We start from the raw sequence: 111,680 nt of genomic DNA, 5'->3' as shown, positions 1-111,680 counted from the left end.
TGTATCTACCCCAGTGCTTAGAACAGTGCTTGGCACATAGTAAGCACTTACCAAATACCATTATTATTATTATGTCAGAAGCAGCGTGGCTCAGTGGAAAGAGCACGGGCTTTGGAGTCAGAGGTCATGGGTTCGAATCCCAACTCCGCCACATCTCTGCTGTGTGATCTTGGGCAAGTCACTTAACTTCTCTGGGCCTCAGTTCCCTCGTCTGTAAAATGGGGTTTAAGACTGTGAGCCCCACGCGGGACAACCTGATCACCCTGTATCCTCCCCAGTGCTTAGAACAGTGCTTTGCACATAGTAAGCGCTTAACAAATGCCAATTATTATTATTATTATTATTATTCACTTCTCTGGGCCTCAGTTTCCTCATCTATAAAATGGGAATTGAGACGGTGAGCCCCATGCGGGACAGGGACTATGCCCAACCCGATTTGCTTGTATCCCCCACAGCACTTAGTACAGTGATCGGCATGTAGTAAGCGCTTAACCGAATACCGCAATTATTACTATTACATCCGACGGACCCCGACCGTTCGATCGATGAACCGATCGTGATGCTTGTGCTTGTGCTTTGTCCAGGATGAGCCAGTGGGGCCAGGTCCAGCAGCTGGACTTCCAGTTTCTGGATCAGGTGGACCAGTTCTACGACGACGGCTTCCCCATGGAGATCCGCCAGCTGCTGGCCCAATGGGTCGAAAGCCAAGACTGGTAAAGCGGCCCCGGGGACCCCAGAGGCTCGGTGTTTGGGAACGAGATGGTCGGGGCTCAGGAGGGATTGGCTTGGTGCTCGGGAGCGGGATGCTCAGTGGACGGGAGGGAGGTCCTCGGGGGTGGAGAGGGAGATATTTGGTCCTCGGGAGCGAGATGCTCGGTGCTCCAGACCGAGATAATAATAATGGCATTTGTGAAGCGCCTGCTATGTGCAAAGCACTGTTCTAAGCTCTGGGGAGGATACAAGGTGATCAGGTTGTCAATCAATCAATCAATCGTATTTATGGAGTGCTTACTGTGTGCAGAGTACTGGCCTAAGCGCTTGGGAAGTACAAGTTGGCAACATATAGAGATGGTCCCTACCCACCAGTGGGCTCACAGTCTAAAAGGGGGAGACAGAGAACCAAACCAAACATACTAACAAAATAAAATAAATAGAATAGATAGGTACAAGTAAAATAAATAGAGTAATAAATACGTACAAACATATATCCATATATACAGGTGCTGTGGGGAAGGGAAGGAGGTAAGACGGGGGGATGGAGAGGGGGACGAGGGGGAGAGGAAGGAAGGGGCTCAGTGTGGGAAGGCCTCCTGGAGGAGGTGAGCTCTCAGTAGGGCCTTGAAGGGAGGAAGAAAGCGAGCTTGGCGGATGGGCAGAGGGAGGGCATTCCGGGCCCGGGGGATGACGTGGGCCGGGGGTCGATGGCGGGACAGGCGAGAACGAGGCCTAACGGTGAGGAGGTGAGCGGCAGAGGGGGGCTCACAGTCTTAATCCCCATTTTCCAGATGAGGTAACAGAGGCCCAGAGAAGTGAAGTGAGTTGCTTAAAGTCACACAGCAGACATGTGGTGGAGGCAGGATTTGAACCCATGACCTCTGACTCCCAAGCTCGTGCTCTTTCCACTGAGCCACGCTGCTTCTCAGCAAAGATCCGTCTGCTGCCGCTGCTGCTGGGACAGCCTGTGGTGGGCGGGGGGCCGGGCTGGGGGAGCCAGGGACAACCTCGTTCATTCAATCGTATTTATTGATTATTTATTTAATCGTTCAAGCTTTCCTGAGCCCTTGGGGGCTCTTGGGCCACAACTGAGACTGTGTCTCCTAACACTATTGTCCTCTCCCAAAGTGGTCAGGCCAGGGCTCTATGCACAGGAGACTGGAAGCTCCTTGAGGGCGGGGATTGTGACTCTATTGAACTCTTCCCCAGGCTCAGTCCAGTGCCCTGCACACAGTATTCATTCATTCAATAGTATTTATTGAGCACTTACTGTGTGCAGAGCACTGGACTAAGCGCTTGGGAGGGTACAGTATGACAATAAACAGACACATTCCCTGCCCACACTGAGGTTACATTCTAAAGGGGAAGACAGACATGAATAACAGTCTAACTCTTTTAGACTGTGAGCCCACTGTTGGGTAGGGACTGTCTCTATATGTTGCCAACTTGTACTTCCCAAGCGCTTAGTACAGTACTCTGCACACAGTAACTGCTCAATAAATACGATTGATAGATTGATTGATTGATTGAATAGAAATAAATGAAGGATGTGGACATAAGCGGTGTGGGACTGGGAAGGGAGATAATGATAATAATAACAGTAATGTTGGTATTTGTTAAGCACTTACTATGTGCCAGGCACTGTTCTAAGCGCTGGGGGAAATACAAGGTCATCAGATTGTCCCACTTGGGGCTCACAGTCTTCATCCCCATTTTACAGATGAGGTCACTGAGGCACCGAGAAGTTAAGTGACTTGCCCAAGGTCACACAGCTGGCAAGTGCTTAGAACAGTGCTTTGCACATAATAATCGCTTAATAAATGTCATTGTAAGTGGCAGAGCCAGGATTGGAACCCATGCCCTCTGACTCCCAAGCCTGGACTCTTTCCACTAAGCCACACTGCTCCAAATGACCAAAGGGATGACCAAAGGGAGCAGGGCAGGGTAATGCAATCAATCAAGCAATCAATCAATCGTATTTATTGAGCGCTTACTATGTGCAGAGCACTGGACTAAGCGCTTGGGAAGTGCAAGTTGGCAACATATAGAGACAGTCCCTACCCAACAGTGGGCTCACAGTCTAAAAGGGGGAGACAGAGAACAAAACCAAACATACTAACAAAATAAAATAAATAGAATAGATAGGTACAAGTAAAATAAATAGAGTAATAAATATGTACAAACATATATCCATATATACAGGTGCTGTGGGGAAGGGAAGGAGGTAAGATGGGGGGGATGGAGAGGGGGACAAGGGGGAGAGGAAGGAGGGGGCTCAGTCTGGGAAGGCCTCCTGGAGGAGGTGAGCTCTCAGTAGGGCCTTGAAGGGAGGAAGAGAGGGGAGTGCAGAGGGGAGTGGGAGAAGAGGAAAGGGGGGCTTAGTCAGGGAAGTTCCTTGAGGGCTGGGACCGTGTCCACTAACTCCGTCGTGCTCTCCCCACTGTTCAGCGCAGTGCTCCGCACCCGGCAGACTGTAAGCTCTTTGAAGGCCGGTAATGAATCTACAAACTCTATCATCCTCTCCCCAGTGCTCAGTCCAGGGCTCCGCACTCAGTAGACTGGAAGCTCCCCGAGGGCTGAGATCGTGACCTTATCGAACTCTCCCATGAGGGCAGGGACGGTGCCTCCCGACTCTCTGTTCCTCTCCCCTGGGCTCCATCCAGTGCTCTGCTCCCAGTAGATCGAAAGCTCCTTGAGGGCAGGGATCTCTATTTTATTTGTATGTATTTACTCTATTTTATTTTGTTAATATGTTTGATTTTGTTGTCTGTCTCCCCCTTCTAGACTGTGAGCCCGCTGTTGGGTAGGGACCGTCTCTATTTGTTACCGACTTGTATCATCATCATCATCAATCGCATTTTTTGAGCGCTTACTATGTGCAGAGCACTGTACTAAGCGCTTGGGAAGTACAAATTGGCAACATAAAGAGACAGTCCCTACCCAACAGTGGGCTCACAGTCTGAAAGGGGGAGACAGAGAACAAAACCAAACATACTAACAAAATAAAATAAATAGAAAAGATATGTACAAGTAAAATAAATAAATAAATAAATAGAGTAATAAATCTGTACAAACATATATACATATATACAGGTGCTGTGGGGAAGGGAAGGAGGTAAGATGGGGGGATGGAGAGGGGGACGAGGGGGAGAGGAAGGAAGGGGCTCAGTCTGGGAAGGCCTCCTGGAGGAGGTGAGCTCTCAGTAGGGCCTTGACTTGTACTTCCCAAGCGCTTAGTACAGTGCTCTGCACACAGTAAACGCTCAATAAATACGATTGATTGATTGATTGATTGTCGGCTAACTCTATAACGCTTAGTCCAGTGCTCTGCATAAGATAAGCGCTGAATAAACCCTGTTGCTGGATTGGCTGAGTGGGGGCGGGCGGGCAGGTGGATGGCCTTGGGCTGTGGGCCACACTGAATATGAGAAGCAGCGTGGCTCAGTGGAAAGAGCCCGGGCTTTGGAGCCAGAGGTCATGGGTTCAAATCCCGCCTCCGCCACGTGTCAGCTGTGTGACAATGGGCAAGTCACTTAACTTCTCTGAGCCTCAGTTCCCTCATCTGTAAAATGGGGATTAAGAGTGTGAGCCCCACATGGGACAACCTGATCACCTTGTATCCCCCCAGCGCTTTGAACAGTGCTTTGCACATAGTAAGTGCTTAACAAATGCCATCATTATTTATCATTATTGCTATTTATATGACCCAGAGCCATGACCCGGAACCACAACCGGGACCCCCAAGGGCTCAGAACCACCCTCCGACCCTCCTGGACCCTCATCGGGCCTTGCCTGGTTGTAAAATCCTCGAATCCAGAGTCTCTTCTTCTCTACCTTGCTCAGTGGCCCAATCAATCGCCAGTTCATCAACAGTATTTATGAGGGGCCACCTGGGCAATAATAATAATGATGATGGCATTTGTTAAGTGTTTACTATGTGTCAATCAATCAATCAATCGTATTTATTGAGCGCTTACTGTGTGCAGAGCACTGTACTAAGCGCTTGGGAAGGACAAGTTGGCAACATATAGAGACAGTCCCTACCCAACAGTGGGCTCACAGTCTAGAAGGGGGAGACAGAGAACAAAACCGTTCTAAGCGCTGGGGTAGATAAAAGATAATCAAGGGGACACCATCCCTGTCCCACGTTCATTCATTCATCCATTCAATCGTATTTATTGAGCGCTTACTGTGTGCAGAGCACTGTACTAAGCGCTTGGGAAGTACAAGCTGGCAACATATAGAGATGGTCCCTACCCAACAGTGGGCTCACGTGGGGCTCGCGGTCTCACTCCCCATTTTACAGATGAGGTAACTGAGGTACGGAGATGTGAACTGACTCGCCCAAGGTCACACAACAGACAAGTGGCAGAGTTGGGATTAGGAACCCAGGTCCTTCTGAGTCCTAGGTCCAGGCTGTAGCCATTAGGCCATGCTGAGCGTTCCCTGAGGGCAGGGCACTGGACTGAGCGCTTTAGTTGTGGCGGAGATGGGATTATTGAGCACTCCCTGGGAGCAGGGCAGTAGATTGAGCACTTGGAAGGCATAGAATAAGGCGGAGACAATTGCGAGCTCACGGAAAGTGACAGGCACAGACTGCAATCCATGCCAGCACGGGAAGAAGCGGCTAGGCTTGGGGGTGTCTCCGTGTGTCCCTTCTAGATCGTGAGCCCGTTGTTTGGTAGGGACCGTCTCTATATGTTGCCAACTTTTACTTCCCAAGCGCTTAGTACAGCGCTCTGTACACAGTAAGCGCTCAATCAATACGATTGAATGAATGAATGAATGAATGAGTGTGGCATGTCGGTGGGCGCGTGATGTGTATGTGCGCATTTGGGATGGGCATGGACATGTGGTGTGTGTGAATGTGGCTTGGGTGTGGGCTCACAGTGTGTGTGTGTGTGTGTTTGTGTGTGTGCACGTGGTGTGGGTGTATGAATGTGACATGTGTGGGCTCGTGATGTGCTTGTGCACATGTGTGTGTGTGGGGGGGTGGCATTCATTCATTCAATACTATTCATTAATTCATTCAATCGTATTTATTGAGCGCTTACTGTGTGCAGAGCACTGTACTAAGTGCTTGGGAAGTACAAGTTGGCAAGGAAGTACAAGTTGGAGCGCTTATTGTGTGCAGAGCACTGTGCATGGGAGTGGGCATGTGATGTGTGTGTGAAGGTGGCTTGTGTGTGGACTTGTGTGTGTGAATGTGGCTTGTGTGTGGGCTTGTGGTGTGTGTGTGTGTGTGTGTATGCTGGTGGCGTGCATGTGTGCGTGGCACGGGGAGCTAAGCAGGGCAGGCCTCCTGGAGGAAGAGTTGAGGGTTCGGGAGGGCCGTGAGGCTTCAGGGGGCAATTGGGGGGGGGGGAGGGTCAGTGGGCAAGAGGATTAGGGAATACCGTGCCCAAGGACACCCACAGGACTAGCTGGGGGCTGGAGCCGGGGGCCGGGGTCAGGACCGGCTCCCAAATCCTACCTGGGGCCCAGGATTTCTGCTCAGCCCAGTGGAGCTTCATTCATTCAGTCATTCATTCAATTGTAGTTATTGAGCGCTTACTGTGTGCAGAGCACTGGACTAAGCGCTTAGGAAGTACAAGTTGGCAACATATAGAGACGGTCCCTACCCAACAGTGGGCTCACAATCTAGAACTTCATCCCACATCCTCCCCCTGGCCCGGAATGTCCTTCCTCCACACATCCGCCAAGCTCGCTCTCTTCCCCCCTTCAAAGCCCTACTGAGAGCTCACCTCCTCCAGGAGGCCTTCCCACACTGAGCCCCATTTTTCCTCTCCTCCTCCTCCCCACCCGCCCTGCCCTCCCTCCTTCCCCCCCCACAGCCCCTGTATATATGTTTGTACAGATATATTACTCTATTTTACTTGTGTATATTTACTATTCCATTGATTTTGTTAATGATGTGCATCTAGCTGTATTTCTATTTATTCTGATGACTTGACACCCGTCCACATGTTTCGTTTTGTTGTCCGTCTCCCCTTTCTAGACTGTAAGCCCATTGTTGGGTAGGGACCGTCTCTATATGTTGCCGACGTACTTCCCAAGCGCTTAGTACAGTGCTCTGCACACAGTAAGCGCTCAGTAAATACGATTGAATGAATGAATGACCTGCCAGTAGCTGGATGATGGGGCCCCCGACCCACTGGCCACTGGCTGACCGGGCTCTGCCCCCACCCCTATCAGCCGCTGGATGACCAGGCCGCTCCCTCACGGGCCGCTGGCTGTCTGGGCTCCCACCCTTGTTGGCTACTGGTTGAGCGGGCCCAGTCCCCACTGGCTACTGTTGACGGAGCCCCCTTCCCCGCAGCTGCTGACCACCCCCACCCCATCATCATCATCATCATCATCAATCGTATTTATTGAGCGCTTACTGTGTGCAGAGCACTGTACTAAGCGCTTGGGAAGTCCAAGTTGGCAACATCTAGAGACAGTCATCGTCATCATCATCATCAGTCGTATTTATTGAGCGCTTACTATGTGCAGAGCACTGCACTAAGCGCTTGGGAAGTCCAAATTGGCAACATCTAGAGACAGTCCCTACCCAACAGTGGGCTCACAGTCTAAAAGGGGGAGACAGAGAACAAAACCAAACATACTAACAAAATAAAATAAATAGAATAGATATGTACAAGTAAAATAAATAAATAGAGTAATAAATATGTACAAGCATATATACAGATATACAGGTGCTGTGGGGAAGGGAAGGAGGTAAGATGGGGGGATGGAGAGGGGGACGAGGGGGAGAGGAAGGAAGGGGCTCAGTCTGGGAAGGCCTCCTGGAGGAGGTGAGCTCTCAGTAGGGCCCCACAAATGCCCCCGCAGTCTCCGCCGCCCAGCGGGGCCTGTTCTCAAATCTGACTTGTCCGTCCACCCGCAGGGAAGCGGCGTCGACGAACGAGCCGCTGGCGAGGAGCCTGCTGCAGAGCCTGCTGGCCCAGCTGGACGAACGCCTCGACTGGGCGGCCCGGGACAAGAACCTCGTCCTCGCCCACAACCTCAAGAGGGTCCGCAAACTGCTGCAGGTCAGCCCCGCTCACGGCGCCCACCGGCCTCGGGGGGAGGGCCGGGCTCGCCCAGAAACCCGGCTGGCACATACCAGGGTGGGATGCACAATAATAATCAATCAATCGTATTTATTGAGCGCTTACTGTGTGCAGAGCACTGTACTAAGCTCTTGGTATAACTATGGGATTTGTTAAGCACTTCATTCATTCATTCAATCGTATTTATTGAGCGCTTACTGTGTGCAGAGCACTGGACTAAGCGCTTGGGAAGTACAAGTTGGCAACATCTAGAGACGGTCCCTACCCAACAGCGGGCTCACGGTCTGTGCCTCCTCTTCCCCCTCCTCCCCCTCTCCATCCCCCCCCGTCTTACCTCCTTCCCTTCCCCACAGCACCTGTATATATGTATATATATTTGCTCTATGTATTTATTTATTTTACTTGTACCTATCTATTCTATTTATTTTATTTTGTTAATATGTTTTGTTTTGTTCTCTGTCTCCCCCTTCTAGACTGTGAGCCCACTTTTGGGTAGGGACCGTCTCTATATGTTGCCAACTTGTACTTCCCAAGTGCTTAGTACAGTGCTCTGCACACAGTAAGCGCTCAATAAATATGATTGATTGATTGATTGTAAATATCTATTCTATTTATTTTATTTTGTTAATATGTTTTGTTTTGTTCTCTGTCTCCCCCTTCTAGACTGTGAGCCCGCTGTGGGGTAGGGACCGTCTCTATATGTTGCCAACTTGTACTTCCCAAGTGCTTAGTACAGTGCTCTGCACACAGTAAGCGCTCAATAAATATGATTGATTGGTTGATTGATTGATTGATTGTGCGGGGCACTGTACTACTACTAATAATGATGGCATTTGTTAAGCGCTTACTATGTGCCAAACACTGTTCTAAGCACTGGGGGGGATACAAGGTGATCGGATTGTCCCACATGGGGCTCACAGTCTTAATCCCCATTTTACAGATGAGGGAACTGAGGCTCAGAGAAGTTAAGTGACTCACCCAAGGTCACACAGCAGACAAGTGGCGGAGCTGGGATTAGAACCCACGACCTCTGGCTCCCAAGCCTGTGCTCTTTCCATTGAGCTGCACCACTTCTCTGAGCACCAGGGCAGAGACAAGTAAATCAATATCCCACGGGGGGCTCCCAGTCTCAAGCCACATTTTACAGATGAGGTAACTGAAGCTCAGAGAAGTGAAGTGACTTGCCCAAGGTCACACAGAGACGTGCGGCATAGCCAGGATTGGAACTCATAACCTTCTGACACCCAGGCCCGGACTCTATCCGTTAGGCCACACTGTACCCACACAGGCCGTACATGGGGATTCATTCATTCGATCGTATTTATTGAGTGCTTTCTGTGTGCAGAGCACTGTACTAAGCCCGCTGTTGGGTAGGGACCGTCTCTATATGTTGCCAACTTGTACTTCCCAAGCGCTTAGTACAGTGCTCTGCACACAGTAAGCGCTCAATAAATATGATTGAATGAATGAATGAATGGCCAGGTACACCTTTCTCCCATCATATCTGACAGATGATCACTCTCCCCACCTTTAAAGCCTTATTAAAATCACACCTCCTCCATGAGGCCTTCCTTGACTAAGACCTCACCCTCCCTAGTTCTCCTTGGCTGTGTACCCCCTAAACTCCTAGATATTCACCCTCGCCCCTCAAAATTCACGTTCACCTTCTTACAGTCTCCCATTTTCCCCCCATCGGTAATTTCTTTTCATGTTGTTGGTTTTTTTTTTGGTATTTGTTAAGCCCCTACTATGTGCCAGGCACAGTTCTGAGGGTTGGGTTAGATACGAGTTAATCAGGTTGGACCCAGTTCACGTCCCACATGGGGCTCTCAGTCCTAATCCCCATTTTACAGATGAGGGAACTAAGGCCCAGAGAAGAGAAGTGACTTGCCCAAGGTCACACAGCAGATGAGTGGCGGAGTCAGGATTAGAACCCGGGTCCTTCTGACTCCCAAGCCGGTGCTCTATCCACTAGGCCATGTAGCTTCTCATGTCCATCTCCCCCTCTACCCTGCTCCTTGAAGGCAGGAGTCATGTCTATCTACTCTACTGTATTGGGCTCTCCCAAACGCTAAGTACAGTGCTCGGCACACAGGAAGTGCTCAATAAATGCCAGTGATTGGTTGATTCATTCATTCAATCCTATTGATTGATTGATCGGCAGCTGTGTGACTTTGGGCAAGTCACCTCACCTCTCTGGGCCTCAGTTTCCTCCTCTGTCAGATGTGGGGAAGATCATCATCATCATCATCAATCGTATTTATTGAGCGCTTACTATGTGCAGAGCACTGTACTAAGCACTTGGGAAGTACAAATTGGCAAATTGGAAGATGCCCTTCAACCTGCGCTCCCCGGCAAAGCCCCTCTGACTTTCCCAGCGACTTCCAGCTACAAAAGAGGTCATATCTCGGGCGCAGCGTGGGAGTGGTGGATTCACAAGTTGAGGCAGAATACTCGGAGTGAAAGTGAACCAGCTCTCTGAGAAGCAGCGTGGCTCAGTGGAAAGGGCTTTGGAGTCAGAGGTCATGGGTTCAAATCCCGGCTCTGCCAATTGCCAGCTGGGTGACTTTGGGTATGTCACTTCACTTCTCTGGGCCTCAGTTATCTCATCTGTAAAATGGGGATTAAGACTGCGAGCCCCCTGTGGGACAATCTGATCATCTTGTAACCTCCCCAGTGCTTAGAACAGTGCTTTGCACATAGCAAGCACTTAACAAATGCTATCATTATTATTATTATTATTATTATTATTATTAGAGTCTTTTAGACTGTGAGCCCACTGTTGGGTAGGGACTGTCTCTATATGTTGCCAATTTGTACTTCCCAAGCGCTTAGTACAGTGCTCTGCACATAGTAAGCGCTCAATAAATACGATTGATGATGATTATTATTATTAGAGTTGACACCTAAGGTTTTCTCCCGCAACCTTTGACCTTTGACCAGTGACCCAGGCAGAGGGATGACAGACAGAAGCGCTCTGAGAGCCATGGTGGGACAACCTGATCACCTTGTAACCTCCCCAGCGCTTAGAACAGTGCTTTGCACATAGTAAGCCCTTAACAAATAATAATAATAATGATAATGATGGTATTTGTTAAGCGCTTACTATGTGCAAAGCACTGCTCTAAGCGCTGGGGAGGTTACAAGGTGATCAGGTTGTCCCACGAGGGGGGGCTCACAGTTTTAATACCCATTTTACAGATGAGGAAACTGAGGCCCAGAGAAGTGAAGTGACTTGCCCAAAGTCACACAGCTGACAGTTGGTGGAGCCGGGATTTGAACCCATGACCTCTGACCCCTAAGCCCGGGCTCTTTCCACTGAGCCACGCATCATCATTATTATTATTATTATTGATGTGACAGGTCGGAGGCAGTGCAGTCTGGTGGGCAGAGCATGGGGTTGGGAGGCCCAGGTGTTTTCCCTGGCTATAATAATAACAATAATAATAATAATAATAATAATAATAATGTTTGCTAAACATTTACTTTGTGTCACACACTGTTCTAAGCGCTGGGAAAGATGCAAGCCAATTAGGTCAAACACAGTGCTATTTGTTAAGCGCTTACTATGTGCCAGGCACTGAGCTTGTAGATACAAGCTAATCAGGTTGGACACAGTCCCTGTCCCACATGGGGCTCCCAGTCTTCATCCCCATCTTACAGATGAGGGAACTGAGGCCCAGAGAAGAGAAGTGACTTGCCCGAGGTCACACAGCAGACAAGCAGCAAAGCCAGGATTAGAACCCAGGTCCTTCTGACTGTGCACAAGACACTTCACTTCTCTGTGCCTCAGTTCCCTCGTCTGTAAAATGGGGATTAAGACTGTGAGCCCCACGTGGGACAAGCTGATCACTTGTATCCTCCCCAATGCTTAGTGCAGTGCTTTGCACATAGTAAGCACTTAACAAATGCCATTATTATTATTATTATTTCAACCAGTGCTTGGCCCATTGTAAGTGCCCAGGACAGTGCTCGCCTATTGTAATAATAATAATAATATCGTACTTGTTAAGTGCTTACTATGTGCCAAGCAAGGTTGAACACATTCCCTGTCCCACATGAGGCTCACACACTTAATCCCCATTTTCCAGATGAATATTCCAGTACAATGTGGACAGTATTACATGTGGACAGTATACAGTATACAAGTATACTTATTCTTACCATGGTCTTCGCGACAAGACAAGCTCTTCCTACTGAGAGCTCACCTCCTCCAGGAGGCCTTCCCAGGCTGAGCCCCCTCCTTCGTCTCCCCCTCCTTCCCCTCCCCATCCCCCCTGCCTTACCTCCTTCCCCTCCCCAAAGCACCTGTATATATGTATATATGTTTGTACATATTTATTACTCTATTTATTTTACATATGGGACAACTGATTACCTTGTATCTATCCCAGTGCTTAGAACGGTGCTTGGCACATAGTAAGCGCTTAACAAATACCATAATTATTATTAGTATCATTACTTCCAGGCCCAGGCTCTATCCACTAGTCAGTTGGTTGGTCAGTCAATGGAATTTACTGAGGGCTTACTGGGTGGTAGGACACTAGAACAGACACTCGGTTACTTGTCCCTGCCCCACACATGGCTCACAATCTAAGTAGGAGGGAGGACAGGCGTTGAATCCCCATTTTATGGATGAAGAAACTGAGGACGAGTCATTTCACCTCTCTGGGCCTCGGTCGCCTCATCTGTCAAATGGAGAGAGAAGGGCCTCCAGTCCTCGGGGCCGTGGGGAGCCTGGGATCGGGTCGGAGGTGGGAAGGAGCATGGGAAAGCCATGGGGAAGCCTTGGACCGTCCAAAACTCCGGCCGGCCTGCCGGGGCCGTCGCCTTCTTGGAAATCACACTGAGTCACCTTTCCTTTTGAATGTCCTCCGGGGTGTCTTTTGGGGCTGGGGGGTCTTCACATCCTCGCTCTGGTTTGTGGTTCCGTTTCCGTCGCCGACAGGTCTTCGAGGAGCTGGCAGCGAGCTCCGAGAACTGCTACGTCCTCTTCCTGTGTCGGCGCCTCAGCCCCCAGGCCCCTCACCCTTCAGCACCCCCATCCCCTCCGGGGTGCCCCCCATGGAGGGGTCCCCCCCTCCCACCGGCCGGACCGCAGAGACCAGAAGTCCCTCAAGGCTGCTGGAGTCCCGAGAATTGCACACATTTTTTTTTTTCTATCACTAGTATTTGTTAAGCGCTTACTCTGGGGCACTGAGAACAGTGCTTTGCACATAGTAAGCGCTTAATAAATGCCATCATTATTATTATTATTACTAAGCATTGGGTTAGATACAAGCTAATCCAGTTAGACCCAGTCCCTGGCCCACCTGGGACTCCCAGTCTTCATCCTCATTTTACAGTTGAGGGAATTGAGGCCCAGAGAAGTGAAGTGACTTGCCCAAGGTGGATGGACCTGGGAGTAAGAAGGTCATGGGTTCTAATCCCGGCTCCGCCACTTGTCTGCTCTGTGACCTGGGGCTAGTCACTTTCCTGGGCCTCAGTTCCCTCATCTGTAAAATGGGGATTGAGACTGTGAGCCCTAGCCCCTTCCTCCCAGACTGAGCCCCTTCCTTCCTCTCCCCCTCGTCCCCCTCTCCATCCCCCCATCTTACCTCCTTCCCTTCCCCACAGCACCTGTATATATGTTTGTACATATTTATTACTCTATTTATTTATTTATTTTAGTTGTACATATCTATTCTATTCTATTTATTCTATTTATTTTATCCTGTTACTATGTTTGGTTTTGTTCTCTGTCTCCCCCTTTTAGACTGTGAGCCCACTGTTGGGTAGGGACTGTCTCTATATGTTGCCAATTTGTACTTCGCAAGCACTTAGTCCAGTGCTCTGCACACAGTAAGCGCTCAATAAATACGATTGATGATTCATTGATTCGTTCATTCAGTAGTATTTATTGAGCACTTACCGTGTGCAGAACACTGTACTAGGAGTTTAGAAAGGACGATATAGTAATAAAGAGAGACGATCCCGTCCCACAACGAGCTCACAGTGTAGGATGGGGGGACATAGATATCAATACAAGTGAACAGGCATCAATATAAGTAAATAAAATGACAGATATCTGCATAAATGCTGTGGGGTGTAGAGAGTGGGGAGCGAGTCAGGGTGAGTGGCAGGGAGAGGGAGATGAGAAGTGAGGGTTAGTCTGGGAAGGCTTCTTGGAGGAGATGGGCCTTCAGTAAGGATTTGAAGCCGGTGAGAGTCATTGTCTAGCGGATTTGAGGAGGGAGGGCTTTCCAGGCCAGAGATAGGACATGGGCCAAGGGTCCCCGGAGAGGTAGACGGGATTAAGGCACAGCGACAAGGAGAAGCCAAGTGTGCGGATTGGGTTCTAGAAGGAGAGAAGGCAGGAGAAGTAGGAGGGGGCAAGATGATGAAATGCTTTAAAACCAAAGGTGAGGGGTTTTTGTTTAATATGGAAATGAATAGCAACCACTGGAGATTTTTGAGGAGAGGGGTGACATGCGCTGAACATTCCCTAGAAAGATAATTCTTTTTTAATGGCATTTATTAAGCGCTTACCATGTGCAAAGCACTGTCCTAAGCGCTGGGGGAGGTTACAAGGTGATCAGGTTGTCCCACGGGGGGCTCACAGTCTTAATCCCCATTTTACAGGTGAGGTAACTGAGGCCCAGAGAAGTGAAGTGAGCTGCCCAAAGTCGCCCAGCTGACAATTGGTGGAGCCAGTATTCGAACCCCTGACCTCTGCCTCCAAAGCCCGGGCTCTTTCCACTGAGCCACGCTGCTTCTCTAATTCAGGCAGCAACATGAGTGTGGACTGGAGTGGGGAGAGGCAGGAGGTTAGGAGGCCTTCCCAGACTGAGCCCCCTCCTTCCTCTCCCCCTCCTCCCCATCTCCATCCCCCCACCTTACCTCCTTCCCCTCCCCACAGTACCTGTATATATGTATGTATGTTTGTATGTATTTATTACTCTATTTATTTATTTTATTTGTACATATTTATTCTATTTATTTTATTTTGTTAATTTGTTTTGTTTTGTTCTCTGTCTCCCCCTTCTAGATTGTGAGCCCACCGTTGGGTAGGGACTGTCTCTATATGTTGCCAACTTGTACTTCCCAAGCGCTTAGTACAGTGCTCTGCACACAGTAAGCGCTCAATAAATACGATTGAATGAATGAATGAATGGGAAGTCAGAAAGGAGGCTGATGCAGCAATCTAAGCGGGAAAGGATGAGTCACTGTACTAATTTGGTGGCGGTTTGGATGGAGAGGACAGGGTGGATTTTAGTGATGTTGTGAAGGTGAGATCAACAGGATTTGGTGATGGATTGGATATGTGGGTTGAATGAGAGCTCACCTCCTCCAGGAGGCCTTCCCAGACTGAGCCCCCTTTTCCCTCTCCTCCTCCCCATCCCCTCAGCTCTACCTCCTTCCCCTCCCCACTGCACCTGTATATATGTTTGTACAGATTTATTACTATATTCATTTTACTTGTACATATTTACTATTCTACTTATTTTGTTAATAATGTGCATCTAGCTTTACTTCTGTTTATTCTGATGACTTGACACCTGTCCACAAGTTTCGTTTTGTTGTCTGTCTCCCCCTTCTAGACTGTTGTTGGGTAGGGACCGTCTCTATATGCTGCCAACTTGTAGTTCCCAAGCGCTTAGTACAGTGCTCTGCACACAGTAAGCGCTCAATAAATGCGATTGAATGAATGAATGAATGAATGAGAGAGAGGAGTCAAGAATGATGCCAAGGTTACGGGCTTGTGAGACGGGAAGGATGGTAGTGACGGGAAAATGTCCACGGCGACGGGAAAGTCAGGGAGAGGGCAGAGTTTGGGAGGGAAGATAAGGAGTTCAGTCTTGGACATGTTAAGTTTGAGATTATGGGAGGACATCCAAGTGGAGATGTCTTGAAAGCAGGAGCAGATGCGAGCCTGGAGAGCGGGAGAGAGATCAGGGGAGGAGATGGAGATTTGGGAATCATCTGCCCAGAGTTAGTAGTTGAAGCCTTGGGAGCGAATGAGCCCTATGTGGGACAGGGACTGAGTCCATCTCGATTTGTTTGTATCCATCCCACTGCTTGGTACGGTGCCTGGTGCACAGAAAGCTCTTAATACGTGCCACGATATAATTATTTATTATCAAGTGGCAGAACAAGGATTAGAACCAGCAGCAACTGCATCTGTTTATTGTTATATTGTACTTTCCCAAGCGCTTAGTACGGTGCTCTGAGCACAGTAAGTGCTCAATAAATACTGAAGGAATGAACCCAGGTTCCCCAACTCCCAGGCTGGGCTTCTTCCACTAAGCCCCTGCTGCTTCCAGAGGCTCACGCCTCAGGGCTTTCATCCCGTCCTCACAATATCCCTTGGGGAAGGGGGGCGGAAACTAGCTAATCCCCATTTCATAGGTGAGGAAGCCAAGGCCCAGAAAGGATCAGTGACTTGCCCAGGGTCACCCAGCAGGCAGAATGGGGATTAGAACCTGGGTCCCCAGGGGCACCCTCTCTCTCTAGGGTTTTTTGGGGTTTATATGTGGAAACGAGTCTCTCTCCAGGGAAATGGAGTGGATTCTTGAAACTGGCTCTGGGACCACCTCTGCCCACCCGCCAAGCTAGCTCTCTTCCTCCATTCAGGGCCCTACTGAGAGCTCACCTCCTCCAGGAGGCCTTCCCAGACTGAGCCCCCTCCTTCCTCTCCCCCTCTCCATCCCCCCCACCTTACCTTGGGTTCAAGAGCTTGGAGTCTAATAGACGAGACCGGCAGGCCCAGAGTTAGCTATTTCCACCCCGGAGTGAAGAGAGAAAGGGCTCCAACTGGACGAAGCAAGGAAGTGGACAGATGAAATGGCGGAAGGAAGAAGTGTTGAAAGAGAAAAACCCAGAGGCACACATTTAGTGGGTAAAGCTCAGGCCCGGGAGTCAGAAGGTCCTGAGTTCTAATCCTGACTCCGCCACTTGTCTCCTGTTTGACCTTGGGCAAGTCACTTCACTTCTCTGGGCCTCAGTTCCCTCATCTGGAAAATGGGGATTGGGACTGTGAGCCCTAAGTGGGACAGGGACTGTGTCCAACCCGATTTGCTTGTATCCACCCCAGCACTTAGAACAGTGCCTGGCACATAGTAAGCACTTAACAAATATCATAATTATTATTATACCGGCTCTGCCACTTGTCAGTTATGTGACTTTGGGCAAGCCACTTAACCCCTCTGTGCCTCAGTTCCCTCATCTGTAAAATGGGGATGAAGACTGTGAGCCCTCACGTGGGACAACCTGATCACCTTGTATCCTCCCCAGTGCTTAGAACAGTGTTTTGAACATAGTAAGCACTTAACAAATGCCATTATTATTATTATTGTTCATTCATTCAGTCATATTTCACCTCCTCCAGGAGGCCTTCCCAGACTGAGCCCCCTCCTTCCTCTCCCCCTCGTCCCCCTCTCCATTCCCTCCGTCTTACCTCCTTCTCTTCCCCACAGCACCTGTATATATGTTTGTACATATTTATTACTCTATTTATTTATTTATTTATTTTACTTGTACATATCTATTCTATTTATTTTATTTTGTTAATATGCTTGGTTTTGTTCTCTGTCTCCCCCTTCTAAACTGTGAGCCCACTGTTGGGTAGGGACCGTCTCTATATGTTGCCAACTTGTACTTCCCAAGCACTTAGTACAGTGCTCGCACACAGTAAGCGCTCAATAAATACAATTGATTGATTGATATTTTGAGTGCTTACTGTGTGCAGAGCACTGTACTAAACCCTGGAAAGTACAATACAATACAGCAGTGAAGAGAGACGATCCCTGACCCACAACAGGCTTACAGTCTAGAATGGGGTGAGAGAGACATCAAACAGCAAAGTGAACAGGCATCAACATAAATAAATAGAATTTTATATATTTTTATATATATACATAAGTGCTATGGGGCGGGTAGAGGGTGGGGAGTGAGTCGAGGTGATGTGGAAGGGAGGGGAAGCTGAGGTAAAGGGGGGCTTAGTTTGGGAAGGCCTCTTGGAGGAGGTGTGCCTTCAATAGGGCTTTGAAGGGGAAATTTATTTATTAATAATGATGGTATTTGTTAAGCGCTTACTATGTGCTAAGCACCATTCTAAGCACTGGATTCTTACCGAAGTCCTGTAGTGGTTGGGAGGTCAGCCATCCATTCATCCATCAATCAATTGATAGTATAGATTGAGCGTCTACTGTGTGCAAAGCACTGGACTGAACACTTGGGAGAGAACAGCCAATCAATCAATCGTATTTATTGAGCGCTTACTGTGTGCAGAGCACTGTACTAAGCGCTTGGAAAGTACAAGTCGGCAAAACATAGAGACAGTCCCTACCCAACAGCGGGACAAGAGAGTTAGCAGACACGATCCCTGCCCTAACAGAGCTTATATCCTAGCAGGGCCTGAAGACAAGAGGAAAGGGGAAAACGGGGGTTGGACGTGAGTGCGTATGTTGGAAGGATGGACATGAATTCATTCATTCAATCGTGTTTATTGAGCGCTTACTGTGTGCAGAGCACTGTACTAAGCGCTTGGGAAGTACAAATCGGCAACATACAGAGACGGCTCCTACCCAACATCGGGCTCACAGTCTAGAATAATGAATAATAATAATGATAATAATCATGGTATTGATGGTAATTGATGGTAATGATGGTATTTGCTAAGCGCTTACTATATGCCGAGCACTGTTCTAAGCGCTGGGGGAGATACAAGGTAATCAGCTTGTCCCACTTGGGGCTCACAGTCTCAGACTGAGCCCCTTCCTTCCTCTCCCCCTAGTCCCCCTCTCCATCCCCCCCATCTTACCTCCTTCCCTTCCCCACAGCACCTGTATATATGTATATATGTTTGTACGTATTTATTACTCTATTTATTTATTTATTTATTTTACTTGTACATATCCATTCTATTTATTTTATTTTGTTAGTATGCTTGGTTTTGTTCTCTGTCTCCCCCTTTTAGACTGTGAGCCCACTGTTGGGTAGGGACTGTCTCTATATGTTGCCAACTTGTACTTCCCAAGCACTTAGTACAGTGCTTTGCACACAGTAAGCGCTCAATAAATACGATTGATTGATTGATTGATTAATCCCCATTTTACAGATGAGGTAAATGAGGCCCAGAGAAGTAAAGTGACTAGCCCAAAGTCACGCAGCAGACAAGTGGTGGAGCCGGGATGAGAACCCCGACCTCTGACTCCCGAGCCCGGGCTCTTTCCAATAAGCCATGCCGTTAAGCATGGCTTAGTGTACTTGTTGTTGTACTTTCCAAGCATTTAATACAGTTCTTAACAGAGAAGCAGCGTGGCTCAGTGGAAAGAGCACGGGCTTGGGAATCAGAGGTCATGGATTCTAATCCCGACTCCGCCATTTATCAGCTGTGTGACTTTAGGCTAGTCACTTCACTTCTCTGTGCCTCAGTTACCTCATCTGTAAAATGGGGATTAAGACTGTGAGCCCTACATGGGACAACCTGATTATCTTGTATCTATCCCAGCGCTTAAAACAGTGCTTTGCACATAGTAAGCACTTAACAAATACCATCATCATCATTATTATTGTTATGAGGTGACTGAGGCCCGGATAATTCATTCATTCGTTCAGTCGTATTTATTGAGCACTTACTGTGTGCAGAGCACTGTACTAAGTGCTTGGAAAGTACAATTCGGCAACAGATAGAGACGATCCCTACCCAACAACGGGCTCACTGTCTAGAAAGTGAAGTGACTTGCCCAAGGTCACCCAGCAGACATGTGGCGGAACCAGAATTAGACCCCAGGTCTTCCTCACACCGAGGTCCCTGCTGTATACACTAAACCACTTAGAGAAGCAGCGTGGCTTAGTGGAAAGAGCCCAGGCTTGAGAGTCAGAGGTCATGGGTTCTAATCCCAGCTCTGCAACCTAATAATAATAATAATAATGGAATTTATTAAGCACTTACTATGTGCCAAGCACTGTTCGAAGCGCTGGGGGGGGGTGGTTACAAGGTGATCAGGTTGTGAGCCCACTGTTGGGTAGGGACCGTCTCTATATGTTGCCAACTTGTACTTCCCAAGCGCTTAGTACAGTGCTCTGCACACAGTAAGCGCTCAATAAATATGATTGATTGATTGATTGATCAGGTTGTCCCACGGGGGGCTCACAGTCTTAATCCCCATTTTACAGATGAGGGAACTGAGGCCCAGAGAAGTGAAGTGACTTGCCCAAAGTCACACAGCTGACAATTGGCGGAGCTGGGATTTGAACCCATGACCTCTGACTCCAAAGCCCGGGCTGCTTCCACTGAGCCACGCTACTTATCAGCTGGGTGACTTTGGGCAAGTCACTTCACTTCTCTGGGCCTCAGTTCCCTCATCTGTAAAATGGGGATTAAGACTGTGAGCCCCCCGTGGGACAACCTGATTACCTTGTATCCCTCCAGTGCTTAGAACAGTGCTTGGCACATAGTAAGCACTTAACAAATGCCATTATTATTATTATTATTATTATTATTATCATTAAGCACTTAATAAATACCAAAAAAAAGCCAAGCTGCTTCTCTAAGTGCTCATGGTGTTTACTGTTGAGTCCTGGGGTACGGTGCCTCTGTAATAATAATAATAATGATGGTATTTGTTAAGCGCTTACTATGTGCAAAGCACTGTTCTAAGCGCTGGGGGATACAAGGAGATCAGGTTGTCCCACGTGGGGCTCGCAGTCTTCATCCCCATTTTACAGATGAGGGAACTGAGGCCCGGAGAAGTGAAGTGACTTGCCCGAAGTCACACAGGTGACAATTGGCAGAGCTGGGATTTGGACCCATGACCTCTGACTCCAAAACCTGGGCTCTTTCCACTGAGCCACGCTGCTTCTCTGTACTGAGTGCTCTAAGCAGTGGTATTTAGTGAGGTGAGAGCAGGTGTGTGGAAAACAGGCCCTGGAGCCCACAGAGAGTGGAAACAAGAGTTGGACGGTGAGGGGGTGGTGTCTTCCGGGGAAATTTCTGGAGGAGGTGAGAGGGGATGAGACACAGTGACAGAGAATGGAAACAGAGCTTTGCTGGGGCTGAATCACACGGCCTCCCCCCCTTGGCCTCTCACTTTTCCCCGAGCCCCTGATCCAAATCCAGTGAAAACCCCGCCGCCGGGCTTCCCTCCGTCTCTCGGTGTCCAGAGCGCACGGAGCCTGCACACGACAGCTACTGAGCCCTCTGCACACGACAGCTACTGAGCCCTACTGAGAGCTCACCTCCTCTAGGAGGCCTTCCCAGACTGAGCCCCCTCCTTCCTCTCCCCCTCGTCCCCCTCTCCATCCCCCTCATCTTACCTCCTTCCCTTCCCCACAGCACCTGTATATATGTATATATGTTTGTACATATTTATTACTCTATTTATTTATTTATTTATTTACTTTATTTGTACATATCTATTCTATTTATTTTATTTTGTTAGTGTGTTTGGTTTTGTTCTCTGTCTCCCCCTTTTAGACTGTGAGCCCACTGTTGGGTAGGGACTGTCTCTAGATGTTGCCAATTTGTGCTTCCCAAGCGCTTAGTACAGTGCTCTGCACATAGTAAGCGCTCAATAAATACGATTGATTGATTGATTGTTGGGTAGGGACTGTCTCTATATGTTGCCAACTTGTACTTCCCAAGCGCTTAGTACAGTGCTCTGCACACAGTAAGCGCTCAATAAATATGATTGATGATGATGATGATAAAAGTATACACTAAGCACTTACTGTGTGCAGATAACTGTGCTAAGTGCTGGGCAGTTATACTTCATTCATTCATTCAATCAATCATATTTATTGAGCGCTAATTGTGTACATTGCACTGTACCAGCATGGCTCAGTGGAAAGAGCCCGGGGTTTGGAGTCAGAAGTCATGAGTTCAAATCCTGGCTCTGCCACTTGTCAGCTGTGTGACTTTGGACAAGTCACTTGACTTCTCTGGGCCTCAGTGACCTCATCTGTAAAATGGGGGTGAAGACTGGGAGCCCCCTGTGGGACAACCTGATCACCTTGTACCCTCCCCAGTGCTTAGAACAGGGCTTTGCACATAGTAAGTGCTTAGACTGTGAGCCCACTGTTGGGTAGGGACTGTCTTTATATGTTGCCAACTTGTACTTCCCAAGCACTTAGTACAGTGCTCTGCACACAGTAAGCGCTCAATAAATACAATTGATTGATTAATAAATGTCATCATTACCAAGCACTTGGGAGAGTGCAACACAACACCAAACAGACACATTCCCTGCCCGCAGCGAGCTTACAGTCTAGAGGGGAAGACAGTCCTGGCTTCAGGACAGCTCTACCTAGATGTCCTGCCAATACCTAGAACTTAATATATCCTCCCTTCAAAGCCCTACTTTCATTCATTCATTCAATCGTATTTATTGAGCGCTTACTGTGTGCAGAGCACTGTACTAAGCGCTTGGGAAGCACAAGTTGGCAACATATAGAGCCGGTCACTGAGAGCTCACCTCCTCCAGGAGGCCTTCCCAGACTGAGCCCCCTTTTTCCTCTCCTCCTCCCCATCCCCCCGCCCTACTCCTTCCCCTCCCCACAGCACTTGTATATATTTGTGCAGATTTATGACTTTATTTATTTTACTTGTACATATTTACTGCTCTATTTTATTAATGATGTGCATATAGCTATAATTCTATTTATTAACGGCTTTGACACCTGTCTACATGTTTTGTTTTGTTGTCTGTCTCCCCCTTCTAGACTGTGAGCCCGTTGTTGGGTAGGGACCGTCTATGTTGCCGACTTGTACTTCCCAAGCGCTTAGTCCAGTGCTCTGCAGTCCAGTGCTTAGTCCAGTAAGCACTCAATAAATAGGATTGAATGAATTAATTAATAGAAATAAATAAATGATGGATATGGACATAAGTGACGTCGGGCTCGGGGGGTGGGGGGGATGAATAAAGGGAGTGAGCCCGGGCGAAGCAGAGGGAGTGGGAGAGGAGGAAAAGTGGGGCTTAATCTTGGAAAACCTCTGGGAGGAGATGGGCCTTCAGTAACGCTTTGAAGTGGGGAAGAGTGCTTGCGTGTCAGATGGTGGGAATAATAATAATAATAATAATAATAATAATAATAATAATAATAGAATTTATTAAGCGCTTACTATGTGCCAAGCACTGTTCTAAGCACTGGGGAGGTTACAAGGTGATCAGGTTGTCCCACAGGGGGCTCACAATCTCCATCCCCATTTTCCAGATGAGGGAACTGAGGCCCAGAGAACTGAAGTGACTTGCCCAAAGTCACACGGCTGACAAGTGGCGGAGCTGGGATTTGAACCCATGACCTCTGGCCTCTGACTCCAAAGCAGCGTGAACGAGAAGCAGCGTGGCTCAGTGGAAAGAGCCCGGGCTTTGGAGTCAGAGGTCATGGGTTCGAATCCCGGCTCCGCCACACGTCTGCTGTGTGACCTTGGGCAAGTCACTTAACTTCTCTGAGCCTCAGTCACCTCATCTGTAAAATGGGGATTGACCGTGAGCCCCACGTGGGACAACCTGATCATGCTATAGCCCCCCAGCGCTTAGAACAGTGCTTTGCACATAGTAAGAGCTTAACAAATGCCATCATAATTATTATTATTATTATTCTTAAACACCATCTCTGACCCTCCAGGGTCACACAGTCTAAGACTGTAACGTGGGAGAGGGAATCAATCAATCAATCAATCGTATTTATTGAGCGCTTACTATGTGCAGAGCACTGTACTAAGCGCTTGGGAAGTACAAATTGGCAACATCTAGAGACAGTCCCTACCCAACAGTGGGCTCACAGTCTAAAAGGGGGAGACAGAGAACAAAACCAAACATACTAACAAAGTAAAATAAATAGAATAGATATGTAAACAAGTAAAATAAGGGAACAGACAACAGACACAAAAGGAGAGATGAGAAACAGCGCAACACTAAAACAACAAAAGATAAGAGACAAGGACAAATGCAACTCCGTGGGTGTCAAAAAGCCAAAGATGCCGCCTCGTTCCACTCAGAAGTTTTTTCCATCCGGCCGGTCGGCGTTTTTTTCGTTTTAAGCAATCACAAACGAACCGTCGGTAGTAGCTGTAGCAGTAGTGATAGTATTTACTGATCACCCGCTGGCGGACTGTACTGAGCACTTGGGAATGAGCAATAGGAAGAAGTGGCTCGTTCCTGCCCACGGGGAACTTCCATTCTGGGGATACAGAGAAATATTTACAACAGAGACACTTTTTCCACCCCCGAGGTAATGGGGCTGGACAGAGCGTGATGTAAGGGACACTTATCAGGAACAGGACACTATACTGGGCACTTACAATGGGCTGAACGCTGGACTGGCACTTACAGTCTAGAAGTCACCACAGTTATTATTCATGATTAAGAAAGGCCAATTCAGGGCCTCACGGTTCTCTGTGGGAGACAGAAAGGCCCGGGTGGGTCATTGATTCGGTGTGACGCCCCCCGACCCGATCCACCCTCCCCGGCAGGCTCATGTTGGGTAAGCAGAGAAGCTGACAGCTAATAATAATAATAATAATAATAATAATAATAATAATGGCATTTGTTAAGCGCTTACTATGTGCAGAGCACTGTTCTAAGCGCTGGGGGTGGGGGGACAAGGTGATCAAATTGTCCCACGTGGGGCTCACAGTCTTAATCCCCATTTTACAGATGAGGTAACTGAGGCTCAGAGAAGTTAAGTGACTTGCCCGAGGTCACACAGCAGACATGTGGCGGAGCCGGGATTTGAACCCATGACCTCTGACTCCAAAGCCCGGGCTCTTTCCACTGAGCCGCGCTGCTTCTCTTGGTAGACAAGTTCCCCGCCCGAAAGGGTCACACGTTAATATAAATAAGTAGATTATGGGTATGAACATAAGGACTGTGGGGCTGAGAGCGGGGTGAAGAAAGGGAGCGAATCATGGGATTGGGGGGTAAGGGGGTGGCAGCGGGAGTGGGGAATGGGTTGCAGGCTAGGCCCAGAGCCCTTCCTGGAGGAGGCGGCCGAGGAAGCAGGCTACGCGGCTGGAAATCTGGCCTTGGGAGAGGGGGCCGGGGTCAACGTCCTGGAAACTCTTGGCCGGAGTCCCATCTGGCTGGCCCTGGGGTCACACTATTCATTCATCATCATCATCATCATCAATCGTATTTATTGAGCGCTTACTATGTGCAGATCACTGGACTAAGCGCTTGGGAAGTACAAGTTGGCAACATACAGAGACAGTCCCTACCCAACAGTGGGCTCACAGTCTAAAAGGGGGAGACAGAGAACAAAACATACTAACAAAATAAAATAAATAGAATAGATATGTACAAATAAAATAAATAAATAGAGTAATAAATATGTACAAACATATATACATATATACAGGTGCTGTGGGGAAGGGAAGGAGGTAAGATGGGGGGATGGAGATCATTCAATCATCATCAATCGTATTTATTGAGCGCTTACTATGTGCAGAGCACTGTACTAAGCCCTTGGGAAGTACAAGTTGGCAACATACAGAGACAGTCCCTACCCAACAGTGGGCTCACAGTCTAAAAGGGGGAGACGGAGAACAAAACCAAACATACTAACAAAATAAAATAAATAGAATAGATATGTACAAATAAAATAAATAAATAAATAGAGTAATAAATCTGTACAAACATATATACATCTATACAGGTGCTGTGGGGAAGGGAAGGAGGTAAGATGGGGGGGATGGAGAGGGGATGGAGATGGAGATCATTCAATCATCATCAATCGTATTCATTGAGCGCTTACTGTGTGCAGAGCACTGTACTAAGCGCTTGGGAAGTACAAGTTGGCAACGTATAGAGACAGTCCCTACCCAGCAGTGGGCTCACAGTCTAAAAGGAGTGGGCTCACATCATCATCATCAATCGTATTTATTGAGCGCTTACTATGTGCGGAGCACTGTACTAAGCGCTTGGGAAGTACAAATTGGCAACACATAGAGACAGTCCCTACCCAACAGTGGGCTCACAGTCTAAAAGGAATCAATCGTCTTCGATGAGCACTTACCGTGTGCAGAGCACTGTACTGAGCTCTTGGGAGAGGACAACAGAACAATAAGCAGACACACTCCCTGCCCACAACAAGCTTACAGTCTAGAGGGGGAGGCAGACATGAATATGAGTAAATAAACGACAGATGAGGACCTAAGCGGTGTGGGGCTGGGAGGAGGTGGGAGGATGAACTTTTGGGAAGTTTTCATCGAAAACAAGCTTCGCCCTGTTTGTGGGTGCATTGGGTGGGCGGAGGCCGGAAACCCCCACTTCCTGAGGGTCTGAAATCCCCCAGCCCGGCTCCTCTTCCCTCCCGCCTGAGTTTCCTTTCGACTTCAGGTAAAGAGGTTTCCTGGAAGCGACTCGAAGATTGCATTTTCGTGACTTTGTAGAGAGGTTGGGGCTGGGCAGGGTTCATAGTGCTTAACAAATACCGCAATTATTACTACGGTGTGCAGAGCGTTGTACTAAATGCTTGGGAGAGTACGATAGAGGTTAATGCCCACCTTCTCACTGTTCTTCGATCTCATGGGTTCTAATCCCGGCTCTGCCGATTGTCAGCTGTGTGGCTTTGGGCAAGTCACTTCACTTCTCTGGGCCTCAGTTCCTCATCTGTAAAATAGGGATGAAGACTGTGAGCCCCACGTGGGACAACCTGATCACCTTGTATCCCCCCAGCGCTTAGAACAGTGCTTTGCACATAGTAAGTGCTTAACAAATACCATTATTATTATTAGTAGTATGGTCCTCTCCCAAACGCTTAGTACAGTGCTCTGCGCACAGCGAACGCTCAATAAATATGACTGAATGAATGTGTGTGTGTGTGTGAGAGAGAGAGAGAGAGAGAGAGAGAGAGAGAGAGAGAGAGAGAGAGAGAGAGAGAGGTCCAGACTGTAAGCTCGTTGTGGACAGGGAATATAACTGTTTATTGTTGTATTGTATAGAGGAGCAGCATGGCTCAGTAGAAAGAGCCGGGACTTTGGAGTCAGAGGTCATGGGTTCAAATCCCGGCTCCACCACTTGTCAGCTGTGTGACTTTGGGCAAGTTACTTCACTTCTCTGGGCCTCAGTTCCTCATCTGTAGAATGGGGATGAAGACTGTGAGCCCCAGATGGGACAACCTGATCACCTTGTATCCCCCCAGAACTTAGAACAGTGCTTTGCACATAGTAAGCGCTTAACAAATACCATTATTGTTATTATTATTATTATTATTATTATTGTCCTCTCTCAAATGCTTTGTACAGTGCTCTGTGCACAGTGAACGCTCAATAAATACGACTGAATGAATGTGTGTGTGTGTGTGTGTGTGTGTGTGAGAGAGAGAGAGAGAGAGAGAGAGAGAGAGAGAGAGAGAGAGAGAGTGAAGTCTAGACTGTAAGCGCGTTGTGGACAGGGAATGTAACTGTTTATTGTTGTATAGAGAAGCAGCGTGGCTCAGTAGAAAGAGCCCGGGCTTTGAAGTCAGAGGTCATGGGTTTGAATCCTAGCTCCGCCAATTGTCAGCTGTGTGACTTTGGGCAAGTCACTTCACTTCTCTGGGCCTCAGTTACCTCATCTGGAAAATGGGGATTAAGACTGTGAGCCCCCCGTGGGACAATCTGATTACCTTGTAACCTCCCCAGCGTTTAGAATAGTGCTTTGCACATAGTAAGCGCTTAATAAATGCCATTATTATTATTATTATTATTATTATTATTATTATTATTATCTCTCTCGCCTGGTACCTGTGGCCTGAAATGCCCTCCCTCCTCATATCCGACAGATAATGACTCTCTCCACCTTCAAAGCCTTACTGAAAGCCCATCTCCTCCAAGAGGCCTTCCCTGACTAAGCCCCACTTTTCCTCATCTCCCTGTCCCTTCTACGTCGCCTTGACTCACTCCCTTTGTTCATCCCCCACTCCCAGCCCCACACCACTTATGCATATATCTGTCATTTTATTTATTTGTTTATTTTATTTATTTGTATTGATGCCTGTCTCCCCCTCTAGACTGTAAGCTCATTGTGGCTGTAAGCTATCCCACAATGAGCAGGGAATGTGTCCGTTTATTGTTGTACTGCACTCTCCCAAGTCCCAAGTATCGTTCCCACTGTTGGGTAGGGACTGTCTCTATATGTCGCCAACTTGTACTTCCCAAGAGCTTAGTACAGTGCTCTGCACACAGTAAGCGCTCAATAAATACGATTGATTGATTGATTGATTGATTGTACTGCTTAGTCGAGTGCTCTGCACACGGTAAACACTCTGTTCATTCATTCATTCATTCAATCGTATTTACTGAGCGCTTACTGTGCGCAGAGCACTGTACTAAGCGCTTGGGAAGTACAGGTTGGCAACGTATAGAGACGATTGAATGAATGAAAGTAAAAGACACAATCCTTGTCCTCAACGAGCTTCCAGCCTAAAGCAAGAGACAGATCCAAAATGATTCACAGAGGGTAGGAAAAGACAATGGCAAAAAATGGCTAAGGAGATGAAGGTTTTAATATTAGAGAAGGGAAAATCACTCCCTATATGAGTGATCCAGGCAGGGGATGACATGTGAGGTGTTCCAGAGGTGGGAGCTGAGACAGGGGCTGGGGTAGAAGGAAGTGAATCTGGGAATACCTCCTGGAAGAGGCTCTGGGCTGGGAGAGCTGGGGTCTGGTGGTTTGGGGGATGTTGGGAGTTAACCAGGGAAGCCCTCCGGGAGGAGGTGGGCTTCAGAAGGCCGTGAAAGAAGGAGAGGTGGGATCCCGACTCCGTCACTTGTCTGCTGTGTGACCTTGGGCAAGTCACTTCACTTCTCTGTGCTTCAGTTCCCTCATCCGTAAAATGGGGATTAAGACTGTGAGCCCCACGTGGGACAACCTGATGCCCTTGTATCTACCTTGTATCAGCGCTTAGAACAGTGCCTTGTACATAGTAAGCACTTAATAAATGCCAATATTATTATTATTATTACCCCAGCGCTTAGAACAGTGCTCGACACATAGTAAGCGCTTAACAAATACCATTATTATTATTATTATCATTATCTGGCGGATTTGGGGGCACAGGGGGTAATCAGGGAAGGCCTTCTGGAGGAAGTGGGGGCTCATTAGACAGTGAAGGAGGGGAGAGTTGGAAGTCTGGAGTGTTTGGGGATGGAGGAGGGGGTCAGGTGTTCATTCATTCAATCGTATTCATTCATTCATTCATTCATTCAATCATCAATCAATCGTATTTATTGAGCGCTTACTATGTGCAGGGCACTGTACTAAGAGCTTGGGAAGTACAAGTTGGCAACATATAGAGACGGTCCCTACCCAACAGTGGGCTCACAGTCTAGAAGGGGGAGACAGAGAACAAAACCAAACATACTAACAAAATAAAATGAATAGAATAGATAGGTACAAGTAAAATAAATAAATGGAGTAATAATGAATAAATAGAGTAATAATGAATAAATAGAGTTGGCAACATCTAGAGATGGTCCCTACCCAACAGCGGGCTCACAGTCTAGAAGGGGGGAGACAGACAACAAAATAAAACAGATTAACAAAATAAAATAAATAGAATAAATATGTACAAGTAAAATAAATAGAGTAATAAATGCGTACAAACATATATACATATATACAGGTGCTGTGGGGAGGGGAAGGAGGTAAGGCGGGGCGGATGGGGAGGGGGAGAGGAAGGAGGGGGCTCGGTCTGGGAAGGCCTCCTGGAGGGGGTGGCGTTTCAGGACTAATCTATTATCTATTATCTAATCTAATCTATTTATTTTCTTTTGTTAGTATGTTTGGTTTTGTTCTCTGTCTCCCCCTTTTAGACCGTGAGCCCACTGTTGGGTAGGGACCGTCTCTAGATGTTGCCAACTTGTACTTCCCTAGCGCTTAGTACAGTGCTCTGCACACAGTAAGCGCTCAATAAATACGATTGATGATGATGGTGAAGACGGAGCCAGGGATCAGAGACGGCTGTAGAAGGAGGTCCAGAGGGAGAGCAAGGTTGGCTTCCCCTGGGCCCCAGTGACCCCAGCGGGGGCGGCCGGAGAGGCGTCCAAAGGCCAGCTGACCTGTCCACACCCGACCGCTCTTGTCTCCACTCCCCAGGGCAAGTACAGCGGGAACCCCGTGCACATGGCCGTCGTCATCGCCAACTGCCTCAGGGAGGAGAGAAGGGTCCTGGCCGCCGCCAGCGTGCCCGTGCAGGTAAGACCGTCATCATCAATCGTATTTATTGAGCGCTTACTGTGTGCAGAGCACTGGACTAAGCGCTTGGGAAGTCCAAATTGGCAACATCTAGAGACGGTCCCTACCCAACAGTGGGCTCACGGTCTAAAAGGGGGAGACAAAACCAAACATACTAACAAAATAAAATAAATAGAATAGATATGTACAAGTAAAATAAATAAATAAATAAATAGAGTAATAAATATGTACAAACATATATACATATATACAGCGCTTGCATATATACAGTGCTCTGCACATAGTAAGCGCTCAATAAATACGACTGATGATGATGATGATATCCAGGTATATACATATATACAGGTAAGACCACCCACCGCCCCACCGGGCCCGGGCAGGTAACACCACTGGCCGCCCTGGCCTACCTGTGTGGGAAAGACCACTGGCCACTCCACCGTGCCCTTGCAGGTAAGACCACTGGCTGCCCCAGTGTGGCCGTGAAAGTAAGACCACTGGCCACCCCAGCTTACCTGTACAGGTAAGACCACCCGCCGCCCCAGATACTCCCATGCTGCTAAGACCACGGCTGCCCCGACTGACTGTGAGCCCGCTGTTGGGTAGGGACCGTCTCTATATGTTGCCGATTTGTACTTCCCAAGCGCTCAGTACAGTGCTCTGCACACAGTAAGTGCTCAATAAATACGATTGAATGAATGGCAAGACTACCACCTGCCCCCACCATGCCCTAGCTGGTAAGACCACTGTACCTCACTGTACCTCGTTCTCGCCCGTCCCGCCGTCGACCCCCGGCCCACGTCCTCCCCCCGGCCCGGAATGCCCTCCCTCCCCACATCCGCCAAGCTCGCTCTCTCCTGAGAGTCAGAAGGTCATGGGTTCTAATCCCGCCTGTGCCACCCACTTGCCTGCCAAGTGATCTTGGGCAAGTCAGTTCACTTCTCTGTGCCTCAGTGTCCTCATCTGTGAAATGGGGATTGAAACTGTAAGCCCCACATTGGACAGGGACTGGATCCAACTCGATTTGCCTGTATCCACCCCAGCGCTTAGTTTGGTGCCTGGTGCATAGTTAGTGCTTAACAAATACTATTATTATTATTATTAGCAATAATAATTAGTAATAATAATAATAATAATAATGGCATTTATTAAGCGCTTACTATGTGCAAAGCACTGTTCTAAGCACTGGGGAGGTTACAAGGTGATCAGGTTGTCCCACAGGGGGTTCACAATCTTAATCCCCATTTTACAGATGAGGTAACTGAGGCACAGAGAAGTTAAGTAACTTGCCCAAAGTCACCCAGCTGACAAGTGGCCGAGCCGGGATTTGAACCCATGACCTCTGACTCCAAAGCCCGGGCTCTTTCCACTGAGCCATGCTGCTTCTCTAATAATAATAATGGCATACCAAATACCAACATTATTATTATTATTATTATTATTGTTATTGTTATTATTATTATTTGTTAAGCACGTACTATGTGCAAAGCACTGTTCTGAGCGCTGGGGAGGATACAAGGTGATCAGGTTGTCCCTCGTGGGGCTCCAGGTCTTAATCCCCATTTTACAGATGAGGGAACTGAGGCACAGAGAAGTGAAGTGACTTGCCCAAAGTCACACAGCTGACAAGCAGCAGAGCCGGGATTTGAACCCATGACCTCTGACTCCCAAGCCCTTGCTCTTTCCACTGAGCCACGCTGCTTCTCATATTATTATCTTATTATTATTATTATTATAGCCTGGGATAGAGTGTAAAGTCCACGGATGCCACGGGTTTCAGGCAGACAGGACATGGTGTTCATTCATTCAGTCAATCGTATTTATTGAGCGCTTACTGTGTGCAGAGCACTGTACTAAGTGCTTGGGAACGACAAGTTGGCAACATAGAGAGACGGTCCCTACCCAACAGCGGGCTCACAGTCTAGAAGGGGGAGACAGACAACAAATCAAAACATATTAACAAAATGAAATAAATAGAAGAGTAAATATTCATTCATTCATTCAATCGTATTTATTGAGCGCTTACTGTGTGCAGAGCACTGGACTAAGCGCTTGGGAACGACAACATACAACATACAGAGACGGTCCCTACCCAAAAGCGGGCTCACAGTCTAGAAGGGGGAGACAGACAACAAATCAAAACATATTAACAAAATGAAATAAATAGAATAGTAAATATTCATTCATTCATTCATTCATTCAATCGTATTTATTGAGCGCTTACTGTGTGCAGAGCACTGTACTAAACGCTTGGGAGCGACAAGTTGGCAACATAGAGAGACAGTCCCTACCCAACAGCGGGCTCACAGTCTAGAAGGGGGAGACAGACAACAAATCAAAACATGTTAACAAAATGAAATAAATAGAAGAGTAAATATTCATTCATTCATTCAATCGTATTTGTTGAGCGCTTACCGTGTGCAGAGCACTGTACTAAGCGCTTGGGAACGACAAGCTGGCAACATACAGAGACGGTCCCTACCCAACAGCGGGCTCACAGGCTAGAAGGGGGAGACAGACAACAAATCAAAACATATTAACAAAATGAAATAAATAGAATAGTAAATATTCATTCATTCATTCATTCATTCAATCGTATTTGTTGAGCGCTTACCGTGTGCAGAGCACTGTACTAAGCGCTTGGGAACGACAAGTTGGCAACATAGAGAGACAGTCCCTACCCAACAGCGGGCTCACAGTCTAGAAGGGGGAGACAGACAACAAATCAAAACAGATTAACAAAATGAAATAAATAGAATAGTAAATATACATTCATTCATTCATTCATTCAATCGTATTTATTGAGCGCTTACTGTGTGCAAAGCACTGGACTAAGCGCTTGGGAACGACAAGCTGGCAACATACAGAGACGGTCCCTACCCAACAGCGGGCTCACAGTCTAGAAGGGGGAGACAGACCACAAATCAAAACATATTAACAAAATGAAATAAATAGAATAGTGAATAGTGTTGGGGTTGACGTCCCTAGGGGAGGGAGACCGGGGGGCCACCGGCCTTCACTTTCCATTTCAGCTAAGGGAAAATGGTGGTAAAAGATGGGTGCACGCTGACTCAGTTTCCCCCTTGGTCTATGATGTTCCAGGGGCCCCTGGAGAAGTCCCTGCAGAATTCCGTGATCTCCGAGCGGCAGAGAAGTATGGAGCACAAAGTGTCCGCCATCAAAAACAGCGCCCAGGTAGGGAGCGCAGACAGGTGGATGAGGGAGAGAAAAGGATGGGCTGGCAGCTAAGATCTGGGCATGGGAGCTTAGGGCGGGCCATCATCAATCGTATTTATTGAGTGCTTACTATGTGCAGAGCACTGTACTAAGCGCTTGGGAAGTACAAATTGGCAACATCTAGAGACAGTCCCTACCCAACAGTGGGCTCACAGTCTAAAAGGGGGAGACAGAGAACAAAACCAAACATACTAACAAAATAAAATAAATAGAATAGATAGGTACAAGTAAAATAAATAAATAAATAGAGTAATAAATATGTACAAACATATATACAGGTGCTGTGGGGAAGGGAAGGAGGTAAGATGGGGGGGATGGAGAGGGGGACGAGGGGGAGAGCTGTACACGAGATACCTTGTATCTACCCCAGCGCTTAGAACAGTGCTTTGCACATGGTAAGCGCTTAACCAACAAATACAAGAGCTAAGGCCTGGGCATTGGAGTTAAGAGCTGAAAACCCGAGCGAAGCGCTCTATACTAGAGCCAATAGCTTGACATCATCATCATCCCTTCCTTCCTCTCCCCCTTGTTCCCCTCTCCATCCCCCCATCTTACCTCCTTCCGTTCCCCACAGCACCTGTATATATGTATATATGCTTCTACATATTTATTACTCTATTTATTTATTTTACTTGTACATATCTATTCTATTTATTTTATTTAGTTAGTATGTTTGGTTTTGTTCCCTGTCCCCGCCTTTTAGACTGTGAGCCCACTGTTGGGTAGGGACCGTCTCTAGATGTTGCCAACTTGGACTTCCCAAGCGCTTAGTACAGTGTTCTGCACACAGTAAGCGCTCAATAAATATGATTGATTGATTGATTGATCATCATCATCATCATCATCATAGTCTTCTAGACTGTGAGCCCACTGTTGGGTAGGGACTGTGTCTCTATGTTTCCAACTTGGACTTCCCAAGCGCTTAGTACAGTGCTCTGCACACAGTAAGCACTCAATAAATACGATTGATTGATTGATTGATTCATCATCACCATCATCATCATCATCATCATAGTCTTCTAGACCGTGAGCCCACTGTTGGGTAGGGACCGGCTCTATATGCTGCCAACTTGTACTTCCCAAGCACTTAGTACAGTGCTCTGCACAGAGTAAGCGCTCAATCAATACGATTGAGTGAATGAATCATCATCATCAAGATTATTTACTGAGCGCTTTTTACAGTGCTCTGCGCACAGTAAGCGCTCAATCAGTACGATTGAATGAATGAATCATCATCATCAAGATTATTTACTGAGCGCTTTTTGTGTGCAGAGCACTGTACTAAGTTCTTGAGGGAGTACAATGCAACAGAGCAGGTAGACATGTTCCCTGCCCACAGGGAACTTCCAGGCTAGAGATTCATTCATTCATTAATAACAATAATAATAATGGTATTTGTTAAGCGCTTACTATGTGCCAAGCACTGTTCTAAGCACTGGGGTAGATACAAGGTAATAATAATAATGGAATTTATTAAGTGCTTACTATGTGCAAAGCACTGTTCTAAGCACTGAGGAGGTAACAATCGTATTTATTGAGCGCTTACGGTGTGCAGAGCACTGTACTAAGCGCTTGGGAAGTACAAGTTGGCAACATATAGAGACAGTCCTAACAAGGTGATCAGGTTGTCCCACGGGGGGCTCACAGTCTTCATCCCCATTTTACAGCTGAGGTAACTGAAGGCACAGAGAAGTGAAGTGACTTACCCAAAGTCACACAGCTGACAGTTGGCGGAGCCGGGATTTGAACCCATGACCTTCTGACTCCAAAGCCCGGGCTCTTTCCACTGAGCCACGCTGCTTCCTCTTCAATCAATCAATCAATTGTATTTATTGAGCGCTTACTGTGTGCAGAGCACTGTCCTAAGCGCTTGGGAAGTACAAGTGGTTGTATTTAGCGAGCGCTTACTGTGTGCAGAGCACTGTACTGAGCGCTTGGGAAGTACAATTCAGTAACAAATAGAGACAGTCCCTGCCCACAACGGGCTCACAGTCTAGAAGGGGAGAGACAGACGTCAAAGCAAGTAAGCAGGCCATGGTAGCATCATTATAAATAAGCAGAATTTTAGCGCTATGCACAGCATTAATAAAAATAAATAGAATTATAAATATGCACCCATATCATCATCAATCGTATTTATTGAGCGCTTACTGTGTGCAGAGCACTGTACTAAGCGCTTGTATACATATACATATATACATAAGTGCTGTGGGGTGAGGAGGGGGGTAGAGAGATGAGTTTAGGAGCTTAGGAGGCCTTCCCTGACTGAGCCCCTTCCTTCCTCTCCCCCTCGTCCCCCTCTCCATCCCCCCCATCTTACCTCCTTCCCTTCCCCACAGCACCTGTATATCTGTATATATGTTTGTACATATTTATTACTCTATTTATTTATGTATTTTATTTGTACATATCCATTCTATTTATTTTATTTTGTTAGTATGTTTGGTTTTGTTCTCTGTCTCCCCCTTTTAGACTGTGTGAGCCCACTGTTGGGTAGGGACCGTCTCTACACGTTGCCAATTTGTACTTCCCAAGCGCTTAGTACAGTGCTCTGCACATAGTAAGCGCTCAATAAACACGATTGATGATGATGATGATGATGATGAGCTAATAGTCTTGAGCTTAGGCAGACACACACGTACACACATAAAGACACACACCCAGAGTCTTCGGGACAGTGCCGAAGCGCCAGTGTTCTTCTCCTTTCTGAAAAGATGACGGAACAAGACGTCAAATTCTTGGAAGACCTGCAAGATGAGTTTGACTTCAGGTACAAAACCATCCAGGGCTTTGGTAAGTGTCTCCCCTCCCCGCCACGGCCCCTCGGGGCCGGAGGAAGCGGTGGACCGTGGTGGGATGTACTGGACCTCCTAGGCTCGGGCCGTCCGGGCCCGTTTCCTCCCGCTTGCTTTCCTGGCTACCCCTCTCATTCAGTCAATTATATTTATTGAGCACTTCCTGCGTGCAAAGCACTGTAATAATAATAATAATAATAATACTAATGGTGGCATCTGTTAAGCGCTTACTATGTGCAAAGCACTGTCCTAAGCGCTGGGGGGATCCAATGGATCAAGTTGTCCCACGTGGGGCTCACAGTCTTAATCCTCATTTTACAGATGAGGGAACTGAGGCTCACAGCAGTTAAGTGGCTTGCCCAAGGTCACACAGCGGACATGTGGCAGAGCCGGGATTCGAACCCGTGACCTCTGACTCCAAAGCCCGGGCTCTTTCCACTGAGCCACGCTGCTTCTCACTGTACTAAGCGCTTGGGAGAGAACAACACAATAACAAAAAGACACATTCCTGCCCAGAGTGAGCTCTCCCCATCCCCCACCCCTGGTTCTGACCGTTAGGACGATGGCATTGATTCAGAGCTTCTTCTTCTTCTTCTTCTTCTTCTTCTCCTTCTTCTTCTTCTTCTCCTTCTTCTTCTTCTTCTTCTTCTTCTTCTTCTTCTTCTTCTTCTTCTTCTTTTTATTCTTCTTCTTTCTTCCTTCTTCTTTCTTCTTTCTTCTTCTTTCTTCTTCTTTCTTCTTCTTCTTTCTTCTTCTTCATTATTATTATCATCATCATTATTATTATTATAATTACTCTGTGTCAGAGCACTGTGCTGGGCGGATGGATAGATACACCTTTTAGACTGTGAGCCCACTGCTGGGTAGGGACTGTCTCTATATGTTGCCAACTTGTACTTCCCAAGCGCTTAGTACAGTGCTCTGCACACAGTAAGCGCTCAATAAATACGATTGATGATGATGCACCAACTCGGAGCAGACACTTCCTGTTTTTTGGAGTTTCTTTTATAGTATTCCCAAAGTTAGTCAGTCGGTCGTATTTATTGAGTGCTTACTGTGTGCAGAGCACTGACCTAAGCGCTTGGGAGAGGACAATAGGAAAATAAACAGACACACTCCCTGCCCACAGTGAGCTGACAGTCTAGAGGGGGTTTTAAGCTCTTACTACGTGCCAGGCACTGTACTAAGTGCTGGGGTAGATATCCACTAATCAGGTTGGACACAGTCCGTGTCCCACATGGGGTTCACTGTCTTAATCCCCACTTTACAGATGAACTGAGGCAAAGAGAAATGAAGCGATTTGCCCAAGGTCACAAGCAGACAAGTGGTGGAGTCGGGATTAGAACCCAGGACCTTCTGACTCTGCTTCTGTTGTAGCTGCAGATCAGCAGAGTAGAAACTCCTGTAGACAGGGAACACATCTCGTGTTCTGTCGTTCATTCATTCATTCATTCAGTCGTATTTATTGAGCGCTTACAGTGTGCAGAGCGCTGTACTAAGCGCTTGGGAAGTACAAGTTGTCGTTATATTTTGTCTGCTATCTATCCCAGTGCTCAGTAATAATAATAATAATGATGGCATTTATTAAGCGCTTACTATGTGCAAAGCACAATGCTTGGCACCTAATAAGTGCTTAACAAATACCACATTCATTACTATTACTTAAGCAAGTTCTTAGCATAATGCACAGCACCCAGTGGGAAAATACAGATCCTACTATTGTTACTTTAGACCGCAAATTCAAGAAATATAATTTAGAGACGGATCCTGGGGGGGGTGGGAATGAGGTCGAAGGAGGCGGGGATTGAATGTTCGACTTCCTTGGGGCAATCGGAAGGGAAATTTCGTTAGCCATGGTTCCAGGAGGGGTCCAGGGAATGGGTTTTCCCATCCCCAAGTTAGCCGGGCGGTGCTCACCACATCTGCTGAGCTACAGGCCGCAATTGCAGCAGGAGGGACTTGGGAAGCACAGAAGGAAGGACTTTTTTTTTTTTAATGGCATTTATTATGCGCTTACTATGTGCAAAGCACTGTTCTAAGCGCTGGGGAGGTTAAAGGTGATCAGGTTGTCCCACGGGGGACTCACAGTTCTAATCCCCATTTTACAGATGAGGTAACTGAGGCCCAGAGAAGTGAAGTGACTTGCCCAAAGTCACACAGCCGACGGTTGGAGGAGCCGGGATTTGAACCCATGACCTCTGACTCCAAAGCCCGGGCTCTTTTCCACCGAGCCACGCTGCTTCTCTGGCTAGGAACCTAAATGGGCCAGAAATCGGGGTCCTGGCCCCAGCCTGTCCCTCCGTCCCCAGGCCAGGTCCCAGCTCTGCCACCCGGCTCTTGGAAATGCGGGAAAGGATGCCCTAGTATCCAGGAAATCACCTCCCTCTCCCCCCACAGAGGGAGAGCTTGGGCCAGGGAATGTGTCTCTTTATTATTGTATTGTCCTCTCCCAAGTGCTTAGTACAGTGCTCTGCACACGGTAAGTGCTCAATAAATATGATTGAATGAATGAAGGTATGAACTAACTCACAAACGGATGGATTTTCTGGCAGGCCTTGCCGGGAATTCCAGGAAACAAGATGTTGGGGGGCGAGTGGGAATGGGAAGTCTGATTGCTAGGAGGGTCCCGCTCCCCCGGGGCTCCCCAGCTCCCGCTTCCTCTCGCCTCCGGACCGTGGACCGCCTGCCCTGCGGACCCCAGGGCCACCCTCTGTCCCCCACCCTCCACCCTTGTCTTCTCGCAGACCAAGGCGACAAGAACAGTGTCCTCATGAAGCAAGAAGTTGTAGCCCTGCAGGGCATGCTCAACACTCTGGACTTCAAGAGAAAGGTGGGGAGTGCTCTGCACACAGTAAGCGCTCAATAAATACGATTGATTGATTGAGGGGGCGGCCTCCGGACCCCCAGACCCCTTCCCAGGGCTGCTCGGGGCCCATTGCTCCAGCAGGGGCTGCGGGGGGAACGGGGCATCTAATAATAATAATAATAATTGTGGTATTGGTTAAGCGTTTACTATGTGCCCGACACTGTACTGAGCCCTGGGGTGGATACAAGCAAATCAGGTTGGACGCCGTCCCTGTCCCATGTGGGACTCCCAGCCTCAATCCCCATTTTACAGATGAGGGAACTGAGGCCCAGAGAATAATCATAATAATAATGGCATTTATTAAGTGCTTACTATGTGCAAAACACTGTTCTAAACGCTGGGGAGGTTACAAGGTGATCAGGTGGGCCCACGGGGGGCTCACAGTCTTCATCCTCAGCGTGGCTCAGTGGAAAGAGCCCAGGCTTTGGAGTCAGAGGGCATGGGTTCAAATCCCAGCTCCGCCAATTGTCAGCTGGGTGACCTTGGGCAAGTCACTTCACTTCTCTGTGCCTCAGTTCCCTCATCTGTCAAATGGGGATGAAGACTGTGAGCCCCCCGTGGGACAACCTGGTCACCTTGTAACCTCCCCAGCGCTTAGAACAGTGCTTTGCACATAGTAAGCGCTTAATAAATGTCATTATTATTATTATTATTATCCCCATTTTACAGATGAGGTAACAGAGGCACAGAGAAGTGAAGTGACTTGCCCAAAGTCACACAGCTGACAATTGGCGGAGCCGGGATTTGAACCCCTGACCTCTGACTCCAAAGCCCGGGCTCTTTCCACTGAGAAGTGACTTGCCCAAAGTCACCCAGCAGACAAGTGGAAGAGCCGGAATTAGAACCCATGACTTTCTGACTCCTAAGCCCGGGCTCTATCCACTATGCCATGCTGCTTCTCAATAATGAGAATAATAAGAACAACAGCAACAAAAATAATAATAATAATGATTGTGGTATTTGTTAAGCGCTTACTACGTGCCGGGCACTGTTCTAAACACTGAGGTAGGTACAGAGCAATCAGGTTGGACACAGTTCCTGTCCCACATGGGGCTCACAGACTCAATCTCCATTGTACAGATGAGGTCACTGAGGCAGAGAGAAGTGAAGTGATTTGCCCAAGGTCACACAGCAGACAAGTGGCGGAGCTGGGATTAGAACCCAGGGCCTCTGACTCCCAGGCCTGTTTATAATAGCATTTATTAAGCGCTTACTATGTGCAAAGCACTGTTCTAAGCGCTGGGGAGGTTCCAAGGTGATCAGGTTGTCCCACGGGGGGCTCACAATCTTCATCCCCATTTTACAGATGAGGGAACTGAGGCCCAGAGAAGTGAAGCGACTTGCCCAAAGTCACACAGCTGGCAATTGGCGGAGCCGGGATTCGAACCCATGACCTCTGACTCCAAAGCCCGGGCTCTTTCCACTGAGCCACGCTGGTTCCCACCTGTTCTCTATCCACTAGGCCACCCCGCCAGCTTTTCATTTGCAGAGTTGTGGGGGTCTCTGTGCCAAGCTACATATTGGGGGGGAGTGGATTCGGGGAGATCAGAACCACCCCCTGTCCCTCGCCGATCTGACCATTAAAGAGAGTGGCGATCGGAGCCCCATTTTACTGATGAGGAAACTGAGGCCCACAGAGGTCAAGTGGCCCGCAGTGGGTCCAAGGGGCAGAGCGTGGCCGGGCCCCAGGCCGCTGTCCACCAGAAATTCTGGGAAACAGGAGGGGAAGAGCCTGGTGTAGTGGAAAAGCCCGAGCCTGTGAGTCAGAAGGTCATGGGTTCTAATCCCGGCTCCGCCACCTGTCTGCTGTGGTACCTTGGGCAAGTCGCTTTCACTTCTCCGGGCCTCACTTCCCTCATCTGTAAAATGGGGATGAAGACTGTGAGCCCCACATGGGACAGGGACTGTGTCCAACTCGATTTGCTTGTATCCACCCCAGCGCGTCTGGCTCATAGTAAGCACTTAACAAATACCGCAGTAATTATTATTCATCATCATCATCATCATCATCAATCGTATTTATTGAGCGCTTACTGTGTGCAGAGCACTGTACTAAGCGCTTGGGAAGTCCAAGTCGGCAACATATAGAGACAGTCCCTACCCAACAGTGGGCTCACAGTCTGAAAGGGGGAGACGGAGAACAAAACCAAACATACTAGCAAAATAAAATAAATAGAATAGATATGTACAAGTAAAATAAATAAATAAGTAAATAGAGTAATAAATATGTACAAACAGATATACATATATACAGGTGCTGTGGGGAAGGGAAGGAGGTAAGGTTGGGGGGGGATGGAGAGGGGGATGAGGGGGATATAAATAATATATAAATAAATAATAATAGTAAATATTGTAATATTTATATAATATAATATAATATAAGATAATATTATAATATAATATAATATAATATAATATAATATAATATAATATAATATAATATAACTGCATTATATTATAATATTATATTATATTATATTATAATGTGGTGTGATATGATATAATATAATATTATATTATATTATAATATGATATTATAATATTATATTATATTATAATGTGATGTGATATGGTATAATATGATATAATATAATAAATATAATATGATATGATTATTATAATATTAAATAAATAAAAAATATTATTATTTATTGAGCGCCTACTGCATCCAGTAGAGTGCAGGGAGCCAACCCCAGGTCAGCCTTGTGCTCACGGCAGCAGTCATTTGGTTCCCCGTAGATATTATTGACCTGCAGAAAGAAAAGAGCATGGACACGCCTTAGGCTAGCGGACCGTTTCTCATTTGTGCCAACCCAGAATTATTCGTGACCGCTCACACTTACCTATTAATTAATTAATTATGATATTTGTTAAGTGCTTACTATGTGCCAGGCAGTGTTCTAAGCGCTGGGGTAGATACAAGGCAATCAGTTTTGTTATGTTGTCTGTCTCCCCCTTCTAGACTGTGAGCCTGTTGTTGGGTAGGGACCGTCTCTATATGTGGCCGACTTGGACTTCCCAAGCGCTTAGTCCAGTGCTCTGCACACAGTAAGCGCTCAATAAATACTGTTGGGTAGGGACTGTCTCTATATGTTGCCAATTTGTACTTCCCAAGCGCTTAGTACAGTGCTCTGCACGTAGTAAGCGCTCAATAAATACGATTGATGATGAATAAATGCGATTGAATGAATGAATGATTCAGGTTGTGCCCCGTGGGGCTCACGGTCTTCATCCCCATTTTACAGATGAGGGAACTGAGGCCCAGAGAAGTGAAGTGACTTGCCCGAGGTCACACAGCAGACAAGTGGCAGAGCCGGGATTAGAACCCACGTCCTCTGACTCCCAAATCCATGCCCTTTCCACTAAGCCATGCTGCTTCTCTGTTGAGAAATGTGTTTAGGCGACACTTCCCCCAGCGCTTTGAACAGTGCTGTGCACATAGTAAGCGCTTAACAAATGCCATCATTATTATTATTATTATTATTATAACTGCTGTGTGATCTTGGATAAGGCACCCAACTTCTCTGGGCCTCAATTTCTTCCTCTGTAAAATTTGTAGGAAGAGTCCAATCCACTGACCCTTTATCCACCCCAGTGCTGAGCACAGCGTTTAGCCCAGAGCGAGAGCTCCCTGAACCCCCTCATTGCTCCGGTCAGACCCGGGACCCTGGGGTCATTTTTGGCTCTCCGTGGGCATAAGGACAAGCCGTCAACAGTCCAAAGTCACGAGAAGCAGCGTGGCTCAGTGGCTAGAGCCCGGGTTTGGGAGTCAGAGGTCATGGGTTCAAATCCCAGCTCCGCCGCTTGCCAGCTGTGTGACCTCGGGCAAGTCACTTCACTTCTGTGCTTCCGTTATCTCATCTGTAAAATGGGGATTAAGATTGTGAGCCTCACGTGGGACCACCTGATCACCTCGTATCCTCCCCAGCGCTTAGAACAGTGCTTTGCCCATAGTAAGCGCTTAACAAATACCAAAATTATTATTATTATTATTCTCACTGGCTGAAATGGACTCGGGAATAATGGGGATTATTAATCAATCAATCAATCAATCGTATTTATTGAGTGCTTACTGTGTGCAGAGCACTGTACTAAGCACTTGGGAAGTACAAGTTGGCAACATATAGAGCCAGTCCCTACCCAACAGTGGGCTCAATTATTATTATTATTATTAGAGAAGCAGCGTGGCTCAGTGGAAAGAGCCCGGGCTTTGGAGTCCGAGGTCATGGGTTCAAATCCCAGCTCTGCCAACCGTCAGCTGTGTGGCTTTGGGCAAGTCACTTCACTTCTCTGGGCCTCAGTTACCTCATCTGGAAAATGGGGATCAAAACCGTGAGCCCCCCGGGGGACAACCTGATTATCTTGTAATCTCCCCAGCGCTTGGAACAGTGCTTTGCACATAGTAAGTGCTTAACAAATACCATTATTATTATTATGGGGGGGCAGGGGGCGTGTGGCTCTGTAGCCAGCTGAAGGACGCTCCCCATGCGATTTTAGACTGTGAGCCCACTGTTGGGTAGGGACCGTCTCTATATGTTGCCAACTTGGACTTCCCAAGCACTTAGTACAGTGCTCTGCATTCATTCATTCATTCAATCGTATTTATTGAGCGCTTACTGTGTGCAGAGCACTGTACTAAGCGCTTGGGAAGTACAAGTCAGCGACATATAGAGATGGTCCCTACCCAACAACGGGCTCCCAGTCTAGAAGGGGGAGACAGACAACAAAACAAAACACGGAGACAGGTGTCAAGTCGTCAGAAGAAATAGAAATTCATTCATTCAATCGTATTTATTGAGCGCTTACTGTGTGCAGAGCACTGTACTATACGCTTGGGAAGTACAAGTCGGCAACATATAGAGACGGTCCCTACCCAACAGTGGGCTCACAGTCTAGAAGGGGCAGACGGACAACAAAACCAAACACGTGGACAGGTGTCAAGTCGTCAGAATAAGTAGAAGTAAAGCTAGATGCACTCTGCACCCGGTAAGCGCTCAATAAATACGATTGATGATGATTTTTGCCCCTCGGCCGGGATCGGGCCCTCTGACCCCGACCCCCTGACCGTCTGCCGGCCCAGGAAGTCCTGGCCAAGATGGCGCAGGTGGTGAACGAGGTGGGCGCGCTGATGGACGGCCTGCTGGTGGAAGAGTTGCTGGACTGGAAGCGGAGGCAGCAGATCGCCTGCATTGGGGGGCCGCTGCCCGGCGGGCTGGACCAGCTGCAGAACTGGTGAGCCCCCGGCTCCGGCCTCCGGCCCCTGGCCCAGAGGGGTCAAGGGGCTTGGGGTGGGGGGCGGCGGCGGGTCTGGGCTGTCAATCAGTGGTCAGGGGCCTCGGCGGTGGGGACCCCGGGAAGTCGGGGGCATCCAAAGGAGGCCACGTGGCTGGGCTGACCGTCCCCGTGTCCCCCGCCCCGGCAGTTTCACGCCGCTGGCGGAGACCCTGTTCCAGGTGCGCCGGCAGCTGGACAAGCTGGACGAGCTGTTCACCAAGGTGACCTACGATGGCGACCCCATCCCGCTGCAGAGGCCGCACCTGCAGGACAGGGCCGATTTCCTCACCTACAGCCTCTTTCGGAAGTACGTGCCCCCTCGGCCCGCCCGGGACCTGGGCACGGCCCCTCGCTGGTGGACTTTTAGACCGTGAGCCCACTGTTGGGTAGGGACTGTCTCTATATGTTGCCAATTTGTACTTCCCAAGCGCTTAGTACAGTGCTCTGCACCCAGTAAGCGCTCAATAAATACGATCGATGATGATGATGATGATGACTCCCGGCTTCCCGGCCCTCACGGGAACCTGGGGGTTGCCCTCGTCCTCCCAAACCCCCTCCCTATTGGAGGCAGTAATAATAATAATGATGGCATTTGTTAAGCGCTTACTATATGCAAAGCACTGTTCTAAGCGCTGGGGGGGATACGAGGCGATCAGGTTGTCCCATGTGGGGCTCACAGTCTTCACCCCCATTTTGCAGATGAGGTAACTGAGGCACCGCGAAGCGAAGTGACTTGCCCAAAGTCACACAGCTGGCAGTTGGCGGAGCCTGGATTTGAACCCATGACCTCTGACTCCCAAGCCCTGACTTGCCCAAAATCACACAGCTGACAGTTGGCGGAGCCTGGATTTGAACCCATGACCTCTGATTCCCAAGCCCGGGCTGTTTCCATTGAGCCAAGCTTCTTCTCAAATAATAATGATGGTATTTGTTAAGCGCTTACTATATACAAAGCACTGTTCTAAGCACTGGGGGGGATACGAGGCGATCAGGTTGTCCCATGTGGGGCTCACAGTCTTCACCCCCATTTTGCAGATGAGGTAACTGAGGCACCGCGAAGCGAAGTGACTTGCCCAAAGTCACACAGCTGGCAGTTGGCGGAGCCTGGATTTGAACCCATGACCTCTGACTCCCAAGCCCTGACTTGCCCAAAATCACACAGCTGACAGTTGGCGGAGCCTGGATTTGAACCCATGACCTCTGACTCCCAAGCCCGGGCTCTTTCCATTGAGCCAAGCTGCTTCTCAATAATAATGATGGTATTTGTTAAGCGCTTACTATGTGCAAAGCACTGTTCTAAGCTCTGGGGGGATGCAAGGTGATCAGGTTGTCCCACCCGGGGCTCACGGTCTTCATCCCCATTTTCCAGATGAGGTCACTGAGGCCCAGAGAAGTGACGTGACTTGCCCAAAGTCGCACAGCTGACAATTGGCGGAGTCGGGATTTGAACTCATGACCTCTGACTCCCAAGCCCGGGCTCTTTCCACCGAGCCACGCTGCGATCACCCCGCTGACCGGGAAGCGCGGGCTCCTTGCCCCACCCCGGCTGAGCAGGACGCTGGGGGTGGCACCAGCCCGGGGGTCGCTTGTTGCCAACTTTGTACTTCCCAAGCGCTTAGTACAGTGCTCTGCACACAGTAAGCGCTCAATAAATACGATTCCCCTCCCTCCCCCTGCGGCCCCTTTCCCACGGAGTTGTATTTTCCAGCCCGGATGACCGTTTCCTGATGCCTCGGAAGTGGCGGCATTTCCTGAGAACTCCATTCAGTTATTTGGGCCCAGTTGCAGTGGGTGGCCTTGTTTTGAGAAGAGAGAGCGTGGCCTAGTGAAAAAGAGCTCAGGCTTCGGACTCAGAAGCCCTGGGTTTACGTCCGGGTTCCACCGCAAACCCGCTGCGTGACCTTGGGCAAGTCGCTTCACTTCTCTGTACCTCAGTTCCCTCATCCACAAAATGGGGATTCCGCTGCTTTGCACATAGCGCTTAATAAATGCCATCATCATTATTATTTCCTCGTGCTTAGACCGTGAGCCCCGTGAAGGACCCGATGATCTAGCATCTGCCACGGCGCTTCGTACAGTGCTCGGCACCAAGTGCTAAACAACCGCAGTTATTGTTATTAGTTGACATTTTCTCTCCGTGGCTTTGATCAATAAATCAATCAATCAGTCGTATTTATTGAGCGCTTACTGTGTGCAGAGCACTGTACTAAGAGCTTGGGAAGTACAAATTGGCAACACATAGAGACAGTCCCTACCCAACAGTGGGCTCACAGGCTAAAAGGGGGAGACAGAGAACAGAACCAAACATACCAACAAAATAAAATAAATAGGATAGAAATGTACAAGTAAAATAAATAAATAAATAAATAAATAAATAAATAAATAAATAAATAAATAAATAGAGTAATGAATATGTACAACCATATATACATATATACAGGTGCTGTGGGGAAGGGAAGGAGGTAAGGCAGGGGGGATGGAGAGGGGGACGAGGGGGAGAGGAAGGAAGGGGCTCAGTGTGGGAAGGCCTCCTGGAGGAGGTGAGCTCTCAGCAGGGCCTTGAAGGGAGGAAGAGAGCGAGCTTGGCGGATGGGCAGAGGGATTGGGGGCATTCCAGGCCCGGAGGATGACGTGGGCCGGGGGTCGATGGCGGGACAGGCGAGAACGAGGTACGGTGAGGAGATTAGCGGTGGAGGAGCAGAAGGTGCGGGCTGGGCTGGAGAAGCAGAGAAGGGAGGTGAGGTAGGAGGGGGCGAGGTGATGGACAGCCTTGAAGCCCAGGGTGAGGAGTTTCTGAATGTTCACTAAATCCCTTTCAGTAGTAGTAATGGGATTTATTAAGCGTTTACCGTGGGCTGAGCACTGTGCTAAGTGCTGGGAACGTGCACAGGCGGGAGGTATACGGACCCTGTCCCACAAGGGCTCACCATCTTTGAATATAGACATGGGGGGAGGACTGGAGACAGACAACAGCGAAACACCGAAACAGCCTAAAGGGACAAGGACAAATATGCACTTCACATAATGAAAACAAAAGCGAGTAGGGAGCTGCCGGGTAGAGGAGCAGAACTTCTCCTCTTGATCCCGAGTCCAAAGCGGCGACTTCCGCAGCCACCGGCCTTCCCGAGGATCTAGGAGGCCCCGTGCTCCAGGTGCCGCCCTTTCCTGCCAGGATGGTGACGACTGTGAGCCCGCTGTTGGGTAGGGACCGTCTCTAGATGTTGCCAACTTGGACTTCCCAAGCGCTTAGTCCAGTGCTCTGCACACAGTAAGCGCTCAATAAATACGATTGATTGATTGACCGGATCCCCGGCCGGGCATTCAGCAGGGTCAGCATCCAGTCTGTCGAGCAATTTATTAGAATGAACCCGTCTATGTCGCAAAATAGTGGGATGACTCTATAGTAGAGGGAAAAAAATCAACCGGATTTAATCAATCAATCAATCAATCGTATTTATTGAGCACTTACTGTGTGCAGAGCACTATACTAAGCACTTGGGAAGTACAAGTCGGCAACACATAGAGACGGTCCCTACCCAACAGCGGGCTCACAGTCTAGAAGGGGGAGACAGACAACAAAACCAAACGTACTAACAAAATAAAATAAATAGAATAGATATGTACAAGTAAGATAAATAAATAGTGATAACCAAAACCAAAAAATGAATTTAAGTTCAACAATAAGTTTATTTCTCAATACTTTACATTGCCCGTAAACTTATTAGCTACTCATAAGAGGGTCAGCCCTTATGAGTAAGGAGACAACCTCTAATAGAGGGAAATTTTATTATAATACATATAGTAGTGGCTCAGTGGAAAGAGCCCGGGCTTTGGAGTCAGAGCTCGTGGGTTCGAATCCTGGCTCCGCCACCTGTCTGCTGTGTGACCTTGGGCAAGTCACTTAACTTCTCTGAGCTCCAGTTCCCTCATCTGTAAAATGGGGATTAAGACTGTGAGCCCCACATGGGACAATCTGATCACCTTGTATCCCCCCCAGCGCTTAGAACAGTGCTTCACACATAGTAACCGCTTAACAAATGCCATCATCATCATCATTATTATTATTATTATTAAAGGCAGTCACCAATTAAAAAAGCGTTAAAGCTGAAATTTTAACCACAGCCGTCAGATCTAGTGGAAAGAACCTGGGTTTAGGAGTCAGAAGGACCCTAGTTCGAATCCTGACTCTGTCACACAATAATGATGGCATTTGTTAAGCACTTACTATATGCCAAGCACTGTTCTAAGCACTGGGGTTCGCAACGTTAACCCCCATTTTCCAGATGAGGGAACTGAGGTTCAGAGAATAATAATAATAATAATAATGATGGCATTTATTAAGTGCTTACTATGTGCAAAGCACTGTTCTAAGCGCTGGGGAGGTTACAAGGTGATTAGGTTGGGGCCCACAGTCTTAATCCCCATTTTACAGATGAGGTAACTGAGGCCCAGAGAAGTGAAGTGACTTGCCCAAAGTCACACAGCTGACCATTGGTGGAGCCGGGATTTGAACCCATGACCTGTGACTCCAAAGCCCGAGCTCTTTCCACGGAGCCACGCGGCTTGACTTGCCCAAGGTCCCACAGCAAACTAAATGGCGAAGCCAGAATTAGAACCCACGACTTTCTGACTCCCAAGCTTCTGCTCTATCCACTAAGCCACACTGCTTCTCTGCTGCCACATGTCTGCTGTGTGACCTTGAGAAAGTCACTTGCACTTCTCTGGGCCTCAGTTCCCTCATCTGTAAAATTCATTCATTCATTCATTCAATCGTATTGATCGAGCGCTTGCTGTGTGCAGAGCACTGTACTAAGCGCTTGGGAAGGGAACATATGGAGACGGTCCCTACCCGACAACGGGCTCAGAGTCTAGAAGGGGGAGACAGACAACAAAACAGAACATGTGAATGGGTGTCAAGTCATCAGAATAAATAGAAGTAAAGCTAAATTTAATCCAAATTAAATTAAAGTAAAATGGGGATGAAGACTGTGAGCCCCATGTGGGACAGGGGCCCTGCCCAACCTGATTAACAGAGAAGCAGCGTGGCTCAGTGGAAAGAGCAAGGGCTTTGGGGTCAGAGGTCATGGGTTCAAATCCCGGCTCCGATAATTGTCAGCTGTGTGACTTTGAGCAAGTCACTTCACTCTCTGGGCCTCAGTTACCTCATCTGTAAAATGGGGATGAAGACTGTGAGCCCCCTGTGGGACAACCTGATCACCTTGTAACCTCCCCAGGGCTTAGAACAGTGCTTTGCACATAGTAAGCGCTTAATAAATGCCATTATTATTATTATTAACTGGCATTTACCCCAGCGTTTAGAGCAGCGCTTGACACATAGCAAGCTCTTTACAAGCACCGTAATTATTATTAACTGCTTGCCGGGCAGGTCACTTTACTTCTCTGGGCCTCAGTTTCCTCAACTGTAAAATGGGGATTCAATCCCTGTTCTCCCTCCTACTTAGCCCTTGAGCCAGCTGGGGGACTTTGTCCGACCTAATTAACTTGTACCTTTCAACTGTGCTTGCCACGTGTTAAGCGCTTAAGAGAACTTAACTTCTCCGTGCCTCACTTCCCTCATCTGTAAAATGGGGATGAAGACTGTGAGCCCCCCGTGGGACAACCTGATCACCTTGTAACCTCCCCAGCACTTAGAACAGTGCTTTGCACATAGTAAGCGCTTAATAAATGCCATTATTATTAACTGGCATTTACCCCAGCGCTTAGAACAGCGCTTGACGCATAGCAAGCGCTTTACAAGCACCGTAATTATTATTAACTGCTTGCCGGGCAGGTCACTTTACTTCTCTGGGCCTCAGTTTCCTCAGCTGTAAAATGGGGATTCAATCCCTGTTCTCCCTCCTACTTAGCCCTTGAGCCACCTGGGGGACTTTGTCCGACCTAATTAACTTGTACCTTGCAGCTGTGCTTGCCACGTGTTAAGCGCTTAAGAGAACTTAACTTCTCCGTGCCTCAGTTCCCTCATCTGTAAAATGGGGATTAAGACTGTGAGCCCCCCGTGGGACAACCTGATCACCTTGTAACCTCCCCCGCGTTTAGAACAGTGCTTTGCCCATAGTAAGCACGGGGAAGCAGCATGGCTCAGTGGAAAGAGCCCGGGCTTTGGAGTCAGAGGTCATGGGTTTGAATCCCGGCTCCGCCACATGCCTGCTGGGTGACCTTGGGCAAGTCACTTCACTTCTCCGGGCCTCAGTGACCTCATCTGTAAAACGGGGATGAAGACTGTGAGCCCCGCGTGGGACAACCTGATCAGCTCGTATCCACCCCAGCGCTTAGAAGGGCACAGAGTAAGCGCTTAATAAATGCCATCATTATTATTATTATTAAGCGCTTAATAAATGCCGTCAGAAAAAAAAACAATAAAAACCAGAAAACCGAAAAAAACGAAACGCTGTTGCCCCCGTTTCCTTTCGCCAGCTCTCTCGTGGTTGAGCGACAGCCCTGCATGCCCACTCACCCTCAGAGGCCGATGGTCCTGAAGACCCTCATCCAGTTCACCGTGAAACTAAGGTCAGTCGGTCGGTCAGCCGGTGCTATTTCCTGAGCGCTTGCGGTGTGCAAGGCACTGTACTGAGCGCCTGGGAGAGGACAACACAGCAACAGACGCATTTCCCCACCCACAGTGAGCTTTCGGGCCTAGAGGGAGGCGAGGGCACGGCCCGGCCCTGTCGGACTGGCGCGGGGGGATTGGCCATCATCATCATCAATCGTATTTATTGAGCGCTTACTACGTGCAGAGCACTGTACTAAGCGCTTGGGAAGTACAGATTGGCAACATATAGAGACAGTCCCTACCCAACAGTGGGCTCACGGTCTAAAAGACCGTGCAACTCACTGGAAATGCAGCGGGAACTGCCCCCTTATTGGACGCCAATTCCTGGGCTGTGCCACCCCGGGGCCACGGTTTGGGCCACCGCGCCGCAGTGGATGCCGGTTGCAGTGCGGTAATAGTAACAGTGACGATGGCGGTGTTCGTTAAGCGCTTACTACGTGCCCGGCACTGTTCTAAGCGCCGGAACTCACTGGAGACGCAGTGGGGTGGGCAGCGTAGTGGATGCCAAGTGTGGTGTGGCAGCAGCTCACTGGGGATGCGGTGGAAGCTGACTGGTGGCAGTGCAGGGACTCACGAGGGGGTCTCGGAGGCCGTGGGAGCTTGTCAGGGGAGAACAGGGACGCCCAGACAGTCAATCACCTTTTTTGAGCGCTTACTACACAATAATAATCATAATTTTGACATTTGTTAAGCGCTTACTATGTGCCAAGCACCGTTCTAAGCGCTGGGGGAGATACAAGGTCATCGGGTTGTCCCACGTGGGGCTCACAGAAGCAGCATGGCTCAGTGGAAAGAGCCCGGGCTTTGGAGTCCGAGGTCGTGGGTTCAAATCCGGGCTCCGCCAGCTGTCAGCTGTGTGACTTCGGGCAGGTCACTTCACTTCTCTGGGCCCCAGTTCCCTCATCTGGAAAATGGGGATTAAAACTGTGAGCGCCCTGTGGGACAACCTGATCACCTTGTAACCTCCCCAGCGCTTAGAACAGTGCTTTGCGCATAGTAAGCGCTTAACAAATACCATAATTATTATTATTAATCTAGACTGTGAGACCACTGTTGGGTAGGGACCGTCTCTATATGTTGCCAACTTGTACTTCCTAAGCGCTTAGTACAGTGCTCTGCACACGGTAAGCGCTCAATAAATACGATTGAATGAATTAATCCCCATTTTCCAGATGAGGTACTGAGGCCCAGAGAAGTGAAGCTGACAGTTGGTGGAGCCGGGATTTGAACTCATGACCTCTGACTCCAAAGCCCGTGCTCTTTCCGCTGAGCCACGCTGCTTCTCCGTAGAATACTGTACTGAGCGCTTGAGAGAGGATGATACAGCCGAGTTGATATCTCCCAGTCGGAGACTGAAGTGTCGAGCGGCCTGTGGGTGGCTCAGAGATCATTCATTCATTCAATCGGATGTATCGACCGCTTACTGAGCGCAGAGCACTGTACTAAGCGCTCGGGAGAGTGTAATACGTCTCCCCCAACCCTCACAGAGACCGTGTTCTTCTCCCTCCTTTCAGAATGCTGATTAAACTGCCCGAGCTGAGCTGCCTGCTCAAAGTGAAAGCCACCATAATAATAATAATAATGATGATAGCATTTATTAGGCGCTTACTATGTGCAAAGCACTGCTCTAAGCGCTGGGGAGGTTACAAGGTGATCAGGTTGTCCCATGGAGGGGGCTCACAGTCTTAATCCCCATTTTACAGATGAGGGAACTGAGGCCCAGAGAAGTGAAGTGACTTGCCCACGGTCACACAGCTGACAGTTGGCAGAGCCGGGATTTGAACCCATGACTTCTGACTCCAAAGCCCGGGCTCTTTCCGCCGAGCCACGCTGCTTCTCCGTAGAATACTGTACTGAGCGCTTGAGAGAGGATGATACAGCCGGGTTGATATCTCCCACTCGGAGACTGAAGTGTCGAGAGGCCTGTGGGTGGCTCAGAGATCATTCAATCGGATGTATTGACCGCTTACTGAGCGCAGAGCACTGTACTAAGCACTCGGGAGAGTGCAATACGTTTCCCCCAACCCTCTTCTCCCCCCTTTCAGGATGCTGATTAAACTGCCGGAGCTGAGCTGCCAGCTCAAAGTGAAAGCCACCATCGACAGGTAGGCATCGCCCCTCCGGGCCGGGGGGTGTTTATCGGGGTAACGGCCGAATCATCATCATCAATCGTATTTATTGAGCGATTACTATGTGCCGAGCACTGTACTAAGCGCTTGGGAAGTACAAATTGCCGCTCCCATCCCTTCGACCAGCGGATGAACCTCCCTCCCTGGCCCAGCCCACTGTTGGGTAGGGACTGTCTCTATGTGTTGCCAATTTGTATTTCCCAAGCGCTTAGTACAGTGCTCTGCACATAGTAAGCGCTCAATAAATACGATTGATTGATTGATTGATTGGAGTCTTTACAAACTCACCGGGTTGTTGAGAATTACGGATTTTTCTCCATCAGATTTTCTCCATCAGTAAGCGCTCAATACGATTGGATGAATATTTATTCTATTTTGTTAATATATTTTGTTGTCTGTCTCCCCGTACATATTTATTCTATTTATTTTATTTTGTTAATAGGTTTTGTTCTCTGTCTCCCCCTTCTAGACTGTGAGCCCACTGTTGGGTAGGGACCGTCTCTGTACGTTGCCAACTTGGACTTCCCCAGCGCTTAGTACAGTGCTCTGCCCACAGTAAGCGCTCAATAAATGCGATTGAATGAATGAATGAATGCTTTGCACGTAGTAAGCGCTTAACAAGTTCCATTATTATTATTATAAATGAAATTCATTGATTAAGTAGTGGATCATTAAAAAATCTCATTGTAGCTAGTAGTTTGACTTCTTTGTCACCAAATTTTTTTTTTAACCAAAGCTAATCACAGTAACAAGAGGTTCAAATTTTATTTCTTTTCCCCACCACAAGCCACTTGGCTGTACTCTGCCCACTGTGGCTGCCAACCTGTACTTCCCAAGCGCTTAGTACAGTGCTCTGCACACAGTAAGCGCTCAATAAATACGATTGAATGAATGAATGAATGAATCAGACTATGTGCTATGTGTTAAGAGGCAAATCACTTTAATAGAGGTTAAATCTGGAAATCATGCACACACGGTGATTTAAATGAAATCAAATTGATTGCATTCACTGGGTCCCTGTTGCCTGCAGAGCCCAAGCCTGGGGTGGGCAGGGATTGTCTCTATTGCTGAATTGTATTTTCCAAGCGCTTAGTACAGTGCCCTGCACACAGTAAGCGCTCAGTAAATACAATTGAATGAATGAATGAATAATAATAATAATAATAATGGCATTTATTAAGCGCTTACTATGTGCAAAACACTGTTCTAAGTGCTGGGGAGGTTACAAGGTGATCAGGTTGTCCCACGGGGGGCTCACAGTCTTCATCCCCATTTGACAGATGAGGGAACTGAGGCCCAGAGAAGTGAAGTGACTTGCCCAAAGTCACACAGCTGACAAGTGGTGGAGCCGGGATTTGAACCCACGACCTCTGACTCCAAAGCCCGGGCTCTTTCCACTGAGCCACGCTGCTTTGTGAATACTTTGTGCAGAACGCTGTACTGGGCACCTACTGTCCGCAGAGTGCTAAAGTCTTCTAGACTGTGAGCCCACTGTTGGGTAGGGACCGTCTCTATATGTTGCCAACTTGTACTTCCCAAGCGCTTAGTACAGTGCCCTGCACACAGTAAGCACTCAGTAAATATGATTGAATGAATGAATGAATGAATACTTTGTGCAGAACACTGTACTGGGCACCTACTGTCCACAGAGTGCTAAAGTCTTCTAGACTGTGAGCCCACTGTTGGGTGGGGACCGTCTCTATATGTTGCCAACTTGTACTTCCCAAGCGCTTAGTACAGTGCCCTGCACACAGTAAGCACTCAGTAAATACAATTGAATGAATGGACGAATGAATACTTTGTGCAGAACGCTGTACTGGGCACCTACTGTCCGCAGAGTGCTAAAGTCTTCTAGACTGTGAGCCCACTGTTGGGTGGGGACCGTCTCTATATGTTGCCAACTTGTACTTCCCAAGCGCTTAGTACAGTGCCCTGCACACAGTAAGCACTCAGTAAATACAATTGAATGAATGGACGAATGAATACTTTGTGCAGAACGCTGTACTGGGCACCTACTGTCCGCAGAGTGCTAAAGTCTTCTAGACTGTGAGCCCACTGTTGGGTGGGGACTGTCTCTATATGTTGCCAACTTGTACTTCCCCAGCGCTTAGTACAGTGCCCTGCACACAGTAAGCACTCAGTAAATACGATTGATTGAATGAATGAATGAATACTTTGTGCAGAACGCTGTACTGGGCACCTACTGTCCGCAGAGTGCTAAAGTCTTCTAGACTGTGAGCCCACTGTTGGGTGGGGACCGTCTCTATATGTTGCCAACTTGTACTTCCCCAGCGCTTAGTACAGTGCCCTGCACACAGTAAGCACTCAGTAAATACAATTGAATGAATGAACGAATGAATACTTTGTGCAGAACGCTGTACTGGGCACCTACTGTCCGCAGAGTGCTAAAGTCTTCTAGACTGTGAGCCCACTGTTGGGTGGGGACCGTCTCTATATGTTGCCAACTCGTACTTCCCCAGCGCTTAGTACAGTGCCCTGCACACAGTAAGCACTCAGTAAATATGATTGAATGAATGAATGAATGAATGAATATTTTGTGCAGAACGCTGTACTGGGCACCTACTGTCCGCAGAGTGCTAAAGTCTTCTAGACTGTGAGCCCACTGTTGGGTAGGGACCGTCTCTATATGTTGCCAACTTGTACTTCCCCAGCGCTTAGTACAGTGCTCTGCACGCAGTAAGCGCTCAATAAATACGATTGATTGATTGATTGCTATACTGGGCGTCTTCTATGTGCATGTGTTCTCCTGGGCAGAGAGTGCTGTATTGGGTGCCTTCTTTGTGCAGAGCACTGTTGTGGGCACCTACCTCCAGTGTGGTGAGAGCTGTACTGAGCGCTTGGCAGAGAATACCGAGACCAAAGCGAGGCCGCTACCCCGAAGGAGGCTACGGTTATCATAGAGTTGTTGCCAACTTGTACTTCCCAAGCACTTAGTACAGTGCTCTGCACACAGTAAGCGCTCAATAAATACGATTGATGATGATAGAGAGGAATCCAGTTCACTGGGCGTTCGGCCCAGTTGGAGAGCCTGCGGGAAACCAGTGAGTTTCCCCAGGATTTCAGGGCTCTGCTGCCCGTCTGCTGGGTGACCTTGGACAAGTCACTTCACTTCTCTGGGCCTCAGTTCCCTCCTCTGTAAAATTAACAGCAACAATAATAATAAAAATAATGGTATTTGTTAAGTGCTTATTATGTGCCAAGCACTGTTCTAGAAGCTGGGAGAGATGAAAGGTAATCAGGTTGTCCCACTTGGGGCTCACAGTCTTCATCCCCATTTTACAGACGAGGGAACTGAGGCCCAGAGAAGTGAGGTGACTTGCCCAAAGTCACACAGTTGACAAGTGGTGGAGCCGAGATTTGAACCCACACCCTCTGACTCCCAAATCTGGGCTCTTTCTGCTAAGCCACACTAAGACTGTGAGCCTTATGTGGGACCGGGACTGTGTCCAAACCGATTTTCTTTTATAATAATAATCATCATCAATCATATTTATTGAGCGATTACTATATGCAGAGCACTGTACTAAGTGCTTATGTTGGTAATAATGTTGGTATTTGTTGCCAGCTTGTACTTCCCAAGCGCTTAGTACAGTGCTCTGCACACAGTAAGTGCTCAATAAATACGATTGATTGATTTGTTAAGCGCTTACTATGTGCCAAGCACTGTTCTAAGCTCTGGGGGGGATACAAGGTAATCAAGGTCGTCCCACTTGGGGCTCACAGTCTTCATCCCATTTTCCAGATGAGGTCACTGAGGCAGAGAATCAATCAATCAATCAATCAATCATATTTATTGAGCGCTTACTGTGTGCAGAGCACTGTACTAAGCGCTTGGGAAGTACAAATTGGCAACATATAGAGACGGTCCCTACCCAACAGTGGGCTCACAGTCTACAGTCTCACAGAGAAGTGAAGTGACTTGCCCAAAGTCACACAGCTGACAAGTGGCAGAGCCGGGATTAGAACCCATGACCTCTGACTCCCAAGCGGACTCTTTCCACTGAGCCACGATGCTTCGTATCCAACCCAGTGCTTAGTACAGTGCCCGGACCATAATAATAATAATAATGATGGCATTTATTAAGCGCTTACTATGTGCAAAGCGCCGTTCTAAGCGCTGGGGAGGTTACAGCGTGATCAGGTTGTCATCATCATCATCAATCGTATTTATTGAGCGCTTACTATGTGCAGAGCACTGTACTAAGCGCTTGGGAAGTACAAATTGGCAACATATAGAGACAGTCCCTACCCAACAGTGGGCTCACAGTCTAAAAGGTTGTCCCACGTGGGGCTCCCGGTCTTCATCCCCATTTTCCAGATGAGGTCACTGAGGCCCAGAGAAGTGAAGTGACTTGCCCCAAGTCACACACAGCTGACAGTTGGCAGAGCTGGGATTTGAACCCATGACCTCTGACTCCAAAGCCCGGGCTCTTTTCCACCGAGCTACGCCGTAAGCGCTTAACAAATACCGTTATTATTATTCTCGTTGTCTTCTTGTAGGAACGTCTCCACAGTCAGGTAGGAAATTCACCAGGTCGGGGGACGGGTCGGGGGACACGGGACACGCGTGACTCCCGGTCGTGTCCGGGGGTGGGGGGTGGTCCGCGTGACCGGCGGAGACCCCGTTTTCCAGCAACCGCAGGTTCGTGCTGTGTGGGACGCACGTGAAGGCCATGAACATGGAGGAATCAGCCAACGGGAGCCTTTCCGTGGAGTTCCGACACTTGGTGAGCGTGTATTAATCAATCAATCAATCAATCGTATTTATTGAGCGCTTACTGTGTGCAGAGCACTGGACTAAGCGCTTGGGAAGTCCAAGTCGGCAACATCTAGAGACGGTCCCTACCCAATCAATCAATCAATCGTATTTATTGAGCGCTTACTGTGTGCAGAGCACTGGACTAAGCGCTTGGGAAGTCCAAGTTGGCAACATATAGAGACGGTCCCTACCCAATCAATCAATCAATCGTATTTATTGAGCGCTTACTGTGTGCAGAGCACTGGACTAAGCGCTTGGGAAGTCCAAGTCGGCAACATCTAGAGACGGTCCCTACCCAATCAATCAATCAATCGTATTTATTGAGCGCTTACTGTGTGCAGAGCACTGGACTAAGCGCTTGGGAAGTCCAAGTCGGCAACATCTAGAGACGGGCCCTACCCAACAGTGGGCTCACAGTCTAAAAGGGGGAGACAGAGAACAAAACCAAACATGCTAACAAAATAAAATAATTAGAATAGATAGGTACAAATAAAATAAATAAATAAATAGAGTAATAATAATAATGGCATTTATTAAGCGCTTACTATGTGCAGAGCACTGTTCTAAGCGCTGGGGAATTTACAAGGTGATCAGGTTGTCCCACGTGGGGCTCACAGTCTTCATCCCCATTTTACAGATGAGGGAACTGAGGCCCAGAGAAGTTAAGTGACTTGCCCAAAGTCACACGGTTGACAAGTGGTGGAGCCGGGATTTGAACCCATGACCTCTGACTCCAAAGCCCGGGCTTTTTCCACTGAGCCACGCTGCTTCTCCATAATAAATGTGTACAAACATATATACATATAACAATGGCTAGAACAGAAGATCAACAAGAAGATCTTGGAATGTAATAATTAATAACAATGACTAGAACAGAAGATAAACAAGAAGATCTTGGAATGTAATAATTAATAACAATGGCTAGAACAGAAGATAAACAAGAAGATCTTGGAATGTAATAATTAATAACAATGGCTAGAACAGAAGATAAACAAGAAGATCTTACTTCTTGTAAGTCTCAGTCTTCCCCCTTCTAGGCTGTGAGCCCACTGTTGGGTAGGGACTGTCTCTATATGTTGCCAATTTGTACTTCCCAAGCGCTTAGTACAGTGCTCTGCGCATAGTAAGCGCTCAATAAATACGATTGATGATGATGATGATGATCTTACTGTGTGCAAAGCACTGTTCTAAGCACTGGGGAGGTTACAAGGTGATCAGGTTGTCCCATGGGGGGGCTCACGGTCTTCATCCCCATTTTACAGATGAGGGAACTGAGGCCCAGAGAAGTCAAGTGACTTGCCCAAAGTCACACAGCTGACAATTGGCGGAGTCGGGATTTGAACCCACAACCTCTGAGCGGGAAAACCGGGGCGCGCTGCCGGGGGGGGCCCTCCGCCGGGCACCGGGGCGGGCATCCCGCCGGGGACCCCCTGAAACAGCCTCCTTGGGAAGCTGTCGCTCAGGCCTGAGATAAATCAGAAGATTTTTCTGGTCCTCTAGTGAGAATAAGAATAATAATAATAACGGTGGCATCTGTTAAGCACTTACTACACTGCCGGGCACTGTACTAAGCGCTGGGGTGGATACCAGCTAATCGGATTGGACCCAGACCCACGGTCACGGTCCTCATCCCCATTTTAGAGAAGCAGCGTGGCTCAGTGGAAAGAGCCCGGGCTTTGGAGTCAGAGGTCATGGGTTCAAATTCCGGCTCCGCCAACTGTCAGCTGTGTGACTTTGGGCAAGTCACTTCACTTCTCTGAGCCTCAGTGACCTCATCTGGAAAATGGGGATGAAGACTGTGAGCCCCCTGTGGGACAACCTGATCACCTTGTAACCTCCCCAGTGCTTAGAACAGTGCTTTGCACATAGTAAGCGCTTAATAAATGCCATTATTATTATTATCATTATTATTATTATTATTATTATTATTTTACAGATGAGGTCACTGAGGCCCAGAGAAGGGAAGTGACTTGCCCAAGGTCAGGGCTGAAATTGGAACCCAGGTCCTTCTGAATGCCAGGCCCAGGATCTATCCACTAGACCCCACTGCTTCCCACCCTAGATGCTGTGCTAGCCGCCTGCTCAGTATGGAGTTCCATGCTGGCTGCCCGCTGGGTGTGGGATGCTGTGCTGGGTAAATAATAATAATAATGGCATTTATTAAGCACTTACTATGTGCAGAGCACTGTTCTAAGCGCTGGGGAATTTACAAGGTGATCAGGTTGTCCCACGTGGGGCTCACAGTCTGCATCCCCATTTTACAGATGAGGGAACTGAGGCCCAGAGAAGTTAAGTGACTTGCCCAAAGTCACCCAGTTGACAAGTGGTGGAGCCGGGATTTGAACCCATGACCTCTGACTCCAAAGCCCGGGCTTTTTCCACTGAGCCACGCTGCTTCTCCATAATAAATGTGTACAAACATATATACATATAACAATGGCGAGAACAGAAGATCAACAAGAAGATCTTGGAATGTAATAATTAATAACAATGGCTAGAACAGAAGATAAACAAGAAGATCTTGGAATGTAATAATTAATAACAATGGCTAGAACAGAAGATAAACAAGAAGATCTTGGAATGTAATAATTAATAACAATGGCTAGAACAGAAGATAAACAAGAAGATCTTACTTCTTGTAAGTCTCAGTCTTCCCCCTTCTAGGCTGTGAGCCCACTGTTGGGTAGGGACTGTCTCTATATGTTGCCAATTTGTACTTCCCAAGCGCTTAGTACAGTGCTCTGCACATAGTAAGCGCTCAATAAATACGATTGATGATGATGGTGATGATCTTACTGTGTGCAAAGCACTGTTCTAAGCGCTGGGGAGGTTACAAGGTGATCAGGTTGTCCCATGGGGGGCTCACGGTCTTCATCCCATTTTACAGATGAGGGAACTGAGGTCCAGAGAAGTAAAGTGACTTGCCCAAAGCCACACAGCTGACAATTGGCGGAGCCGGGATTTGAACCCACAACCTCTGAGCGGGAAAACCGGGGCGCGCTGCCGGGGGGGGCCCTCCGCCGGGCACCGGGGCGGGCATCCCGCCGGGGACCCCCTGAAACAGCCTCCTTGGGAAGCTGTCGCTCAGGCCTGAGATAAATCAGAAGATTTTTCTGGTCCTCTAGTGAGAATAAGAATAATAATAATAACGGTGGCATCTGTTAAGCACTTACTACACTGCCGGGCACTGTACTAAGCGCTGGGGTGGATACCAGCTAATCGGATTGGACCCAGACCCACGGTCACGGTCCTCATCCCCATTTTAGAGAAGCAGCGTGGCTCAGTGGAAAGAGCCCGGGCTTTGGAGTCAGAGGTCATGGGTTCAAATTCCGGCTCCGCCAACTGTCAGCTGTGTGACTTTGGGCAAGTCACTTCACTTCTCTGAGCCTCAGTGACCTCATCTGGAAAATGGGGATGAAGACTGTGAGCCCCCTGTGGGACAACCTGATCACCTTGTAACCTCCCCAGTGCTTAGAACAGTGCTTTGCACATAGTAAGCGCTTAATAAATGCCATTATTATTATTATCATTATTATTATTATTATTATTATTATTTTACAGATGAGGTCACTGAGGCCCAGAGAAGGGAAGTGACTTGCCCAAGGTCAGGGCTGAAATTGGAACCCAGGTCCTTCTGAATGCCAGGCCCAGGATCTATCCACTAGACCCCACTGCTTCCCACCCTAGATGCTGTGCTAGCCGCCTGCTCAGTATGGAGTTCCATGCTGGCTGCCCGCTGGGTGTGGGATGCTGTGCTGGGTAAATAATAATAATGATGGCATTTGTTAAGCGCTTACTATGTGCCAAGCACTGTTCTAAGCGCTGGGGAGGTTACAAGGTGATCAGGTTGTCCCACGTAGGGCTCACAGTCTTAATCCCCATTTTCCAGATGAGAGAACTGAAGCCCAGAGAAGCGAAGTGACTTGCTCAAAGTCACACAGCTGACAAGCGGCGGAGCCGGGATTCGAACCCATGACCTCTGACTCCCAAGCCCGGGCTCTTTCCACTGAGCCACGCTGCTTCTCGTTTCGTACAGTGTGCTGGGAAAATGCTAAGTACAGTGCTATGCACACAGTAAATGCCCAATAATAATAATAATAATAATAATGGCATTTGTTAAGCGCTGACTATGTGCAAAGCACTGTACTAAGCGCTGGGGAGGATATAAGGTGATCAGGTTGTCCCACGTGGGGCTCACAATCTTAATCCCCATTTTACAGATGAGGTAACTGAGGCTCAGAGAAGTTAAGTGACTTGCCCAAGGTTACACAGCAGACGTGGTGGAGCTGGGATTTGAACCCATGACCTCTGACTCCAAAGCCCAGGCTCTTTCCACTGAGCCACGCTGCTTCTCTAATGGCATTTGTTAAGCACTCACTATGTGCAGAGCAGTGTTCTAAGCGCTGGGGGGGGTTACAAGGTGATCAGGTTGTCCCACGGGGGGCTCACAGTCTTAATCCCCATTTTCCAGATGAGGGAACTGAGGCTGAGAAGTTAAGTGACTTGCCCAAGGTCACACAGCAGACATGTGGTGGAGTCGGGATTCGAACCCATGACCTCTGACTCCAAAGCCCGGGCTCTTTCCACTGAGCCACGCTGCTCCTCCTAAAATACCACTTGGATCACTGGGACCCTGCTGTGGGCAGGACTCTGTGCTGGGCGCCCGCGGGGTGCGGAGGGCAGTAGTAAGTGTTTAGAAGAGGGTTGTAGAAGCAGAAAGGTTGCCCCTGCCCCCAAGTTGCTTATAATCACTCTGCGGCCTATAGCGTGGCGCAGTGGAAAGAGCCCAGGCTTTGGAGTCAGAGGTCACGGGTTCAAATCCCCGCTCCGCCAATTGTCAGCTGTGTGACTTTGGGCAAGTCACTTAACTTCTCTGGGCCGCCGTTAACTCATCTGTAAAATGGGGATGAAGGCTGTGAGCCCCCCCGTGGGACAACCTGATCACCTTGTAACCTCCCCAGCGCTTAGAACAGTGCTTTGCACATAGTAAGCGCTTAATAAATGCCATCATTATTATTATAACGAGCCCCCAGGAGCCTGCCTGGGGTGGGGGCTTCGGCCGAGTCGGGAGGAGGAGGGAGGTCGGGTCAATCAATCAATCAATCGTATTTATTGAGCGCTTACTGTGTGCAGAGCACTGTACTAAGCGTCCCCCCCAACCCCACCCTCGGGTACCCAGGCCCGGAGCGGGGCAGGGCAGGGTGTGAGTGGCCCAGAGTGGGCCCCTAGCAGGTGTCACCGCATCTGAGAAGCAGCGTGGCTTAGTGGAAAGAGCCCGGGCTTGGGACTCAGAGGACGTGGGTTCTAATCCCGGCATCGCCCCTTGTCCGCTGTGTGACCTTGGGCAAGCCGCTTAACTCCTCTGTGCCTCAGTTACCTCATCTGGAAAATGAAGACTGTGAGCCCCACGTGGGACAACCTCATTGCCAATTGTCAGCTTTGTGACTTTGGGCAAGCCGCTTCACTTCTCTGTGCCTCAGTTACCTCATCTGTAAAATGGGGATTAAGACGGTGAGCCCCCCGTGGGACAACCTGATCCCCTTGTAACCTCCCCAGCGCTTAGAACAGTGCTTTGCACACAGTAAGCACGTAATAAATGCCATCATTATTATTATTATTACCTTGTATCTCCCCCAGCGCTTAGAACAGTGCTCGGCATGTAGTAATAGCGTAACAAATACCATAATTATTATTATTATTATTATCTGGGTCCCCCCCAGGGTGTGACACCCCAGGCCTGCTCCCCCCAACACCCTCCTCCTCCTCCTCCACCCCCTGCCCTGTTTTCTCGTTGTCACAGCAACCGAAGGAGTTGAAATCCAGCGCGGGGACCAAGGGAAATGAGGTATGACGTTACTTCCTGCTTGGGAAGGTGGAGGGGGAGAGGAATAATCACAATAATAATAATAATAATAATAATAAAGGCATTTGTTAAGCAGTTATTATGCGCCAACACTGTTCTAAGCTCTGGGATAGATATGAGGTTATCAAGTTGTCCCACGTAGGGCTGAAGTTCTCAGTCCCCATTTTACAGATGAGGTAACTGAAGCCTGTATATATGATGTATATATGTTTGTACATATTTATTACTCTATTTATTTATTTATTTATTTTATTTGTGCATATCTATTCTATTTATTTTATTTTGTTAGTATGTTTGGTTTTGTTCTCTGTCTCCCCCTTTTAGACTGTGAGCCCACTGTTGGGTAGGGACTGTCTCTGTATGTTGCCAACTTGTACTTCCCAAGTGCTTAGTACAGTGCTCTGAACACAGTAAGCGCTCAATAAATACGATTGATTGATTGATTGAAGCCCAGAGAAGTGAAGTGACTTGCCCAAAGTCACGCAGCTGACAAGTGGCGGAGCCAGGATTAGAACCCATGACTTTGGACTCCCACCCACATGCTGCCTCTGGCCTGGAAATAATAATAATAATAATAATAATAATAATAATAATAATGGCATTTATTAAGTGCTTACTATGGGCAAAGCACTGTTCTAAGCGCTGGGGAGGTTACAAGGTAATCAGGTTGTCCCAAGGAGGGCTCACAGTCTTAATCCCCATTTTACAGATGAGGTAACGGAGGCTCAGAGAAGTTAAGTGACTTGCCCAAAGTCACACAGCTGACAATTGGCGGAGCGGAATCTGAACCCATGACCTCTGACTCCAAAGCCCGCGCTCTTTCCTCTGAGCCACGCTGCTCCTCTTAAAGCCCTCCCTCTTCATATTCATTCAATCGAATTTCATTCGATCGTATGTATTGAATGTTCACTCTGTGCAGAGCACTGTACTGAGCCCTTGGGAAAATACAATACACCAATAAAGAGAGACAATCCCTGAGCTCACAGTCTGGGGAGGGTGAGGGGCAGGCGGGGAGGCAGACATCAATACAAGTAAACAAACATTAATATAAATAAATAAAATGACAGATATGGACATAAATGCTGTGGGGCCGCGGAAGGAGAGCAAAGGGAGAGAGTAAAGGTGACACGGAAGGGAGTGGGAGATGAGAAGGAGCGGGGGTTAGTCTGGAAAGGCCTCTTGGAGGAGGTGGGCCTTCAGTAAGGATTTGAAGGCGGGGGAGAACAATTGTCTAGCAGATTATGAGAAGCAGCATGGCTCAGTGGAAAGAGCCCGGGCTTTGGAGTCAGAGGTCATGGGTTCAAATCCAAACTCTGCCAATTGTCTTTGGGCAAGTTACTTCACTTCTCTGGGCCTCAGTTACCTCATCTGTAAAATGGGGATTAAGACTGAGAGCCCCCCGTGGGACAACCTGATCGCCTTGTACCTCCCCAGTGCTTAGAACAGTGCTTGGCACACAGTAAGCACTTAACAAATGCCATCATCATCGTTATTGTTATTATTATTATCATTATTATTATTATTATTATTATCCCCGGCCCACGTCATCCCCCGGGCCTGGAATGCCCCCAGTCCCTCTGCCCATCCGCCAAGCTAGCTCTCTTCCTCCTTTCAAGGCCCTACTGAGAGCTCACCTCCTCCAGGAGGCCTTCCCACACTGAGCCCCTTCCTTCCTCTCCCCCTCGTCCCCCTCTCCACCCCCACATCTTACCGCCTTCCCTTCCCCACAGCTCCTGTATATATGTATATATGTTTGTACATATTTGTCACTCTATTTTACTTGTACATATCTATTCTGTTTATTTTATTTTGTTAGTATGTTTGGTTTTGTTCTCCGTCTCCCCGTTTTAGACTGTGAGCCCACTGTTGGGTAGGGACTGTCTCTATATGTTGCCAACTTGGACTTCCCAAGCGCTTAGTACAGTGCTCTGCACACAGTAAGCGCTCAATAAATACGATTGATGATGATGATTTATTATTATTATTAGAGGAGGGAGGATGTGGGTTAGGGCTCAATGGCGAGACAGGTGAGATGGAGGCCCAGTGAGAAGGTATGTGGGCTGGGTTAGAGTAGGAGAGAAGGGAGGTGAGGTCGGAGGGGGCAAGGGGATGGACAGCTTTAAAGCCAATAGTGAGGAGGTTTTGTTTGATACAGAGGTTGATAGGCAACCACTGGAGATTTCTGAGGAGGGGGGTGACTATGCCCTGAACGTTTCTGTAGAAAGATAATCCGGGTAGCGGAGGGAAGTCTGGATTGGAGTGGGGAGAGGCAGGAGGTTCGGAGGTCCGAAAGGAGGCTGATACAGTCATCTAGGCAGGATAGGATGAGTCATTTGGATGGAAAGGTAAGGGCGGATTTTAGCGATATTCATATTCAACAGAAACTCACTCCCCCCAATTCAAAACCTTATTGAAGGCCCATCTCTTCCAAGAGGCCTTCCCTGACTGCACCCTCCTTTCCTCTTCTCCCGCTCCCTTCTGCGCCGCCCTGACTCGCTCCCTTTCTTCATCCCCTCCTCCCAGCCCCACACCACTTTTTGTCCACATCCTTCATTTATTTGTTTATTAACAGCACATAGAGCATATCTGTCTGCCCCCCTAGACTATCAGCTCGTTAAGGGCAGGGATTGTGTCTGTTTATTGTTCTCTTGTCTTTTCCCAAGCGCTTAGTACACAGCGAGCGCTCAGTAAATACGATGGACTGACTGACTGACTGCCTGTCAATGCCTTGTGCCCCAGGGCTCTCACATGGTCACGGAAGAGCTCCACTCCATCAGCTTCGAAACGCAGGTGTGCCTCTACGGTCTGGTCATGGACTTGGAGGTGAGGAGGGGTGGGGCCGGGTGGGGGACCTTGAAACCCAGATTATAGATTTGGGGAAGGGTTGGGGGCTCAGATCTAGGGGGTAGGGCAAACGTTCCCCCTTTTTAGTGGAGTCCGCTGAGGTTCATGCTCTCTGGAATTGCAATCCATTTTCCAAATCATCATCATCATCATTTCCATCAATAGCGTTTGCTCTCCCCGCTTCAGTCTGTACTTCCTCTGCTGCCTGGATTATCTTTGTACAGAAACGCTCTGGGCATGTCACTCCCCTCCTCAAAAATCTCCAGTGGCTACCAGTCAACCTACGCATCAAGCAAAAACTCCTCACTCTCAGCTTCAAGGCTGTCCATCCATCCCCTCGCCCCCTCCTACCTCCCCTCCCTTCTGTCCTTCTCCAGCCCAGCCCGCACCCTCCGCTCCTCTGCCACCGCTAACCTCCTCACCGGGCCTCGTTCTTGCCTGTCCCGCCATCGACCCCCGGCCCCCGTCCTCCCCCGGGCCTGGAATGCCCCCAATCCCTCTGCCCATCCACCAAGCTAGCTCTCTTCCTCCCTTCAAGGCCCTACTGAGAGCTCACCTCCTCCAGGAGGCCTTCCCAGACTGAGCCCCTTCCTTCCTCTCCCCCTCGTCCCCCTCTCCATCCCCCCGTCTTACCTCCTTCCCTTCCCCACAGCACCTGTATATATGTATATATGTTTGTACATATTTTTTACTCTATTTATTTTATTTGTACATATCTATTCTATTTATTTTATTTTGTTAGTATGCTTGGTTTTGTTCTCTGTCTCCCCCTTTTAGACTGTGAGCCCACTGTTGGGTAGGGACTGTCTCTATATGTTGTCAACTTGTACTTCCCAAGCGCTTAGTCCAGTGCTCTGCACACAGTAAGCGCTCAATAAATACGATTGATGATGATGATCCGCCAAGCTAGCTCTCTTCCTCCCTTCAAAGCCCTACTGAGAGCTCACCTCCTCCAGGAGGCCTTCCCAGACTGAGCCCACTTTTTCCTCACCTCTTCCCCACCCCCCCACTGCCCTACCTCCTTCTCCCCACAGCACTTGTATATATATTTGTAGAGATTTATTACTCTATTTCACTCGTACATATTTACTATTCTATTTATTTTGTTAACGATGTGCATATAGCTATAATTCTATTTGTTCTGACAACTTTGACACCTGTCCCCATGTTTTGTTGTCTGTCTCCTCCTTCTAGACTGTGAGCCCGTTGTCGGGTAGGGACCGTCTCTATATGCTGCCGACTTGTACTTCCCAAGTGCTTAATACATTGCTCTGCACACAGTAAGCGCTCAGTAAATACGATTGAATGAATTCTAGTCTTCTACTTTGTGTAGAGCGCTGGCCTAGTGCAGAGTGCTGTGCTGGTCACCTACTGTGTGCAGAGCTCTGGGTTCATCAATCAATTGTATTTATTGAGCTCTTACTGCATGCAGAGCACTGTACTAAGCGCTTGGGAAGTCCAAGTTGGCAACATATAGAGACGGTCCCTACCCAACAGTGGGCTCACAGTCTAGAAGCATCTTCTGTGTTAGCTGAGGTTGGCTGGGGTCCAACTGGGGTCATCTGGACAGCTCCACACTGCTCTAGGCGCCTGTTGTGTGCTGAGCGCTCTGCTGGTCGCCTACAGTGTGTGGAGCTCTAGCCTAGGCACCTACTGTATGCAGAGCGCTGTGCTGGTCACCTGCTATTCATTCAATCGTATTATTGAGCACTTACTGTGTGCAGGGCACTGTACTAAGCGCTTGGGAAGTACAAGTTGGCAACATACGTGCAGAGCTCTGGCCTAGGTGCCTACCGTGTGCTGAGCTGTGAACATCATCATCATCAATCGTATTTATTGAGCGCTTACTATGTGCAGAGCACTGTACTAAGCACTTGGGAAGTACAAATTGGCAACATATAGAGACAGTCCCTACCCAACAGTGGGCTCACAGTCTAAAAGGGGGAGACAGAGAACAAAACCAAACATACTAACAAAATAAAATAAATAGAATAGATATGTACAAATAAATTAAATAAATAGAGTGAAAAAATATGTACAAACATATATACATATATACAGGTGCTGTGGGGAAGGGAGGGAGGTAAGATGGGGGGATGGAGGGGGGAAGGGGGGAGATGGCCTTGTCCCAGTTTGGGCCCCCAGACAGTTGGAGGGTCCCGGCCGGGCACCCATCGCCCACTGTGCCCACCACTAACCAGCAGGCTGGGGATCGGGAATGGGGGCTTTTTCCCACCAGACCTGCTCCTTGCCCGTGGTGATGATTTCCAACGTGAGCCAGCTTCCCAACGCCTGGGCCTCCGTCATCTGGTACAACCTGTCCACCAGCGATCCCCAGGTAGCGATCCCCTGTCCCTGCCCCCCGTCCTGGCATCCCGGGAGACCCCATCGTGCTCCCGGGCCTGGGAATCATTGCCCCCGATGCCTTCTCGGGCACTTGTAGCAGCTCACTGCTACAAAGTCACACAGCTGATCACTGGCGGAGCCAGGATTTGAACCCATGACCTCTGCCTCCAAAGCCCATGCCCTTTCCACTGAGCCACGCTGCTTCTCTCCAAATACCATTATTATTATTATTATTAATTCATTCAATCATATTTATTGAACATCTACTGTTTTCCAAGCACTGTACTAAGCGCTTGGGAGAGGACACTATACAACAAACAGACTCATTCCTGCCCACAGTGAGCTCACAGTCTACAGGGGGAGACACACGTTAATATAAATAGATGAATAAGGAAATAGATAAATAAATGTTACAATGTAAGAAATAAATGACAGGTAAATAGAGATAACATTCCTGCCCACAGTGAGCTCACAGTCTACGGGGGGAGACACACGTTAATATAAATAGATGAATAAGGAAATAAATAAATAAGTTACAATGTAAGAAATAAATGACAGGTAAATAGAGATAACATTCCTGCCCACAGTGAGCTCACAGTCTACAGGGGGAGACGCACGTTAATATAAATAGATGAATAAGTAAATAAATAAATAAGTTACAATGTAAGAAATAAATGACAGGTAAATAGAGATAACATTCCTGCCCACAGTGAGCTCACAGTCTACAGGGGGAGACACACGTTAATATAAATAGATGAATAAGTAAATAGATAAATAAATAAGTTACAATGTAAGAAATAAATGACAGGTAAATAGAGATAACATTCCTGCCCACAGTGAGCTCACAGTCTACAGGGGGAGACGCACGTTAATATAAATAGATGAATAAGTAAATAGATAAATAAATGTTACAATGTAAGAAATAAATGACGGGTAAATAGAGATAACATTCCTGCCCACAGTGAGCTCACAGTCTACAGGGGGAGACACACGTTAATATAAATAGATGAATGAGGAAATAGATAAATAAATAAGTTACAATGTAAGAAATAAATGACAGGTAAATAGAGATAACATTCCTGCCCACAGTGAGCTCACAGTCTAGAGGGGGAGACACACGTTAATATAAATAGATGAATAAGTAAATAAATAAATAAGTTACAATGTAAGAAATAAATGACAGGTAAATAGAGATAACATTCCTGCCCACAGTGAGCTCACAGTCTACAGGGGGAGACACACGTTAATATAAATAGATGAATAAGTAAATAGATAAATAAATAAGTTACAATGTAAGAAATAAATGACAGGTAAATAGAGATAACATTCCTGCCCACAGTGAGCTCACAGTCTACAGGGGGAGATGCACGTTAATATAAATAGATGAATAAGTAAATAGATAAATAAATGTTACAATATAAGAAATAAATGACAGGTAAATAGAGATAACATTCCTGCCCACAGTGAGCTCACAGTCTAGAGGGGGAGACACACGTTAATATAACTAGATGAATGAGGAAATAGATAAATAAATAAGTTACAATGTAAGAAATAAATGACAGGTAAATAGAGATAACATTCCTGCCCACAGTGAGCTCACAGTCTACAGGGGGAGATGCACGTTAATATAAATAGATGAATAAGTAAATAGATAAATAAATGTTACAATATAAGAAATAAATGACAGGTAAATAGAGATAACATTCCTGCCCACAGTGAGCTCACAGTCTAGAGGGGGAGACACACGTTAATATAAATAGATGAATGAGGAAATAGATAAATAAATAAGTTACAATGTAAGAAATAAATGACAGGTAAATAGAGATAACATTCCTGCCCACAGTGAGCTCACAGTCTACAGGGGGAGACGCACGTTAATATAAATAGATGAATAAGTAAATAGATAAATAAATGTTACAATGTAAGAAATAAATGACAGGTAAATAGAGATAACATTCCTGCCCACAGTGAGCTCACAGTCTACAGGGGGAGACGCACGTTAATATAAATAGATGAATAAGTAAATAAATAAATAAGTTACAATGTAAGAAATAAATGACAGGTAAATAGAGATAACATTCCTGCCCACAGTGAGCTCACAGTCTACAGGGGGAGACACACGTTAATATAAATAGATGAATGAGGAAATAGATAAATAAATAAGTTACAAGGTAAGAAATAAATGACAGGTAAATAGAGATAACATTCCTGCCCACAGTGAGCTCACAGTCTACAGGGGGAGACGCACGTTAATATAAATAGATGAATAAGTAAATAGATAAATAAATGTTACAATGTAAGAAATAAATGACAGGTAAATAGAGATAACATTCCTGCCCACAGTGAGCTCACAGTCTACAGGGGGAGACACACGTTAATATAAATAGATGAATAAGGAAATAGATAAATAAATAAGTTACAATGTAAGAAATAAATGACAGGTAAATAGAGATAACATTCCTGCCCACAGTGAGCTCACAGTCTACAGGGGGAGACACACGTTAATATAAATAGGTGAATAAGGAAATAGATAAATAAGTTACAATGTAAGAAATAAATGACAGGTAAATAGAGATAACATTCCTGCCCACAGTGAGCTCACAGTCTACAGGGGGAGACACACGTTAATATAAATAGATGAATAAGTAAATAGATAAATAAATGTTACAATGTAAGAAATAAATGACAGGTAAATAGAGATAACATTCCTGCCCACAGTGAGCTCACAGTCTACAGGGGGAGATGCACGTTAATATAAATAGATGAATAAGTAAATAGATAAATAAATGTTACAATATAAGAAATAAATGACAGGTAAATAGAGATAACATTCCTGCCCACAGTGAGCTCACAGTCTACAGGGGGAGACACACGTTAATATAAATAGATGAATGAGGAAATAGATAAATAAATAAGTTACAATGTAAGAAATAAATGACAGGTAAATAGAGATAACATTCCTGCCCACAGTGAGCTCACAGTCTAGAGGGGGAGACACACGTTAATATAAATAGATGAATGAGGAAATAGATAAATAAATAAGTTACAATGTAAGAAATAAATGACAGGTAAATAGAGATAACTACATCTGCGCTGTGGGACTGGGAGGGAGGATGAATTAAGGAGCAAGTCAGAGCGGCGCCCAAGGGAGCGGGAGAAGAGGAGAGGAGGGCTCAGTCAGGGAAGGCCTCTTGGAGGAGATGGGCCTTCGATAAGGCTCTGGAATGGGGGACAGGGATTATCCCTCCTCTCAAACCCGGCTCCCCTCACACACCCAATCACACGAGTCTCCCCACCCCCCTCCCAATCACACAAATCTCCACATCCACACGTACACACACGAGTCCCCACACACACATACAGACACACACCCAATCACACGAGTCTCCCCACCCCCCTCCCAAACACACAAATCTCCACGTCCACACGTACTCACACCAGTCTCCACACACACAGACACACACACACCCAATCACACGAGTCTCCCACCCCCCTCCCAATCACACAAATCACCACGTCCACACGTACTCACAGGAGTCTCCACACACGGACACACACACACGCTCAATCACACTAGTCTCCCCACCCCCCTCCCAATCACGCAAATCTCCACATCCACATGTATTCATACGAGTCTCCACACACACGGACACACACACACACACCCAATCACGCTAGTCTCCCCACACCCCTCCCAATCACACAAATCTCCACATCCACACGTACTCACACCAGTCTCCACACACACAGACACACACACACACCCAATCACACGAGTCTCCCCACACCCCTCCCAATCACATAAATCTCCACGTCCACACATACTCACATGAGTCTCCACACACACACGGACACGCACACACCCAATCACACTAGTCTCCCCACACCCCTCCCAATCTCACAAATCTCCACATCCACACATACTCACATGAGTCTCCACACACACAGACACACACACACACCCAATCACACTATTCTCCCCACACCCCTCCCAATCACACAAATCTCCACATCCACACGTACTCACACGAGTCTCCACACACACACAGACACACACACACCTAGTCGCACTAGTCTCCCCACACCCCTCCCAATCTCACAAATCTCCACATCCACACGTACTCACACCAGTCTCCACACATAGACCCAATCACACAAGTCTGCCCACCCCCCTCCCAATCACACAAATCTCCACATCCACACATACTCACACGAGTCTCCACACACACGGACACACACACACCCAATCACGCTAGTCTCCCCACACCCCTCCCAATCTCACAAATCTCCACATCCACACGTACTCACACCAGTCTCCACACATGCACACAATCACACGAGTCTCCCCACACCCCTCCCAATCACACAAATCTCCACATCCACACGTACTCACACCAGTCTCCCCACCCCCCCTCCCAATCACACAAATCTCCACATCCACACGTACTCCCAAGAGTCTCCACACACACGGACACACACACACCCAATCACACTAGTCTCCCCACACCCCTCCCAATCACACAAATCTCCACATCCACACGTACTCACAGGAACCACCACACACAGGGACACAACCCCACCCACTCACCAGACCCTCCCAAACCTGCCCCGGCCAAAGGCAGAGCTTCAAGATGGCAGGGCAGAGTCTGGAGGCCGGAAGAGGATGATGTCCCCCTCTCCATCCCCCCATCTTACCTCCTTCCCTTCCCCACAGCACCTGTATAGATGTATATATGTTTGTACAGATTTATCACTCTATTTATTTATTTTACTTGTACCTATCTATTCTATTTATTTTATTTTGTTAGTACGTTTGGTTTTGTTCTCTGTCTCCCCCTTCTAGACTGTGAGCCCACTGTTGGGTAGGGATGTCTCTAGATGTTGCCAACTTGGACTTCCCAAGTGGTTAGTCCAGTGCTCTAAACACAGTAAGCGCTCAATAAATACGATTGATTGATTGATTGGCTAGTGGGGAGAGCGAGGAGGAGGAGGAGAGGCGGGGATTGGGGTGGCCCCCTGAACCTGTGCTTCTTTCCATGGCAGAATTTGGTGTTTTTCACGTCCCCGCCGGTGGCCCCCCTCAACCAGCTCCTGGAGGTGCTCAGCTGGCAGTTCTCCTCCTACGTGGGCCGAGGCCTCAACTCCGAACAACTCAACATGCTGGCCGAGAAGCTCACAGGTGACTCCCCCTTTGCCCCCCGTCGGACCCCCATCACCACCACCTCCGCCCAAGGGCAGAGATCGTGTCTGCCGGCTCAGTTGTTCCCCCCCAACCGCTCAGTCCAGTGCTCTATGTAATAATAATGATGGAATTTATTAAGCGCGCAAAGCACTGTTCTAAGCGCTGGGGAGGTTACAAGCTGATCAGGTTGACCCACGGGGGGCTCGCAGTCTTCATCCCCATTTTACAGATGAGGGAACTGAGGCTCACGGTGTGGAAGAATAATGATGGCATTTGTTAAGCGCTTACTATGTGCAAAGTACTGCAAGGTGATCAGGTTGCCTCACGTGGGGCTCACCGTCTTCACCCCCATTTTCCAGGTGAGGTCACTGAGGCCCAGAGAAGTGAAGTGACGTGCCCAAAGTCACACAGCTGACAATTGGCGGAGCCGGGATTTGAACCCATGACCTCTGGTTCGAAAGCCCGGTCTCTTTCCACTGAGCCACGCCGCTTCTCATCTCATAGTACGCAGACGCAGTGTGTTGTCCATTGTTGTTGGGCAGGGATTGTCTCTATTTGTTGCTGAACTGTACTTTCCAAGAGTTTAGTACAGTGCTCTGGACCCAATAAGCGCTCAATAAATACAACTGAATGAATGAATAGTGGATCAAGCCCAGGCCCGGGAGTCAGAAGGTCATGGGTTCTAATCCCAGCTCTACCACTCATCTGCTGGGTGACCTTGGGCAAGTCACTTCAGTTCTCTGGGCCTCAGTTTTACCTGCAAAATGGGGATTAAGAGAAGCAGCGTGGCTCAGAGGAAAGAGCCCGGGCTTTGGAGTCAAAGGTCAGGGGTTCAAATCCTTGCTCCACCAATTGTCAGCTGGGTGACTTTGGGCAAGTCACTGAACTTCTCTGGGCCTCAGTTACCTCATCTGTAAAATGGGGATTAGGACTGTGAGCCCCCCGTGGGACAACCTGATCACCTTGTAACCTCCCCGGCGCTTAGAACAGTGCTTGGCACATAGTAAGCGCTTAATAAATGCCATCGTCAAAGACTGGGAGCCCCATGTGGGACAGGGACTGTGTCCAACCCCACTTGCTTGTATCCGCCACAGTGTTTAGTACAGTGCCTGGCGCATGTAAGTGCTTAACAATGACACTATTATCACTTCACTTCTCTGGGCCTCGGTTACCTCATCTGTGAAATGGGGATTAAGACTTTGAGCGCTATGTGGGACAGGGACTGTGTCCTACACGATTTGCTTGTGTCCACCCCAGTGATTAGAACAGTGCCTGGCACATAGTAAGCGCTTAAGAAATGCAATTATTATTATTATTATTGTAGTCTGCGAGCTCCTTCAGGGCAGGGATCGTGTCTGCTAACTCTATTGAATTCCTCCAAGCACTCAGTCCAGTGTTCTGCACGTGGTACAGTAATAATAATAATAATAATGACATTTATTAAGCACTTACTATGTGCAAAGCACTGTTCTAAGCAGTGGGGAGGTTACAAGGTGATCAGGTTGTCCCAGGGGGGCTCACAGTCTTAATCCCCATTTTCCAGATGAGGTCACTGAGGCCCAGAGAAGTGACGTGACATGCCCAAAGTCACACAGCTGACGATTGGCGGAGCCGGGATTTGAACCCATGACCTCTGACTATTATGTGTTGCCGACTTGTACTTCCCAAGCACTTAGTCCAGTGCTCTGCACACAGTAAGCGCTCAATAAATACGATTGATTGATTGATTGATTGACTCCAAAGCCCGTGCCCTTTCCACTGAGCCACGCTGCTTCTCGCAGCAAGCCCCTTGAAGGCAGAGACCGTGGCTACTAAGTCTGTTAAGCGCTGAGGAGTTCAGTGCTTCACACACAGAAGACCGTATGCTCCTCAAGGGCAGGGATCACGCTTACTAACTCTCCAATCAATCATTCATATTTATTGAGCGCTTACTGTGTGCAGAGCACTGTACTAAGCGCTCGGAAAGTCCAAGTTGGCAACAAATAGAGACGGTCCCTACCCAACAGCGGGCTCACAGTCTAGAAGGGGGAGACAGACAACAAAACAAAACACTGGGAGCCCACTGTTGGGTAGGGACTGTCTCTATCATCATCAATCGTATTTATTGAGCGCTTACTATGTGCAGAGCACTGTACTAAGCACTTGGGAAGTACAAATTGGCAACATATAGAGACAGTCCCTACCCAACAGTGGGCTCACAGTCTCTATATGTTGCCAACCTGGACTTCCCAAGCGCTTAGTACACTGCTCTGCACACAGTAAGCGCTCAATAAATACGGTTGATGATGAAAACATATTAACAAACAAATTAACAAATCCACCTTCGGTCCCCCAGCTCTTTTGGGCCTCCGGAGGCTCCGGGAGGAGGGAATGATCCCGGGCGGCTTGAATCACGCATCTTCTCCTTTTCAGTGTCACAAGGCAGCTATGCTGATGGACAGCTCACCTGGGCCAGGTTCTGTAAGGTGAGGCCAGGAGGCCGGGGGGGGGGGTGGGGTGGGGGGAATCAATCAATCAATCGTATTTATTGAGCGCTTACTGTGTGCGGAGCACTGGACTAAGCGCTTGGGAAGTCCAAGTTGGCAACATAGAGAGACGGTCCCTACCCAACAGCGGGCTCACAGTCTAGAAGGGGGAGACAGACAACGAAACCAAACATACTAACAAAATAAATTAAATAGAATAGATATGCACAAGGAAAATAAATCAATAAATAGAGTAATAAATCCGTACAAACATATATACATGTATACAGGTGCTGTGGGGAAGGGAAGGAGGTAAGGCGGTGGGGGATGGAGAGGGGGAGGAGGGGGAGAGGAAGGAGGGAAGTACAGAGGCCGGAGTTGTGGGGGAAAGGGAGAGGCGGTGGGCAGCTCACCTGGGCCAATCAATCATATTTATTGAGCGCTTACTGTGTGCAGAGCACTGTACTAAGAGCTTAGGAAGTACAAGTTGGCAACATATAGAGACAGTCCCTACCCAACAGTGGGCTCACAGTCTAGAAGGGCCTGTAAGGTGAGGATGGAGGCCGAGGAGGGCCGGAGGCCGGAGAGGTGTGGAGGAACGGCATTATCCGTAGCCCAAAGGGTGGGCGAGGGTGCTGAGCGGGATGGGAGGTTTCAATCGATCGATCAATCAATCGATTGAAAAGCAGCATGGCTCAGAGGAAAGAGCCCGGGCTTTGGAGTCAGAAGTCATGGGTTCAAATTCTGGACCCCCACAACTGTCAGCTGTGTGGCTTTGGACAAGTCACTTCACGTCTCTGGGCCTCAGTTGCCTCATCTGTAAAATGGGGATGAAAACTGTGAGTCCCCCCAGGGACAACCTGATCACCTTGTAACTTCCCCAGCGCTTAGAACAGTGCTTTGCACATAGTAAGCATTTAACAAATGCCATCATTATTATTATTATTATTAATCAGTCAACTGTATTTACAGAGGGCTTACTGTGCACAGAGCACTGGAATAAGCGTTTGGGCGAATATACAGAGAAGCAGCGTGGCTAGAGAAGCAGTGTGGCTCCGTGGAAAGAGCACGGGCTTTGGAGTCAGAGGTCATGGGTTCAAATTCCGGCTCCGCCAACTGTCAGCTGTGTGACTTTGGGCAAGTCACTTCACTTCTCTGTGCCTCAAGTTCCCTCATCTGTAAAATGGGGATGAAGACTGTGAGCCCCCCGTGGGACCACCTAATCACCTTGTATCCTCCCCAGCGCTTAGAACAGGGCTTTGCACATAGTAAGCGCTTAACAACTACCATTATTGTTATTATTATTATTATTAATCAATCAACTGTATTTACGGAGGGCTTACTGTGCACAGAGCACTGGAATAAGCGTTTGGGAGAATATAATACTGTAAAGTTGGTAGACACATCCCCTGCAACCACAAGGAGTTGACGGTCTGGCGAGGGAGACAGATGTGTGCTCTGCACACAGTAAGCGCTCAATAAATACGATTGATGATGATGATGATGATGTCAATAGAAAGAAAGAAATTACAGTTAGGGCACCTAAGTGCTGTGGGGTTGGGCTGGGGCGGTGAATCCAGGGGGCAAATCCAAGGGTAAGGGTGACGCAGAAGGAGAGAGAGAAAGGGAAATGAGGGTTTTGTCGGGGAAGGCCTTGGTGGACTGTCAGTCTTGAAGGGAGAGGATATTCTAGTCCACAAAGTAGGACGAGGGCGAGATTTCGGCAGCGAGACCGAGGGACAAAGAGTAGGTTGGCGTTAGAGGAGCGAAATGTGCGGCCTGGGTTGGAGTAGGGGACCAGCACGGTGAGGTAGGAGGGGGCAGGATGACTGAACGCCTTCAAGCCGATGAGAAGGAGTTTCTGTCTGATGCAGAGGCGGACGGGCCACCATTGGAGGGTCTTGAGGAGTGGGGAGACGTGGACTTAACATTTTTCTAGAAAAATGATCCGGCAGCAGAGTGCACTATGGACTGGAGCGGGGAGAGACGGGAGGCAGGGAGGTCAGCGAGGAGGCTGATGCAGTCTTCAAGGTGGGCTAAGATAATAATAATAATAATAATAATGATGATGATGGCATTTATTAAGCGCTTACTATGCGCCAATTTGTACTTCCCAAGCGCTTAGTACAGTGCTCTGCACATAGTAAGCGCTCAATAAATACGATTGATGATGATGATGATGATGTACAAAGCACTGTTCTAAGCGCTGGGGAGGTTACAAGGTGATCAGGTGGCCCCACGGGGGGCTCACAGTCTTCATCCCCATTTTACAGATGAGGTAACTGATGCACGGGGAAGTGAAGTGACTTGTCCAAAGTCACCCAGCTGACAATTGGCAGAGCCATGACCTCTGACTCTAAAGCCCACGTTCTCTCCACTGAGCCATGCCGCGTCTCATAAGCACGGCTCGTGGCTCATCGCTAAGATGAGCGATTGAATCAATCAATCAATCAATATCAACCGTATTTATTGAGCGCTTACTGTGTGCAGAGCACTGTACTAAGCGCTTGGGAAGTCCAAGTTGGCGACATATAGAGACAGTCCCTACCCAACAGTGGGCTCACAGTCTAGAAGGGGGAGACAGAGAACGAAACCAAACATACTAACAAAATAAAATAAATAGAATAGATGGGTACAAGTAAAATAAATAAATAAATAAATAAAGTAATAAATATGTACAAACATATATACATATATACAGGATGGATCAATCAATCAATCAATTGTATTTATTGAGCGTTTACTGTGTGCAGAGCACTGTACTAAGCACTTGGGAAGTCCAAGCTGGCAACATCTAGAGACAGTCCCTACCCAACAGTGGGCTCACAGTCTAAAAGGGGGAGACAGAGAACGAAACCAAGCATACTAACAAAATAAAATAAATAGAATAGATATGTACAAGTAAAATAAACAGAGTAATAAATATGTACAAACATATATACAGGATGGATCAATCAATCAATCGTATTTATTGAGCGCTTACTGTGTGCAGAGCACTGTACTAAGCGCTTGGGAAGTCCAAGCTGGCAACATCTAGAGACAGTCCCTACCCAACAGTGGGCTCACAGTCTAAAAGTGGAGACAGAGAACGAAACCAAGCATACTAACAAAATAAAATAAATAGAATAGATATGCACAAGTAAAATAAATAGAGTAATAAATATGTACAAACATATATACAGGATGGATCAATCAATCAATCGTATTTATTGAGCGCTTACTGTGTGCAGAGCACCATCCTAAGCGCTTGGGAAGTCCAAGCTGGCAACACATAGAGACAGTCCCTACCCAACAGTGGGCTCACAGTCTAAAAGGGGGAGACAGAGAACGAAACCAAGCATACTAACAAAATAAAATAAATAGAATAGATATGTACAAGTAAAATAAATAAATAGAGTAACAAATATGTACAAACATATATACAGGATGGAAGTCCAACTGGCGACATATAGAGACAGTCCCTACCCAACAGTGGGCTCACAGTCTACAAGGGGGAGACAGAGAACGAAACCAAGCATACTAACAAAATAAAATAAATAGAATAGATATGCACAAGTAAAATAAATAAATAAATAGAGTAACAAATATGTACAAACATATATACAGGATGGAAGTCCAAGCTGGCGACATCTAGAGACAGTCCCTACCCAACAGTGGGCTCACAGTCTACAAGGGGGAGACAGAGAACGAAACCAAGCATACTAACAAAATAAAATAAATAGAATAGATATGTACAAGTAAAATAAATAAATAAATAGAGTAACAAATATGTACAAACATATACAGGATGGAAGTCCAAGCTGGCGACATCTAGAGACAGTCCCTACCCAACAGTGGGCTCACAGTCTACAAGGGGGAGACAGAGAACGAAACCAAGCATACTAACAAAATAAAATAAATAGAATAGATATGTACAAGTAAAATAAATAAATAAATAGAGTAATAAATATGTACAAGTAAAATAAATAGAGTAATAAATATGTACAAACATATATACAGGATGGAATCAGCTTGGATGGAGAGGGAAGGGTGAATTTTAGCCATGTGGCGAAGGTGGGACTGACGGGATTGGGTGACGGATTGACCGTGTGGGTTGAGGAGAGAAAGAGAGAGGGGCCTGCAGGTCTCGGGATGATGGTTGACCCTCCAGGCTGAGAGGGCCTCGGGCCCGGGTAGGGACTGTCTCTATGTGTTGCCAATTTGTACTTCCCAAGCGCTTAGTACAGGGCTCTGCACATAGTAAGCGCTCAATAAATGCGATTGATGATGATGATGATGATCTCTGTCGGCAGGACCACCTACCCGGAAAGCCCTTCACCTTCTGGGTTTGGCTGGAGGCCACCCTGGATCTCATCAAGAAGCACATCCTCCCCCTCTGGATCGACGGGTAAGGATGGGGGCCCTGTCTGGGGGCCGGGAGGGTCGGACGGACGGGGCGGTGGGGACTCGGGGGGTCGGTGGGTCCGTCCCCTGGGACGGTGGGCAGAATTTGACTTCGCGCTTGATATTCTGCTCTCCACGTTGGCACCGGGGAGAGGGTCTGGCACCCGGACTCCCGTCCCGGCTCGGCCCTGGCCTGTGCCGGGTGACCTTTTTCATTCGTTCAGTCATATTTATGGAGCTCTTACCGTGTGCAGAGCACTGTACTAAGCGCTTGGGAAGTACAAGTTGGCAACAGATAAAGTCAGTCCCTATCAATCAATCAATCGGATTTATTGAGCGCTTACGGCGTGCAAAGCACTGTACTAAGCGCTTGGGAAGTACAAGTTGGCAACGGATAGAGTCAGTCCCTATCAATCAATCGATTGGATTTATTGAGCGCTTACTGTGTGCAGAGCACTGTACTAAGCGCCTGGGAAGTCCAAGTTGGCAACAGATAGAGTCAGTCCCTATCAATCACTCAATCGATCAGATTTATTGAGCACTTACTGTGTGCAGAGCACTGTACTAAGCGCTTGGGAAGTCCAAGTTGGCAATGGATAGAGTCAGTCCCTATCAATCAACCAATCGATCGGATTTATTGAGCGCTTACTGTGTGCAGAGCACTGTACTAAGCGCTTGGGAAGTACAAGTTGGCAACGGATAGAGTCAGTCCCTCTCAATCAATCAATCGATCAGATTTATTGAGTGCTTACTGTGTGCAGAGCACTGTACTAAGCGCTTGGGAAGTCCAAGTTGGCAACGGATAGAGTCAGTCCCTATCAATCAATCAATCAATCGGATTTATTGAGCGCTTACTGGGTGCAGAGCACTGTACTAAGCGCCTGGGAAGTACAAGTTGGCAACAGATAAAGTCAGTCCCTCTCAATCAATCAATCGATCGGATTTATTGAGCACTAACTGTGTGCAGAGCACTGTACTAAGCGCCTGGGAAGTACAAGTTGGCAACAGATAGAGTCAGTCCCTACCCAACAACGGGCCCACAGTCTAGAAAGGGGAGACAGACAACAAAAGAAAACACGTGGACTGGTGTCAAGTCGACAGAACAAACAGAATTAAAGCTAGATGCACACATTAACAAAATAATAGAATATTAATATGTCCAAGTAAAATAGAGTAATAAATCTGTAGAAACATATATACAGGTGCTGTGGGGGTGGGGAAGGAGGTAGGGTGGGGGGATGGGGAGGAGGAGAGGAAAAAGGGGGCTCAGTCTGGGAAGGCCTCTTGGAGGAGGTGAGGTCGCAGTATGGACCTCAGCCGTGGCCATGGGCCACATGGGCTGCCCTGCCCTGGCTGAGCCAGTCGAGAAGGGGAAGACAGACAACAAAACAAAACATGTGGACAGGTGTCATCAGAATAAATAAAAATAAAGCTAGATGCACATCATTAACAAAATAAATAGAATAGTAAATATGTACAAGTAAAATAGAGTAATAAATCTGTACAAACATATATACAGGTGCTGTGGGGAGGGGAAGGAGGTAGGGCGGGGGGATGGGGACAACAAAACAAAACATGTGGACAGGTGTCATCAGAATAAATAAAAATAAAGCTAGATGCACATCATTAACAAAATAAATAGAATAGTAAATATGTCCCAGTAAAATAAATAGAGTCATAAATCTGTACAAACATATATACAGGTGCTGTGGGGAGGGGAAGGAGGTAGGACGGGGGGATGGGGACAACAAAACATGTGGACAGGTGTCAAGTCATCAGAATAAATAGAAATAAAGCCAGATGCACATCATTAACAAAATAAATAGAATATTAAATATGTCCCAGTAAAATAAATAGAGTCATAAATCTGTAGAAACATCTATACAGGTGCTGTGGGGAGGGGAAGGAGGTAGGGCGGGGGGATAGGGAGGAGGAGAGGAAAAAGGGGGATCAGTCTGGGAAGGCCTCTTGGAGGAGGTGAGGTCGCAGTATGGACCTCAGCCATGGCCATGGGCCACATGGGCCGCCCTGCCCTGGCTGAGCCAGTCGAGAAGGGGGAGACAGACAACAAAACTAAACATGTGGGCTGGTGTCAAGTCATCAGAATAAATAAAAATAAAGCTAGATGCACACATTAACAAAATAAATAGAATATTAATATGTCCAAGTAAAATAGAGTAATAAATCTGTAGAGACATATATACAGGTGCTGTGGGGAGGGGAAGGAGGTAGGGCGGGGGGATGGGGACAACAAAACAAAGCATGTGGACAGGTGTCAAGCCATCAGAATAAATAAAAATAAAGCTAGATGCACATCACTAACAAAATAAATAGAATATTAAATATGTCCCAGTAAAATAAATAGAGTCATAAATCTGTAGAAACATCTATACAGGTGCTGTGGGGAGGGGAAGAGGAAAAAGGGGGCTCGGCCTGGGAAGGCCTCTTGGAGGAGGTGAGGTCGCAGTATGGACCTTAGCCGTGGCCATGGGCCACATGGGCCGCCCTGCCCTGGCTGAGCCAGTCGAGAAGGGGGAGACAGACAACAGAACAAAACATGTGGACAGGTGTCATCAGAATAAATAAAAATAAAGCTAGATGCACATCATTAACAAAATAAATAGAATAGTAAATATGTACAAGTAAAATAGAGTAACAAATCTGTACAAACATATATACAGGTGCTGTGGGGAGGGGAAGGAGGTAGGGCGGTGGGGATGGGGAGGAGGAGAGGAAAAAGGGGGCTCAGCCTGGGAAGGCCTCTTGGAGGAGGTGAGGTCGCAGTATGTGGGCCACATGGGCCGCCCTGCCCTGTCTGAGCCGTGGGCCGTTCTTCCCGCCGGCAGGTACGTGATGGGGTTTGTGAGCAAGGAGAAGGAGCGGGCGCTGCTCAAGGATAAGCCGCCAGGCACCTTCCTGCTGCGCTTCAGCGAGAGCCACCTGGGTGGTGTCACCTTCACGTGGGTGGACCACGCCGAGAACGGTACAACCCCGCTGCCACGGACCGTGGGGGCTGCAGGGAGGGAACCGGGGGGCTGCGGTGGGGTCGGGACACCGGCCGGGCCTCAAGGGGGGACCGGAATGGGGAGCCGGATCAATCAGTCAATCAATCAATTGTATTTATTGAGCGCTTACTGTGTACAGAGCACTGGACTGAGCGCTTGGGAAGTCCAAGTTGGCAACATCTAGAGACGGTCCCTGTCCAACAGCGGGCTCACAGTCTAAAAGGGGGAGACAGAGAACAAAACCAAACATACTAACAAAATAAAATAAATAGAATAGATATGTACAAGTAAAATAGAGTAATAAATAGTACATACATATATACAGGTGCTGTGGGGAAGCGTTTAACAGATACCACAATTATTAAAACGATTATTAGGACATCCCCACAGACCACCACTCTTCCTACTTCCAAAGCCTTTTTAGAATCACATCCTCCACCAAGAGGTGCTATCCAATTAAGCCTTCATCTTCTCTTCCCCCTCCCTCTCATCATCATCATCATCATCAATCGTATTTATTGAGCGCTTACTGTGTGCAGAGCACTGTACTAAGCGCTTGGGAAGTACAAATTGGTGTCACTTCCGCACTTTGAACTTTACCCTTAATCGATTTTAATGGCCATCTCCCCCTCTAGACTGTAAACTCCCGGTGGACAGGGAACATGTCTACCGACTGTGTTGTAGCTTACTCTCCTAAGGGCTTAGGACAGTGCTCTGCCCCTCGTCCCCCTCTCCATCCCCCCATCTTACCTCCTTCCCTTCCCCACAGCATCTGTATATATGTATATATGTTTGTACATATTTATTACTCTATTTATTTATTTATTTTACTTGTACATATCTATTCTATTCATTTTATTTTGTTAGTATGTTTGGTTTTGTTCTCTGTCTCCCCCTTTTAGACTGTGAGCCCACTGTTGGGTAGGGACTGTCTCTATATGTTGCCAACTTGGACTTCCCAAGCGCTTAGTACAGTGCTCTGCACACAGTAAGCGCTCAATAAATACGATTGATGATGATGATGATGATGAGTGCTCTGCCCCTCATCCCCCTCTCCATGCCCCCATCTTACCTCCTTCCCTTCCCCACAGGATCTGTGTATATTTATATATGTTTGTACTTATTTATTTATTTTGCCTGTACATATCTATTCTATTTATTTTATTTTGTTAGTATGTTTGGTTTTGTTCTCTGTCTCCCCCTTTTAGACTGTGAGCCCACTGTTGGGTAGGGACTGTCTCTATATGTTGCCAACTTGGACTTCCCAAGCGCTTAGTCCAGTGCTCTGCACACAGTAAGCGCTCAATAAATACGATTGATTGATTGATTGATTGATGGCCTGGAGGCGAGGAGCGGGCAGACAGGACGGGGTGCAGGGGAGCCGGGCAGGCCGCAGCAAGAACCAGGTGGGCCAGAGGCAGAACCGGGTGACTGTGAGAAGCAGCATGGCCTCGAGGAGACGGCCCAAGCCCGGGAGTCAGGAGGACCTGGGTTCTAATCCTGGCTCCGCCACATGTCCGCTGGGTGACCTCGGGCAAGTCGCCTCATTTCTCTGGGCCTCAGTTCCCTCATCTGTAAAATGGGGAGGAAGGCTGTGAAGCCCACATGAGACAAGTTGGACTGTGTCCAACTTGATTAGCTTTTATCAATCAATCAATCAATCGTATTTATTGAGCGCTTACTGCGTGCAGAGCACTGTACTAAGCGCTTGGGAAGTCCAAGTTGGCAACATATAGAGACAGTCCCTACCCAACAGTGGGCTCACAGTCTAAAAGGGGGAGACAGAGAACAAAACCAAACATACTAACAAAATAAAATAAATAGAATAGATATGTACAAGTAAAATAAATAAATAAATAGAGTAATAAATATGTACAAACATATATACATATATACAGATGCTGTGGGGAAGGGAAGGAGGTAAGATGGGGGGATGGAGAGGGGGACGAGGGGCAGAGCACTGTACTAACGGTGGGCTCACAGTCTAAAAGGGGGAGACAGAGAACAAAACAAAACATACTAACAAAATAAAATAAATGGAATAGATATGCACAAGTAAAATAAATAAATAAATAGAGTAGTAGTCTATTATCTGCTCCAGTGCTTAGTAATAATAACAATGATGGCATTTGTTAAGCGCTTACTATGTGCAAAGCACTGTTCTAAGCGCTGGGGAGGATATAAGGTGATCAGGTTGTACCATGTGGGGCTCACAGTTTCCATCCCCATTCTACAGATGGGGAAACTGAGGCACAGAGAAGTGAAATGACTTGCCCAAAGTCTGGGCCTCAGTTCCCTCATCTGTAAAATAGGGAGGAAGGCTGTGAACCCCACATGAGACAAGTTGGACTGTGTCCAACCTGATTAGCTTTTATCAGCTCCAGTGCTTAGTAATAATAATAATGATGGCATTTGTTAAGCGCTTACTATGTGCAATGCACTGTTCTAAGCGCTGGGGAGGATACAAGGTGATCAGGTTGTCCCACGGGGGGCTCACAGTCTCCATCCCCATTCTACAGATGGGGGAACTGAGGCACGGAGAAGTGAAATGACTTGCCCAAAGTCTGGGCCTCAGTTCCCTCATCTGTAAAATGGGGAGGAAGGCTGTGAACCCCACGTGACAAAAGTTGGACTGTGTCCAACCTGATTAGCTTTTAACATCATCATCATCATCAATCGTATTTATTGAGCACTTACTGTGTGCAGAGCACTGTACTAAGCGCTTGGGAAGTACAAGTTGGCAACACATAGAGACAGTCCCTACCCAACAGTGGGCTTATCAGCTCCAGTGCTTAGTAATAATAATAATAATGATGGCATTTGTTAAGTGCTTACTATGTGCAAAGCACTGTTCTAAGCGCTGGGGAGGATACAAGGTGATCAGGTTATCCCACGTGGGGCTCACAGTCTCCATCCCCATCTTACAGATGGGGGAACTGAGGCCCAAAGAAGTGAAGTGACTGGCCCAAAGTCACACAGCTGACAAGTGGCGGAGCCGGGATTTGAACCCACAACCTCTGACTCCCAGTCCTGGACTCTTTCCACTGAGCCCCCTTTTAGACTCTGTCTCCCCCTTCTAGACTGTGAGCCCACTGTTGGGTAGGGACCGTCTCTATATGTTGCCAATTTGTACTTCCCAAGCGCTTAGTCCAGTGCTCTGCACACAGTAAGCGCTCAATAAATACGATTGATGATGATGATGACTGTCTCTATATGTTGCCAATTGGTACTTCCCAAGCGCTTAGTACAGTGCTCTGCACATAGCGCTCAATAAATACGATTGATGATGATGATGATGAGCCACGTTGCTTCTCTTATATTCTAAGAATACACTGTATTCTTATAGCGTCCTGTCCCAAGTGCTCAGTACAGCGCTCTGCACACAGTAAGCGCTCGATCAATATGATTGATTGATTGATTGATTGATAACCAATACTCTGCCCGCCGCAGGAGAGGTGAGGTTCCATTCAGTGGAGCCGTACAGTAAAGGCCGGCTGGCCGCCCTGCCCTTCGCCGACATCCTCCGCGACTATAAGGTCATCCTGGCCGAAAACATCTCCGAAAACCCGCTCAAGTATCTCTACCCGGACGTCCCCAAAGACAAGGCCTTCGGCAAGCACTACAGCAGCCAGCCGGATCGTGGTGGGACTTCGGGGGGCTGTTTGGGACCAGATGCCTGGGGGTCCGCGGCGGGAAGGGCCGGAGGAAGGTGGGGGAAGAAAGGAGACGCAGGAGGGAGGTTGGGGGCGTTGAGGAAGCAGCGGGAAGGACGACGACCCAGGGGGAGAGGGGAAGGAAAATGGGGAGCTGAACAGATCTAGTTTCTTCCCTCTGTCAATCAATCGTATTTATTGAGCACTTACTGTGTGCAGAGCACTGTACTGAGCGCTTGGGAAGTCCAAGTTGGCAACATCTAGAGACAGTCCCTACCCAACAGTGGGCTCAATCAATCAATCGTATTTATTGAGCACTCACTGTGTGCAGAGCACCGTACTAAGCGTTTGGGAATCAATCGTATTTAGTGAGCGCTTACTGTGTGCAGAGCACTGTACTGAGCGCTTGGGAAGTCCAAGTTGGCAACATCTAGAGACAGTCCCTACCCACCAGTGGGCTCACAGTCTTAAAGGGGGAGACAGAGAACAAAACCGAACGTACTAACAAAATAAAATAAATAGAATAAATAGCGCTGTGTCCATTCTAGGCTGTGAGCCCACTGTTGGGTAGGGACCGTCTCGATCTGTTGCCAACTTGGACTTCCCAAGCGCTTAGTACAGTGCTCTGCCCACAGTAAGCGCTCAATAAATATGATTGATTGATTGATTTGCTCCTCTGCCCCTCTGTGCTCTGTCCATCTTCTCCTCAGTCCCCTCTGTCCTCGTGGCTCAGGGGAAAGTACAGTGCTCTGCACATAGTAAGCGCTCAATAAATACGATTGATGATGATGATGATGAGCCACGTTGCTTCTCTTATATTCTAAGAATACACTATATTCTTATAGCGTCCTGTCCCAAGTGCTCAGTACAGCGTGGGCTTGGGGGGCAGAGGTTGTGGGTTCTAATCCCGACTCAGCCACTTCATTCAGTTGTGTTTATTGAGCGCTTACTGCGTGCAGAGCACTGGACTAAGCGCTCGGGAAGTCCAAGTCGGCAACATCTAGAGACGGTCCCTACCCAACAGCGGGCTCACGGTCTAGAAGGGGGAGACGGACAGCAGAACAAAACAGGTGGACAGTGTCACAACCGTTAGAATAAATAGAATTGTAGCTACGATATCGTCATCATCAATCGTATTTATTGAGCGCTTACTGTGTGCAGAGCACTGTACTAAGCGCTTCGGAAGTCCAAGTTGACAACATATAGAGACAGTCCCTACCCAACAGTGGACTCACAGTCTAAAAGCTGTGATATAGCTATGATATATGATATAGCTGTGATATCATTAATAAAAGAGAGTAGTAAATACTCCATCATTAATAAAATAGAGTAGTAAATATGTACAAGTAAAATAAATAGAGTAATAAATCTGTACAAATATATACAAGTGCTGTGGGAATGGGAAGGAGGTTGGTGGGGGGCGATGGGGAGGGGAGGAGGAGAGGAGAAAGGGGGCTTCCAGACTCAGTCCCGGGCCGCAGCTCCGGGAAAAGCGCTTTGGGCAGGTCACTTCACTTCTCTGAGCCTCAGTTACCTCATCTGTAAAATGGGGATTAAGACTGAGCCCCATGTAGGACAACCTAATCACCTTGTATCCCCCCTAGCGCTTAGAACAGCGCTTTGCAATCAATCAATCAATCAATTGTATTTATTGAGCACTTACTGTGTGCAGAGCACTGTACTAAGCGCTTGGGAAGTCCAAGTTGGCAACATATAGAGATGGTCCCTACCCAACAGCGGGCTCACAGTCTAGAAGGGGGAGACAGAGAACAAAACCAAACATACTAACAAAATAAAATAAATAGAATAGATATATACAAGATAGAGTAATAAATATGTACAAACATATATACAGGTGCTGTGGGGAAGGGAAGGAGGTAAGATGGGGGGATGGAGAGGGGGACGAGGGGGAGAGGAAGGAAGGGGCTCAGTGTGGGAAGGCCTCCTGGAGGAGGTGAGCTCTCAGTAGGGCCTTGAAGGGAGGAAGAGAGCTAGCTTGGCGGATGGGACATTGGGACATAGTAAGTGCTTAACAAATGCCATCATTATTATTATTATTATTATTATTATTATTATTATCCTCTCCTCTGTCCTCTGTCCATCTGCCCCTCTGTGATCCATCCATCCACCTGCCCCGGTGTAGTGGTTAGAGCAGAGGCCCAGGAGTCCGAAGGTCACGGGCTCTAATTTTGGCTCCGCCACGTGTCTGCTTTGTGACCTTGGGCCAGTCACTTCAATCAATCAATCAATCAATCAATCGTATTTATTGAGCGCTTACTATGTGCAGAGCACTGTACTAAGCGCTTGGGAAGTACAAATTGGCATCACATAGAGACAGTCCCTACCCAACAGTGGGCTCACAGTCTAAAAGGGGGAGACAGAGAACAGAACCAAACATACCAACAAAATAAAATAAGTAGGATAGAAATGTACAAGTAAAATAAATAAATAAATAGAGTAATAAATATGTACAACCATATATACATATATACAGGTGCTGTGGGGAAGGGAAGGAGGTAAGATGGGGGGATGGAGAGGGGGACGAGGGGGAGAGGAAAGAAGGGGCTTTCCTTCACTTCACTTCTCTGGGCCTCAGTTCCCTCATCTGCAAAATGGGGCTGAGGACTGAGAGCCCCGCGCGGGACTGCGTCCAACTCATTCATTCATTCCATCGTCTTTATTGAGCGCTTACCGTTTGCAGAGCTTGGAAAGCACAACACGATTTGCTTGTATCCACCCCAGCGCTTAGTGCAGTGCCTGCACGTAGTAAGCGCTCAACAAACACCATCATTATTATCTGCCCCTCTGTCCCCGCCATCTGATTGTTTAGATTTGGGGTTTTCTGCTTCCTTCTCATTATTATCTGCCCCTCTGTCCCCGCCATCTGATCGTTTAGACTTGGGGTTTTCTGCTTCCTTCTCTGAGAAACGACTTCTTTATTTTTCAGCTTCGAGACCCACAGAAAGGGGAGACAAAGGTTACGTCCCTTCCGTGTTCATCCCAATCTCAACCATGTGCGTAAATCCCACTGGACCCTGACAACGGAGGGGAGAGCCGGGAATGGTGGGATGGTCCGGGCTGGGTCACCGGGGGAGTCAGGGATGGAGAGGGGAGGGTCTGGGGGTGGGATGACCCATATTGGGTCACTGGGATGACCCATATATATATTTTTTAATGGCATTTATTAAGCGCTGACTATGTGCAGAGCACTGTTCTAAGCGCTGAGGAGGTTACAAGGTGATTAGGTTGTCCCAAGGGGGCTCACAGTCTTCATCCCCATTTCACAGATGAGGGAACTGAGGCCCAGAGAAGTTAACTGGCTTGCCCAAAGTCACACAGCTGACAAGTGGCGGAGCTGGGATTTGAACCCATGACCTCTGACTCCAAAGTCCGGGCTCTTTCCATTGAGCCACGCTGCTTCTCATATTGGGTCATTGGGTCCCCCCATCTTTCCTCCTTCCCTTCCCCACAGCGCCTGTATATATGTATATATGTTTGTACATATTTATTACTCTATTTTTATTTTACTTGTACATATCTACTCTATTTTATTTTGTAGTATGTTCGGTTTTGTCTCCCCCTTTTAGACTGTGAGCCCACTGTTGGGTAGGGACGGTCTCTATACGTTGCCAATTTGTACTTCCCAAGCGCTTAGTACAGTGCTCTGCACACAGTAAGCGCTCAATAAATACGATTGATGATGATGATGATGGAAAGAGGCAGGGGGCCTGGATGGCCATCTGTAGCCATGAGGGTGGGCGCCCAAAACAGCAACCAGCTGCTCTGCGGCAAATAGTGCTGGACTTGGCATCTCTCGGGACGGGAACGATTGAAGCGGGGAGATGCCGAGAAGCAGCGTGGCTCAGTGGGAAGAGCCCGGGTTTGGGAGTCAGAGGACGTGGGTTCTAATCCCGCCTCTCCCACCTGACTTCTGTGTGACCTAGATCCAGCCACTTCACTTCTCTGTGCCTCAGTTCCCTCCATCTGGAAAATGGGGGTGAAGACTGAGAGCCCCGCGTGGGACAACCTGATTCCCTCGTATCTACCAGCGCTTGGCACATTGTAAGCGCTTAACAAATAATAATGGTGGCATTCGTTAAGCGCTTACTATGTGCCAAGCACTGTTCTAAGCGCTGGGCGAGGCGCGAGGTGATCAGGTTGTCCCACGTGGGGCTCACAGTCTTCAGCCCCGTTTTCCAGATGAGGGAACTGAGGCCCAGAGAATAATAATAATAATAATGGTATTTGTTAAGCGCTTACTGGCTCATTGGTAAGAGGACGGGCTTTGGAGTCAGAGGTCAGGGGTTCAGATTCCGACTCCGCCAATTGTCAGCTGTGTGACTTAGGGCAAGTCACTTCACTTCTCTGTGCCTCAGTTCCCTCATCTGTAAAATGGGGAGTAAGACTGTGAGCCCCCTGTTGGACAACCGGATCACCTTGTAACCTCCCCAGCACTTAGAACAATAGTAAGCGCTTAATAAATGCCATCATTATTATTATTATTATTATCAATCAATCAATCGTATTTATTGAGCGCTTACTGTGTGCAGAGCACTTTACTAAGCGCTTGGGAAGTACAAATTGGCAACATATAGAGACAGTCCCTACCCAACAGTGGGCTCACAGTCTAGAAGGGGGAGACAGAGAAGGAGGGGGAGACAGAGCACTGTTCTAAGCGCTGGGGTAGATACAGGGTAATCAGGGTGTCCCCTGTGGGGCTCGCGCTTTTAATCCCCATTTTACAGATGAGGGAACTGAGGCACAGAGAAGTTAAGCGTGGGAAGCAGCGTGGCTCAGTGGCTTGGGAGTCAGAGGTCATGGGTTCTAATCCCGGCCCCGCCACTTGTCAGCTGTGTGACTTCGGGCAAGCCACTTCACTTCTCTGAGCCTCAGTCCCCTCATCTGTAAAATGGGGATGAAGGCTCTGAGCCCCACATGGGACAACCTGATCACCTTGTATCCCCCCAGTGCCTAGAACAGTGCTTTGCACATAGTAAGCGCTTAACAAATGCCATCATCATCATCATTATTATTATTATTAAGTGACTTGCCCAAGGTCACACAGCAGACAAGTGGCGGAGCTGGGATTAGAACCCAGGGCCTCTGACTCTCAAGCCCAGGCTCTTGCCACTGAGCCACGCTGCTTCTCCGACACCATCGTCATGAGGACGATGATGATGTTGGGCCGGAGGGCTGTGGGGACGAGGACGGGGGCCCTGTCCGGTGGGAGCCCGAGCGAGCAATGGGTAGGCCGGACGGAGGGGAGGCATCCCGGCCCAGCCGCCGCCTCCTCGACGCCCCCCGGGATTTCTTCCAGCCGGAGCGACTGCCCCGAGCCGCAGTCTCCGGCCGACCTGCTGCCCATGTCCCCGAGCGTCTACGCCGCCCTCACGGAGCACCTCAGCCCCGCCACCATCCAGAGCGCGGTAAGGACTGGCCACCCGGCCTACTCACGACGGGCCTGCGTCCGTGCCTCATAATAATAATAATGATGGTATTTGTTAAGCGCTTACTATGTGCCAGGCCCTGTTCATTCATTCATTCAATCGTTAGTAGACATGTTTTTTTATAATGACATTTATTAAGCGCTTACTATGTGCAAAGCACTGTTCTAAGCGCTGCGGGGGGGGGGGGGATACAAGGTGATCAGGTTGTCCCACATGGGGCTCACAGTCTTCATCCCCATTTTCCAGATGAGGTAACTGAGGCCCAGAGAAGTTAGGTGACTTGCCCAAAGTTCCCTGCCCACAAGGAGAGTACAGTCTAGAGAAGTAGACTGTACTGAGAGTACTTCCCAGACTGAGCCCCCTCTTTCCTCTCCCCCGCGTCCCCCTCTCCATCCCCCCATCTTACCTCCTTCCCTTCCCCACAGCACCTGTATATATGTATATATGTTTTTACAGATTTATTACTCTATTTATTTATTTTACTTGTACATATCTATTCTATTTATTTTATTTTGTTAGTATGTTTGGTTTTGTTCTCTGTCTCCCCCTTTTAGACTGTGAGCCCACTGTTGGGTAAGGACTGCCAAATTCGCTCTCTTCCTCCCTTCAAGGCTCTACTGAGAGCTCACCTCCTCCAGGAGGCCTTCCCACACTCAGCCCCTTCCTTCCTCTCCCCCTCGTCCCCCTCTCCATCCCCCCATCTTACCTCCTTCCCTTCCCCACAGCACCTGTATATATGTATATATGTTTGTACAGTTTTATTACTCTATTTATTTATTTATTTTACTTGTAGATATCTATTCTATTTATTTTATTTTGTTAGTACGTTTGGTTTTGTTCTCTGTCTCCCCCTTTTAGACTGTGAGCCCACTGTTGGGTAGGAACTGTCTCTATATGTTGCCAACTTGGACTTCCCAAGCGCTTAGTACAGTGCTCTGCACACAGTAAGCGCTCAATAAATACGATTGATTGATTCATTCAATCGTTAGTAGACATGTTGCCTGCCCACAAGGAGAGTACAGTCTAGAGAAGTAGACTGTACTGAGAGTACTTCCCAGACTGAGCCCTCTCCTTCCTCTCCCCCTCCTTCCCCCTCCATCCCCCCGCCTTACCTCCTTCCCCTCCCCACAGCACCTATATATATGTATATATGTTTGTACCTATTTATTACTCTATTTATTTGTACATATTTATTCAATTTATTTTATTTTGTTAATATGTTTGGTTTTGTTCTCTGCCTCCCCCTTCTAGACTGTGAGCCCACTGTTGGGTAGGGACCGTCTCTAGATGTTGCCAACTTGTACTTCCCAAGCGCTTAGTAAAGTGCTCTGCACACAGTAAGCGTTCAATAAATACGATTGAATGAATGAATGAATAAATACGATTGAATGATTGAGTGAATGATTGCATGAATGAATGAATGAATGAATGAAGTGAAGAGACTTGCCCAAAGTGACACAGAAGAGCTGGGAATAGAACCCAGATCCCCCAACACCCAGGCCTGGGCTCTTTCCACTAGGCCAAGACGGGGTTTCCAGCCCCGCTTCCTGGCCCTCACGGGCCTGCTGAACGATATCCATTTACGGGAAGGGAAGGCCAAGGGTTTAATGCTGATAATAATAAAAAATAATAATAATAATGGCATTTGTTAAGTGCTGACTATGTGCCAAGCGCTGTTCTAAGCACTGGGGGGATACAAGGTAATCAGGTTGTCCCACATGCAGCTCACAGTCTTAATCCCCATTTCACAGATGAGGTAAGTGAGGCCCGGAGAAGTTAAGTGACTCGCCCAAAGTCACTTCTAGACTGTGAGCCCTCTGTTGGGTCCATATGTTGCCAACTTGTACTTCCCAAGTGCTTAGCACAGCGCTCTGCACACAGTAAGCGCTCGATAAGTACGATTGAATGAAAGTGGCGGAGCCGGGATTAGAACCCATGACCTCGGACTCGCCAGCCCGGGCTCTCTCCACTGAGCCCCGCTGCTTCTCTTCCCTTCAAGGCCCTGCTGAGAGCTCACCTCCTCCAGGAGGCCTTCCCAGACTGAGCCCCTACTTTCCTCTCCCCCTCATCCCCCTCTCCATCCCCCCATCTTACCTCCTTCCCTTCCCCACAGCACCTATATAGATGTATATATGGTTGTACATATTTATTACTCTATTTATTTATTTATTTATTTTACTTGTACATTTCTATCCTACTTATTTTATTTTGTTGGTATGTTTGGTTCTGTTCTCTGTCTCCCCCTTTTAGACTGTGAGCCCACTGTTGGGTAGGGACTGTCTCTATGTGATGCCAATTTGTACTTCCCAAGCACTTAGTACAGTGCTCTGCACATAGTAAGCGCTCAATAAATACGATTGATTGATTGATTGATTCTCTGATCCCCGGCCTTGTCCGTTCTCCGTTCCCAGATGGGCTCCCCGTATTCCGCCGACTGAATGCCGCGCCCCAAGGCCCCGGCCGGAGAAGATGGCAGCGCCCGTGTGACCCGGCGCATCGAGGGGGTGCCGGCCTCCGGCCGCCTGGACCAGACCGGACAGGGACTGGACCGTCCCCCCTCACTCGCTTCCCATTTTCCTGGCCAACTGCCCCTTCCCTGAGTTCCCTGCAGCGGGGCTCCGATCGGCCCATCCGGAAAGTTGCCGCTGCTTTCCTGCCTTTCTCCGGTCCTCCGGGCTCTGACTCCATTCCTTTGGGATCGGGATCCCGGCTGGCCCAGAAGGGGCCCACGGGTCCCCCCAACCCCAATTAGCCGCCAAATCCGGGAAGCGGCATCGCCCGCTGCCAATTCCCCCCGCGCCATTCCCGGGAGAGCCTTGGGCCCAAGCACAGACTCCTGAACCAAGGGATGGGCCGTCCAACAATCCACGCTACCCACCGAGCGCTTACTTTTAGACTGTGAGCCCACTGTTGGGTAGGGACCGTCTCTATATGTTGCCAACTTGTACTTCCCAAGCGCTTAGTACAGTGCTCTGCACACAGTAAGCGCTCAATAAATACGGTTGATTGATTGATTACTGCGTGCACGGCACTGTACTGAGCGCTTGGGAGTCTTCACACACAGTCTTCTAGACTGTGAGCCCACTGTTGGGTAGGGGCCGTCGTTATATGTTGCCAACTTGGACTTCCCAAGCGCTTAGTACAGTGCTCTGCACACAGTAAGCGCTCAATAAATACGATTGATTGATTGGGAGATGACGATGCAGCGGATCCCTGCCCTTAAGGAGCTTACAGCCTAACGGGAGACGAATGATGGTAAACTAAATTATGGATAAGAGGAGCAACTGACAACAGGATATGAACAAAAGAGGTTGTGGGGCTGGGGCAAAATGTACAATTAATAATGATAATAATAATGACGTTGGTTAAGCACTTACTATCTATCAATCCATCAATCAATCAATCAATTGTATTGAGCGCTTACTGTGTGCAGAGCACTGTACTAAGCGCTTGGGAAGTACAAGTTGGCAACATATAGAGACAGTCCCTACCCAACAGTGGGCTCCAAGTCTAGAAGGGGGAAACAGAGAACAAAACAAAATATATTAACAAAATAAAATTAATAGAATAGATATGTACAAGTAAAATAAATAAATAAATCAAGTAATAAATACGTACAAACATATAGACATATATACAGGTGCTGTGGGGAAGGGAAGGAGGTAAGGCACTTACTATGTGCCAAGCGCTGGGAGAAGCAGCGTGGCTCAGCGGAAAGAGCCCGGGTTTGGGAGTCAGAGGTCGTGGGTTCTAGTTCCGGCTCCGTCACTCATCAGCTGTGTGACTTTGGGCAGGTCACTTCACTTCTCTGGGCCTCAGTTACCTCATCTGTAAAATGGGGATGAAGACTGAGCCCCAAGTGGGACAACTCAATTACCTTGTATCTCCCCCAGCGCTTAGAACAGTGCTCGGCACATAGTAAGCGCTTAACAAATGCCATTATTATTATTATACAGGGTGATCAGGTTGTCCCACGCGGGGCTCACAGTCTTCATCCCCATTTTCCAGATGAGGTAACTGGGGCCCAGAGCAGTGTTGCCAACTTGTACTTCCCAAGCGCTTAGTACAGTGCTCTGCACACAGTAAGCGCTCAAATACGATCGATTGATTGATGTCACACAGCTGACAATTTTCAACCCCTGACCTCTGACTCAAGTGCTTAGTACAGTGCTCTGCACACAGTAAGCGCTCAATAAATACGACTGATGATGACTCCAAAGCCTGGAATTCCCACGAGGTCCTCGGCTCGGGTTTACAGGGTGGACGCGGGGATTTCTAGGACTCGATTTCCTTCCTGTCCATCCGATGCCAAGACCCTGCTGGGAGACCCTGCTTGGAAGTTCAGGCCTCTTCCCTGGGATTTGGGAATGGGAAAGGATGGGGTGGGGACGGGGGTGACAGGAGGTCCCCGAACGGTCTGGGAATAGGAGGGAGTTTTCCTCTTGGACCAAGCCATTGATGGCCCAGTCAGGTTAACCTGGATTGCGGGAGGGATGGGGTAAAGAGGAGTCTTCTACAGCCACCCCGCTACTAACAACCCCCCAGCCCCAATTCAACTTTAGCCAGAGGCTCCAGCTGCGGGGGCGTCGGGGCCGGTGACCCCGGCTTCCGTCCGTGCCCCCCTTTAACTGTTTGAGCTAGACCTCAGCCTCGCCAATAATATCACCATCAATCGTATTTATTGAGCGCTTACTATGTGCAGAGCACTGGACTAAGCGCTTCGGAAGTACAAATTGGCAACATATAGAGACAGGCCCTACCCGACAGTGGGCTCACAGTCTAAAAGGGGGAGACAGAGAACAAAACCGAACATACTAACAAAATAAAATAAATAGGATAGATATGTGCAAGTAAAATAAATATATGTACAAGTAAAATAAATCAATAAATAATAATAATAACGACGGTATTTGTTAAGCGCTTATTATGTGCCAAGCCCTGTTCTAAGCACGGGGGAAGATACAAGGTAATAATAATAATAATGATGGCATTTTTTAAGCGCTTCTTATGTGCCGAGCCCTGTTCTAAGCACTGGGGAAGATACGAGGTAATAATAATAATAATGATGATGGCATCTTTTAAGCGCTTACTATGTGCAAAGCACTGTTCTAAGCGCTGGGGAGGTTACAAGGTGATCAGGTTGTCCCACGGGGGGCCCACAGTCTTAATCCCCATTTTACAGATGAGGGAACTGAGGCCCAGAGACGTGAAGTGACTTGCCCAAAGTCACACAGCAGACAAGCGGCGGAGCCGGGATTAGAACCCATGACCTCTGACTCCAAAGCCCGGGCTCTTTCCACTGAGTCACGCAGTGGGCATCCAGTACAGCGCTCTGCCCATAGTGGCTGTCCAGGACAGCGCTCTGCCCACAGAAGCAGCATGGCGCAGTGGATAGGGCGCAGCCCTGTGAGTCAGAAGGTCATGGGTTCTAATCCCTGCAGCCACTTTTCTGCTGTGTGACCTTGAGCCCGTCACTTCATTCATTCAATCGTATTTACTGAGCGCTTACTGTGTGCAGAGCACTGGACTAAGCGCTTGGGAAGTCCAAGTCGGCAACAACAACTTTTTTTAATGGCATTTATTAAGCGCTTACTATGTGCAAAGCACTGTTCTAAGCGCAGGGGAGATTACAAGGTGATCAGGTTGTCCCACGGGGGGGCTCACAGCCTTAATCCCCATTTTACAGTTGAGGTAACTGAGGCCCAGAGAAGTGAAGTGACTTGCCCAAAGTCACCCAGCTGACAAGTGGTGGAGCCAGGATTTGAACCCATGACCTCTGACTCCAAAGCCCGGGCTCTTTCCACTGAGCCATGCAGTGGGCATCCAGGACAGCGCTCTGCCCACAGAAGGCGCCCAGTACAGCACTCTGCCCACAGAAGCAGCATGGCGTAGTGGATAGAGCGCAGCCCTGTGAGTCAGAAGGTCATGGGTTCTAATCCCTGCAGCCACTTTTCTGCTGTGTGACCTTGAGCCCGTCACTTCATTCATTCAATCGTATTTACTGAGCGCTTACTGTGTGCAGAGCACTGGACTAAGCGCTTGGGAAGTCCAAGTCGGCAACAACAACTTTTTTTTTAATGGCATTTATTAAGCGCTTACTATGTGCAAAGCACTGTTCTAAGGGCAGGGGAGATTACAAGGTGATCAGGTTGTCCCACGGGGGGGCTCACAGCCTTAATCCCCATTTTACAGTTGAGGTAACTGAGGCCCAGAGAAGTGAAGTGACTTGCCCAAAGTCACCCAGCTGACAAGTGGTGGAGCCAGGATTTGAACCCATGACCTCTGACTCCAAAGCCCGGGCTCTTTCCACTGAGCCACGCTGCTTCTCCAACTTCAACAACTTCACTTTTCTGGGCCTCAGTTTCCTCCTTTGCAAAATGGGAATGAAGAACGTGAGCCCCATATGGAAAACCTGATGACCTCGTATCTACCCCAGCGCTTAGAACAGTGCGTGGCACAGGATAAACACTTAACAAATACAATAATAATTGCGGATGGTATTTATTAAGCGCTTACTATGTGCCAGGTACTGTTCTTAACAAATACAATAATAATTGTGGATGGCATTTATTAAGCGCTTACTATGTGCCAGGTACTGTCCTAAACCCTGAATTATTATTCTTATTATTAGAAGGCGTCCAGCACAGCGCTGTGCACACGGTGAGCGCCCAGGGTAGTGCTATGCATACGACAGTTCTCCAGTCCGATCCACTTCCAAGCATCTCCGTCCAAGACAAGCCCCCTATCTCATTCATTCATTCATTCAATCGTATTTATTGAGCGCTTACTGTGTGCAGAGCACTGTACTAAGCGCTTGGGAAGTACAAGTCGGCGACATATAGAGACGGTCCCTACCCAACAACGGGCTCCCAGTCTAGAAAGGGGAGACAGACAACAAAACAAAACACGGAGACAGGTGTCAAGTCATCAGAACAAATAGAAATTCATTCAATCGTATTTATTGAGCGCTTACTGTGTGCAGAGCACTGTACTAAGCGCTTGGGAAGTACAAGTTGGCAACATGCAGAGACAGTCCCTACCCAACGACGGGCTCACAGTCTAGAAGGGGGAGACAGACGACAAAACCAAACATGTGGACAGGTGTCAAGTCGTCAGAATAAGTAGAAATAAAGCTAGATAAACTTCATTTAACAAAATAAATAGAATAGTAAATATGGACAAGTAAAATAAATAGAGTAATAAATCTGTACAAACATATAGAGAGAAGCATCGTGGCTCAGTGGAAAGAGCCCGGGCTTTGGAGTCAGAGGTCATGGGTTCAAATCCCCACTCTGCCAATTGTCAGCTGTGTGACTTTGAGCAAGTCGCTTCACTTCTCTGGGCCTCAGTTACCTCATCTGGGAAATGGGGGGATTAAGACTGTGAGCCCCCCGAGGGACAACCTGATCACCTTGTAACCTCCCCAGCGCTTAGAACAGTGCTTCTTTGCACATAGTAAGCGCTTAATAAACGCCATCATTATCAGCACTTCAGTGCTTCTTTGCACATCGTAAGCGCTTAATAAATGCCATCATTATTATCAGCACTTAGAACAGTGCTGCTTTGCACATAGTAAGCGCTTAATAAATGCCATCATTATTATCATCAGCGCTTAGAACAGTGCTTTGCACCTAGTAAGCGCTTAATAAATGCCCTCATTATTATCAGCGCTTAGTACAGTGCTTTACACCTAGTAAGCGCTTAATAAATGTCACCATTATTATCAGCGCTTAGAACAGTGCTTTGCACCTAGTAAGCGCTTAATCAATGTCATCATTATTATCAGCACTTAGAACAGTGCTTTGCACCTAGTAAGCGCTTAATGTGCCATCATTATTATCAGCGCTTAATACAGTGCTTTGCACCTAGTAAGCACTTAATAAATGCCATCATTATTATCAGCCCTTAGAACAGTGCTTTGCACCTAGTAAGCGCTTAATCAATGTAATCATTATTATCAGCGCTTAGAACAGTGCTTTGCACCTAGTAAGCGCTTAATAAATGTCATTGTTATCAGCCCTTAGAACAGTGTTTTGCACCTAGTAAGTGCTTAATCAATGTCATCATTATTACCATCAGCGCTTAGAACAGTGCTTTGCACCTAGTAAGCGCTTAATAAATGCCATCATTATTATCAGCCCTTAGAACAGTGCTTTGCACCTAGTAAGCTTTTAATCAATGTCATCATTATTATCAGCGCTTAGAACAGTGCTTTGCACCTAGTAAGCGCTTATTAAATGCCATCATTATTATCATCAGCGCTTAGAACAGTGCTTTGCACCTAGTAAGCGCTTAACCAATGTCATCATTATTATCAGCGCTTAGAACAGTGCTTTGCACCTAGTAAGCGCTTAATAAATGCCATCATTATTATTATCAGCGCTTAGAACTGTGCTTTGCACCTAGTAAGCGCTTAATAAATGCCATCATTATTATCAGCACTTAGAACAGTGCTTTGCACCTAGTAAGTGCTTAATAAATGCCATCATTATTATCAGCGGTTAGAACAGTGCTTTGCACCTAGTAAGCGCTTAATCAATGTCATCATTATTATCAGCGCTTAGAACAGTGCTTTGCACCTAGTAAGCGCTTAATAAATGCCATCATTATTATCGGCGCTTAGAACAGTGCTTTGCACCTAGTAAGTGCTTAATAAATGCCATCATTATCATCAGCGCTTAGAACAGTGCTTTGCACCTAGTAAGCGCTGAATAAATGCCATCATTATTATTATCAGCGCTTAGAACTGTGCTTTGCACCTAGTAAGCGCTTAATCAATGCCATCATGATTATCAGCGCTTAGAACAGTGCTTTGCACCTAGTAAGCGCTTAATAAGTGCCATCATTATTATCATCAGCGCTTAGAACAGTGCTTTGCACCTAGTAAGCGCTTAATAAATGCCCTCATGATTATCAGCGCTTAGTACAGTGCTTTGCACCTAGTAAGCGCTTAATCAATGCCATCATGATTATCAGCGCTTAGAACAGTGCTTTGCACATAGTAAGCGCTTAATAAATGCCATTATTATTATTATTATTATTATTTACAGGTGCTGTGGGGAGGGGAAGGAGGTAGGGCGGGGGGATGGGGAGAGAAAAAAGGGGTCCCAGTCTGGGAAAGCCCGCTGTTGTGTAAGGACCGTCTCTCTATGTTGCCAATCTGTACTTCCCAAGCGCTTAGTACAGTGCTCTGCATACAGTAAGCGCTCAATAAGGACGATTGAATGAATGAATGAGAAGGCCTCCTGGAGGAGGTGAGCTCTCAGCAGGGCTTAAACATATGGAACGCTTCACGAATTTGCATGTTCATTCATTCAATCGTCTTTATTGGGCGCTTACTGTGTGCAGAGCACTGTACTAAGCGCTTGGGAAGTCCAAGTCGGCAACGTGTTAGAGCCGGTCCCTACCCAACAGCGGGCTCACAGTCTAGAAGGGGGAGACAGGCAACAAAACATATTAACAAAATAAAATAAATAGAATAGCAAATATGTACAAGTAAAATACACAGAGTAATAACTCTGTACAAACATATATACAGTACATACATATATAGTCTAGAAAGGGGAGACAGACAACAAAACAAAACATGTTAACAAAATAAAATAAATAGAATAGTAAGTAAGTACAATATTTATCGAGTGGCGTCTCTCACCAGGCCACGCCCCGGACTCCACAGGCCACGCCCCTCGCCGCCGGGGCCACGCCCCCTCCGCGCCACGCACCAATGACAGGCTCCCGTCCACTTCAGGCCACGCCCCCTCCCCGCCCCAATGAAAGGCTCCCGGCCCGCTCCAGGCCACGCCCCCTCCCCCCGGCAGGCCCTAATAACAATAATAATCTTTGTATTTGTTAATAATAATAGTAATAATGTTGGCATTTGTTAATTGCTTACTATGTGCAAAGCACTGTTCTAAGCGCTTGGGGTGATACAAAGTGATCAGGTTGTCCCACGTGGGGCTCACAGTCTTATTCCCTTGAAGGCCCTGCTGAGAGCTCACCTCCTCCAGGAGGCCTTCCCAGACTAAGCCCCCTCCTTCCTCTCCCCCTCGTCCCCCCTCCATCCCCCCGCCTTACCTCCTTCCCTTCCCCACAGCACCTGTATATATGTATATATGTTTGTACAGATTTATTACTCTATTTATTTATTTTACATATTTATTATATTCATTTTATTTTGTTAATATGTTTTGTTTTGTTGTCTGTCTCCCCCTTCTAGACTGCGAGCCCGCTATGGGGTAGGGACCGTCTCTATATGTTGCCAACTTGTACTTCCCAAGCGCTTAGTACAGTGCTCTGCACACAGTAACCGCTCAATAAATACGATTGATTGATAGTACAGTGCTCAGCACACAGTAAGCGCTCAATAAATACGATTGATTGATTGATTAATCCCCATTTTACAGATGAGATAACTGAGGCTCAGAGAAGTGAAGTGACTTGCCCAAGGTCACACAGCAGACATGTGGCGGAGTGGGGATTCGAACCCATGACTTCAGACTCCAAAGCCCGGGCTCTTTCCACGGAGCCACGCTGCTTCCGGCCCCCTCAGGCCACGCCCCCTCCCCGCCACGCTCCAATGACAGGGACCCGTCCACTTCAGGCCACGCCCCCTCCCCGCCACGCTCCAATGAGAAGCCACCGGCCCGCCCCGGGCCACGCCCCGCGCTCCCTCGGCCTCCCTCCCCCGGGGAGGGGGGGCTGCGCATGCGCGCCGCGGTCCCCATCCCTTGACTTTCGCTTCTCGTTTTCCCCGCAATCGCCGCCTTCCGGGCTGCGGCGCCGTTTCTCTGAAATCACGTGGGCAGCGGCTGTTCCCGCCACCGCCCCACCCGCCCGCCGCCGCAGAAACACCCCGCGCCCCCCCCGCCCCAACACGGCCGCGCGCATGCGCGCAAACACCCAAGCAGCCACTCCTCCCCTTCAATCATTCATTCATTCATTCATCATCATCATCATCAATCGTATTTATTGAGCGCTTACTATGTGCAGAGCACTGTACTAAGCGCTTGGGAAGTACAAATTGGCAACATATAGAGACAGTCCCTACCCAACAGTGGGCTCACAGTCTAAAAGGGGGAGACAGAGAACAAAACCAAACATACTAACAAAATAAAATAAATAGAATCAATCAATCAATCAATCAATCAATCGTATTTATTGAGCGCATACTATGTGCAGAGCACTGTACTAAGCGCTTGGGAAGTACAAATTGGCAACACATAGAGACAGTCCCTACTCAACAGTGGGCTCACAGTCTAAAAGGGGGAGACAGAGAACAGAACCAAACATACCAACAAAATAAAATAAATAGGATAGAAAGGTACAAGTAAAATAAATAAATAAATAGAGTAATAAATATGTACAACCATATATACATATATACATATATACAATAGATATGTACAAATAAAATAAATAAATAGAGTAAAAAATATGTACAAACATATATACATATATACAGGTATATACATATACCTATATATATGTATATGCCAATTTGTACTTCCCAAGCGTTTAGTACAGTGCTCTGCACATAGTAAGCGCTCAATAAATACGATTGATGATGATGATGATGATATATACTTTGTGCGGAGCAGTGTACTAAGCGCTTGGGAAGTCCAAGTCAGCAACATCTAGAGACGGTCCCTACCCAACAACGGGCTCACCGTCTAGTAAGGGGAGACATTCATTCATTCAATCCTATTTATTGAGCACTTACTGTGTGCGGAGCACTGTACTAAGCGCTTGGGAAGTCCAAGTTGGCAACATCTAGAGATGGTCCCTACCCAACACCGGGCTCACCGTCTAGTAGAGGGAGACATTCATTCAATCCTATTTATTGAGCGCTTACTGCGTGCTGAGCACTGTACTAAGCGCTTGGGAAGTACAAGTTGGCAACATCTAGAGACGGTCCCTACCCAACAACGGGCTCACCGTCTAGTAAGGGGAGACATTCATTCATTCAATCCTATTTATTGAACGCTTACTGTGTGCAGAGCACTGTACTAAGCGCTTGGGAAGTCCAAGTTGGCAACATCTAGAGACGGTCCCTACCCAACAACGGGCTCACCGTCTAGTAGGGGGAGACACTCATTCATTCAATCTTATTAATTGAGCGCTTACTATGTGTGGAGCACTGTACTAAGCGCTTGGGAAGTACAAGTTGGCAACAGATAGAGACGGTCCCTACCCAACAACGGGCTCACCGTCTAGTAGGGGAAGACATTCATTCATTCAATCCTATTTATTGAGCGCTTACTGTGTGCAGAGCACTGTACTAAGCGCTTGGGAAGTCCAAGTTGGCAACATCTAGAGACGGTCCCTACCCAACACCGGGCTCACCGTCTAGTAGAGGGAGACATTCATTCAATCCTATTTATTGAGCGCTTACTGTGTGCGGAGCACTGTACTAAGCGCTTGGGAAGTACCAGTTGGCAACAGATAGAGACGGTCCCTACCCAACAACGGGCTCACCGTCTAGAAGGGGGAGACATTCATTCATTCAATCGTATTGATTGATAATAATAATAATAATGATGGCATTTATTAAGCGCTTACTATGTGCCAAGCACTGTCCTAAGCGCTGGGGAGGTTACAAGGTGATCAGGTTGTCCCACGGGAGGCTCACAGTCTTAATCCCCATTTTACAGATGAGGTAATTGAGGCACTGAGAAGTGAAGTGACTTGCCCATAGTCACCCAGCTGACAATTGGCAGAGCGGGGATTTGAACCCCTGACACCAAAGACCATGCTCTTTCCACTGAGCCACAAGCGCTTACTGTGTGCAGAGCACTGTACTGAGCGCTTGGGAAGTCCAAGTCGGCAACAGATAAAGACGGTCCCTACCCAACAACGGGCTCACCGTCTAGTAGGGGGAGACCTTCATTCATTCAACCGTATTTATTGAGCGCTTACTGCGTGCAGAGCACTGTACTAAGCGCTTGGGAAGTCCAAGTCGGCAACCGATAGAGACGGTCCCTACTCAACAACGGGCTCACAGTCTAGAAGGGGGAGACAGACAACAAAAAAAAACACGTGGACTGGGGGCAAGTCATCGGAATAAATAGAAATAAAGCTAGATGCCCATCATTAACAAAATAAATAGAATAGTAAATATGTACTAGTAAGCTAACTAAATAATAATAATAATAATGACATTTGTTAAGCGCTTACTATGTGAGTTGCCGAGTTGTATTTCCCAAGTGCTTAGTACAGTCTCTACATGTAGTAAGCGCTCAATAAATACGATCGATCAATTGATTGATTGACTCTAGTGGGACCGAGCTGAAGAAGACCTCGGTTACACGGGGGGAGGGTTGGCATGAGGCCGCCCCGATTCACCCGTGACCCCTGACCCCGGCTGGGGGAATCCCAGGCCGGCGTGGCGTTTCTGCCGTCCACTTCCCATACCGTTCTCTACCGTTTCCTGAAAACAATAGTCATAGTTGAGGTATTAACAAAATAAAATGAATAGCATAGATACGTACAAGTAAAATAAACAGAGCAATAAATATGTAAAAACATATATACAGGTTGTCCCGCGTGGAGCTCACAGTCTTCATCCCCATTTGCCAGTCTTTTAGACCGTGAGCCCACTGTTGGGTAGGGACTGTCTCTAGATGTTGCCAATTTGTACTTCCCAAGCGCTTAGTACAGTGCTCTGCACATAGTGAGTGCTCAATAAATACGATTGATGGTGATGATGATTTGCCAGATGAGGGAACTGAGGCCCAGAGAAGTTGAGTGACTTGCCCGAAGTCACACAGCTGACGAGTGGCGGAGCTGGGATTTGAACCCATGACCTCTGACTCCAAAGCCCGGGCTCTTTTCCACTGAGGTGTTTGTTAAGCGTTTACTCTCTGTCCAGCACCGTACTAAGCGCCGGGATAGATACAAGGTAATCAGGTTGTCCCACTTGGGGCTCACAGTCTTCATCCCCATTGTCCCCCCTTTTAGACTGTGAGCCCACTGTGGGGTAGGGACCGTCTCTAGATGTTGCCAACTTGGACTTCCCAAGCGCTTAGTACAGTGCTCTGCACACAGTAAGCGCTCAATAAATACGATTGATGATGATGATGATGATGATGTTGGGTAGGGACCGTCTCTATATGTTGCCAACTTGGACTTCCCAAGCGCGTAGTACAGTGCTCTGCACACAGTGAGCGCTCAATAAATACGATTGATCGATTGATTGATTTTCCAGATGAGGGAACTGAGGGACAGAGAAGTGAAGTGATTTGCCCAAGGTCACACAGCAGACAAGTGGCAGAGCCGGGATTAGAACCCGTGGCCTTGTGCCTCTTAGCCCTGGGCTCTTGCCTCTATACAGGGCAGAGATGCAGCGTGGCTCAGTGGAAAAGAAGTTTGTATATATGTATATATATATATACACACATATATATATATGTATATATGTTTGTACATATTTGTTACTCTATTTATTTATTTTACTTGTACATATCTATTCTATTTATTTTATTTTGTTAGTATGTTTGGTTTTGTTCTCTGTCTCCCCCTTTTAGACTGTGAGCCCACTGTTGGGTAGGGACTGTCTCTAGATGTTGCCAACTTGTACTTTCCAAGCGCTTAGTACAGTGCTCTGCACACAGTAAGCGCTCAATAAATACAACTGATGATGATTATGATGATGATGATGAAAGGAGCCCGGGCTTTGGAGTCAGAGGTCATGGGTTCAAATCCCAGCTCCGCCACTCGTCAGCTGTGTGACTTTGGGCAAGTCACTCAACTTCTCTGGGCTTCACTTACCTCATCTGGAAAATGGGGATGAAGACTGTGAGTTTTTACATATTTATTACTGTATTTATTTATTTATTTTACTTGTACAGATTCTATTTATTTTATTTTGTTAATATGTTTGGTTTTGTTCTCTGTCTCCCCCTTCTAGACTGTGAGCCCGCTGTTGGGTAGGGACCGTCTCTAGATGTTGCCAAATTGGACTTCCCAAGTGCTTAGTACAGTGCTCTGCACACAGTAATTGCTCAATAAATGCGATTGAATGAATGACAACCTGAGTCATAGGTCATGGGTTCAAATCCCAGCTCCGCCACTTGTCAGCTGTGTAACTTTGGGCAAGTCACTCAACTTCTCTGGGCTTCAGTTCCCTCATTTGACAAATGGGGATAAAGACTGTGAGCTCCACGTGGGACAACCTGTATATATGTATATATGTTTTTACGTATTTATTACTCTATTTATTTATTTATTTTACTTGTACATATTCTATTTATTTTATTTTGTTAATATGTTTGGTTTTGTTGTCTGTCTAGACTGTGAGCCCGCTGTTTGGGAGGGACCGTCTCTAGATGTTGCCAACTTGGACTTCCCAAGCGCTTAGTACAGTGCTCTGCACACAGTAATTGCTCAATAAATGCGATTGAATGAATGACAACCTGATTCATAGGTCACAGGTTCAAATCCCAGCTCCACCACTTGTCAGCTGTGTGACTTTGGGCAAGTCACTCAACTTCTCTCAGCTGCAGTTCCCTCATCTGGAAAATGGGGGTGAAGACTGTGAGCTCCACGTGGGACAACCTGTATATATGTTTTTACGTACTTATTACTCTATTTATTCATTTATTTTACTTGTACATATTCTATTTATTGTATTTTGTTAATATGTTTTCTTTTGTTCTCTGCCTCCCCCTTCTAGACTGTGAGCCCGCTGTTGCGGAGGGACCGTCTCTATGTGTTGCCAACTTGTACTTCCCAAGCGCTTAGTAGAGTGCTCTGCACACAGTAATCGCTCAATAAATACGATTGATTGATTGATTCTCCCCCTCCTTCCCTCCTCCCTCTCCTATTTCTCCTCCTCTTCCTCCCCTCCTTCTATTCTTCTCCTCCCCTCCTCCCCTTCTCTTCTTCTCTGCCTCCTCCTCCCATTCTCCTCCTCCTCCTCTTCTCTCCTCCTCTTCTTCTCTTCTCCTCCTCTCCCCATCCTCCTCCTTCTCTTCTCTTCCTTCGCTTCTAGACTGTGAGCCCGCTGTTGGGTAGGGACCGTCTCTATCTGTTGCCAACTTGGACTTCCCAAGCGCTTAGTCCAGTGCTCTGCACACAGTAAGCGCTCAATAAATACGATTGATTGATTGATTGACCGTCTCTATATGTTGCCAACTTGGACTTCCCAAGCGCTTAGTCCAGTGCTCTGCACACAGTAAGTGCTCAATAAATGCGATTGAATGAATGAATGAATGACAACCTGATTCATTTTGTAACCTCCCCAGCGCTTAGAACAGTGCTTTGCACATAGCAAGCCCTTAATAAATGCCATTATTATTATTATTATTATTATTACAAATGATGGCAGAGAGCGCCACCCACCTGAACCCTGTTCATGGGTATTCCAGAACGTGAGGGCTGTAAGCTCTCTCTATCAATCAATCAATCAATTGTATTTATTGAGCGCTTACTGTGTGCAGAGCACTGTACTAAGCGCTTGGGAAGTACAAGTTGGCAACTTATAGAGACAGTCCCTACCCAACAGTGGGCTCACAGTCTAAAAGGGGGAGACAGAGAACAAAACCAAACATACTAACAAAATAAAATAAGTAGAATAGATATGTACAAATAAAATAAATAGCACTTAATACTAAAGAGCACTTTAGCACTTAAAGAGAAGCACCGTGGCTCAGTGGAAAGAGCCCAGGCTTTGGAGTCAGAGGTCATGGGTTCAAATTTCCAGCTCTGCCAATTGTCAGCTGTGTGACTTTGGGCAAGTCGCTTCACATCTGTGGGCCTCAGTTCCCTCATCTGGAAAATGGGGATGAAGACTGGGAGCCCCACGTGGGACAACCTGATCACCTTGCATCCTCCCCAGCGCTTAGAATCAATCAATCAATCTATCTATCAATCAATCAATCGTATTTATTGAGCGCTTACTGTGTGCAGAGCACTGTACTAAGCGCTTGGGAAGTACAAGTTGGCAACATATAGAGACAGTCCCTACCCAACAGTGGGCTCATAGTCTAAAAGGGGGAGACAGGGAACAAAACCAAACATACTAACAAAATAAAATAAATAGAATAGATATGTACAAGTAAAATAAATAAATAAATAGAGTAATAAATATGTACAAACACATATACATATATACAGGTATATATATATATATAGAACAGTGCTTTGCACATAGTAAGCGCTTAATAAATGCCATTATTATCATTACTATTAATACGATAGCACTTAACAATGATCAGAATTATTTAAGCGCTTAATAAATGCCATTATTATCATTACTATTAATACGATAGCACTTAACAATGACCAGAATTATTATTATTATTATTATTATTATTATCATTATCATTATCATTATTATCATTATGGCATTTGTTAAGCGCTTACTATGTGCAAAGCACTGTTCTAAGCGCTGGGGGGGATACAATGGGATCAAGTTGTCCCACGTGAGGCTCACAGTCTTAATCCCCATTTTTACAGACGAGGGAACTATCATTAACATACTGAGGATTGAGGTCAAAGAGAGGAAGAAGTCAAGGAGAATGCCAAGTTTGGAGGAGATGGGAGGAAATGTGGCCTAGTAGCCTGATTTACTTGTAGCCACCCCAGCGCTTAGTACAGTGCGTGGCACATAGTAAGTGCTTAACAAATATCATAATTGTTATTATTAGTAGTAATGGAAGAGTAGGTGGGGGCTGGGAGCCAGGAGAGCTGGGTTCAAAGGCCCAGCTCTACCACTCGCCTGCTGCGTGTCCCTGGAAAAGTCATTCAACCACTCTGTGCCTCAGTTTCCTCATCTGAAAAACGGGAATGAAATGCCTGTTCTCCGTCTCTTTTTGTACTGTGAACGCCACGTGGGACAGGGACTGTGTATTAGACTCTATAATGGACTGTAGAAAGCAGTGTGGCTTAGTGGTAACAGCCCGGACTTGGAAATCGGAGGATGGGGGTTCTAATTCTGGCTCTGCTACTTGTCTGCTGTGTGACCTTGGGTAAGCCCCTTAAAATCTCCGGGCCTCAGTGACCTCATCTGGAAAATGGGGATGAAGACTGTGTTGCCAACTTGTACTTCCCAAGCGCTTAGTACAGTGCTCTGCACACAGTAAGTGCTCAATAAATACGATTGATGATGATGATGAGCCCCACGTGGGTCAGCCTGATTACCTTATATCTACTCCGGCGCTTCGAACAGTGCCTGGCACATAGTAAGCACTTAGCAAATACCATTATTATTATAATTAATGATTATGGCATTTGTTAATCAATCAATCAATCAATCAATCGTATTTATTGAGCGCTTACTGTGTGCAGAGCACTGTACTAAGCGCTTGGGAAGTACGAGTTGGCAACATATAGAGACGGTCCCGACCCAACGGTGGGCTCACAGTCTAAAAGGGGGAGACAGGGAACAAAACCAAACATACTAACAAAATAAAATAAATAGAATAGATATGTACAAGTAAAATAAATAAATAGAGTAATAAATATGTACAGATATATATACATATATACAGTTAAGCGCATATTACGTGACAGGCACTGTACCACGCGCTGGATACAATCTGATTAATCTGTGTCTGCCCCAGTTCCAAGCCTCCTGCCTCTCCCCTCTCCAGTCCACTCTGCTGTCCAGATCATAATTAATAGTAAGTGTGGTATTTGTTGAGCACTTATAATAATAATAATAATAATAATAATATTAAAGGCATTTATTAAGCACTTACTATGTGCAAAGCACTGTTCTAAGCGCTGGGGAGGTTACAAGGAGATCAGGTTGTCCCACGGGGGGCTCACAGTCTTCATCCCCATTTTCCAGATGAGGTCACTGAGGCCCAGAGAAGTGAAGCGACTTGCCCAAAGTCACACAGCTGACAACTGGCGGAGCCGGGATTTGAACCCATGACCCCGACTCCAAAATAATAATAATAATAATAATAATA

The 111,680-nt window shown here is 47.5% G+C and overlaps 1 protein-coding gene across 1 annotated transcript; it reads left to right on the top strand.

Moving 5' to 3' along the window:
* Window positions 1–585: 585 nt before the first annotated feature.
* On the top strand, window positions 586–95,712 carry STAT4 (signal transducer and activator of transcription 4). The gene is made up of 23 exons (XM_038749048.1): window positions 586–713; window positions 7,604–7,748; window positions 29,831–29,929; window positions 33,029–33,121; window positions 35,878–35,956; window positions 38,703–38,788; window positions 43,905–44,056; window positions 44,247–44,405; window positions 50,534–50,626; window positions 52,715–52,774; window positions 57,320–57,337; window positions 57,453–57,546; window positions 63,379–63,423; window positions 66,181–66,264; window positions 68,525–68,623; window positions 73,675–73,810; window positions 76,226–76,278; window positions 80,571–80,665; window positions 83,508–83,644; window positions 87,117–87,308; window positions 90,267–90,333; window positions 92,637–92,745; window positions 95,178–95,712. The coding sequence occupies exons 1-23, from the start codon at window positions 586–588 to the stop codon at window positions 95,202–95,204; spliced, it is 2,250 nt and encodes a 749-aa protein (XP_038604976.1). The 3' UTR covers window positions 95,205–95,712.
* The last annotated feature ends 15,968 nt before the right edge of the window (window positions 95,713–111,680 follow it).

This window comes from Tachyglossus aculeatus, chromosome 7, assembly GCF_015852505.1.
Source record: "Tachyglossus aculeatus isolate mTacAcu1 chromosome 7, mTacAcu1.pri, whole genome shotgun sequence".
NCBI lineage: Eukaryota > Metazoa > Chordata > Mammalia > Monotremata > Tachyglossidae > Tachyglossus > Tachyglossus aculeatus.
This window is presented reverse-complemented; position numbering and strand designations above follow the sequence as displayed.

Excerpts from the sequence above, each read along its gene's own strand:
- STAT4 (XM_038749048.1), top strand. The coding sequence starts at position 586 with ATGAGCCAGTGGGGCCAGGTCCAGCAGCTGGACTTCCAGTTTCTGGAT. Across the intron at positions 33,122-35,877 it reads CCATCAAAAACAGCGCCCAG|ATGACGGAACAAGACGTCAA; the intron begins GTAGGGAGCGCA and ends CTTTCTGAAAAG. Across the intron at positions 76,279-80,570 it reads CCTGGGCCAGGTTCTGTAAG|GACCACCTACCCGGAAAGCC; the intron begins GTGAGGCCAGGA and ends CTCTGTCGGCAG.